Below are 144,179 nucleotides of genomic sequence, written 5' to 3' on the forward strand. Positions count from 1 at the left end.
AATCTGTTAGTGTTTCTGGGTATGTTTGCATTCCCCCTTTTCAACATCCATGGTGGCTCGTTTCGAGCATGGATTTATGTAATTCTTTTGGTATTTTAATTTAATCCTTTTTCATTTTGTGAGTTTTGCTAAAAACAAATTGTATACCAAATTCACAAATTGAACATAGGAGCAAGGAGAAACAACAATAAGACTAGCTTATCAGCATAAAAAAGGTATCTGGCCATTTATTTATTTTTCCATACTCACAATTGTGAGTGGAGATGTTATTGAATCATAAAAGGATATACAATCAACCTCAAGCACTACATGTGCTTTTAGTGGGCAATGTTTCCAAAAGGGGGCTTGTACGAATACACATCAAGAGACTAACAAAGAGCTACTAAGTATTAATACACTAGTATCCGATACACACAAGTGCATATTTCCATTCTTCAATGCTAGCAATGGCCCTACTCTTTGATCCAATGACATAAATGCGCACAATGCTCTCACTCACAACATCATCGAATTGAGCCGCGACATATTTTCCCTCAAATACATGACGGTTCTTGGCATTTCATATCTGTTTCAAATAGCAATAACTTGTGATTTGGGTGCAGAATGGATGGGTTTTGCCTCCTAGGATGAGGTCCTTTGTATAGAAGATAATCTTCCAACTCTCTTGCACCCATTTGTTGATTTTGCGGCTTGGGCAGTTTTTGAACAAATGGAGGGGATGTGACCTTAATTCATCAAAGAGTGATCCCATTTAGTTGAGAATAAATCGAGTGTTCTAGCTCATTGCTTCATGATAAAACGGTTTGGAAACAAAAGAGGTTTGTCAAAAAATGATCATATTAATGAACCTTTACTGTATTGTTCAAGGTTCAAATTCAAAATCTTTGGATAAAATATCAAGCTTTCCATGAAGTAGGTGCCCCCAATTCATTTTAATGGGAGGAATCTTTAAAAGTGAATGAAAAACAGTTTGAAACCTTCTATACTATATACGAAGCAGCTTAAATTTTTCGAGGAAGGAGAGACCCTCCATGTATCACTCCCTGCTTTACTTCAGAAAAAACCTTATCAAAACTCTATTTTAAAATGTCAAAGTCAAGGGTAGGAAGATTTAAAATGCAAAAGTGAATAGTAACATTGGAGGAAATGAAAAGACTTTTGGGAATTGAAAATCGAACACTTTCTACTTTATACAAAGTAACTAAGTACCTGTACCCATTTAAGTACACATAACAAAAAAAAAAGATTTTTGAAAATGTAAAATCAAAAGGCTTTCTAGTTTACATAAAGTAAATGGTCCGGCTTAAGTGCACATTTAAAAAAAATTTGACAATTGTTGTGGGTATTTTATTGTTTAATGAACATCTAATCTTTAAAGATAAATTTGGTTTTGTTTTTTTTAAAAGGTTTTTTTTAAGACCAGTATTCATATCTTTTAGAAGTTTGTGCAAATGTCTTTTCAAATATTTTTCTTTTCCAAATTCACAATAGTGAGTGAATGTATTTAAATCTCAAAGAAATTACAAAATAGCCTCAAGTTCAAGCTGAGCCTTGAGGTGCTGAAGATTACACATTTTTCCTCTTCTCGAGGCTACCAAGAACACAACAGATGTACTATAGTAACAAACTTTTACTCATTGCAGCTTGCCACAAGGGCATGGGTAGCCCTATATCAATGTAATTTGGAAACAAACAATTGTATTTTCAAAATTTTAAAAATTTCTATAAAGAGACACTTCTATAACCTTTCTTAAAGTGCTTGAAAAATTGTTGAGCATTGGGCACATATATTGTTGTCCCTTCTCTCTAATTTATCGGTTAATATAGTGAGTGCATGTATGTATGTGCATGCACATGACAAAAAAAATTAACAAAAACTCGAACATTGAGTATACTTTTATGCAAAGAGGAGAGCTTGCCTGCTTAGTGGCTAAACTTGGCCATCCATGGGTAGCTCTCGATGCAACTCAAGTATGTCACTGGAGAGAGAGAGAGAGAGAGAGAGAGAGAGAGAGAGAGGGGGAGGGTTGGCAAAGAGAGGAATCTCGTGGGTAGTCCACTATCAGATTTAGCAGGAGTACATCTTGTGTGAATCACTTTTTGGAATGGTAGATAGGCCAATTTCAACACGTGCATGTGTGTGTGTGTGTGTGTGTGTGTGTGTGTGTGTGTGAGAGAGAGAGAGAGAGAGAGAGAGAGAGAGAGAGAGAGAGAGAGATTAAAGGGGCATTGATCAAAGAGAAGAAGAGAGTAGAGAGAGGTTCTGTGTATGTGTGTGTGTGTGTTGGGGGGGGTGGGGAGAGAGAGAGAGAGAGAGAGAGAGAGAGAGAGAGAGAGAGAGATCCAAAAGGCACTAATCAATGAAAGGAAGATAGGGGGAGAGAGAAAGAGATCAAAGAGAGATTGACTCTCATAACCGCTCACATTAAAATATCCTCAATTTTTGGTAAAAGATGATAAACAAGATTTTCCTTGGGATGAAACAATGGGTTGACTACACGCACACGTAGATAGATACATAGATGGAGAGAGAGAGAGAGAAGAAGAAGAAGATAATTTCTACCTTCAATAACTCTCTCTCTCTCTCTCTCTCTCTCTCTCTCTCTCACAGAAGAGGCTAATTTGTATTACTTAGAAATAGCTCTAAGAATTAATACAAATGATGATGATTCTGAGGGCATTGAAGAAACAATGTAGAACTGTGAGACCTGAGTACAATTAGCCACATGGGCAAATTGGAAAAACCAAAAACCAAATGCAAAATCTCTCTTAAAGGATTAAATCTTTCCCATGGTAAGAAAAATGGAGAGAGGATGAGCAGCCTCAGAAAGATAGGTACTTCCATCAAGAGCACACTTTGCAAACTCTCTCTCTCTCTCTCTCTCTCTCTCACACACACACACACACACACACACACACACACACAAAGACAAACATATCCATGAGAAGAATTTATAATGTATGTGCATATACATTCCTTTATAGATATATATATATATACACACACACACACATGTGTGTGTGTGTGTGTGAGAGAGAGAGAGAGAGAGAAGAAGGGGGGGGGGGCGGGGGGGATAGAGAAAAAGTGAGATGTATACACTCTCAGACACACATGAGAAGAATCTAATGTAGAAAAAAAACCAAAGGGTCTTAGAGATCAATCTGACAAGTCAAACTCAAGATTTGTTACTCAAAGAGAGAGAGAGAGAGAGAGAAGGGGGGGGGGGGGGGGGGTGGTAGGGGGGCGATGAGAGAGGGAGGGTTCCTCCAAGACCCCATAGAGACAAACAAATGTTGAATGTGTATATGTGTGTTTGAGAGAGAGAGAGAGAGAGAGAGAGAGAGAGAGAAGCTTAAATTTTTCAAGGAAGGAGAGACCCTCCATGTGTGACTCACCGCTTTACTTCAGAGAAAACCTTATAAAACTCTATTTTAAAATGCAAAAGTCAAGGGTAGGAAGATTTAAAATGCAAAAGTGAATAGTAACATTACAGGAAATGAAAAGACTTTTGGGAATTATAAATCACACTTTTTACTTCACACAAAGTAATTGTATCCATTTAAGCAAACATAACAAGAAGACTTTTGACACTTTCTACTATACATAAAGTAAATGGCCCAGCTTAAGAGGACATTTTTAAAAAAAGTGCACATTTTTAAAAAAATTGACAATTTGTTGTGGATTTTTTATCGTTTAATGAAAATCTAATTTTTAAAGATAAATTTGGTTTTGTTTCTTCAAAAGGTTTTTTTAAAGACCAATATTCATAGGTTTTAGAAATTTGTGTGAGTGTATTTTTAAATATTTTTCTTTCGAAACTCACAATAGTGAGTGAATGTATTTAAATCTCAAAGAAATTACAAAACAACCTCAAGCTCAAGCTGAGCCTTGAGGTGCTTAAGATTACACATTTTTCCTCTCCTCGAGGCGACCAAGAACACAATAGGTGTACTATAATAGTAAACTTCTACTCATCACAGCTTGCCACAAGGGCATGGGTAGCCCTATATCAGCGTATTTTGGAAACAAACATGTGTATTTTCAAAAAAAATTAAAATAATGAGAAGGTTTTCTACTTTACATAAAGTAAATGGTCCAGCTTAAGTGCACCCTTTTTTTTTTTAAAATGACAATTGTTGTGGATATTTTATTATTTAATGAAAATCTAATTTTTAAAGACAAATTTGGATCCATGAAGTTTCTAGGAGGCAATAAATGTAGGCCATGATCCAGGCTAAAATGTAAGACAATAAATTTCATCTGATCAAAAGTTGAGCACTCAAGTAGGTTATGATATCTATACTCTCAAATTTTCAAGGGACATAATCTGTATACGAGAAGAGGCTCTCCTACACTGCCTCAATATCTGGTCTCACATTTAAGGCATCAAGAGCTAAGCCAAATGGTTGGTATGATATAGATTGTGCGTAAGGGAATAGGCTCAAGCATGTAAATGGTTGAATACAATCTGCTCTCTCAACAAGGAACATGCTTTTATAATTTGGGGAGAGAGGCAGATACAGATCAATGACATGCATGATTTCAGGTCACAACTTCAATTTTGCACCACGTCTTTCAGTTTAACATAATGGCCAAAATTCTTGCAAAAATAAACAATTGAGTGACCTTATTTTGCTTTCATTTCTATTGAATTTTAAGGTGCAAATGACATGAAAGTGTACATGAACAAATAGTGTGCACCTTATTGTACTAAGCTACTTATGGATTATTGTATTAGGTGTTATGCTTGTGCACAAAACATAGATAGAGATGCAAGCAAGGCATCTAGAGAGAAACATAGATGGAAGGGTCAACTACATTTTTAATATTAAAAGAAATCCAACTCATCTCTTTGAAATTGGAAACTTTCTTGGTACATTGGAAAGTATAAGCCCTACTCTTAGATATGAAAAGTTTTATAAATATACAATGTAGCAGTTATGGGCCTTCACCTTTAAACGTTTGCTAGCTTACCCACTTTGTACTTCTCAACTTGGTAGCATTTTTGTCAACCCTAAGTAGTTATGATGTGCACTACTACCATGTCTTGCTCATAAGAAAGATACAAGGATAGAAGCAAGTAAGAGTGTGGAGCTGAGACATTGAATCCAATTGTGTTCTTATCATTGAAACCAATTCTAGAACCCACTTCATTTTTAAAAAGAAAAGTTTTACTATTACATTGACTTCTCTTACCTTTCATCTCTTTTCACCATGTTAACTTATCTAATCTCTATAATCAAGCTTGGTAGCATTGCTAGATCAAGGTAGACCAAAAGAAGGAATCTCTCTCTCTCTCTCTCTCTCTCTCTCTATATATATATATATATATATATATATATATATATATACACACACACACACACACACACACACCCCAATAGAATTAGAGCACTCCTAAGTTTGTTGAACAAGGGCTAGCACCTCATGAAAAATAATGTCTATAAGAAGTTTCTCCAATCTTGGTATCAAAGAATGCTTTGCAGCATCTATTAAGAGGTCGTGTCATGCATCACTTTTATGAATGCGATAGACTATACATGTAAGAAGAGAGTATTAATAGTGTTCCACTTGGAAGAGAAGATAGCCCTATGAGAATAGGGGCATTGTTTCCTTGGCCGCAGCAACGCGTGGGTCACATACTAGTAGAAGCAAAATGCGTTGGAAAATGTAAAGTCCTCAAGAAAATAGACATACTCTAGAACGCAGATAGCCCTATGAGAATAGGGGCATTGTTTCCTTGGCCGCAGCAACGCGTGGGTCACATACTAGTAGAAGCAAAATGCGTTGGAAAATGTAAAGTCCTCAAGAAAATAGACATACTCTAGAACGCAGATAGCCCTATGAGAATAGGGGCATTGTTTCCTTGGCCGCAGATAGCCCTATGAGAATAGGGGCATTGTTTCCTTGGCCGCAGCAACGCGTGGGTCACATACTAGTAGAAGCAAAATGCGTTGGAAAATGTAAAGTCCTCAAGAAAATAGACATACTCTAGAACGTAGAAAGTCAAGAGTGTACAAGAGATGGAAGGTGAATCTCTCTCTCTCTCTCTCCCTCCCTCTCTCTCTCTCTCTCTCACACACACACACACACACACACACACACACACACACACACACACACACACACACACACACACACATATTCACATTCTACACTGTTAGGTGTGATATTTAAATGTCAGCCATTCTGTAGATGAAAACATCTGCATTTTTTCTAGAGTGGAGCCATTAAGCAGTAGTAGCAATTGAGTTGCTAAATCATCCTACATTAATATGAAGTAGCAAGTGCATTGCCTTCAAGAAAGTGACAATATCTAATGCATTTTGTGGTAAATACCTCTTAAAAAGGGTGAATAGTCAAAGTGGCCTACATAAGATGATGTGAGACCATGAAAATCAGCTCTTAGTGTATTTTCCACTGGCTAAAATAGCGACATCTTGACCAGATTCCAAGCTTGCCTCAACCATTTTGTGCTTTTTTTTTCTAGTTAGTCAGAACACAAAAATTGATAAGCCTTTCGACAGTGCTTGTACCCCCTCTTAAACACGCTACACGATATAAGATGAGGAAAAAGAGTTTGTGGTCCCCTAATTAATGCACCTCCAAAGCACTCCATCAAAACCTAAAAGCAAGAAAAAATATTGACTTAAACAAGGTGAATAGTCCGAGCGGCCTACATAAGATGATGTGAGACCATAAAAATCGGCACTTAAGTGTATTTTTCACTGGCTAAAATAGCGACATCTTGGACAAATTCCAAGCTTACCTTGAAAAAAAGGACAAAATTTGACCATTTTGTGTGTTTTTTTCTAGTCAGTCAGAACACAAAAACTGATAAGTCTTTTGACAATGCTTGTACCCCATCTTAATAACTAAATAAGATGAAGAAAACTAGTTTGTGGTCCCCTAACTCCAAAGCACTCCATCAAAACTTAAAAGCAGGGAAGAACATTGACTTGCCCATGTGGCCCTATTCACCAAGTTTAATCCAATGGTCTATGATTTCTCATAAAAGTTCGGGGGGTCTATTAAGGCGTTGTAAGGGGTCTACTAAGTTCGAGGGGTCTACTAAGTCGTTGTAAAGGCATCCATGGAGAACATTTTGGCTTTGCTTTTTTACAATTATTTGTCGAACTATTGATGGATCACCAAGGTTACGTTTTGATAGGCACTTTATGGGTAATTTTGCCCAATTTCTTATGCGAAAAAATGTGAGCTACTCTTCAAAAAATAAATTAAAATGCCAAAAAATTAATTAAATCTTGCAAATTTGAAGGGCAAGGGTGCCTACCAAAAATGACAAAAAATGAACCGGAGCATGATAGAATCTAATGGCATTATACTCTTCTACCAAAGGAGTTGCGTGTGAACCATGTGGGTCATTGGGAATCAAATAGCTTTATACTCTTGTATCAAAGGAGTGTCGTGCTCTGGATGGGAAAAAAAAAAGGAAATCTAATGACATTGAACTTTTCTACCCAGGAGTGCATGTAAAGGAGCAAGTCATCCTTTTGCAACATCCAAACGAGTCCACTTTTTGTACTAGATATTATGGCAAAGTGGTGCCACTTTTAAGCTCATATCTTCACGTGAAGGTGACTTGTAGAGCTGTAGAGTCCCTACAACTCGCCCCTTGTGGTTTGGATAATGACAATTCCATACGTTGCCCTTGATTTTGTCCTAATATAAGGTAGTGGTCGCATGATGCATAGTTATGTGCCTCACTTGTGCACCAATAATTTATTTGTTATTTGTCTTATATGCAATTGTCAACTATGCAAGGTCTTTTGTAATTTTCATGATTTTGGTGCAGTTGCATCAAAAATCTTACTAATAGCTATGCTTCACGTGACCACATCTTGAGCCAAGTGCAAGATAGAAGTCTTTGCCTTACCACCTTAGTAAGAGCATTACACTTGTGGATGCTCTCTCAAAGAAAGCAAGCTTTGTTGAGGTCTAGTAGAGGCCAAATTTAATCTATGAGACAAAACAACATACTCGTTTGTGTGCTCTACATACTCAACAAAAATAACAAAAGTGCCAAAAATAAGCATATATACCTAGATGAATCCAAGATAAGCCCACTTAGAGGAAAGTGCAAGGTATAGCCCACGGTAGTCACCCACAAGACAACATAACCATCAGCTCCATCATGCATAGTATTGACTAAATACCATAACATCCCCACTAACATCCTCAGTGCCCAATCCTAGGTGTAGTACTAGGCACTAACATACGCTCCCAAACACGACATACAACACCTGCACACAGATACTAAACAAAATAGATTGACAAGGGGGTGTGTGTATGTACACGAGGGATGAGGGGGGTGGAGTTAATGAGAGAGAGAAACTAGAATGAGATGATGAACATGATCTATTGCTACCCCGATAGGCCTAGGCCCGATTGTAAAGTCTTGAATAGAGGGTATAAAACTGGGCTGAGCCAAAACATAATCCGTTGTGTTAGCCTCATGTCTATGAGGAACCCAGTCGATGCTAGAAATCTTTGGAGGCCATTCAAGATGGCTAGTCCATTTGCAGTCCCCATGTCTATCATATATCCCGCATATCCAGTGTGCTCCTCATCCTCCCACCTGGCCAATCCCATATCATTGACATCCAATTCCTTCAACATTTCCTTTGAGGCATCATAGAAAGCTGTTTAAGATTAGTTCGTCCTGGCATTAAAGTCTCCCAAAAGAATGGCATCTCCATGTCTAAAGAACTCCCATATGTCCTCATCCAATATCATGTGGGGAGACTGCCCCTTGGGCAATGCATAATGAGATGTATTGGGAGCAAAATAGCATATTTCCATGTAGAGTGTCCTACCTGTCTCCGCTCTCACTCTAACCCACATATATATGGCTTGCTCATCTCTTCGAACAATACAAATGAGGGGCTGAAGCTCCTCCCTGAATAGGACTGTCACACCTCCTGACCCACGTCCTCTTTGCGTTGATCTCACATCATGTCTACAAGTAGTCTCCCAATGGTATCCCCGTCACTCTAGGTAATGTGCCATCATGAGTCTGATGCGTCTCCGACTAAAAAATAATGTCTCTTCCCTTGAAGCTATCCTCAAATGTGCCTACATCTAGCTTCATATAATTCCATGCTGCCATTTGAAGGTTGGTCCCATAGGTCTCACAACGTCATGCGGTGCCTTTTTCCAAAACCACTACTCTCCCTTCCCTCTAGAAAGTAATTTTTCCTTTTTCCCTTGCTTCCTTTATCCTAACATTAGATCTTGCATGTACCCTACTTGTGTTAGAGTGAGGTCATCACCCAAAAATATCCGAGTTTGCTTGAGTGTTGGTCTCTTCTTCAGGAATTCCTTCCTAGCTTCCAATGTAGGTAAATGTATAATGAGTGCTCTTTCCTTCGAACTTCCTTTCTTATCATTGCCCTTCTTTCCCACTCTCCAAGCCCCTATGTGTGTGGGTTCAAAAATGTCCATGCGCTTCAAGAGTTCTTTCACTTCCTCTTCTTCTTTCCCAGTGTCTTTGAGACCTGTAACACACACATGAAGGGCTCTAATCTTCCTTTTTTGCTCCTCCTCAATTGACATATTGATGATAGTGGATGTCGGTGTGGCTTCATTCATCTTATATTTTCCTTTCTTTTCATCCTCAGTCCACTTTTTAGCTTTATCCACCTTCTATTGAGTTTTGAATAGGTGCTACGTCCATGAAGAGGTTGTTCGTGCCTTTTGATCTTCCTCTTCACACAGAGTTTTCACGTGCTCCTAAATGCTTTCAAGATCCTTTATCATTGAGGGTTGATTTTTTCCCTCCTTTGCGATGCTATTTTTACAAGCTGTGAGTTCTCCCTTAAGTGCTTTGATTAATGCATCCTTTTCATTCATGCATTCTTCCATTTTTTATTCCTGTCCTCACTATAGTTTGCATTTCGACCTTCAATGATGTGTGCATCTCGTCATGCTTACCAAGCATCTCTTTGTCCAACTCTTTCCTCAAATTTACACACATAGATTTTTTGTAAGTCTCCGCATTTGCATGCATCTCTTTTTCAATATCACCCCTCGAAAGGCTCAACTCCACCTTAATCATCACCTTCGCCTTAATCATCACCTATACCTTCTCATACATTAAGTCATCTTTCACTCTGGACAATTTATATGCTCCCACAGAACCTAACGATAGTGCGCTCTCTCGAAACCTCCCCTAAATGTCGCTTTCGATTTAAATGGGGCTTCATAAACACTATCATCCTGCGTGACAGCAGGCATAGCAAAATGTCCAAAGGTGAGCGGTGCAGGGCGTCCGACAGATTGCAATGTGCGAGGTCTTCTTTCTGCTTGTTTGCTACAAAAAGCTCTTGATGTAGCCTTCTTTCTTTGGTGCATGTGTCTTACTCTTGTCACCCGCAAGAGAGAAGAAGAAGAGTATTTTAATGTCGTAGGAAACTAGCCCAAGGGACCTTAACACTAGTCTGGTAACCTAACAGGACATAAAAGTGTCCTTTCAGGGTTTTGGAAAAAAAATCCAAAACCATAGTAGATCCACTTTTTTTGAAAATCTTTTCATGAGCTTATAGTTCAAAAACTACTTCATATGAAAAAAAATGAGAAATTTGTAAAATTTCTCATGTCTTGATCACCAAAGTTGATGGACCAGTGCATTTTGCCCAAAACAATCATTTCTTACGATTGATTGTATAGAAATAAGAGTGAGGATTTTTGTAGGACATGAGATAAAATTCTCCATTAACTTTGATGGGGTGGTGGTCAAAACATATAGTTACCTTTTCCTCACTATCTTTTTTGCGGGGGGAAAAAAAAGGTTTAAAAAAGTTACATTTTTATCATTATACAAACCATTATTAAAGTTTTTATAATCACGTTCAATACAGATACTATATACATGTTTTTTTAGTTCCCTTTGGACCTTTGGATCCAAAAGAGACCATTGAGAGTGTCAAAAGAATAATGGATCTCTTACTAAGTGGAACCTTGGGGACAATGATAAAGTGCTAAATATAGCAAACATGAAAAAATTGGATTTAACATTATGAAATCTAAAATCCTAGAGAAACTACTCAATATCTAGCTCAATTTAAAGTTTATGATTCCATATGGTTACTACCTACAAAATACACACAATTGGCCTAAAAAACCGACAATATTGAGACAGCTACACTTACTACACTAAAACGTCTCATATTCTTCAACACTCGAAAAACTCAATTATCATCATATGCTATGCTATATAGTACATTAGATCCCTCAAAACTCAAGGAAGATTAGCTTTCTCTTATACATGACACTTACACAATCAAAATTACATTTGGATATTAAGAAAACCACAAAATTTTTTATAAAAGTGATAATTTTGATAAAAAAAAGAAGCAATTCTTGTAGTTTGATCAAAACTTCCAATTTTAACACTTAATTCTCCCTAGAAGTGTCAAAACATGTTGAGAACTACAAAGTCTTATCCTCTAGCAGTTTAAACTTCACAAACATGAAGATTAAAATGGTAGTTGCAAAAAGTAAAAAAAAAAAACCAAAAAAACAAGGCCCATTTTTTCAAAGAGTTTTAGTTCAAAAATGTTATACAAGAGTAAAGTTCATGGTGAAATTGATATTCCAAAAAAAATGTAAAGCTTTTTTCACCTCATAAAACAACTTTGTGGATATATAACACCTACAAATTCATTTTGATACTCTTCAAATAATTCAAGCAAAATGGTCACTTAACAAGACACAATAGTGTCCAAAGACATAGAAGTGTCTTGTTACCAATCTAGTGTTAAAGAGACCTGTGAGAGAGAGAGAGAGAGAGAGAGAGAGAGAGAGAATTCCTTGTGAGCCCAAACGCTGACCTAAAGAACAAATTAAGTACATCCGTATTACATTCCACTTTGGACATAGATGCCATGAAGGCATAAAACAAGGATAAATTTGTGAGTGGGGAAGGGGGCTTGAGGGGGGGGGTTCTTCATATACAAAAATCAGAGTCTCCTTCACCTTAAAAGAATGAAACATGTAACTCTACAACAGAACACATCAAAAATGTAGATGTGTAAAGAATGATCTTGTAAAGCTGTGTGTTGAGAAGCAAAATCAAATGCAGTAAATAATGTGGCAATCCTTTTGAGCTCTCGCCAGCTCTACTGCAACCATGGATAGCTCTCTGTCTCTAAACGAAGGCACCCCCACATTAGACTGTCAAAATCTAGCTAGATGTGACGTCAAGCTAGCAACCCATTGTTTGCTCCTTTACTATGCGTATATTGCGATTGCTTCAAGCATCCAAGGAGGTCCAAATTAGCATTTCAGTTCAGTATTTGATAGTGCCATTGTCATCTCTAGCAAATCTTCAATAGAACTGTTTGTGACCTTGTGGGCTCCTTTTCCACATGCACATTCTTGCTCTTGGTAACCTGTGTCAAAGCCCACCATAAGAATGGCGTCGCAAAACCCAGGTAGCCCATAATGGCCAAGGCTCTTATTAGCCCATTTCTGTAATAAGGGGAAGCCATAACCACCAAGCTCCCCAAGGATAGCAGCCAAGGAGTAAATGTCGCCAGCAGGGGCAAGCGGAGCAAATGCATAGTTGCACTTAGGAAAGCCAAGGATCCCAGCATTGCTATTGCCCATCCCATTAGAGGATATGATGCTATGGGCACCATAGCCATTGGCAGGAGTAAGCTGGCCACAATGCACATGGGTGTCAAAAGCTTTTCCACAAAACTTTGGATGTAGGAGCCATAATCTGCCCACACGCTCTTTGGTATACAGACCCTGCAGCCCTCATCGTGCCGTCGACGCCACATACTCACTATCACAAACAATATCACAGCTATGTATAGGATGGCTTGACCAGCAAGGGGAAAAAACTCTTCTTGATACCTGTTGGCACAAAGCACAAGGAACATGGATAAGCTTACTCACTCATCCAAACAAAGATTCTTAGCATATCTATCTGTATCTACCTCTACATATATAGGTATATGTAAACGTACACGTATGTGTACATACATATACGTTTACATTTATAGATATATACAGAAATTTATTGTTATGAAATGAGGCAAGAGATTCATTTGACAATTAATTTCTTACCCGATTGTGGATGCTCGCAATTCATGCCAAGACAATCCCAATGGTAGAATGGGCCAGGACCACCAATACCAAGGTTTAAGCCAAGAAGCTCCCGGGAATGTGACAACGCTGTTTGGTCCACATGGAACACGCCATTTCAACCGCAAATCTAAACAGAAAATTTCCATTCTTAATTCAAAATAACCACCATATAATCTCAACTTATCCAAAGATTTATCCTATTCTAAAAGAGAACAGAAAAATAATTTACAATAATATGATGCATCCATCTGGTAGCCAAAAGGTAGCCGAAACTTCCCTTCTAATCTGGATCCGTTGCTTGGAGGATGGAACATGGGCATGTCTAACAAGTCCGGAAAATAATCTGTCAGGAACCCTTGATCCGCACCATCTCTGTTCTTAGCCATTGCCACCACACGTTGAACCATGTCATTGAACACATCCAGGGATGGCTGCAATGGAAACAAGCAATAATTGAAGAATGAGACTCCAGTTATCATCCATCCATACACTCAAACTAGTCGGAAAGTTCGGGCAGGAGCTTGCTCTACGCACATCAATTGTGTTCCTTAAGTACCAATCGCTAAGCACTACGTACTCGCACAATCAGCATCTTTACGGAAATGGGCAGCAAAATCACCTGAAGAACGAAAAGCCCTGTGTGAAATATGCATGGATCGATGAAGGCGGCACAGAATTGCCCACATTGGAAAAGCTCATCCATGTTGTGCAAGACCAAGTTGTCAGCATCCAGCATTACGACCCGCTCATACTCTGTCAACTTCCAAGCAAGCAGCTTGTTCAGTGTGAACATGAAGCGCTTGTTGAACCCACTCTGGTGTGCATATGGATTCGGAATGTTTTCTACTTGAACCACCCGGACCCCTTCCTGAACACTAAAAAATACACCCCAAGAGATTTAGACAAACATATACACATAAATGGCTATATTCAGGTCTATACATCTATAATCCAAAATTTATTCCTGCACTGAAGCTTTCAGGGAACCCTTACTCTCACCAATGGCAACAACAATACATATGCATGCAAAACACTTACAAAGAATTTGCATCTTTGTCGAACATTGAGTATTGTCAGAGTATTGCAGGCAAAAAATATATATCACATGGTCAAGAAAATGACTGCATCCTTAAGCAGATCTTCACATTAAGGCAGACAGTAAGACATCTCTGTGAGAGATTAAAACTATGAGACCTGGCTATGCTAGACATTGTTTACACCATTCTCAAAAAACTCAAAATCTACGCCTCTGAACTGCAGGGTAAGGGCGATGATACTACTGCACCTTGTCATACGAAAACAAAGGTATTGTTCTAGGGGTCCATCCTAAGTCAACTTGTGAGTGCATGAGTCCCTGAGTTTCATTCCGAGTGGGCATCCATGTGATTGACGATCTCTGACACTATTTGAGAAGATAATTCATGATCGCTCTCCCTGTAGGACTGTCTCATTGCAAGGATGCCCATGTGATTCCTCAGCTTCCCAATGTCCAATCATTCCAAAAATTCACCCAAAATGCACAAAAAGGAAAGATTTTCCAACCATAAGAAAAAGACCCAACAAATCAAACTTTCTTGATTCAACAGATATGCCATTCTCTTGATGATTTATTTAAAGAAGCTTTGATTGGAGATTGACGTACAAGTTGTTAATCCATGGGGGCGGCGTGTCTTGGGAGGCGATGAGGACGAGGTCTGCGTTGACATGGAGAACGGCCAGTGATCGCAGCAGGACGCGAGCGGCGATGTAGTATTCATAGTCCCTGGGTGTGCCCACATACAAGATTGTAGCATATGCATTTGGAGAGCTTGGTGCCTTGCTGCTACTTACAAGAGGCGATGCTGCAGCGGCATCACTCCATTTGGCTCCCAAGAGGATTATCAACAAAAATTGTAGCAGCCCCATTGCCAGATGATGGAGAGGCCATGGCCTCTTCATAGTTCAGGCACTTGGAAGCTCAGCTGCTGTGTGTGTGCGCGTGCGTGCTGTGTGTGTGTGTGTGTGTGTGTGTGTGAGAGAGAGAGAGAGAGAGGCTAGAGCAATGTATATTGAGCAGGAAAGTCTGAGAGTGGGAGGGAGAGAGAGGAGAGTCCACCCTCCCAAGGTTTACGCTTTGCGTTCGCGTTAGCCTGTTTGGAAATGGGTTATACCGCGTACCTTGAAGAATGTCCTTAGGGCCCGTGTGTGTGTGAGACTCTGTGAGAGAGAGAGAGAGAGAGAGTGGGGGGCGGAAGGAGAGGACATGCAGCGCCGCGCCGAACGACTAAAAATAGAAGCTGGAAAGAGAGAGAGAGAGAGAGAGAGAGAGAGAAAGAGAGAGAGGACACTCGTTAAAGGAAAGCGCAGCCTCGTTGTTATTGCGGTAAGACCGAAGAAAGAGTCGCCCTTCTTTAATCCGTTTCCCAATGCCATTACCCCATAATCCAAACTCAAGTCCCACACCCAACATGTGCATTTCAAACCTCATGAGTTGTCCGACCCAAAGCATGCAAGTAGATTGCTTCAATCCTCCAGGAAGACTTCAGGGTTGCTTTTTGCCAGGCATTTTACCCGTCTTGGGGCATTTTGTCCTCCTTTGACAGAGAAAATATCATTGACCCTTCAAAAGATGCTCGAAAAATTATAGAATTTTGAAGGGTTTGGTGCCTGCTAAAAATCAACCATGGCGGAAGTTTTGCTTCCTCCCTTCCTTCGATGTCCCTTCTTTTGTTGCGGTTGTTGCGGTCGATGGCCTCGCTCTCTCCTCTCTCACATTCTATCTTTTTCAAGCTTTCAAAATTTTTAATTGGTAGACAATCTGTCCCACTTCATCAAGATGGTTCGTATATAGAGAAAGATAGGCACATATAGACTCAACACACACGCGTAAAATCCTAACGCTTAACATACACCTAGTCAAAGGGAAAGCCCTGGATTGAAACTTAACGCCCCTCTCTCTCTCTTGATTTTGAGCATGTGTGTGTGTGTGTGTGTGTGTGTGTGTGTGTGAGAGAGAGAGAGAGAGAGAGAGAGAGAGAGAGAGAGAGTGTGAGAGAGAGCATGTATCTTGATATTGAGTGTGTGTGCATCCATTTGGTAGTCTATGGTTGTGTTTAGATGGGGTGTCAGTAGCCCCTGCTCTTTCTATTGTCTGTACAACTATTCCAATTGCGCTTATGGCTTGCCACTTTTGTATGTTCTCATCAAGAGTTCCACCATCTCCATTTCTCTTCCTCTTTCTTCAATTTGGTATATATCAAAATTTTGCTCCTACGTTGATAGTTCAATTTGCAAAACATCAAGGTCGTTGGTCGGGGGGCAGAAGATCTAAGCCCTCCGTCCACTGTTGCTTCTCCTACAGAATCAGATGTTGCAATCATTGGATGCATGCCACATCAACAAGCAAAATACTATTAAATATTTTGCAAATGATTGCATAACACGTCAAAAGTGGGGATTCAAGCAACGATCGACATGTCAGCATACGAAATGCAATCTCTGCACGTGAACCACTATTGTATTTGAGCTCTACGGCCTACGCAATCTTCTGTACCTCGCCCCCTCCCAGCGACCTTGATGGTCGGGAATGGTCATGACCATTCCCATACTATTGACTCTCACCGTGGCTCTAGGCCTCCGCCAGTCGCCATGTGGCCGTCAATATTATGGAGGATGGTCATTAAACTGACCATTCCCTACCCCATCAAAGCCTTAAATTTTAAACCCAATTTGTGAAAGGCTATTAGAAGCTTTCAAGTATCAGTTTTTTTTTACTTTAGCGAGCCGGGGGGCCGGGCACGGTGCCCGGCCTACTCTCGCAAGGTGAAGCTTTTGTCACTGATTTCAGGCTTAGTCTATGTCACCTTCAAACTCCGGTTTGGTGTTTTAGTCATTATTTGAGGAGTCTCTTCAGGCTTAGTCTATGTCACCTTCAAACTCCGGTTTGGTGTTTTAGTCATTATTTGAGGAGTCTAGTTATCATTAGTTGGTTCATTTCATGAGTGATTGACCACTATTCTTGCTTCCCTTAAAAGTACCTATGGTCACTTATTCTCGTCTTGGCCTGTACAACCTTGCCTATTCTCCTCTTGACTTGCATGACATTGCCCTCGTAAGTCCCTTTGATCAATTATTATATCGTAGACGTGCATAGCCTTGCCCTCCAATTTGGTTGCCCCAATTTTATGGTGTAATTCTTCTACAAACCTCTCCTCCCTCGTGTCATCGGTTCCCTTAAAAACTTGCGATACTTGTTCCCTTGAATCTTTATGAAGTTTTTTTAATAGAGCTTCCTCTTCTACTTTTCGATGGATGTTATCATAGCTCCCGTTACTAATATTAAGGTTGAAGCGTTGCTTTTGTCCTTCTTTCACTTCATGTTGCTACTACTACTACTCATGGTTCTAATGTTCATGTTGGTATGATGCTCTATATTCCTCATGGAGTGATTGATTTCTCTTCTACTTAGCCATAGAAGTGGTTGTGTGCAAGAAGTGTAATGAAACCATTCAAAGACAATGCACATCCAATGGAGAAATCAAAGAAAAACTATTAATGCTCACGAACAGCACATTTGTGTTGCGAATTGCCAATTCCCATTCATTCCTTACCATTAGTCTTCCATACCTCTCTTTGGGTCCCTCTTGTAATGTTCTCTCTACTCCATCGAGACTTCTCATTCTTCTTGGGCTCAACCATCATTTGCTCCATAGTCACCCCTTTGCTCCTTATCATTGAGTTTGACTGGTATTGGTTCCACAAGAACCATCTTCACTTTAGCTAGTTTGATCTCTTCAACCGGCTTCCTGACATGCAACTACAAAATTCCCATACTCGTCACAAACGTAGCGATTGTAGTCCATCCTTCCTCTATCTCTTCCACCACCACTCTAAACTCTTCCTTGGCCATAACATCCTCTTCCATTATAGTCTCCTCTAGTGGCAGTACTTAATGGCGTAGAGGTTCCTTCTTGGACTCCATCTTGTTGTTGCTATCATCAATACTTTGGTGTTCATACTAAAATGCTTCGGTTTCATTTTACAATTGGTCCACACATAGCCGGATAACACATAATACATATAGTTGATACTCATCAATTGTATGTTTATCACTTTTGCAATGTGTGCATCATAGGCTTCAGTTTTTCTTGGAAATGATATGGTCTTTGTAAAATCCTACACATGTTTTGTGAGCTCTTCTATACGCTCTATCCAAATCCCTTTCTCCTTACCTCTTGCAATTTTCCCTTTAGATTCAATTTTTTTGCCCATAACTAGTTGTCTCTTCATGACTCGTTTCGCAAGTGCTTTGAATCATTTTGTGGGGTTTGTGATTTTTTCCTTTAGCTTTTTATTATTGGACCCATTCCAAAACCAAGCTCGAAGATTTTTTTTTGATGCTAGTGAAGGGGATAGGGGAGCACCACAGACGGAGAGTGAGAGAGACAGAAGGAGACACACACACAATGTGGGTGGGGAGACTCAAAGAGTGGCAACTCCCCCTATACAGTATACTCACTATAAGTATAGGGTAACAGTGGGCGGGCGCCCATGACCTGGGCGACCGATCAAGGCACATGGGCCTTAACCCCAACAACCTCCCACTTAAAGGCCAATGTGCCTTTAAGCAAGATCTACTAGTGTACAACTAATAGAAGGTGAGATATTCTCTCAATCTATGCCCATTGACTCTCGATGAGCTAGTGCATCCGGCTCTACTGATAGACAAACATCCCACTGCGGAAGCCGCACAGAGCTAGCTCCAAGCTTTGCAAATAGTCTACAAGAGCTCATGCACTCCTGCAAGTATCAGTCCAATACCTGCAAACCTCCCCTATGCTCTATGCCGAGATCAGTCATCGAACAACTGATCAACCCTGCTGCAAATGCTCCCACTGCAGCTGCTATGTCGGGCCTCGAGATCAGCATCTCGTATATGAGGACACCGAACATTGATGCAACCCTGGCAATCTCTACCACCTCCAAATCAGAACTCAACTCATGGCAATCATGTCCCCTATCATAGAGACCATGGCACTCTAACTCCGAGCTCTGGAGTAACTCCTCGTGCCCACCACATATCACATGTGTACCAAGAGTATCCATCTGTCCTGAATCTGCATCAAGCTCTGGCATAAGCATATCAAGAAATGACTCCACAATAGCCAACATCTCAACATCCATGTGAGTCATCTCTGTCATCACATCACTTTGATATTGAAGAGGATCGGGGAGCACCACAGACGGAGAGTGCGAGAGAGAGAAGGAGACACACGGATATGGGTGGGGAGACTCCAAGAGTGAGCAACCCCCTATACACTTATGCTATGATCGTGTGAGAGAGAGAAGGAGACACACGGATATGGATGGCTGTGATCGTGTGCATCCGGCTGTCCTGCTCCCGTGTAAGTCCATACACCACCAGATGTACCGCACACGTACTGCAAGTATGTACGCAATACCTGCATATCTCCCTCGTGCACTATGCCATCATCAGTCAACAAACGACTGATAATCTCAACTGCAAATGCACCCACTGCAGCTGCGATATCCGGTCTCAAGATCAGCATCTCATACATGAGACCACCGAATGCCGATGCAATGCTAGCGGGCCCTGGTAGCTCTACGGAGCATGCATCAACATATATATCCCTGGCAATAGGCATCTTTGATTGACAAGGCGTGTCAGCCACATGCATCTCTTGACTATCCACAAAAGACGCATCAACCTGTCGTGCAACCTCAGAGCAAACCAGCTGCTCTAGGTGTCTGCTGGAAGACATATCCTGCACAACTATATCTCCATGCTCATTGTCGAGCATAGAAAAGAATGATTGCATAATTGCTGACATCTCAATCTCCTCTGCAATCATCCATTGCAAACATGACCACTCAATCTGCTGTGACTCACTAGAGCTCTCATGCTCTAACTCCGTATACATAGACTCTTGCACAACGTCCTCCTGTCGTAACTCACTAGAGCAAGACCGCTCTACCTGTCTATCCTGCATAGAAGTATTTCGCACAACTGACTCTCTGCTTTGCTCAGTCACTAGCAAAGCATGGATGTCTGACTCTGTCACCTCTCTGTGTGACTGCTCAAGTTGTGCCCTAACTGTGTGCACAACGAGCTCACTACTCTGCACTCCATGCAAAGCACCCTGCAACCCACAAGCAAAAGAGACTTGCCTGCTCTCTCGTTGTCTACCTGGTTGTATGATCACAAAGACAACACCGTCTCTCTCGTGATCCACATGCAATGGGTAACTTGTACCACTCCTGGCACCTCTCGCAATCACTAGCGAACCCAAATGCATCACAACTCTCAACTTTTTTAAAAATGAGAGACCCTTTCCTTTTACAACTTTAATTTTAAAACTGTCGTTCTGACGTTGCACGTTTTTCAAGAACCCGATCATTTTTGTGGCCGCTCCTACGGGAACAAAAAAAACGAGCCGATAGCGATGTGGAGTAGAAAACAATTAAATTTTAGACGCTAACGATTTTTTTTTCATTCAACGGTTTTTTCGCTATTACTTTTTGAGTTTCCCGAACCAAAAGACAATACAATATATGAAGAAAAAAAAAGGTGGTTCCACAGCGATTTGCAACATTTCTCAATGAGCACGATGGTTCAGTCGGTTTTTCATTCCGACGAGACCAAGCACTCCAGTATTGATTTTTCGTTTATATATATATATATTTATATATACTAACATAATATATGGCGGAAGGGGGAGGCCTTTACACGTGTCGCAATCTGCAACTTGAAAACTAAAGTCCAAAACAAAAATAAGCCCCTTTGCATGTGATAAAGAGGGAGAGAGGGGGGGAGAGAGCTTCGGCGGCCGGCCATACTAGTTAGTTGAAAGGATACTACAAGAAGATATGCATATGGACGTCCTAATTTGTAAAAGCAACATGAAACCTCAATGTGCACTAGTCCTATGGGGTTTGTACGCACATTGCCATTGTAGTGTGTGTGTGTGTGTGTGTGTGTGTGTGTGTGTGTGAGAGAGAGAGAGAGAGAGAGAGAGAGTTTATATATGGAGTAGCTTAATAACAAATGAGTGGTCTACGTCACCTAAGCATTAAAATATTGTTGGCATTATTGTCATTCACGGTATTATATATTACCATTGAGCATCTACAGGAGATCCTCAAGAACATGCTTTCCCAATGGGTTGACTCTCCCAAGACAATCAATAAAGGAATCATTTGCTTGCAATTTTTTTTGCAATTGGGACACACTGGTTTACAATCCTTCTCATTTTGATTCAAGGCTCGGGGAAAACTTGCAGTGGTTTTGAATCCTTCTCATTTTGATTCAAGCCACAATTGAGAAGGTAATATCTATATAAGTTTAAATTTTTTAACTATATTTTGTAAAATTTGAGATGATCTAGGTGCAGGCACACACACATGATTCAAAATGCACCCGCCTAAATAGTTCCTCGTCTTTCGGAGACACATTTTAGCATTAGTTTCTCAATTTTTCCTCAATATCCAATTGCTTTCTGGTTATTTTCACAAGGAGTGCATATGTATCTTTTGCGAGGTATCTAGACTCGGGTCTTGTCTGCTAGAGGGTATTGAAATGCCATTGTGGTGCACTGCACTTTGAATGGGATGCAAAGGATTCTAAGGATAGCTTTTTCCACACATTTTCCATACTATTCGCATACTCGCATTGGGTATGGAAGTAAGAAAAAAGTTTGATCAGCTAGCTTGGGCTGAACCATACATGACCGCAATTTATTATATCCAAAAATATTCAATAATATGCTCCACTTCATGTTGAACTCGAATCCATAAACAACTCAAGCTTGCACCTGCATGATAAGCCTTTGCTATAGTTGCTCAAGCCAAAAGCGCCCCAAAATTCAGCACTAGAAGACCTCGCGACAAATTTGCAGGTGGAGTACGGTATGCGATATCATACTCCCTTTTTTCCCGCGTTTCCAAACGTTTGAAAAACAAGATGAATGTTCACATTGCCATCCTACAACAAAGAAAGCCTAAAGAAAAGGAAGTGACATGGGAAGGACTCATTTAGAAACTTCAAAAAAAGGGCATACAAAAGGTTGGCAGTATAAAACAAAGGAAGGACAAGGAAGTTACATGATGCCTCAAATGGAGGAACCCTTTACAGACTTAAATAAAGCAAACAAAAATTTATCTCCTTTCCCTCTCTACAGCATGCCAAAAATACCATACGCATATGGAGAAAACTAAGTTATAAGAATACATTGGGATGGTAGGGAAATGTGTTTAGCCTTTCTACTGGAGGGCAATTAGCAGAGGAGAGAACTCAAAAATTCAGGAGGGGCAGATATCAAATCTGCTTGAAAAATGCTAAATGCAAGCTAAATTGCTTCCTGTAGTAATGGCATAAGAGCTGCAGGCTCTCATCGTGCCAAGTTCAAGGCGCATAAGCTCTGCATTGACCTTCATTTTGGTCAACTGGCTATTCCCCACCCAGGCTGACTGAACTCGTTATATATCGGGCAAGCAACCCGATATATAACCAAATCCTTAAATCCACAGAGCGCTAATGTTTTTATTTTATTTTGTTAAAAGAAGCTCAAACAAGTTACAGCTGTCACTGATCATCCCAAATGGCCCATCAATCGCTAGTTGCAAACCTTTTATGCAGGCCCTTCTGCAACACAAATCAAAGCCTGCTTTGTGATGATGGCTTCCTTAATGTATACTCGGGTTTCCGACACCCATATGGTCTATTTTGATAACAAATCATTGAGAAGCAGAAGCTGTCACGTTACATATGGTGCTGTCAATCAAGATATACGCAAAAGTGATTTTCTGCGAAAAAAGATATAGCAACCATTGATTACCAACTAATCGTATGTTTCAAGCAACAACCCATGTTGCTGCATGCTCCTTGGGGGTTTAAATGGAAGAAAGCCCCTAAAATTATCAGAAGTTATCTATACTAATAGATAAAAGGGGAGGGGATTCCGCCCCCCCCCCCCCCCCCCCCCCCCCCCCCCCCCCCCCCCCCCGGCCACGTGTCGTGAGCAGCTTCAACCGGCCAGCTCCGGAGGTGTGCGCACTGCAACCTGCCGCTGAGAGAGAGAGAGAGAACCGGGCCGCTGAGAGAGAGAGAGAGAGAGAGAGAGAGAGAGAGAGAGAGAGAAAGAGGCGGCGAAGCCACCGGCCACACTAGTGTTAATAAAACGTGCTTGGTTTGTTCACTAATCAGAATTCTGAATGTGCCACTTGATAAATCTGGTCGGTCGGAAAGTAAAAACCGGTAGATTTCCCAGTTACGATCGCCAATGATACACCTTCCTAGTTCTGCCTGCAACAAGAAGGCAGCATATTAGCGGCCAATATAGCTCTTTCAACAGTAGGTATATACTTAAAAACATGACACACACGGTTGCCACCACTGGTGTTTAGTGTCAATGGTGCTGGTCATTAAAGTTGGAGGAGAGCTCACAACAATGAAAGTTCTTGCAAAAGACGACTCATTCTCTTAAACCATCACACCAGAAGACTTTGACAAGCTGTCTTTACTATTGAAATTTCTTCTAAAGATACCAGAACAGGTATTTGGAAAGGGGATCCTTGCTCGCTAGGCAAGGTGCCGTAATAAGCGTGTCATTGTTCAGTGGATATTTAAGCTGCATGCCTACTTTGCCAATCTTTATCTGCCAGAATTCTTAGGTTCAAGATGCCAAACAACATGCATACTAAAGGACTCATGGTCATAGAGGTGGTCTGGATGAACGCAGAAAGAAGACTCTATTAACATCCATGCCCCTATGCATCGTGGAAAAGAAAGAAAATGAGGAAAATGATGGCCTTCTCAACAAGAGCTATGCACAGGTTTCTCTTGCAAACCTGATTCCCTGCTCCATGCAGCCTTCCTATAGCTCTGCGGATCCTTATAGATATTGGCTCCTTGATCATTGTCAAACAAATGTTGCAACTGCATGAATTTTATCTTAGGCTTGACACTTACGGTTCAAATGACCTCGTCCTCACTCTTAAAGCTCACATGGGTTGATCGAACATGATTTGGAAGGATTTGTTAGATAAAATATTCAACATACTTCCTTTCAAAACGCTCGATTCCCCTTTGGTTTACACTCTCCTAAGTGGACACAGTGCTAACCCTTCCAAGAATCAGACTTCTAAACTAATAAAACCTTCCTAGCCTTAAAACCATGAAATTTTTGTTAACCGACAACGGAGACCCTTAACAGTCAAACAGTGGAGTCAATGTTGGGCGAATAGGAGGCTTGGTGACTGCCCAACGCTCCCCATCGCTTGGTGTTGACCTTGGTGTTAAAACCATTACAAGCGACAGCAAAGACCTTGGGGCTTGTTAACCGACAACGGAGACCCTTAACAGTCAGACCGTGGAGTCAATACTGAGCGAATAGGAGGCTTGGTGACTGCCCAACAATCCCTATCGCTTGGTGTTGACCTTGGTGTTAAAGTCATTACATGCGACAGTGGAGTCAGCACCGAGCAAATCGGAGGCTTGGTGACTGCCCAACGCTCCCCATCGCAAGCCAAGACATGCATGCCATGGGCCCACGGTGCAAGCCGAGCATGTTTAGCCGCTTGAAGGAAACCTTTAGTAGAGCCACTCGCTCCAAACACGGAGCTAACGATATAAATGAGGGGTGGGGAAGTAAATTCGTCATTCATGACCAACGTAGACCCCATGTCCCTGGAGAATGTGCACGTGAATACTCCATTCACTGCACCCTCTGACTCTTCAGAGCTATTCCCTTCAGAGGTTATATTACCTGATGGAAGAAACCTTGCCGAAGTACAAGAGGTTGAGCGGTATATCATTGCGGCTAGGAAAAAGGAAACCGAGAGCTTACGTAGGATAGAGCAAAGGAGAGAGTTAAAAGAGAAAGCCCCTATGTCAACACCCATGCTAGGGGAGCAATCGAGTGCTCCTGAATTAGCGACCACTAAGAGTCAACCCATAGAGAGCCACATTGCATATAGTTCAAAGGACACCCCTAGCACCTCAATCTTAGATGAAGCGTTCCTAAATGAGAACTAAGAGTACGAACTACAAACGAAAACTTTAACCGACCTATACACAAGTCACACCTATCACGTGGGTTGGTTAGATGTCCTACAATCCACAACGGGTGCTACTAGTGTAGAGGATCAACAACGTCCTCCATAGGATTATTGAGCTAGAGAGACAAAACAAGGGGATCCACATGCCTTCAACGGGTCTCATGAGATTCTTGGATACAGGGAAGGCTAAACAACCAACCTTATCGCAAATGGAGACTCTCTCGGTAAGTCCGATGGATCCTCCATATGTTGTTTCGCCAGGGGTTTCAATGCAATCTGAGCCCGCAAGTGATAGCTTTACCGTTCCAAGTCTAGCTCATCTTTCCTCTGATGACACCACGGCTACCATGCCTACCCCAATGATGGGCATGCCAAGAAACACGCCATGGACCTCTTTTGTTCGTAAAGCACCGCTACATGGTAGCTCAATGCCGGCAACAGTACCTACAAGTGTGTATCAATCATATGCACCTATAGGTCCTCGTACTCATGTAGCTCCTACCCCTTCCATTGTTTCAACAACCTATGCTCCACAACCACAACACCCGAGCTCTTATTTCAATGGGACCATACCGGCTAGCATTAGCATATCACATCCGACGTCTGCTATGCCTAGAGCCACACATATGAACTTTGGACCGCCACATGACACAACACCGTACCAAACTTGGAACCCAAGGGTTTCCTATGCGTCAAGCCCAATGCCAATACTTACTCCACATGTAGTCTCTGGAGCGCCTTCACCCACGGTGCCTGCTCACTTAGGTGACTTGGCAACGTTTGCTCAAGCTATTGGTCGATCTATTGCTGAGAATATGCGTCACACACCTGATAGGGAGCATAGAAGTAAGACAATACAAATAGCCAAGCTCACACAAAAGTTTAGTGGAGATTGGGATGTGAGAAAGCATATCGAAGTATTTGAACAAATATGCGATTCCCTAGGAGAACACAATGACCTACATAATAGTAATGCTGTAAGCCTAACCTTAAGTGGAAAGGCTGGGGATTGGTATAGAACCCTAAGGGTGGAAGAAAAAAGGAGATTGTTCTTAAAGAATACATACGAGAGGGAGTGCTTTGGGGTGTAGCATCTCAGCTCCAAAAAGCCCAACGAGAGGAAGGAGAGTTTGTGAGAGACTTTATTAGTCGCTTGAAGCATTTCAATTCTGGTTGTAATCCAAATGAGCGCTTCAATAATAACCAATTGCATGATAGATTCATTAGGGGATTACGACATGAGGATATCTACAATGGCCTAGTCATTAGAGGTATCACCACTTGGAAAGCAGTCATCACCAATGCGATCCAATTGGAAGATAATTTAATGATTCAAGGAGAAAGAGTGTCTGTTGAGCATAAATCTACTACCTCGCAAGCATCGGGGCATCAACCAATGATCCTAAAGCTTGTTGCTAAGGAGCCAAAAATATCTAAGATGACTTTAACAGATCTCACCAAGGCCATTCAAGAGAGTCTTAAGAGACAATCATGATCCGCAAAACAATCATATGTATCTAAGAAGGGAGCAACAACGGTGCTCAGTATGCTATGGTCCGCATAGTACCAGTGAATGCCCTACTTTTAGAGTAAAATTCAATGGGAATTGCAATACTTGTGGGAGATATGGCATCAAGCTAAGGATTGCATAGTATTTAAGCACGCGATGGCCAATAGACCAACCTTAGCATGGACGGACACACCTCGAGTGCCTGCATTGATGCCAGCCCCACCTCTTGAATAAACGTCACAACACATGGTCCTTAGGGCCCAAAATGTTGTTCAAACAACACCCCTACCACCTCCACTGTTAGGACCGCAACCACCACATCCGAGAATCACTTCTGTGAATCAAGTGGATTGTGAGTCATCTATTGCTTGTTTGGAAGGCCATGAGGAAGATATAGACCCTAATATTGCCTATGTGATTGATACACTTGAAGAAAGTCCACCATACTATATAAAGGACTATTGGGGACAAGTCAAACCTGTCTATCAAGTAGCTGTTTTTGCAGCAAGGGACCAAAATATCAATTACACTGCCAAGAGACCACCTCTTCAATGTTATGAGTGTGGAGGTCCACATTGTGTAGCCAAGTGTCCTATTAGACTACAAAAGAATGCTACATTAATGCAAACCAATCAAGCGAGCACGTCTACAATGCCGATACTCATGTGTAATCGATGTGGCATAGATCATTTGATTGCCCAATGTCCGAATAATCCAAACGCACCGAAGATCACGCCAGATTGAGATTACCGAGGAGCCATCACAAAGTACACCTGTGTACCAGTAAATGTACTCACACGATCGATGCTCCAAAAACAAAATTATATTCTTGAGGAAAGAGACACGGCATCAATTGCCCAATCTCAAAAGAAGAAGAAAACACGAAGGAAGAGATCGCAAAAAGCAACGAAGTCAAACCCCAGTTCAAAGATCAACATAGGGATTGGTGACGACCTCGTTTATATAAACGACGTTGAAGAGGATTCTGATTCATGTGAAACCATGGAGACCAAAACGATCACTGGGAAAGAAACCAACAAGAAAGATTGTCATGAGCCACAATGGCCAGGACCCAAGAAGAAGATAAGAACTTACCCAAACCCTACGGATGAGATCGAGCGAGTCAAGCAATTAAGGAGTATGGTAGAAGATACCCAAAGGGATCTAGAGCCAGCACCTAAACAGATCCAGATTATAGACACAGTGTTCCCTACGCAACAACAACCTCACAACTTCCATAGACCCCTAGCCATACCTAGTGTCATCCAAGAAGAAAGTGACTTGAAATCCTGGGGAAGTCGGCGTACTCACTTTGTTAGAAAATAAGACGTAGCTAAATAGATAATTGAGTAGATTACTTAATGGAGAGAGACAGATTTACATACACGAGATTATAGAGTAGAGTAGAGAGAGAGAGAGAGAGAGAGAGAGAGAGAGAGAGAGAGAGAGAGAGAGAGAGAGAGAGAGTACACACGATATACGTGGTTCACCCAATGTGGGCTACATCCACGGGAAAGCAGCCACTCAATGGCTTTAGTACTTCAAAACAAGAAGTAGTTTACAAAGAGATTATACCCTTAATGGAGCTCCCGCCTTGCTTCACTCTCACCACCTCACACTCACCTTGTTGCATCAACTTCACACACTATGAAATGTGTGTAGAAATGGCCTCCTTTTATAGGCCAAAAGGGTTGCCCTCTCTCATGAGAGGCAGCCATGTGTAGCCGCTCTTATGTAGATAAGTCCAAATCGGACCCTCCAATCCGCCCATGTGTGGCCGCCCTTGAGAAGACAAGTCCACTTTTGAATTCGGCCACCGGCCATGGACTTCCGACCACCGACCATCCGACGGTTGTTTTCCGACCACTTTCCGACCGCTGTCCGGTCATAATATTCCGGCGAATAAAGTTGCCCCTGATTTTTTACCGTGAAAATTTTGGTTTCCGACGAGTGATTTTCCTTCACGCACGATGGCTTCTCCTCATAATGGGGGCCTTACAAATGTACGCTTTTACCACAGAAAATTATAAGTGTAAATCAGGCTCCATACTTAACAATCTCCCACTTGGAGACTGATCTCCAAACCAAACCTGTGACTGCTTTCCATTCTGGCTTCTTATCCTTGAATGCCGATTGAAGATGAGCAAAAGCTCAACTTCTCCTTGTTGACCACTTTTGTAAACATGTCTACAGGATTTTCACTTGTATACACCTTTCCTAGCTTTAGCTGTCCCTCTTCCAAAAGAGTGCGTATGAAGTGATATCTCACCTCAATGTGTTTTATCCTTGAATGAAAGGCTGAGTTCTTCGCAAGATGGATAGCGCTTTGGCTATCACTGTACAAGACACAATTGTCTTGTTTGAATCCAAGCTCTTCTAAGAATCTGTGAAGCCACAGAATTTCTTTGCTTGCCTCCGTCATTGCTACATACTATGCTTCCGTGGTAGAGAGTGAAACCACTTTCTGCAGCTTTGAAGCCCAGCTTACTGCTGTGCCTCCAACCGTGAACACATAGGCAGTAGTGCTCCTTCGAGTATCTTTGTCACCTGCCATATCTACATCAGCATACCCTTCTAGAAAAATATCAGTTTCTCCAAAATACAAAGCATTTGTTGTTGTCTCTTTTAGATACCTAAGTATCCACTGCACAGCTTGCCAATGCTCTTTACCTGGGTTGTCCATGAACCTACTCACAACTCCCACTGCATGTGCAATGTCTGGCCTTGTCCAGACCATAGCATACATTAGAGAACCTACCGCTGCCGCATATGGAACTTTAGACATATAGGCTATCTTCTCTTGTGTCTTTGGACACATATCCTTCGTTAGTTTAAAATGACCAGCCAAAGGTGTAGAAACTGGTTTTGCATTTTGCATTGCAAACCTTTCTAGTACCTTCTTGATGTAATCTTCTTGAGATAGCTTTATTGTCTTCTTCGTCCTGTCCCTTGATATTTTCATACCAAGTATCCTCTTTGCAACACCTAAATCTTTCATTGAAAAAGATTTAAACAGCTCCTCTTTTAGGTCTTTGATGTCCTGCATGTTAGCACTTGCAATCAACATGTCATCAACATACAACATTAGAATGATGAATTTCCAATCTCCCAAATTCTTCGTGTAGACGCAGTGATCCGAGTTGCATCTTGTGAATCCATGATCCAACATCCATCGATCAAAATTCAAGTACCATTGTCTTTATGCTTGCTTTAAACTATACAAGCTCTTCTTTAATCTGCAAACCATTTTCTCCTTACCTTTTACTTCATACCCCTTTGGTTGAAGCATGTAGATTTCCTGCTCTAAGTCACCGTGAGGGAATGCCGTATTTACATCCATTTACTCGAGATTTAGATCATGAGCAGCCACAAGGCTTAAGACAAGCCTAATTGAGTTCATTTTTACGACAGGAGAAAATATTTCATTGAAGTCAATACCTTTCTTTTGAGAAAACCCTTTTACCACAAGCCTAGACTTGTACCTTTTCTTCCCACCTTCTTCTTCCTTCAACTTGTACACCCATTTGTTTTGAAGTGTCCGCTTACCTTTAGGCAACTCAACCAACTCCCATGTTTGGTTGCAATGTAGTGAGTCCATCTCCACTTGCATGCTCTTCGTCCATTCTTCTTTGGATTTATGTTGCATAGCTTCTTCGTATGATTCTGGCTCTCCAGAATTTGAGATCAAAAGATGGTTAAAGGAAGGAACGAACCTTTCTGGAGGTCTACTTGCTCTTGTAGATCTTCGGGGAATAGATTGAGGCTCCTCATTTGGTTGACGTTGTTGCACATTGTCACCGTTTGCAGTCCTTGGGTCTTCACCGTCCTCAAGCTCCATGTACTCATCACCTGTTTCTTTTGTTTGTTTTCTTTCCAAGTAATCTTTGTACATATTTTGTTCGTTAAAAATTACATCCCTACTCCTTAAGATTTTACCATCTTCAGGATTCCATAGGCGATACCCAAAGTCACTTTCTCCATAGCCAATGAAGAAACACTTTTTGGACTTTGCATCTAGCTTTGATCTTAAGCTTCTATCTATGTGCATGAAAGCCTCACACCCAAACACTTTGAGAAATGCATAATTCACCGGTTTACCTGTCCATGCCTCTTCTGGAACTCTCCCATCCAATGCCGTTGAGGGTGATTGATTGATTAAGTACACAGACGTACTTACAGCTTCCGCCCAAAGCTCAAGCGGTAGGCCTGCATGTAGCCGCATGCTTCGTGCTCGCTCCATGATTGTCCTGTTCATCCTTTCCGAAATCCCATTTTGTTGAGGTGTCCTTGGGGTTGTCCTTTGCCTCCGAATGCCATTGCTAGCACAAAAGCTTTCAAAAGCTTGGCTGTAATATTCGCCTCCATTGTCGGATCTGAGGCATTTAACCTTGGTACCTATTTCATTCTCCACAAAGGCTTTCCACCTTTGAAATATGGAAAATACATCGGATTTATTCTTCATGACATAAACCCATGTTTTTCTAGTCGCATCGTCTATGAATGTTACATAGTACAATGAGCCACCAAGTGATGGTGTACTTGCAAGACCCCAAACATCAGAATGAACCAACTCAAGTTTTTTATTTTTTCTTTCATTTCCTGATTTTTGAAATTTTACCCTCTTTTGTTTACCATAAACACAATCTTCACAGAACTCTAAGTCCACTTCTTTCAAACCTGGTAGAAGCTTCTTTGTTTGAAGGATTTGCATTCCTTTGGCACTCATATGCCCAAGTCGGTAGTGCCACACCGCACTGTCAACTTCCGTAGTTGCTGCACAAGATGAAGGTTGCGTGCTAACAGTACACAAGTAAAGTGTACCGACTTTTTCTCCCTTGGCAACCACCAAAGATCCCTTTGATATCTTCCACCGTTTGTTTCCGAATGCAATGTTGTGACCTTCATCGTCCAATTGTCCTGTAGAGATCAAATTTTTGCGAACAGAAGAAACATGCCTAACATCTTTAAGCTTCCATTCATTTCCGTTAGCAGTTTTGACAGAAACTATACCTTTGCCGACAATCTCACAAGCTTCATCATCTCCCAAGTATATATACCCAAAATTACCTTTGGTGTAGTCTTGGAAATGTTTGTGGTGTCGCATGGAATGAAGCCCCAGAATCTACTATCCAGAAATTAGACACATTGTCTAATGAGAGAATTAGAGCATCTTGCTCTACTTTACCTGACACATTGGCCTCTGATGTTGGCTTGTTGTCTTGAGACTCTGTCTCCTTCTTCTTGGACCAGCAATCCTTCTTGACGTGGCCCTTCTTGCCCGCAGTTCCAACATTCAAGAACTGACTTTGTGCGTGACTTGCTCCGCCTTGAGCGATCACGACCCTTCTGGTTTTTGAACCTTTCCTTAGGCCTTTCTCTTGTTTCCACTGATAGTGCAGTACTTGATGATTCTCCTGTACTTCTCCTTCGCATTTCCTCGCTTAGGAGAACACCCACAACATCATCAAACTTAAGAGTATTTGTACCGGAAATAGAATTACTTACATCCATCACAAGGCTGTCCCAACTATCCGGTAGAGATGATAGTATAAGGAGAGCTCGCACTTCATCATCAAAATTGATTTTCGCCGATCGAAGTTGACTTATGTTTGTGTTAAAGTCATTTAGGTGTTCTGCAACTGAACCATTCTCTGTCATCTTTAGATTGAACAAGCGCTTCATAAGAAATACCTTATTGGATGCCGATGGTTTCTCGTAGAAGTCGTCAAGTGACTTCATCAAGTCCTCCGTGGTCTTCATCTCCGAAACATTGAAGGCCACCGTTGATGCCAAGCTTAACCGGATTGTTCCCAGGGCCTTTCGATCAAGGACAATCCATGCTTCATCTGCCATCGTTGCGGGCTTCTTTGCAAGACCGCCTAGTGGAAAATAGAGGTCCTTTTGGTAGAGATAGTCTTCAATCTGCATCTTCCAATGTTGGTAGTTTTTGCCGTTGAACTTCTCAATCTTGAGCTTCCCTTCCTCCGCCATAACTCCCACTCAATTCAAGGAATCCTTTCCTTGAGATAATTTAGCTACGAGCAAACCTTGCTCTGATACCAATTGTTAGGAAATAAGACGTAGCTAAATAGATAATTAAGTAGATTACTTAATGGAGAGAGACAGATTTACATACACGAGATTATAGAGTAGAGAGAGAGAGAGAGATAATACACACGATATACGTGGTTCACCCAATGTGGGCTATGTCCACGGGAAAGCAGCCACTCAATGGCTTTAGTACTTCAAAACAAGAAGTAGTTTACAAAGGGATTATACTCTTAATGGAGCTCCCGCCTTGCTTCACTCTCACCACCTTACACTCACCTTGTTGCATCAACTTCACACACTATGAAATGTGTGTAGAAATGGCCTCCTTTTATAGGCCAAAAAGGCTGCCCTCTCTCATGAAAGGCAGCCATGTGTAGCCGTCCTTGTGTAGATAAGTCCAAATTGGACCCTCCAATCCGCCCATGTGTGGCCACCCTTGAGAAGACAAGTCCGCTTTTGAATTCGACCACCGGCCACTGGCCATTGACTTCCGACCACCGGCCACCGGCTATTGACTACCGGCAACCGACGGTTGTTTTCCGACCACTTTCCGGCCGCCGTCCGGCCATAATATTCCGGCGAAAAGGAATATTCCGACGATTGGGGGAAAAAAGTCTCAAGGACGGAAGGCCCCTAAAGTTGCCCCTGATTTTTTACCGTGAAAATTTTGGTTTCCGGCGAGTGATTTTCCTTACGCACGATGGCTTCTCCTCATAATGGGAGCCTTACAAATGTGTGCTTTTACCACAGAAAATTATAAGGGTAAATCAGGCTCCATACTTAACACACTTCTTGTTGGAAAGAATGTTTACAGAGAATACCTGACCCTATCGAAGAAATGGAGATCCCATCTTCCCCACGTCAAGGGACTAAAGCCCAAAAAGTTCCGTTAAACATTGCCAAATTGATGGATTTCATGGCTTCAGAAGCTAGAACCACCATCGTGTCCAAACTATATGGAGACCCCGAGCTATTCTTAGCTCTTCGAGCTTTCCTCAACGGAGAACTGAAAGTCACTCTACCACAATTTGCACAGATGGATGGAGCTAGGGAGATGCCAATAGAGGAGGAACACTTAGATCCACAACCCAACCTAGATGAGAGCTCTGTTGTAGAAATACCTGTTAACAAGTTGGGACAATACTTTGAGGACAATGAGTCCAATGCGACCATACCAATCACTACCAAGGGATTAACCGTGAAGGGAATCCTTGATGGTGGAGCTAGGGTTAGCATTGTGACTAAAAATTACTGGGAAACTATGGGAAGACCTCACCTGGGGACCACAACCATAATAGCAAAGATGGCCAATGGGTTTATTGTTAAACCTATTGGGATGCTAAGAGATCTCAAGATCAAGGTTTTTGGACACAAAATAAGAAATACCTTCATTGTTATGGATTTTTCCAAGCACACTATGACATCTGAGATGATCTTAGGGCGTTGTAAGGTGCAGCGGAATGAATGTTGTTTTTCTCAAGATTAGTGATCTTTACTGCTCAAGGTTCCTTTTAGTTCTTAGGGAAAGAGAGAGCTTTCCGTCTTATAGAGAGTGCTGTGATCACGAACAAAGTGAGTGGATCTTGTGCGTGCAAGTGAATGAGACTGAGAGAAGGAGAGAGAAGAGATACAACACCGAGAGGTTGTAAAACCCTCCTCCGAAGGCCCCACTCTTGTCGGCGAGAGTGGTCTACTTGCACAAAGGTTGTACAATGCGTATGCAATGGACTGCTGCAATGGGACTATGCCGATGACGACCACGGTGATGACGACGACGACTTGGGCTGAAACTGTGAATCTTCTGTATGCTGAATTTCTTGGACTGTTCGGGCTGAAAATAGACTGTTTCCGGGGCTGAAAATGGGCTGTTTCTTGCGGGTTTAATGGCTGCAAATGACTGCTGAAAAAAAACGCTAGGTTACCTGTACCCTTAGGCTGCGTTTTTGGGGAGGATCCTTGGCTGAGAAAACTCTGCCACAGCAGGAAGATTAGGGCTGAAAATCGCTGCCACTGAAGGTCCTTTAATGCTGAAATAGATTGTCTTGCAAAGGTTCCCAATGCTAATCAAAAACGCTAAAGACTTGTCCTGCTAGCGTTAGTGAGGGCTGGGATCGCTGCCTTTGATAGAGGTTGGAAAAAACGCCAATAGCATGAGAGGGATGGCGATGGGTGCTAGGGATGGAAGGACCAAGTATGCGGGAAGCAAAACGCTGATGGCTGCGGGTGGAAGGGGAGTGGCCTCGCCAAGGTTGGAGAGGGTCTTGCTGAGAGAGGGAGGGAACACCTGTTGCTTGGTAGCCTGCTGTGCTCCTTGGCTCATCTGCCAATTTGTGCTAATTTGGGTTTGCTTATATATTAACTTACCCAATTTGCCCTACTGAGTACCCAACAAAAGTTACTTAATAAACAAGTGAAAAATATCAAAAATAGGGAAAAATGGGATAAAGTCATCTGAAAAATCCCCAAACTGACTCTGATGGAATCTGATGGAAATGCTTATGCTTATGCAGTGTGTAACCAGAGGATATGCATCTACACTGAGTGACTGGGCATGCACGATCTACGAATAGACTCACAAAAGTGCCAAATGACTTCTAATCTAACTTGACTGGACTTGACGGAAACCCTGCTATGGTGTAGCTTGTCCACGGACACATAGGGTTGGGATGTGTCATGTGACAGGCGTCCTTTCATGAGGGAAGAAAAAATGGTGCATGACTGGTCTAAAAACCATGTCTACTTGAAGTTCCAGGACTCTGTTATTCGAGTAGATCTTGTAACTGGTCGAGTACATCCTCTAGGAAACAGATTTATAATTGATCATAGATCTTATGTCACAAGGCTGGCTCCACGTGCCAATAGAAAAGAACAGACTGAACAAACTTTTAGCACTGAATTGAAAGAAAGAGAGACGACACGCGACATGGAGTGGCGGAATTCCACCCCAGAGAGTATTGGCCCCAAACCTTGGCGCCCCTTTCGGTATTTCTTTATATTGCATCATCAAAGTACAAGCCGGTACTCCAGACTCTGCACCTTCTCCAGGAAGCATGCCAGAGAATGAGCCCTAGCCTCATATTTAAAGGCCCTTGGCCTGAAAAGCAGTTTATATGAAAAGCTTTCAAACTCAAAAGCTTCTCGTCCAAAAAGCAGTTTACATGAAAAACTTTCAAACTCAAAAGCTTATGGTCCAAAAAGCAATGCCAAAAAGCTGCCAACGTAAATCACGGAAATCCGTACAGCTTGCCACGTCATCATGTCAGTGCAATTTTTGGAATTTGTCTGCTGCCTTAGGGTTAGGGCTTCTGGCAGAAATTAGGGTTTGCAGGTTTTAGGGTTAGGGTTTCCAGAATTAGGGTTTCAGCAGTTAGGGTTTTCAGAATTAGGTGGTTTCTGCAATTAGGGTTTAGGCAGAAATTAGGGTTTCTGCAATTAGGGTTTTCAGAATTAAGGTTTTTGGCAGAAATTAGGGTTTGCAAGTTTTAAGGTTAGGGTTTGCAGGTTTTAGGGTTAGGGTTTCCAGAATTAGGGTTTCAGCAATTAGGGTTTCTGGCAGAAATTAGGGTTAGGGTTTTCTGCACTCGGGCAACCACGTCATCACTATGTGACACTTCCTCTGTTGCTTGTTCTTCTTAGGGTTTAGGCCCCTCGGCCGGTAGCTCCGTTCTTTAGTAGGTCGACACGTCAGCAATTTGTCACATCTCCCCTCCTTGAAAGAGAGTAATCGTCCGCGATTACAGCATATCTGCAAAACAACTCAAGCTAGTTCAAAAATTTCCGAGGGACAATCAATTTGCTCTTTTTATTAAAGAGTTAGCTTCTCCTTTCTGCTCTTTTGACCAAGGAGTTAGCTGCTCCTATCAACTGTTTTGATCAAGGAGTTAGCTTCTCGTTTCGTCCAGATCAGAACTCTTGATATTCCGGCGTAGTAAAATTAGCCATCACACCCAGACCGTACTGATCATCCACGGGTGTCTTTATGCACTAAAATTACATACCCAGGCAATCTCATCCAATTAGGAATATTCAATGGTTGGCACATCACAATGCAACACAAATGCTCACATATGCATGTTACAAGACATAGAAACACAAAGCCGCCGATGAACACTCCCTCCGCAAATAAGCATCCAGGTCCAGGCCATGAGCTGTTCAACGACTCCCTCATCACTCCTCCCGCAAATAACCTAAAAAGGTCCGGGCCATGAGATATAGAGGCCTTTTACAACCAAACGCCCCCCAGACCGCAGCCTGCGTCGTTTGGAGGTGTTGAGAGTAACCACTGCTCAGACTTCTTAATACTCCTCCCGCATAACCATCCAGGTCCGGGCCATGAGTAACAACAGTACTCCCCCCGTAAATAACCACAAGGGTCCAGGCCATGAGTAAAAAAAAAACAGCACTTTTCAATCATTCAATACTCCCCCCGCAAATAACCACAAGGGTCCGGGCCATGAGTATGAACAAGCATTCTCAAACATCATTTCTCACTTCTCCACCCGGGAGTAAAATCACCAATAATTGAAACCACTATCAAACCAGAGTCAAACAATTCAAATCGGCACCAAAACAAGTTCAAAACAAATACCATCCATTTCAAACAAATTCCAAACAAGATCAAACAAAACTCAAACTTAAAAAGCAATGCATAAGTAGGCTGTAACCCAAAGGCTTCAAGGTAAAGCTGCAATACATTTGGTGACTCTGACAGTTCATGCTCTTCCATCCACTTTGCATCCATAGGCGAATAGTTCTTGAACTTCACCAAATAACGTCTTGCAACTTGTCCTTTAACTTTTCTGTCCTTATGTGCCAAAACTTGCTCAGGTACCAGGATCTCATCAAGTTCCTCAACTTCTGGCTGATCCTCAACTGGCATATCTTCTGGCACATCACCCACGAAGGGTCTTAGAAGACTCACGTGAAACGCATTATGAATCTTCCACGCATCAGGCAATTTCAGCCTGTAAGCCACATCGCTGATCTTGTCAAGCACTTGAAAAGGCCCATAGTAACGCATGCTGAGCTTAGGAAACAGCCGTTCCTTGCCCTTCATCTTCTTTAACCTTGCCTTTTCGAACCTTAAGAGAACCCAATCACCAGGTGATAGTAGCAATTCACGACGGTGACGATCAGCAGCCTTTTTCTGTTTTGTTTGAGTCTTCTCCAAGGCAACTTTAATCTTCTTATACATCTCATCCATGTTCTCAACATATCGATCTGCCTCAAAGATCTTGTCCTTTGTGTGCAAAATGGGAGGAACCTTTTTGCCGCCTTCAACAATTTCAAAAGGTGCTTTGCCAGTAGACGAATGCACCGTATTATTGTACGCATACTCAAGCATAGGCAAATACTGTTCCCACTTGCCCTTATTATCTGACACATAGCATTTCAGCAGATCTAAGACAGTAGAATTGGCCTCTTCTGACTGTCCATCAGTTTGTGGATGAAACGAAGACGAGAATTTGAGCGTAGTACCCCTGTTCTCAAACAATCCTCTCCAGAACAAACTGGTCATGCGAGGATCACGATCACTGATAATCGATTGTGGCATACCATGGTACTTAAACACATTGTACATGAACAAGCGTGCCATCTGATCAGATTTTATCTTCTTCTTGACAGGGATAAAATGGGCCTGCTTGTTGAACCTGCAGATAATGGTCCATATACCATCATTCCCTGTTGGCGTCCTTGGAAGATCAAAGATAAAGTCCATAGCAATGCTTTCCCATGGCTTATCCGGAATCGGAAGTGGTTGTAACAACCCTGGTGCCTTTTGCCTATCAAACTTGACCTTTTGGCAAACTATGCATGCTCGCACAAAGGCATCCACATCTCTCCTCAAGGTAGGCCAATAGAAGAACGTCTCTACCGCTTTAACTGTTGCATCAATGCCACGATGCCCTGCATACGGTGGGACATGACTCTCTTCCATGACCTTATGTCGCAGTGGCCTAGTGACACAAAGTCTGCCATGCATCATCATAAAACCATCTCTGAGGAGGTAGTGCTCGTGATGTTGCCCCTCTTGTAATTGTTCAAAGATCCTTGCAAAATCTTCATCAGCAGTATACTGTTCCTTCATGTCATCTAACTCATGATGATAAGGAATTGACACAGCTGAAATTTGTGGCTTTCTTGATAACGCATCAGCCACAACATTCTTCTTGCCTTCCACATGCATAATCTGGAAGTGGAACATGGAAAGAATGTTTGCCCATCGCATATGCTTTTCGGATAACTTTGACTGTGTCAAGAAGTATCGCAAGGTCTGATAATCTGTTTGGACAACAAAATCAGCACCTAAGAGGTAGTGCTTCCAGCTAGAAAGCGCATGAATAACGGCCAAGAGTTCTTTCTCATAGACTTGCATAGTCCTCTCTGGCCCTTGCAAAATTCGGCTTTCATATGCTACTACCCGTCCATCTTGCATTAGCACTGCTCCGATGCTACTGCCACACGCGTCACATTGGACCACAAATGACTTCCTGAGATCTGGCAAAACAATAACTGGATCTGAAGTCAACTTTTCCTTTAAGAGACTAAAAGCTGAAATCTCTTTTTGGGTCCATCTGAAAGTGACCTCTTTCTTTTGCAATGCGTGAAGAGGCGATGCTATCTCTGCAAAATTTCTGATAAACCTTCTATAGTAGGAACACAATCCCAAGAAGCTTCTGACATCGTGCACAGTCTTCAAGTCTGGCCATGTCTTGATAGCTTCGACCTTTGCGGGATCCATTCTAACACCATCCTTTGAGACTATATGGCCCAGAAAGTGGATCTCTTCAAGGAAGAATTCACTTTTCTTAGGATTGACAAATAACCTGTGACTGCGCAGCTCTTCGAACACAATGGTCAAGTGACGCCTATGCTCCTCTTCATTCTTCGAATACACAATCATGTCATCGAAGAATGTTCCAACAAACTGTTGATGCGAGCGGAAAATCCGGTCCATCATTCTGTTGAACGTGGCAGGAGCATTTGTTAGCCCAAACGGCATCACTAGAAACTCATAAAGACCAAATGTCGTTCTAAACGCAGTCTTGTGCACATCCTCTGGGCTTATACGAATCTGATGGTACCCACTCTTCAGGTCTATCCTGCTGAAAATTGCAGCACCCTCTAAACGATCGAGAATATCATCAATGCGAGGAATAGGAAACCTATTCTTGATGGTATTCTTATTCAACGCACGGTAATCAATACACATGCGCCATGAGCCATCCTTCTTCTGCACTAAGAGCACTGGGGAGCAAAAGGGTGAAGAACTAGGCTGAATCAGCCCCTTCTCTAATAACTCCTCAACCTGGCCCATAATCTCTTTCTGCTGCGCCGCACTAACCCTGTAGGGAGGTCTATTTGGTGGGCTACACCCTGGCACCAAATCTATCCGATGGTCCTCAGGTCTCTCTGGCGGTAATTGCGACGGTAATGAATCAGAAAAACAGTCACTAAACTTTTGCAAAAATGCTGACCTTTCTTTATCTAACACAGATAAATTTGACTGATCCCTATCTGAGACATCACGTGCAAAAATCAAGTACACAGAAAGATGATTCTTTATTGCAGAAGCAGATACAATAGGGACTGACTCTCCTTTAAGCTTTACATCCAAGATGTGAGTTTTGCCCCTATGCTGTACAGTGATCTTTTTGTTGTAGGCATCCAAGACTCCATGCACTCGGAACATCCACGGGATCCCCAACAAGGCGTCACAACCTTCCAACGGCATGATGTAAAACTCTTCAGTGTCCACATACGACTGAATATGCAGACGCAGTTTTCCAATGATAGGAGTAACACACTCTGAGTGGCCAGGACATGCCAACCCTGCCTCTGCTGTGTACCCCATCTCTTCAGCTTTGATGCCGAGCTTCATAGCTAACTCCGGTGAGATAAAGTTGGCTTTGGCACCTGGATCAAAGAAGATGAGTGCCGTCTGATCCCTAACTTTACCCCATGCCCTGCATAACTCACTGGCATCTGTGCTGGGCCTGTCACCCACCATGTCTAGCACTAAACCTGCCGTGGGTTTAGGCTTCTTGCCTTTTTGGTCTTCTTTATCCTCTGAGTCAGCTGGCCTTTTCCTTTGTGGACAATTGATAGAAAAGTGACCAGGCTGCTCGCATATAAAGCATTTGTTCTCAGCCATTAGGACCTTCTTTTCCTCGAGCGACTTGCGCACAAAAGGCTTCCTTTTCTGTTTCTTTGCCTGCGCTCCAGAAGTCCCAGCTGAATCCTTGTCTTTGGTGGCCTGTTCAAACCCCTGTGACGCATCAGGAGCCGTTTTCACAAAGGGCTTCTTCGCTGAATTTTTCTTCTGCTGCCCTCCTTTATCACTGCTCGGAAATCCACTGTCCTCTCCTTTCAACAGGGCAAGACCCGTGTTCGCAACTTCCATAAGCTGAGTAAGGGTAGCCACTCTATTCTTTGTACAATAATCGTGAAGCCCTTTAGGCAACCCACAACAATACTTCTCTATCTGCTCTGTCAGTGGCACAAATCTGTAGGAGGTCACTGAGAGTAATGCTTTACAAAACCTCCTATTGTACTCCAGCAAGCTCTTGCACGAAGCTGCCGTAAGCTGGTGCCAATCTGTCAGGACATCGGATTCAAATTCATTTGATAGCCAAGCAGATGCAAACATTTGCTTGAAGTAAACCCAAGTGGCGAGTGCCTGTCCTTGCATTAACAATGTCGTCCACCATGTAAGCGCATTGTCCTTTAAGAAAGTGGCAGCTTTTCTAACCTTCGAGGCCTCTGTAAAATTCCCTCCCGCATAAGCTGTATCAAACTGCTGGAGGAAAGTGAGTGCCTTTGTCTTGTCCTCGAAACCACTGAAGGTACTGAACTTTACCGCTGCACCACCTTCTTTGTAAGCCTTCGGCTTCTCTAGTGCCCCCAAATTGTCATACGGAATGGTCTGTAACATGGGCACTGTACTACGCATGATCGGCACGTGTTGGCCATTCACATTTTGCGTCAGAGGTGCGATATCTGGCTGCTGTCCAGAAAAACCAGCCATGCCAAAATAACCCTGTGGCACCCCAAACTGGCCCTGGTTGCCGTGGAAACCTTGCTGCATGCCGATAGTACCATACATGGGGTTTGGCATGATGCCTTGCATACCCCCGAACACTGTTCCTGGCATGTACGGCTGACTTCCAGACGCATAACCAGCCATACTATGGAACACTGATCCACCCCCGAAATACCCAGGATGTACCGTGGGTGGTGGAAAAACTGAGTGCATAGCCTGGTATCCAGCTCCCTGTCCATTCAAGACAGCATGCTGGCTCTGAAAGGTGGCGGGCTGAACTGGCATAACCTGTGGAATAGGCGTTCTAGCCACCTGTTCAAGCACGGGAAGAACCTGCTTTGGAGCCCCCGACTCCGCAACATGCGAGTGTTCCCTTTCCTCCTGCGCCTCATGAAGTACCTGGGCTTGAGCTTCAACAAGCTCCGTACGCGGCGTAGGTTGCCTATTTTGCTGTTGCACTGGTGGCGCTTGCAAGAATTCCATAAACCTCGGATTCTGCACCAGCTGCGAAAAGACATTCACCGCGGCAACTAACTGAGTCTTAAATGCATCATCCTCAAGTTGCCCTGTCATAAAGCCCTGTACTACTGGAGGGACATTCACGTTGACAGGAGGTACAGACTGACGTGGCCATGAGCTCTCGCCAATCTCAAAAACCATAGGAATCTCCTGCCTGTCCTTTGGAGAGGAACCCTCTTCCATAATTCCCTTCCCCTTGTCGGCCATAGTGTAATCCCCGCGTTCTTGCACTGTGTGTCTTTACCCTGAACAATCCAGGCTCACTTTTTGAGGAAAAAGTGATTGATATCCCGGCAATGGAACCATGAAACCGGCCCGTAGGGCGGTAGGCGTTGGCTTTCACCCGAAATTCTTTACTTTAAACACACACACAGAGCACTTTGCAAAGAGAACCTGCGACGGGAGTTAACACTTGAATACACACACGGCTCGGAAGCTAGAATGCTCCGAGCAGACGCCGACAACCTGTAGGCCCCAAAATTGGCGCCCCTTTCGGTATTTCTTTATTCTTTAGGAGGGTAAATTACAAGGTAAGGTCCTGGGAATCCTTCACGTGTATCCACCTAGATACCATTTGATTTGGCCAAATTTCGGCATCATAACAACCCCAAAACTTGCGCGAAACCAATTCCCCTGCTGGAACTCGCTTGCACTGTCGTATACCCTCTGATTCCTGTCCAAAAACAGTAAATTCAGCACGCTGTATTTATTGGTTTTTGCCCTGTTTTCAGCCCCAAACAGTCCCCTAACTATCCTTTGCCAGTGGGGCACGATTCCCAATGATCCTGGCGTCCGTATGGCTGAAAAACAGTCAAATTACAGCGCATACACAGCGCTGATTTTGCACCTGTACGGTGAGGTTATGACCCTCACCAATGCCTGCTTTGGAGCAGCAGTTAGCTACCCCTGTTCCTGCTCAAGGAGGCTCTTGCCTCAACACAAAAGCATGAACCCACACAACTGTACATCAGTCAAATGAGTAGCCCTCTTGTGGGGCATCACATAACTGCACGTAGGGGAGAAAGAGAGCAGTATGTAGCGTGCGGGGCATCACTCCCGTCACCATACTGTGCATAGAGGGCAAGGTAAGCATTCCATAGCTTCTGTACCTGTTACAATCCGCCTGTGGCTGAAAATGGCGCCCCCTTTGATGATATGCAGCTCGTTTTTGCCTCCCAGAGTGGCAGAATCGCTCACAAGCTGACACGTCGCCCAGTTTCCGAGTTTGGGCTTTCCCTGCTAAAAATATCTCAACTGGTGCGTCAGTTGACTTCGCGGCAGAGTTGTAAAGTGTTCCCCTAGTCATACCGAAGGTAATGACGCGAACACATTTCGTGGCCCAAAATAGCAGTTCCCTAAATTTTAGGAGATGCTTCCGTTGGGCTCCCACTGGTCTTCTGACCATCTATCCTCATTGGGACCGCATCCAAAAATGCAATGTGGCCCAACTGTCGGATACTTTTTGTTTGGTAGTCCCACCTTGACTTTACGCCTTAATTGAGTTCACTTCCTAGTATCCACCAACTTGCTAAGTGCGACGGGGGGGACCTATATGATCTTGCTCTGAGCCTAGACATCCTCTTACCATACGAATTCCAGTGCCGACCCCTTCACGTCTGCGGGTGAATCTACCGTTCACATTGGCCATACAATGTCCGACCGTTTGCTACTTCAAAAAGAGGGTCTTACACAAATAAAATAAACCCCATTGGAAAGAAACCAACAACCAAGGTTAGCAGTTGCCACATCTCTGTGACATGGTTAATAACTGCCACGTCCTTGTGACACTCGTCCTTTGTACAAGCTTCTTATTAAGTTCCATTGGACTATGGAGTGTGACCATGCTTATGAGTCATCAAAAAAGACCTTGACAAGAGCTCCCATTTTACTAGTGCCCGATTGGAATGTAATTTTCCATGTGCATATTGATGCATCAAACTTTGTTATTGGGTGTGTTCTAGATCAACCAGGAGAACATAAATTGAACTGCCCCATTAGCTTTGCAAGTCGCCAATTAAATGATACTGAGAGAAACTACACCACTACAGAGAGAGAAGGTTAAGCTATAATTTATGCAGTGAAGAAATTTTGCTACTACCTTCTTGCCAATAAGTTTGTTTTCTATGTTGATCATAAAGCATTGTTGTATCTAGTATATAAACCTTGTTCCAGGAGAAGAATTACACGATGGGTTGTTAATTCTTCTTGAGTTTGATTTTACTATTGTCGTGAGACATGGTAAAAGACATGTCATGACGGATCAATTGTCTCGCATACCCAATGGTGAAGCCCCTACTGGAGTCAATGATGCATTGCCCGATACTTCCTTTTTTCTAGTTGAGACTATGCCTGAATGGAGTGAGAAGATTGTGAACTTTCTAGTTAATGGTTTTCCACCGAAGGAGCTTCGTAAGGATATAGCTCGAAAACTGTTAAAAGAATGTGAACCTTATTCTCTCATTGCAGGAACTCTCTACAGGCTAGGGAAGGACGATATTCTTAGACGTTGCGTCCGTAAGGATAAGTATTTATACAGACTGCAAGAAGCCCACATGGGTATAGCCAGAGGACATTTCTCAAGGGAACTAGCTGCTAGAAAGGTGTTGCAATAAGGCTATTGGTGGCCTACTTTATTCAAGGATGCATCACCTTTTTCAAAAGGATGTGATGAATGCCAACGTTACAAGTTCACACAACGAAAGGATAAGATGCCCTTAGATCCTGTTAAAGTGACTCAACTTTTTGAAAAATGGGGTTTAGACTTTGTAGACCCAATAGTCCGGCAGCTTGTAACACTCAATCTCGATATATTATCATTGCCACTGACTATGTAACAAAGTGGGCGGAAGCCAAGGCGACACGTAAAGCTGATGCAAGGTCAACTGCCAAGTTTCTCTTTGAGAACATTATTGCAAGATTTGGTTGTCCCTTTGAGATTGTGAGTGACAATGATACTCATTTTATAAATGGAGTGATAAAGGAACTCACAACAAACTTCATGATAGCTCACCATAAGTCTACACTGTATTACCCACAAGCAAATGGCCAAGCTGAGAGCACTAACAAGACCTTAATATCTATCTTGACCAAAACAGTCGAAGTTCAACACACAGATTGGGATTTGAAGCTGACATCAACTCTATGGGCTTACCGTACTTACAAAGTGGCTATTAATTGTACACCATTCAAAATGGTGTATGGCCAAGAAACGGTTATGCCATTGGAGTTTGTAATTCTGAAACCGGCCCGTGGGGCGGTAGGCTTTGGCTTTCACCCGAAATTCTTTACTTTAAACACACACACAGAGCACTTTGCAAAGAGAACTTGCGACGGGGATTAACACTTGAATACACACACGGCTCGGAAGCTAGAATGCCCGGAGCAAACGCCGACAACCTGTAGGCCCCAAAATTGGCGCCCCTTTCGGTATTTCTTTATTCTTTGAGAGGGTAAATTACAAAGTAAGGTCCTGGGAATCCTTTACCTGTATCACACTAGATACTACCTGATTTGGCCAAATTTCGGCAACATAACAACCCCAAAACTCGCGCGAAATCAATTCCCCTGCTGGATCTCACTTGCACAGGTGTAAACCCTCTGAATCCTGCCCAAAAACAGTAAATTCAGCTTGCTGTATTTACTGGTTTTTGCCATGTTTTCAGACCCAAACAGTCTCCTAACTGTCCTCTGCCAATGGGACACTATTCCCAATGGTTCTGGCGTCCGTATGGCTGAAAAACAGTCAATTTACAGCGCATACACAGCGCTGAAAACGCACCTGTACGGTGAGGTTATGACCTCACCGGTGCCTGCTTTGGAGTAGCAGCTAGCTACCCCTGTTCCTGCTTAAGGAGGCTCTTGCCTCAGCACAAATGCATGAACCCACACAGTTGTACATCAGTCAAATGAAGAGTCCTCTTGTGGGGCATCACATAACTGTACGTAGGGGAGAGAGAGAGAGCAGTGTGTAGCGTGCAGGGCATCACTCCTAGCACCACACTGTACATGGGAGGGAAAGAAAGCACTCCATAGCTCTTAACCTGTGAGACAGGTTCTCAATGAAGCATCCCCCCAGCATAAATCGAGCGCCCCCTCTGCTGCCCTTGATTTGTAATGCATCTATGAACAAATAGATGCAAAAGGAGAAGATTTCCATGGCTGTCAAAACCTGCGTATCGCTGAAAATGCAACAAAACAGCCCTGTAAACACGCATATAATGCCTTCCAATGCTGAAAATGAGCTCCTATGTCTTAGGTAAAGTCATGGGAAGCTCAAAAATGGAGAGAAATGGTTGAAAATCACAGTTAACAGCCTCCAAAACTGCTCCAGACAGTCAGTTACGGATTCTGTTGTCCCAAACTTAGTAAATTGACCAAAAAGTGCCACTTGGCACTCATACATGCAATTTCTCCGCATTGGGCTTCCTGCTTAAAAATCTCTCAACTGGTACATCAGTTGACTTTACAGCAGAGTAATAAAATGTTCCCTTGGTCATATTGAAGGTAATGACGCGAACACATTTCACGGCCCAAAATAGCAATTCCCTAATTTTTAGGAGATGCTTCCGTTGGGCTCCCACTGGTCATTTGACCATCTATCCTCATTGGGACCTATTCCAAAAGTGCAATGTGGCCCAATTGTCGAATACTTTCTGTTGGTGATCCCACCTTGACTTTATGCCTTTATTGAGTTCACTTCCTAGTATCCACCAACTTGCTAAGTGCGACGGGGGGACCTACATGATCTTGAACTGAGCCTAGACATCCTTTTACTTTACGAGTTCCAGTGCCGACCAACTTTCCGTCTGCGGGTGAAACTACCATTCACATTGGCCATACAATGTCCGACCATTTGCAACTTCAAAAAGAGGATCTCAAAAATTAAACAAAAATCATTGAAAGAAACCAACAACTAAGGTTAGCAGTTGCCACGTCCTCGTGACATATCCCCCTCTTGAAATCGCAAACGTCCTCGATTGCGTACCATATATACATGCCATAGATGATCTTGTGTGGTAAGCACCCTTTTATCATCGCATGTATCCGCAAGAAAGACTGTCAAAACATATGTACAAATGACTTAATGAGACCTTCATACTTTTGTCAAACTGTACATTGCTCTTGCACTGAATTCATTAGTACATTTGATGTGCTAGCTCTATCATTACCCCTCCTTTGTAGACATTGGGTTGGGGCATACGTAGGCTGTAACCCAAAGACCTCAAGGTAAAGCTGCAATACATTTGGTGACTCTGACAGTTCATGCTCTTCCATCCACTTTGCATCCATAGGTGGATAGTTCTTGAGCTTCACCACATAGCATCTTGCAACCTGTCCCTTAACTTTTTACCTGTGCAAGAGGCTCTTGCCTCTGCAAACGAGCATAATTCCACAACACTGACGTACCACCCACGACCAAGTAAGCTCAAATTTCAAGATGATTTACCGATGCGTCAAAGAATCGGTGAGCAACGTGTCACCTGGCAGACCTACATCACTCCCGTAGGAGATCTAGTGGCCAATCTACCACCGTGAGACCTATCCCTATCTCATCTTGGTTCATACTTGCAAACCCTAAAAACGCAGCAGAAAATCAGTCCTAATTTGACCACTTTTTAGCAGGACGTACATGCGGAATTTCCTATCTATCCTGTGAAGAGGAACCCTCTTCCATAATGCCCTTCCCTTTGTCGACCATAGTGTAATCCCGCGTTCCTGCACTCTGTGTCTTTACCCAAAACAATCGAGGCTCACTCTTTGAGGAAAAAGGCACCTGTACGGTGAGGTTATGACCCTCACCGGTGCCTGCTTTGGAGTAGCAGCTAGCTACCCCTGTTCCTGCTCAAGGAGGCTCTTGCCTCAGCACAAAAGCATGAACCCACACAGTTGTACATCAATCAAATGAAGAGCCCTCTTGTGGGGCATCACATAACTGCATGTAGGGGGGAGAGAGAGCAGTGTGTAGCATGCAGGGCATCACTCCTAGCACCACACTGTACATGGGAGGGAAAGAAAGCACTCCATAGCTCTTAACCTGTGAGACAGGTTCTCAATGAAGCATTCCCCCAGCATAAATCGAGCGCCCCCTCTGCTGCCCTTGACCTGTAATGCATCTGTGAACAAATAGATGCAAAAGGGGAAGATTTCCATGGCTGTCAAAACCTGCATATCACTGAAAACGCAGCAAAACAGCCCTGTAAACACGCATCTGATGCCTTCCAATGTTGAAAATGAGCTCCTATGTCTTAGGTAAAGTCATGGGAAGCTCAAAAATGGAGAGAAATGGCTGAAACTCACAGTTAACAGCCTCCAAAACTGCTCCAGAAAGTCAGTTACGGATTCTGTTGTCCCAAACTTAGTAAATTGACCAAAAAGTGCCACTTGGCACTCATACATGCAATTTCTCCGCATTGGGCTTCCTGCTTAAAAATCTCTCAACTCGTGCAGCAGTTGACTTTGCAGCAGAGTGATAAAATGTTCCCTTGGTCATATTGAAGGTAATGACGCGAACACGTTTCACGGCCCAAAATAGCAATTCCCTAATTTTTAGGAGATGCTTCCGTTGGGCTCCCACTGGTCATTTGATCATCTATCCTCATTGGGACCACATCCAAAAGTGCAATGTGGCCCAACTGTCGAATACTTTCTGTTGGTGATCCCACCTTGACTTTATGCCTTTATTGAGTTCACTTCCTAGTATCCACCAACTTGCTAAGTGCGACGGGGGGACCTACATGATCTTGAACTGAGCCTAGACATCCTTTTACTTTACGAGTTCCAGTGCCGACCAACTTTCCGTTTGCGAGTGAAACTACCATTCACATTGGCCATACAATGTCCGACCGTTTGCAACTTCAAGAAGAGGGTCTCAAAAATTAAACAAAAATCATTGGAAAGAAACCAACAACTAAGGTTAGCAGTTGCCACGTCCTCGTGACAAATTCCTAGGCTACGGGTAGCTTCACAAGAAGGTGGGGATGGTTACCCTTTAGTTAAGCGTTTATATATCCTTGAAAGGTTAGACGAAGAAAGACAATTGGCTGTGCAAAATGCACTTGTGGAGAAAGATAGGAAGAAGAAATGGTTTGACCGTCATCTAAAGAACAAAGATATCAATGTTGGTGATAAAGTCCTTATGTATGGAGTGCGAAACTAAAAGAAAAAGTTGAAATATGCGGAAAAAGGACCATATGGAGTATGTGAAATCACCCCACAAAGTACCATTCGTGTGGAGACTCTTGATGGAGTTGAAACCATTGGATTCCTCAATGGGAGAAACTTTAAAAGATATTATGATCCTTTAAGCCAAGAGGAGCTACGTGCCAGCCATCAAAAAAAGCAACCACCAAGCACAGACAGAGTTGAAGAAGATACAAGCTCAAGCTAAGGCTAAGGAGCGACAACAACGCATAAAACGCCAACGAGAGACAAACCTTGGAGTTACACATGCATTCCACGTTGAAACAGAGAATGATTGGTTGGACTTTGACACACCTCTAAGATACCCTATTGAACTAAATAGCACCTATAGGAAAGTGCTATATCAGGCCTTGTTAGCCATGGGGTGCTAAATATAATCTTTTGTCATACGAAGTGTAGTGTCAGTTAAGAAAACCATCCCTATCTAAGAGTACTATCCAAGTCAAGGATGTCAACAAGAAGAAAACTGCGATTTTTGGTATCTGGCACACTTCTGTCAGCTATGACAACAAGGTTGTAGCTCAAGACTTTTTGGTCATGCCTATTGGAACTATGGAGGGTAATATAAATCTAGGACGCACGTGGATGATAGCCACCAAAATGCACTATTGATTGGGGGGTTGGGGGTGTCACAACGCAGAAACAAACTCTTAGCCCTGCCACTCAAACCATAGTCCCTGAGCTATACCTCCTGAGGAAATAAAATTAAAAACATTGCATATTGAACCATATGTCCCTATAGCCCAACTCTCTAGATCTTTAAATTCTGTAGTTGAAACAAAGCTTGAGACACACAAGACGCATCCTATCAAGGAAATGATCAAATCTGGGTGCCAAAACGTAAATTGTGTTCTTACCTGTCACTTGACCCATGTGAGACAAATCCTGTGACGACAAAGCCAATAAAAGATCGTGGAAAAGAAAAAATCACAGAACACTATACACCGGATCCGGAGCTAGTATGGGTTCCCAAGCGAGAAAGGCTTGTTTCTCTCAGCTCAATCATAGAAAAAATGAATGAAGCTTCTTGCTCTTCAGGAAGTTCATATACGGAAACAAAAGCTTCAACACGTACCATTGTACATATCCATACAAACAAGAAAGAGTTTGCACCTCCCGTTGTAAGTTCACCGCCTACAACAACGTTGCAAATAAAATCATGGGAGAGTACCTTACCACTTTTGCAACTAGATGAAATGCCTAGGGCGGTCGAAAACTATTGGTCAAAGTCTTGACCCAAGACAACTTAGAACATTTGGTTTCAAAAAGTGACGACATCATTCCAAAAGGTATGATCTACCCAAGGAAGGGGAAAATATTTGCTGACATTCATCATTCACTCACTCCCCTCTTAACCTTCCCCCCTGACTTGTCAATCTCCCAATTTTAGGGAATGTATATATAAAGCATTATACTCACAAAAACAAGATTAAAAAGTAAAAGAGCAAGAGCCACCAAACAAAAATCTGGAGACCTACGAGTTCTAGTACATGACCCAAAATCATAAAAACACATTATGCACAAGGACACGACCTTTATAATATCTGCACTCTAACCATCATCTATCTGTGTGTACAAATATGGCTAGTACGATAGAGTCATCCACTCCTACCTTGAGTGAGAGGTATCCTCTTTAACTTGCAAAGTGTTTCACATAGTCTACCCAGTGCTTGTATGTGAATGGGATTTGGTAGATACGCTAGCGTGTGAGAGGAATTTCGAGGAGTTATGGCTGATACGTCTCTTGCCCACGACTGATCCATACTCAGTAGAAGACGTCTCTCCGATTGCACAAACTTACCCTCTTAACCAAGATGACTATAGACGTAGTGATGTTCTTAGTGAATATTTGTGCCTCTAATGATGAGAAAGAGTTACATGATTACACGGACGGCACATATGGTCTGACGGATGATGACTTCGTTTTTCTTGATGCTGTCGAGGATAGGGATTTAGACTTAGGATTCCCCCCCCAATCTCTACAATATCCTATTCCCTTGACTCTCTCGGGGGAGTGCAAGTAATTAAGTTAGGGTTCCTTATGTTGTTTGATTGTGTTCAATAAGGGTTGTGCCTCTTCCCACTGATGTGCCTCCTAGAGGTATTCTTTGTGTTTTCTAGTGCGTACAAGATATTAGGACTTTAAACTTCATGGAGTCTTTCTCTCGTTCACTCTTCAAATCAAGCGCGATCATCAACACAAACAGGTGTTTCTTGACCATTAGCATTGGCCCTTGTCTTTGTTTTTACGATCCATGTTTGTCTGCTTTAATTGTGATTAGTAGTATAATATTCTACACATTTGCTTAGATTAAACATTAGATTCTCTATAATTTTCTGTCATAATCTCTTGTCTAAGTTTCAGAATCAAGCGGTCTGATTAAGCTAGTTTGACCAAGTTAGGAGTTAGAGATCTTCTCTTAATACCATGGGAATGTCTTCCTAATAATCAATGGTTACTTTAGGTTCTTAATCGAATTTAGGCAGCATGGTGTGCAATGTACTAGGGCTTTCTAGTGGGCTTAGTCCCTAATGACCTTTAGCTTAAGTATTATAAAGGGAGTTTACTAGTATGATGAGCCCGGGGAGGGTAACCGTGTTATATGACCCCCCAAAGTTATAAAATTAAAATGCTGAAAACGAACAAACAAAAAAATCAAAAGTGCCACAATGTAAAATCTTAAGCTGGAAAAGAAATCTCAGCTTGACTTGGTACTTCACTCACATATATCGCCTATGGTACTAGAGTCCTAGAGGTTCCCAATGTGGACGCTTTTCCTTGAAAAGCCAAAAACCAAAATAAGCACACATATCAAAATTGAATCAATGTGAAAAGACTTTGGGGGGTCAAAAGAAAAGACACGCGATGATTTCATGAGCAACTCCTTTTACGTAGCTTAACTACAAGGTCTTCTAGGTATAGCCTCTAGTCAGCCCTCGAACATGAAATACTTGGCTCTCGCGATTAAACAACGTAATTGACCAGAGAAAATTGAGAAGCTTGCCCATGGTATTAATAGTTGACCTCTAATGCCTTTCGACCGTTAAATTAGCGACCCCCGACTTGTTTAGTTTTTGACCTTTACAACTGTTTATGTGTTTGATTATATTATAGTTTAACGTTTACTGCTGACAAATTGTTTAATATTCGGTTACCAATCAATTTGTGTGTCTACAACTGCATATGTTTTTTAATTGAATATGAGAATGCCATTACTGTGTCAATGTTGGTTGACTTTGCAGTGAATGAAGAAGGCTAAGGATATTCAATCTCGGATGCTCTTCCACCTCGACGAACGAACTCATCTCAATAGCTTCCGAGAACGGAATCTACATCAGGAAGGGGGACATGTTAACCGACAACGGAGACCCTTAATAGTCAAACAGTTGAGCCAATACTGGGCGAATAGGAGGCTTGGTGACTACCTAACGCTCCCTATCGCTTGGGGTTGACCTTGGTGTTAAAGCCACTACAAGCGACAGCAAAGACCTTGGGGCTTGTTAACTGACAACGGAGACCCTTAACAGTCAGACAGTGGAGTCAATACTAAGCGAATAGGAGCCTTGGTGACTGCCCAATGCTGCCTATCGCTTGGTATTGACCTTGGTGTTAAAGTCATTACATGCGACAGTGGAGTCAGCACCGAGCGAATAGGAGGCTTGGTGACTGCCCAATGCTCCCCGTAGCTTGGTGCTGACCTTGGCAAATGGGCGTTTGTTCAATTAACATCCATGGATATCATCTTGTTCTGAGTCAAGGATCGGGCTTGTTGGTCCTATGAAGGCTCATAGAGTTTGGATCACAAAACAGACCAAAAACTTGATAAACACTGAAATCTGTACTGATTGTCGAGAAATTGAGTTTGACTTGATGAATCTTGTTCAAATTATGTGAAACTTGACTCAAAGGCTTAAAATATGTCACAAAAAGACTGAGTATTGCAAAAAATGTTCATTTTAATTTAGAAGTAAATAATCACATTTTTTGCTTTTGGCTTAAAATGGATCAAGGTTGATACCGAAGACTCTATGCATGATTATAAACATAAGACCATATTAGGTATTTTGGTAAAAATCTCACATTATGGGAATCTCCAAATCGACCGAATTCATGTAATGCTTGGATGATTGTCGATGAGAGGCGCATCACATATCTCATTTGATACTATTTTTACTTTGATCGACTACTGTTGGCGCCCATGTTTGGATTAAACTCTTATGAAAGGTCCTTTGATCTAGAAATCCTGATTCTGGGAGATGTAAGCTAAGAAGTGCTCTTGCTCCATCTCTGTCTCCTTCTCCTTCGTGTATGTGTGTGTGTATGCTAGAGAGAGAGAGAGAGAGAGAGAGAGAGTGTAATCGAGCATTGCAGCGACATCGGCGGCGGCGAGGCGGTAGAGCGCGGCATCGGCGGCGGCGACTTCTTCACAGCACAGGATCCTTCACGACGGAAGCTTGAGCGATGAGTGATACACCCTTGCTTCTTTGAGCTTGTTAGGCTCTTCTAATTGTGTGTTTGCAGCCTTTCGAGGCTCGCACACAGTGCACAGGCAAGTTCCCAGCTATTACGTACGACAAAGCGTCAATTTTGCAACAAAAAATTCAAAGCGGAATCCCAACCTATTACCTGGATATTGAGGTTCGGTCGCCTCCTTCTCGAAGATACAGCTCATATCGAGATCCTTGAATCCCAATCAAAATAACCAACACTCAAGGGTTCTTTAGCTCCTTCCTATTTACAACAAATTTTGATCAGATTTGCAATTCGTCACTTCCAAGCTCTGAAACCCTATTGAGGGTGGTAAAATTATTGGATCGCGAGCCAACTCTTGTAAGCTTTTGCTTTTATATATTACCAGGTGATTGCACTTTGTGTATAAACACTAATGGAGCTATCACATTTTCACTTCCTTCAATTTGCTAGGATGCATGAATCACAATCCATGTTCCTCTTCAGCAGAATCTAAGACTTGGTCAAATTCTTACTCCCTCTATGTTTAGAGGATTTCCACAATTGGTTTGCCAAGCGGTTTGGGACTTTTGCTATATTTTTAGCTCTTTGCTTTGATTTTTTGGGTTTTTTTGATGGCCGAACTCTTTAGTTTTCTTGTTAGGACTTGGACTCCAGATTTTAGCAGCAACTTGAAGAGACTATTTGCAAGCTATTCCCTTGCTTCCTGTTTAGTTTGGATCCCAAACTCCAGTTTCCCTATGTATTCTGCAATTTTCAAGCTTTTTTTTTCAATTTTCTTGAATTGATGGGGTTTTGGTTTTAGCAAACCCTTGTGTTTCAATATACATTCACGTTTTCCACTTTCTCGTATGAGGTACATGAATAACCATTCATGTTCCTTCACAAATATTTTCCAATTTTGTTTTGCAGGGTCTTTGGAAGCTATATTGGGTGATACTTTGAAATTTGGCCATTGTTTACTCTATTTACCAACACTTCTTCGGATTGTAGAGAGTAATGGTCTTTTTGGCCCAATTATGGTTTTCATATAGTTTTTCCTTACTTATACAACCCAAAGTGATCGCTCCTCAATTACTTAACCTAGTCCTATAAATTAAAAATGACAATGAATCAAATGTGAAAATACGGCTGATGGGGATGGTGTGTACAACATTTTGAAAGAAACGAGAAAGTATGCTTTAAAATCACTCAATCACAATGCTCTTTGCTACCAAATGGTAATTCTAAACAATCCTCGATCTCTAAACCTTACCAAGTGACAAAACCTCATTTTGCTACTATGTTGCTAGTGAAAAATGGGGTGGTTTTAAAGTGGCTCTTTTGGAAGAAGTGAATACGGTCACAAGGTCACTCGCCTATCATAGGATCGAATCCTCGCCAACGGTGCCAATGTTAGCGGATCGCCACGACGAATGTCTATAGTATAGCTAACTAGCAGTAACATATTCTATGTCAATACTCGGAGAAGCGATTGGGATGGGGCACGTAGACGCTTTGAATTTGTCAGACCCAATGGAGATATTGTGAATAGAGATGCATTGCCAAACAATCACTGAATCATCTCACACAGTTTACAACTAACGCGTGCTCAATCCTCGCTCCTACTCACTAATTGATGATTTCCTCAACCAAATGAACTCAAAATGCTACAAAACTCTAGGAGACTATAGGCAAGGACTAGTAAAACCTATGTGGACCTTGTATTCCTGTTTCTAAAAGGTACATAAATCGCGATTCATGGATTTTTAGGTCAGTAAAATATGAACAGAAGTGGTCTAATAGCATCACTTATGGCTTAGGACTAGTCTCCTATCAAAAAATCAGCATTATCACTTGATTATACCATCAAAACAACAAGTTTATGATCACACAGCATAATCGCAAATTATTACAGACAGAAGTGCACTCTGACCTGGAATATGCCAAGATCCAGCTTTCGGATTACTAAAGTTGTGTCATACAGAACTCTTGGACGACCACGTCCACTGGGCTCGATGGGACTAGCAACTAGTAACTCTGTATCTGGGCCTCTATTCCTGACCAATACCTTGACCGGCTGCACAACTTCCATCTCAAGGCGGCAGCACAGCAGCTTCTGTCTCTCAGGCTCAACAACCTTTTTGCCATCTGATTCCAACACAAACAGGTCAATATCTCCATGTCCTTTGGAATTGGTTTCGACACGACCAAAAGCAACCTGTCACAGGGCATCCTCATATAAAGAAGGACGTATGAGTTGTGAACCAGAGTACCAATCCCTACCAAATATTACCTGCATTTGAAAATCCCTCAGTGTCCTTGTGCAATCATACAAGAGGCCTCTTCGATCCTTACAGGAGATTTGAAGTAAACTGTGTGCAGGACTTAATGAGTTATCCAGCACAACAGAGGCAATTGGGAAAGACCCTGTTACGTTCTTTGCTTTCTCAGACAAGGTCTTGAGGTGCCCATTTTCTGCACCCACATAGTCTCCACCAATGAAGGGCACAGGAATAGAAACTGTTGAGCAATCGAACCCACCCCATTCTGGTCCTGCTAGGATGATTTTGCAGTGGACACTCCAATCTCCAAGGCCATCCTTTACACGTTCACAAACAAAGGCTTGCCTTTGCTTCTCATGAAGCTTTTCTCTGAAGACAGGGTTGATTAATATACGTGCCAAAAGATCGATTCATAAAACTCTCATAAGGAAATAGCGGTGAGAGACAATACCTGTTGTCAGTGATATAAAAAAAATTCACAGCTCTGCTGTCTGGAGTTGTGCTTGCTTTCAATTTTTGAACAACTATCTCAAGGTCCCATAGAATGTAAGCAATACCTGCCACAAGAAATCTATACAAATATCTCTAGCGACAATCATCGATGTAGTTGAGCAGTAAAATAAGGCGGTAAACATTTGCCAGCTTATGCATTTGTCTGTTTATTTCATCCGCATGTCACCTTAAGTGCCTTAATTAAGCATAGTGCAATTCTCATTCTTTCAACAGTAAAGAATATCAATACAATCAACTCACCATTCAGAAGGCCGGAACGATCCGCTGACCAGGTTTGCAAAATGTAGACACCTCTGTTGGGTTTAATCTCACATGCAAGCGGTCTCAACAACCATAATATTGTGGATGGACATGTAGAAACAAGATATTTTTTCAGAGTGGCCCACTTTACAGAGTCGAAACATTGATTTTTTGGAGTCACCCAAAAAATTACCAGACACCATTGCCCATCTTTCGACAAATCTACAGACAAATCCAAAAAAAAGCTTAAAGAGAAATTTGCACACTCTTCATTCAGTGGTAAAAAGCATACTCACCTTTCTCTAATCATATGCAATAAGGTCACAAAGTAAATGGCATACCCTTGGACCTTTACCTGTTTTGTTGCTGCAACAAAAATGCTGATGACAAGTCCCATCTTGGATCTCATGTCTAAAGTTAAAATTATCTAAAAACTGACATACCAAACTAGGTCCTCAAACTTCTTCCGGTAACTAGGACATGCATGTGCCTATCAAGCCTTCAGTTCTTTGTAGTGCTCCCCTAGGATCCATCCTGCACACAAGAAATGACACAAGCCAAACACACACATAAAACAAAATGGATCATCCCCAAGCCTAGGAACCTACAGTTACACCAGCCTAGTGCCACACCTCAAGGATAGGGATCCCCTACCACCAGCCCACACCCTAGCAAGAGTGTCCAGACGTGCACTGCCAAGGGTCTATGTCCAAGTGGGTGATCAAACAGACGCCCAACCTAGATTTCTAGGGACATAACTAATCCTCCCTTATGTCTATGAGAGTGTGCAACGAACGGAGACGATGGCACGTGAGAGAGAGAGAGAGAGAGAGAGAGAGAGAGAGAGAGAGAGAGAGAGAGAGAGATGAAATGAAATGTAATATTAACGTCTTCAAAAGGCCAAAATGACCTATGAGACCAAAAGGTTACATGTGGTGAATCTAATACCAGGTCTGGGTACAAAAAGTACAAAGAACTGAAAAGAAAATAGTGGGTAGGGGTGGGGTGAAAGCTGATACAAGGGGAATACACAGGGTGAGATGATACAATGGAGCTCTCTGAGAGTCGAGGCATCATATACATATACATCAGTATCCAAAAGGCGTGAGAGAGAGAGAGAGAGAGAGAGAGAGAGAGAGAGAGAGAGAGAGAGAGACCACAACCGCAAGATATCGTGAAGAGGGGGCCGATCAGCCCCCCATGACTACCATGACCAGATGATGGAAGTGGGTACCCCCCTGCCCCCATAAATAGGTTCCCAAGGGGAGGTAGGGCAATGCCATATAAAATCCCCCACGACCCAACAAGAAATGAAATATATATGAGGGTGCCCGGACAAGGTGGGCGGCCGGCCCCAAACTCGGGCGGCCAACCTAGACTATGGGTGGCCAGTCCGGAAACATACTAGCCACACAAGTATGCCCTAAACCTATGTGAAGCAGCAGAGTGGTGTAAGTCTAACACCCCCTCTCAGCACCGGATGCTGAACAAACCGCATGCAGCTGAAGATGTGAGGCAAATGATGAAGATGTCTGCTACAATGTCCAGTGAAGCACGATACTTTTATGTCGAAAAGAGTTTCTAGCAAAGACAACGATTTTGAATCTAAAGACAAAACGGAATCTTACATGCGAAAAAAAAAAGATTAAATTAAAAAAGTTTATGGTAGACACTTTAACTGTCACAAGACGGGCACCACGTGCCAATAGAAAAGAGCAGACTGAACAGACTTTTAACACTTCAATAACAACTGAATTGAAAGAGAGAGAGACGACACGCGACACAAAGTGGCGGAATTCCACCCCAGAGAGTATTGGCCCCAAACTTTGGCGCTCCTTTCGGTATTTCTTTATATTGCATCAACACAGTACAAGCCAGTACTCCAGACTCTACACCTTCTCCAGGAAGCATGGCAGAGAATGAGCCCTTAGCGCCCTTGGCCTATGAAAAGCAGTTTACAGTGAAAAGCCTTCAAACTCAAAAGCATCTGGTCCAAAAGCAATGCCAAAAGGCTGCCAACGTAAATCACGGAATTCCGTACAATCGCCACGTCAACAATCAGTGCAAAACACGAAAATCAATACAACCTACCACATCAGCAGTGTCAGCGTAATTTCCGAAAATCTACCACGTCATCAGTTCATGCGCAAGCCTGTGTGTGTAGGTCTTGCTTTATTTTAATCCTTTATGTCACTTGGAGCCCCATCGGACGGGGTCCCCATAAGTTGGTAGGACTTCTTCTGTTACTTGTTCTTCTTAGGGGGCTTTGACACGTCAGCAATTTGTGACATCTCCCCTTCTTGAAAGAGAGTAATCGTCCGCAATTACAGCATATCTGCAAAACAACTCAAGTTAGCTCAAAAAAAATTATGAGGGTCATTCGGAGGGACAATCACTTTGCTCTTTTTGTTAAGGAGTTAGCTTCTCCTCTCGGCTCTTTTGATCAAGGAGTTAGCTTCTCCTTTCGTCCAGATCGGAACTCTCGATATTCCGGCGTAGTAAAATTAGCCATCACACCCAGACCGTACTGATCTTCCACGAGTGTCTTGATGCACTAAAATTACATACCCAGGCAATCTCATCCAATTAGGAATATTCAATAGTTGGCACATCACAATGCAACACAAATGCTTACATATGCATGTTACAAGACACAACAAACAGCACCGCTGAGCACTCCCTCGAGACAAACGGTCTGTGGTATGAAGCTACTCAACGACTACCTCGTCACTCCCCCCGCAAATAGCTTAAAAAGGTCCGAGCCATGAGCTCAGAGGACTGTACAACCAAACGCTCCCCAGACCACAGTCTGCATCGCTTGGAGGTTCACGCTCCCCAGGCATCGACCTATGTCATTCGTAGGTTTTCTAGCATACAATGAAATGCTCCCGAGGCATCGGACTGCGTTGTTTCGAGGTTCAAACAATACCAAAATAGTCTTTCTCACTTCTCCACCGAGGAGTAAAATCACCAATCATTGAAACAAATATCAAACCAGAGTCAAACAATTCAAATCGGCACTAAAACAGGTTCAAAACAGATACCATCCATTTCAAACAAATTTCAAACAGGATCACCAAACAAGATCAAACAGAACTCAAACTTAAAAAGCAATCTTGACATCAGTCGAGCTTTGAAAAGTCGGTTGACTTTCCATCCTGAAACCTGTACCAAAAATTAGGGTTAAGTTCCTTCCATGAGGTCGTGCCGAGCACAGCATGGTCCATTAGCTCTTGGACAAACAATGTTTCTTTGGCGGAGATGGTAGTCCCAAGATAGCAATCGCACTGGACCTCCAAGGTCATCTGATCGTGAAGAGACATCTACTAGGAGATGTCAAGAAATTTTAAGTTATAATCTGCTAGGGTTTCCATGGCAAGCATTTCAGGATACCCCACTCTGCCAGAAGTTGCACTCTGAAGGAAGATGTCAGAAACCATATTACTTTGGGCAAAAATTTTCTTGAAAGCTTGCCAAGTCCTTGGAGTGTACTGCTTGGTAGCTATAGACATCTGCATGGTACTGTCTCTGAGAAAAACAGCAGCTCGAAACAAATCTTGGATCCTTCTCTTGCAAGTGATCTTAATGGCTTATGCCCTGTAAGACATGAGCGGTGAAGACGGGAGCGCGTCCGATGCACGATGAAATAAGGGTGGGAGTGGCTAATAAGTCTGGGTTGGAGGGCGAAGGGCGAAGATACCTCAAATAAATTCTAGAAGTCTCTGGTTTGCTCTGTCTGCTCTTTTGTGGGACCCGTATGCTTTCAGAAAAGCACACGCCTGATGCTCTAATACCACTGTCACAAGACGGGCACCACGTGCCAATAGAAAAGATCAAACTGAACAACTTTAAGCACTTCAAATAACAATTGAAACTGATAGAGAGAGACGACACGCGACACAGAGTGGCGAAATTCCACCCCAGAGAGTATTGGCCCCAAACCTTGGCGCCCCTTTCGGTATTTCTTTATATTGCATCAACACAGTACAAGCCTGTACTCCAAACTCTGCACCTTCTCCAAGAAGCATGCCAGAGAATGAGCCCTAACCACATATTTAAAGGCCCTTGGCCTGAAAAGCAGTTACTGTGAAAAGCCTTCAAAACTCAAAAGCTTCTGGTCCCAAAAGCAATGCCAAAAGCTGCCAACGTAATTTACGGAAATCCGTACAGCTGCCACGTCATCAGCCAACGCAAAACGCGGAATCCGTACAGCCTGCCACATCATCATGCCAGCGCAATTTTCGAAAATCTACCACATCATCACTTTGTGTGTGTGTGCGGGTCCTGCTTTATTTTAATCCTTTGTCACTAGGGCCCCATCGGACGAGGTCTCCATAAGTTGGTAGGACTTCTTCTTCTGCTTAGGGTTTAGGCCCCTCGGCCGGCATCTGCAAGTCGACTCCATTCTTTAGGGTTTTGACACGTCAGCAGTTTGTGACACACAGATAGTTTATTGAGGAGATTTGGAGAGAGACAACCTCAAAGACAGATTATTGATTTCTTCAAGCAAGACACAGGATAGATAAAGGAGCAGCCACCACTGCAAAGCTCAGCTCATACTCACACCCACGCTACTCTCATTGACCGAGCATTGAAGCTAGGGAGATCGAGATGTTCACAACTGAGGAGAGGAGCTTCACAACATCGACGGAGACTACAACAAAGGATTCGAGCCATACTATCTCGACATATTGAGTATAGATGAGGATGGATTCATCACCCATTATATCACCCTCTTGTATTGGGCACCCATCAATGATCACACATACCCCACACAATAACACTTCTAAATTCATTTTAGTATCTCCTTTTTTTGTACCCAGACATGGTATCAGATTCACCAGTTTCTAAGTGATTGGTCTCATAGGTCATTTTGGCCTTTTGAAGACGTTAATATATCATATCATTTCATTGCGCTCTCTCTCTCTCTCTCTCTCTCTCTCTCTCTCTCTCTCTCTCTCACACACACACACACACACACACACACACACCCCAATCAAAAAATCTCAAGGACACCTAGTTTTGATTTGCAAAGGATGACTCCTATGCAACTTTGGTGTAAGAGAGAAGAGCTTACCAAGGTTTGTGAAGCTAGAGAAGTTGGTAAATGGACAGTCTATCGAGGAGGACGCGCCATCGTTGAAAACTTTCGGCAACTCCCAATGATACTCCATAACCAATAGTTTTTCTTTTGCTTGTAAAAATAGAGTTAGACGCTGCCATTAGGTCCTTCCATGAGACAGCTAGTGATAAGACCTCTGCATTGCATGTTGTGGACACGGCTCTCTCTCTCTCTCTCTCTCTCTCTCTCTCTCTCTCTCTCTCTCTCTCTCTCTCTCTCTCTCTCTCTCTCTCTCTCTCTCTCGCGCGCGCGCGAATAACGAGTCTTGAGTTCAACTCTCCTCATCGGATAGATCTCTAAGGTCTCTTGGGATAATTTCCTACAACGTTAAAACATTCTTCTTCCGGGTGCGCGCGCACGTCCACGCGCTAATAAAAAGAGGAAAACGGTATAATCTTTCTATCAACCAAGTGTGGTAGATTGGTTATGCCATTTCCCTCTTGAATAATAGGTCTTGAGTTCAAGTCTCCTCGCCGGATAGATCTTTAAGGTTTCTTGGGATAGTTTCCCACGACGTTAAAACAATCTTCTTCTTGGGTGTGTGTGTGTGTGCGCGCGCGCTAATAAAAAAAGGAAAACGGTATAACCTTCTATCACCCAGTGTAGTAGATTGGTTATGCCATTTCCCTCTGGAATAACAAGTCTTGAGTTCAACTCTTTTCGTCGGATAGATCTTTAAGGTCTCTTGGGATAGTTTCCTACGACATTAAAACAATCTTCTTCTTCTCTCTCTCTCTCTCTCTCTCTCTCTCTCTCTCTCTCTCTCTCTCTCTCTCTCACACACACACACACACACACACACAAGTGAAGAGGAAACTCTTTTCCACCCTCCTCTCTAGAAGAGGAGAAACAGTTTTGCATGCATCTTTGGTCCTCGTCGGATAGATCTTTAAGGTCTCTTGGGATAGTTTCCTACGACGTTGAAATTCTCTTCTTCTCAGGTGTGTGTGTGTGTGGGTGGGTTGTATGTGTGGACGCTAATAGAAGAGGAAAATGGTATAACCTTTCTATCACCCACGTGTGGTAGATTGGTTATGCCATTTCCCTCTTGAATAACAGGTCTTGAGTTCAACTCTCCTCGTCGGATAGATCTTTAAGGTCTCTTGGGATAGTCTCCTACGATGTTAAAATTCTCTTCTTCTCGGGAGTGTGGGTGTGTGTGTGCGTTAATAAGAAGAGGAAAATGGTATAACCTTTCTATCACCCAAGTGAGGTAGATTGGTTATGCCATTTCCCTCTTGAATAACAAGTCTTGAGTTCAACTCTCCTCGTTGGATAGATCGTCTCTTGGGATAGTTTCCTACGACGTTAAAATTCTCTTCTCGGGTGTGTGTGTGTGGGGGGGGGGGGGGGTGCGTGCACTAATAAGAAGAGGAAAATGGTATAACATTTCTATCACCCAAGTGTGGTAGATTGGTTATGCCACTTCCCTCTTGAATGACAGGTCTTGAGTTACTCTCCTCGTCGGATAGATCTTTAAGGTCTCTTGGAATAGTTTCCTAGGACGTTAAAATTCTCTTCTTCTCGGGTGTATGTGTGTGTGCGCGCGCTAATAAGAAGAGGAAAATGGTATAACCTTTCTATCACCCAAGTGTGGTAAATTGGTTATGCCATTTCCCTCTTGAATAAGAGGTCTTGAGTTCAACTCTCCTCGTCGGATAGATCTTTAAGGTCTCTTGGGATAGTTTCCTACGACGCTGAAATTCTCTTCTTCTCGGGGGTGTGTGTGCGCGCGCTAATAAGAAGAGGAAAATGGTATAACCTTTCTATCACCCAAGTGTGGTAGATTGGTTATGCCATTTCCCTCTTGAATAACAGGTCTTGAGTTCAACTCTCCTCGTTGGATAGATCTTTAAGGTCTCTTGGGATAGTTTCCTACGACGTTAAAATTCTCTTCTTCTTCTTTCCCCCCCCTCTCTCTCTCTCTCCCCCCCAAAAAAACGCTTGAAACTGGCAAAAAGCAGAGCTATGAGAGCAAAGGTTTGTTTGAAGGCAAGGGTGAAGAACCCAACAGACATTGCTCGTGCATGTGTGGAGTGACGAGTCTAAATAGCAATGGCTGAGCAGTGCCATCCTTGTGCAAAAGAGCACCGTGTATTGTCGTGGCGATGGAGAAAAATGGTATGTTGATGAGAATGGAAATATTCTTAAGCCTTGTCCAACTTTAAAAGTAGTTTAGTAAATAGAGGTATAGAGATGGAAATGGTGTATAAGGATGGTTAAAGGAAATCATTAGTTAGTAGGGAAAAGTACTAGAAAAGAGATGGTAGGCAAAACATACTCCTGCCTCATTTGTACTTTGGAAGAGAGAGACCGCCCAAGAGAGATTGGTTGACAGCCTCAGAACTTTTGAGTCTCACTCACTGGACACAGCCATTCAAACTGCTGCCTCATGCTTGCTGAGTGATCATGCTGTAGCCGTAGGTGTGGGTCAAGGTGGAGTCGCCCAAGAAAATCCCTATATCTGCCCACCAAAATGCCTACCTCAACCACCCAAAACGGCTTTTACGGTTAAAATGAGCCCATGATGTGCGATGCACACAATGGTCCACAAGGACCAGATTGAAAACCACCCATAGCAGACTTCAGTTGGCCAACGCAGCAGCCATGCAGGCTTTCCTTTGGCATCCAACCGAGAGCGCACATTCATCCCTAGAGTGTGTAACAAACGCACGAGCAAAGGGCATAAGGAAGGCAACTGAGCTGGTGGGTGTAGCAGCAGCCCCCTCACAGAGGCTTTTAATTTACTTTGTGACAAAGATCATAAGTAGAAGTTAAGGTCTAATGGATTTCATATGGGCTGTGCATTTGGAACTGTTTATCCCCATAACTTTTTTCTTGGATGATGCATTCCAACAGCTTTTCAGTACCCACCAGACCAGGAAATGAGTATGAGAAGATTACCTCCTTTGACAACATTCAGGCCAAATTCAAAGAGTACACGAGCAAGGTCGAACGCCAGCCCAGGCTGATCAAGGCAATTGATGGAGATGGTGGTGGGGTCTCCTTTCTGCTGCCCACGTTGGATGACCACAATGTTGTCATCACTGCTGTTCATCGTTCCTCTCTCTCTCTCTCTCTCTCTCTCTCTCTCTCTCTGCGCATGCGCAAACCCTACATGTCAAATAGCTGCAATTCTACAACTCCGTTACCAGTCTTCTCATCTCTCTCTCTCTCATCCTGTAGGCTGTACTGCGGTTGGTTTCTCTGTTTGAAAGAAGCCGTCCTGTCATCATCGAAATTTCGCCAAGTGTCTTCTTCCGCTGGAGATGTTCAGTTCACACACGTCCGACCTTTATCCGGACAAGTTTTGAATTTGCACTGTGCAGATCCCGCCCAAGCTCCTCTAGGCTCTACTCCATGGAGTCGCAACCATTGGAACACACACAAACTCAATGTTTCAGACCCGCCGTTATGTTGGGCGATACCCCCCCAAGAAGCTCCACACCACCACCCACTTTTCAACTGGTTATTTTTACTAGCAACCAATCGTCTTGCCACAAGGCTGCTTTCATTGGCTGTAATATTTTGCAAAGTGTTTTTACTAGTAGTAGTGCTACCGATGTTGTGTCGTTGTTGTCACTCTTGTCTAAACCCAGCCTAAGCACCTTGATTTATGGCATTACCTACAAAATTTGTGCTCTTGTAATTCTTGCGTATCTTTATAGAAGAAACAAAGTTATCCGGCAAAACACAATTTGAGCCTAGGTATGGCCAAATCATTTCACACATCCTATGGGCTAGGCATCTACTACGTATCTTCTTTCTCATTTGGAGCAATTCTCTCTCTCTCTCTCTCTCTCTCTCTCTCTCTCTCTCTCTCTCTCTCTCTCTCTCTCTCTCTCTCTCTCTCACACACACACACACACACACACACACACACCGATCTCTCCCCCACCGATGGGAAGTGAGCAGGAGATGCAAATCAAGGAAGACGAGTGCTTGCACAAGATTAAAGTACATTAATAAGGAATGTTTCAAATCTTTTGTCTTATGGTGCCATCAAACTTGCTAATCTTAATTTTGTCTTTATTTTAGCTCGCTCTCTCTCTCTCTCTCTCTCTCTCTCTCTCTCTCTCTCTCTCATACACACACACACACAAACCCTAAGGTATTTCCACTCCACAATGAGCGCGGGGGCGGTGCCCTCAAGGGGGTTAGACACAGAGCCATCCCACTCTCCCTGCTCAAGAAGATGGAACAAAACCTGCCAAATCTATCTTCATGCCCTCCCTCACTTAGGCCCACACAAGACAGAGTAGCCATGAACGGTAGCAATACCAAGCACCAGGGATATTTCTATGTGCAGGCTCCATCGCTTTAGCAAGTGTGGTGAAGAAAGCAAGTTGTAGAAGATGCAGCAGCTAGGCAAGAAGACCTATACGAGCTGCCCATGCTTTGCACAGGCTGCTGATGTTGTTTGCTTGTGACTTGTGATGCTCTACTTGCGCATTTTGGGCTATTGTCCTAGCTCTGCTCGGTTGCCTTCCATTGTAAAGGTGTTTTCAACTCGTCACATTACACAAGCAGCGGCCATGGCCACCCGAGCCTTATCCCACATCAAGCCAACCTTCATCGGAGTCGTGGCAACACCCCCAAAGCTCGACAGCCCCGTTCGCCTTCGAAATTAACTCGAGAGACTTCGTAAAGAGATCAATGAACTGAACAAGAGACTCGCTACAATTGAGGCCCGCTGTCTCACTGCAGTAGAGCAAAGTAAGAATGAAACAGAATAGATGGAAGCCATGCTCAATGAAGCAAAAGGGGATGTAGCGGCCACCCTCACAAAGGAAGTCAAGACTCAAGTGCATGAGGAAATCTCTTGCAAGATTGAAGACCGTGTGGCATCCATGCTACGCGAACAGAAACAAGCCCGTCTCCTTGTAGCAGAGAAAAGCAAGAATGAAACGGAACAAATGGAAGCCATGCTCACTAAAGCAAAAGGGGAAGTAGTGACCACCCTCACAAAGGAATTCAAGACTCAAGTGCATGAGGAGATCTCTCGCAAGATTGAAAACCATGTGGCATCAATGATACGTGAATAGAAACGGCAAGAAGATATAGCCCTCAATGTTTGCATTGGCGAGCTCCCAAGATATTGGAAAGGAGAAAGGGGTCTCAAGTTCAATGAGTCCCTTACTTGAATTCAAATAATAATCCCTGTGGAAGTACAATGGGATCAAGCAACAATCACCACCCTCACACATGAACACCGCACCAACCATGTGATTCTCACTTTCAAGAACAAGATAGATCTAATCAAGATCCTTCATCGATTGAGGCTTCTCAAAGACACCAAATTTTGGTTTGCAGAAGATCTCACACCTTCCCAACTCAAGCAAAAGAAGGTAGAACTCCAAAAGGTGCATGAAGCGTGCACATCAAGAAAATGGGCAATTTACCGAGGAGTCAAAGCCATTGTCCAGGAGTTTTGAACTCCCAAATTGGCTAACCCCTCACCTAGGTTTTATTGTTTTTTAACCCTTCGTTGGACCCTCGGTCCTTAACTGAGTGTATCTAATAACACATCCACTTAGAAGGAACCCTCTCTAATGTTTTTTCTTCCGTCCCATATTACCTCCATGGATGATAATTCAATCTATCTAATGTATTTATCTCTCCCTCTCTCTCTCTCTCTCTCTCTCTCTCTCTCAAACACACACACACACACACACACAAATGATGTGATTGTAGGCCCAACTTTCCTTTCTTTTTTTTTAATACTCAACACAAAGAGTGAGTTAATATATTAAAACCAAAAAGAATTACTCCAGCTAGGCCAACATCATCCCAACCTTGCGAGGCTTCGACACCAACGAGAGAATCAAACCCAAGCGATGATCCAACATTATTCAAACAAAGACAAGCATATATTGAAACTACCTTTTAATATAAAACAATTTATTCTTCTTTAATTTTAAAGGTCCCTTCATTTCATAGCCCTTCATTTTCATTTTATTATTTTCATTTATTATTGATTATCTAAAAAATCCTTAAAGTGAAAAAGGAAGGTAGGCACACATTTGATGTGAGTATTGAATTGATATTTTAATTTGTAAAACTTCCTTTCATTTAAGAGCCTCATAAGGGTCCATCCCAACGGGAGAATCAACGTGACGATTCACCTTTTTAGAATGCTAGCATGAACCTTCATCTTGTTTGTATTAGCATGTGTGTGTGTGTGTGTATGTGTGGATGGGTCGGTATCAGTGTATGCATGTGTATGTGTGTATATTTGTGAATGTGTGTGTGTGTGTGTGAATATATGTGTGTCTATGTGCTCCCAACCTCGAGGATTCTATTCAAGTGTCTCACCAACTGAGTTATCACCATATGTTAAACCTTTGGTTATGGTTGAGTCTGAATAAATGCCTACAATCACATGTCCTTTTTGTTGTATTTTATTATAAAATTGTATTTGTCCATTATACACACATTATCACAACACTACTAGGATGCTTTGTCACTAGGGACATTTTTTTGTGTCACATAAACGGCGACAAAAATAGTGTCGCTATAGAACCGTTGTATAAGAAACGCTTATAGCGATGCAAAAGCGTCATATAACACTAGATTGGTAACATGACACTTTTATATCCTTGGACACTTTTGTGTCTTGTTAAGTGACCATTTTGCTTGAGTTATTTGAAGAGTATGAAAATGAATTTTTAGGTGCTATATATCCACAAAGTTGTCTTATGAGCTGAAAAAACTTGAATTTTTTTTTAGAATATCGATCTCACTATTAACCTTACTCTTGCACAGCATTTTTGAACCTAAACTCTGTGAAAAAACGAGTCCTATTTTTGGCTTTTTTTTCATAACTATACCACTTTAAAGTTCATGTTTGTGACGTTTAGATTGCTAGAGGATAAGACTTTGTAGTTCTCAACATGTTTTGACGCTTCTAGGGAGAACTAAGTGTTAAAATTGAAAGATATGACCAAATTACAAGAATTGCCTAATCCTGTTTTTCCGTCAAAATTAGCACTTTTATGATTTTTTTGGTGGCTTTCTTGATATCCAAATGAAGTTTTGATTGTGTAAGTGTCATTGTCATGTATAACATAAATATAATCTTCCTTCAGCTTTTGGGGACCTAATATGCTATATAGCATAGTATATCATGATGCTTGAGGTTTTTGATCGCGGAAGAATACGAGACATTTTAGTGTAACAAGTGTAGCTTTCTCAATATTGTTAGTTTCTTATGCCAATTGTGTATATTTTGTAGGTAGTAACCATATCTAATCATAAACTATAAATTTGGCTAGATATTGAGTGGTTTCTATGGAATTTTAGAGGTTATAATGATAAACCCAGTTTTGTCATATTTGTTGTATTTAGCACTTCATCATTGTCCCTAAGGTTCCACTTAGTAAAAGATACATTATTCTTTTGACATACTCCATGGCTCCTTTTGGATCCAAAGACCCAAAGGGAACTAAGAAAACATGTATATAGTATTTGTATTGAGGGTGACTATAGAAACTTTAATGATAGGTCCGCAAAATGGCAAAAATGCAACTTTTTTGTACCCTTTTTTTTGCCCCCAAAAAAAATAGTGAGGCAAAAGTAACCATATGTTTTGATCAGCAACCCATTGAAGTTAATCGGGAATTTTATCTCTTGTCCTACAAAAATCCACACTCTTATTTATATACAATCAACCGAAGAAATGTTTGTTTGGGCAAAATGCGCACTGGTCCATCAACTTTGGAGGCTTGTTGTGACCAAGACATGAGAAATTTTACAAATTTCTGATTTTTGCCATATGTAGTAGACTTTGAGCTATAAGTTCATGAAAGGATTTTTCAAAATGAGTGGATCTACTATGGTTTTGAAAAAAATTTCCAAAACCCTAAAATGACACTTTTATGTCCTGTTAGGTTACCGGCTAGTGATAAGTCATAAAAAAAAGGTGTCACTTATGCGACGCTCATCGTTGCTTAAGTGACGTATCATTTTTTGGAGTCATTTTACATATTGTTCAATACATCACTTAAGCGACGCTATTTCGTTTTTTTAGTACATATTTGTTGGGCTCTTGAGAGTCCAACCATATTACTTGCTTAATTACCAAGGCTCTCTCTCTCTCTCTCTCTCTCCTCTCTCTCTCTCTCTCTCTCTCTCTCTCTCTCTCACACACACACACACACACACACACACACACACTTATCTAGCTGACAATTCCTTGACTAACCCTTGGCTGACTACTTCCCTCTTTGGTGATCTTGCTCTCGCTATCTAGACTACAGTGAATTTGTTAAACCTTGGCAACTCTCCTTAGGGATGGGGGAGCCCCCCCCCCCCCCCCCCCCCCTCTCCCCCCCCCCCCACACACACACACATTTAAACGTGACGGTCTGTTGATTATCTCGCTTTATCAAAATTGTCCTATAACCTTGGCTAGGCTTGCAATCATCTTTGCTATTTACAACTTTGTTCGGACATCATATGTGACATCGATCACTCGCAGTAAACTGACCACTTAAAAATTGCGGCTTGGTAGGTTGCTAGCAAACATGCTCTCTTTTAATGTTGACCACTTGTAATTGCTAGTTGTACCTAATCTATACCAGATATATACCTCACCCACACCCACGCTTGCTTACTTAATATAGATACAATTATCCCTATTTGGCCCTTCTCCACTCACGAACTGTGTCTCACTCTGCGAGCTGATTGATTTATATATCTATGCTATGCTTGTATATTGGATGTCCTTCGGGAATCCTTTGCTTGCGTATACATCCTGATGTTCCTCACCCTTCATACTGGCACTACACATGCACATCCAGGTACATGATACCTCGCGAAGTGTTTTCATACATACTCTCTCTCTCTCTCTCTCTCACACACACACACACACACACACACACACACACACACACACACACACACACACACACACACACACACACACCTGCATCTGCTACAAAGAGAGAACTCAGATTCTTCTCTTGCGCATAGCTAATAGTAGTCTTTCATCCATATGGTACGATGCATATGGCCGAGTGCCCCACACACACACACACACACACACACAGAAAATGGTAAGTACTCATACACCCACTTTTGCAGCAGTTTTTATCTCTTACGATTTGAACGCAATGTTGTGATTGCGACAGAGACACACACGTATTCACACACACACACACACACACAAAATTGCATGTGTCATTACTCATGCTTCACTACAAAAAAAATGGAATGAAAGAGCATGGATTTATATTTTAAAAAACCTCTTTTTTTACCATTACATCTCGATTAACCCTTCCATTACATGATCACACAGGCAGCTGCCACAATAGTAACAAATGTTTGGATGCTCGGCCAAAGGTAAGATACGGTTGACTAAAATCACTCATATCCCTAGTGTGGGGTGTTTGGTTAAAATATCCTCGTAAGGGTAGGCCAAAATGGGGATACAAATATATTTTATGATGTGGTAGAAACTGAGCTAGCAAAAATAACCGTTCGAAAAATCACGCTTCAGTAAATGTCCCACATAATAATACTGTGGACCTAACCCTGGGGCTTCCTTTACCATCATCAGATGGATATTGTTCCTGAAGTGTTCTTGACCCCAAAGGGTCACCCGAGTTACTCTTTTTTAATATGTCAACCATTTAGTCTGTGCATTTGATGTTCCTAATTGAGGGAATAGAAGACGTTCATAATGGAGTATGGTGTTTTGACGGATGGACTCTCTTGACTTCTGCAGATTAGCAAAAGATATTGCTATTACCTGCTCTTGAATATAAGCCATAGCTTATCAAATATAAAGACACAGCTTAAGACAACCTATTACAGAAACTTGTAAACTGTGAATGAGTTTAGAAATGCCCACGGCAGTTACAGTGCACTATGAGATATAACATGCCTGTCTTATATAGACCCATAATGCAACCATGATTCTGTGGTTATCCATACTAAAGGCCCTCCTTATGTGCCCAATCTGATTGAATCCTATAAACACTTTAACTTGTTCTTTGTTTTCATGGCAATTGTTTCTCCTAGGAACATACCCTTTTGGCCTTCCTATCGATTTTAGTCTCTTAGAAAATGTCGGTAATATCAGTAATTGTTCAAACCTTCCAGTGTCGGAGTCTTTACCTCATAGAAGTTTTTGAGCCGTGCATCGACTTTAGTCTGAAGTGTCCAAACTAGATAGTGGTACTCAGTTACTATTGCTCTAATTTTCACCACTAGCATTAAAAGATGATGGGATTCATTATTGCTTCCTTTGTGTAATTATTCAAATGGGTTTTATTTGTTGCCTATAAACCCTAAAGTTTTTTATCTCTTGGATAGCGTGTTCTTACTTATTGCTTTACCGCCTCTAAACAGTAACCCTACCCTGTCTTTTGCTCTATCGCACGCTGCCTTCTGCTTAGGAATTATGTGCATACTGTCTCGCGGCTTCTGCGTTCACGGCTTACAAATCTTGTGTGATTCAAATCCCTGGAGACTCGGGTTGTAAGAGATACCACGACTGCAGGGATTGCTAGATATTGTCGAGTCCAATCACCTACAGGTGGACTTTGTCTTCTATAAATCCCACACTGATGTGGTTGAGGTGAGTACTAGACTCACTTAGTAGTTGTAATTCTGTACTTGTGCATTCTAATTTATAAAGAGTGGGGACTACAACATGCCTAAAGTTAAAGAGAAAGCTGTGCTGGAGTTGTCTTCTCCTCCGAGTCTACAGGTGCTTTATTTTTTGGTAGTGGTTGTCACTCTGCTTGCTGTTAAGATGGGGCTGAGCTGATTTAGTTAAGTGTATTATAATTGGGTTAAACTGATGTTTGTTGGGTGGTTTTAAACTACTGCTCATTGGACAGCTTTATAATCATACTGAGGTCTTGACTCTAGGCGATTAGTTGTCACTGTAATTCGTAAAATAAGATGCTCATTACTGATTAAATTATGAGTACTGATGTATATCCATGGTGATTCTTGCCAATACTTATGGCAAATGTGATGCGCCTAGCACATATATAAGAGGAATGTAAATAGTTCTGAAAAGAAATTAAATACTTTCAGTTGCAATCTTTTGCAAGTCTTGCTAAAATGTCTGAACCATAATAGAAGGTGAAAAGTGATCACTTTTAGGTACAAACAATGAAACTTTTTAATTAACAACTCATAGCCTTTCTATATATAAAACAACTATCTGTAATGTTGTTTAGCAACACTTGTACCTTAACAAGTCATTCTATGTATTCGACAATTTCTGGCCACTAAAATTGCTCCCGATACGTCGTGCTGAAAAATGGTCTAGAAAACAGAGTGGACCAGCACCTAGGGACTTTGTCGTGACACATATTTGAAATGGGGGGCACCAGTGTCTGTCCCAGAGACTCGTATTCTCCACATGAGGAATATGTCTCAAATAAGGATGTCTGAAAAAAGAGTATCCTTCTAGTACAAGATGTACTTGTGTGTGGAGGTAACTCTAAACACTCTGCGACAAGAGTGAGAGGGACCCTCATTCATTGCTCCACACTGGCTTAACCGAACTCCTTGAGTTCCTAGACCATGTTGTATCCCATGTGACAACATGTGCCAAATCGAATCCTACAAATGGATTCATAATAGCATAATGCACATTGGAAACTACGGCCCAAAATACGCGTTTTGACATGCCCTTGGCATGGCCCTGGGGATTGAACTAAAAGTTCAGTTACTCATATTCAAATGTACAGGAGTACATCTCCCACCTGTGAAAAACCAAGCAACATTGCACTAGAAACCCTAGGTATTGTCTTCGCAATCCAAACCCATTGGGTAGAATGTACGTAGTCAACCCCTTGGTAAGACCCTTTGTAAGAACTGCTCAACTAGCAGATAATGGTAACCAACATAGTCAACCGTGTACAAAATGATGAGAATCAACTTGAAAAGTTGAAGTTGTCCACTATCCCCTGGTAGATTGTGGAATTCTTTTCTTGAAAGTACAATGGGAATATATCAAATTGTGATCCTCAATGCATATGGGGTGATTTACTAAGCACCCGCGGGGTCTTACCCCAAACAATGCGTCCATAGACACTCGTAGTGCTATAGAGAGAGCAGGAGATCCACACAAGTGGAAAGCCTAGCTCTTACGAACTGCCATGCTGTTGCTACGGTATGTTGCATCTAAAATCCGTGGTAGAGAATGGCTGAGTTGAGTTTATGGTTATCAAAATCTCAACTCGAGTGTCGCACTAAAAACATGTCGTGCAAAAATGACACCCTAAACATCCGTAATGACCAGACTCTTGCTTGTCCAGTAACGTCGTGGTATACTTCACTCGGTAGATCTGTTTGATCTTAAGAACAATCACCCAAGGAATGCCAACAGTTGGGTCGTACCCGAGATCTGATAATGACTCTTAACCAGTGTGTGTGGCTCATAGCCCTTATGGCAATTAGTGTTCAATCGACGAGACGATGAAGACTAATGTAGAGGGCATCTTGCCCAATTTCTAACTGAGAGTTAGAGCACCTTGGCTCATGATGACTCCCAAATAAAACATGTATCACAAATTGCGTAGAAAGTTTTCATTATTCATGGAGATGAATAAGAAAGAGAGAGAGAATGTTGGGCTGAGGAAATTTCCTTAAGTGACGACTTTGTGTATGTTGTGCCCAATCTGTGTGCTCTAACGCATCTTATGCCTGACTTGCAGCTTATCCTATGAGCATGCAACAATTTGCCTGTATAACGCTCTCATCAAGAGAGGGAACATAAACCACAAGCCACAGCTTGACCCACTTACCATGTATGGGGTCGTGACTTTACCAAAAAGGACTTTAATATGGCACTTTGCCTGTGAATTAAGTCCTAGATTTAGGTTCCATGAAGTGGTATTTTGTGTTGACAGCAACCAAAAATTTAAACAATCCAGAACTTAGTTTGTCCGTGACAGAGTGTCCGGTGTGATAGCGGAAGCATAATCTCTGAAGCGGTGAAATTCATGCCACCTGGTTAGTATGCCTTGCATATAGTTTTTTAAGCCCTTGGCGAGAGTGATGGCCTCAAACGTGAGAGCCAAAACATAAGTGCCATGCACAGTTTAGATGGGTAAGGATTTTGTGAGTTGATATTCCCTATTTTTCCCATGCCCTTGATTCCAAATCAATGGACAGTACCTTGGCAAAAGGAAGAAGCCTTGCTTCATATGAAATTGCGGAAGCACTTTGCTTTGCACATGACAGTAATTGCCAAGTAAAGTGTAAACATGGAAAAAACAAGAAAAACTTAAACTTGGCTAACCTGGTCATTGTTGCTGTAACAAGTTGTCATGAAATATGGAAAGAGAATCTCACTCAAAACTGGCTCATAGCCAGATCTGCTGTCTGCAAGAGAGAGTTGTCGCATATCCATATACGCCTTCTTATGTCATATACATCCGTTGTGTACTGAATGAAATAACCTCTAAACTTTTTGCCATATCCGTCCCAAGTTGTATTCCCATAGCATATGCCAAACATGGCCAGCTTCAATGCAAGATGTATAAATTGAAGCCTTGCTTCATAGAGTCATAGCAAAATAAAGCCGACCTTGTTAATCATTCGCAAAATAAAAAATTAAAAAAATGGCCTTGCATCTGTACCTGCTTGGCTTGATGACTGTTATCCTTGATCATTCACACACATCCCTTGCATACCATAGCTATCGAGCACATGCTCAATAAACAAAAATCAACTACATACCTCATTGTGTACGCCTGCTGACGGGTCCTGTCTGCGTAATACTTGAATGAGTTGCAATCAAGAAATGCTTTGCCAGATAATGTTGCTTGATGCAATAGCTGCTCGGGTCTCAACAAGATGGCAGTGACTGGAATTTTTAAAAATTTGCCTGTTGTACAAAGGAGATGTTGCCCAAATTTTTCTTTTTAGAGATCTTTAATACTAGAAGTTGGAGTGATGCTATGTCTCTTCGGTTTTAATAATAATTGTAGAGTTTATAGGTTGACTTTACATAAAAAATTAAACATCCGCCTTATATGGTACATATCCTTTGGTATCTCATTTATAGGTATATATAAATATAAATGACATTATATATAGTATATCTTCTAGAAGCGGTTTTGGATTGGATATTGTACTATGAGGTGGGAATGCATTGAATCATTATTGAATCATGATTGAAATTCATATGTTTTTTGAGTTGAACATACATCAGTTTCTTTAATGTTAACTCTCAGTGGAGGATAGGCAGATATGATCACTGTGTTTGCCTACAAACTCATGTGAGATTTTCATACAATATGTAGGTACTGGATTTTTCACCATAATAAGTAGATACAAGCAAAATATTGTTAAAAAATTTACATTATGACTTATTACTTTGAGTATGGCTGTTAAATTATTACATACATGGTTGGCATACAGCTTCCATTGTGCTACCTCCATGGATTGTAGCTTGACACTCAGATCTAGTTTACATAGATTGGGTTGTTTTTGGATTTTTACTTACTAGCTTAAGATTATTGATCTTTCGAGCTCAATTAAATTATAAATATGCATATGCCTCAGGTAAAGATCTTGGAAGAAGTGGTAATGACTGGAATTTTTGAAAATACAATCTATATATAAATAACATGCTGTCCAACTTAAACATCCACCTAGAAAAATGGTCTTATATACATGTACTTTATCTTTGTATGTAGGAAATCACTTCTGATGAAGGTAAGTATATATTGGTGAATTCACAATTATAAAGTACTTTTTGATTCTACCGGATAAATGCATAATTTTTAGCACAAATGTTTACTTTGGAATTCGTTCAATGAATGTTAAAAGAGCCTTAATCCTCAAGTGGGGGTCTTGGATGAGATGGTAGTAGACTGGACTTTTGAGAATTGATCCAATTTACAAAGGAGATGTTGTCCGATTTTTTCTAGAATTAAAATGATGTAAACATTAGCATAAATAAATGGATCAAAATTAATATTAGATCTTTGTTATGGTGTTAGTTTTTGTTGTAATTTTTGACACCAATAAGAAGGGGAGGGAGTCGTTGACACCTGTCTTTTCAAGTAATGCCAGTTCTGACAGGCTTGTGTTTCTTGGATGGTGGCAGGTAAAAGATTCTTTCCTTGGGATTACAACGACAACTGCAACAATAACAGAAGATCGTCCAATGTAACAATTAGATCCTTCTCCATGTAAATGTAGTGGAAGCTCATCCCAAAGGTTGGACACACAAAGATATAACACTAAGATATCAATTTGTAATGATCAAAGATGAATTTTTTTATCTAAATGACTGTATTATCCATTACATACAGAATGTTGTATTGATGTATATGAAATGATAGTTGAGGTTTATGACATCTTGTGTTAAAATATTGTTATTTTAATAAGTTATTTAATACAATTGTCTAAGTATGGTTCAATTATGAGGGGATTTTCATACTTAAACACACACACAAGGGTCTCTCTATAATGGAATTGATATTTTATTGTTTAGTACAGTTGATAGGTGGGAATGATAAGGTTTATGCGAAAGGATATTATATTTTAGGTATATTTGATTATTCAAGTGCTCTTTATGAGCTTTGGCCATTTATCTCTGACTGGCCAGTTTGTACTCACTTTGACCATTCAAGAAATCTATAAATCAAATACGTGCAAGAGGGAAATGGTCACTCTTGCACGGGGGTACTTGCACCCAGTGCCTGTGTATTTTCCTCTCTCTTCTCTCTTCTCTCACGCGATGCAGGTCTCCTCTCTCGGAGGTGCATCCGCACGCACTCTTATGCTGTATCTCGCTCTCTATCTCTCTCTGTTCGTGTACAACTTGGATTATGCATTGTGCGATTTGTCAAATATGCAAGTCTATCGTTTTATGCCTTCTAGTACGTTGTTTTTGGTATTTTGTAGGCCACCACGTTCTCCGTTTGTAGCAGTGGTATCAGAGCTCGTGGCTACGCTCTTGGTGATGTAGGTGATCATAGACATGCATAATTAAAATTGCACATTAGATAGCGGGGTTGAAGATCAAATTTGCGACTACATAAATCATCCCATCATAGATAAGTGTAGTTTTGTTGTCTTAGAATTGTTATTTTTTTAATTATTATCCTTGTTCTCTGTCTTGACATTATCATTCATCACAATTCTAAGGGACATGGATGTCGAGATTCATCATTTAAGGCATTATTATGAAATATTTCACAGTAGAGTATGGATTAAATTTGCACCTATACGGTGATTAGGAGGAATTATTGTTATTATTATCATTAACGTTTGATAACATACATAGGCAGATGATTAATACTATTGAGGAAATTGAAGAAGTCGGAGTGGAAGTGAGAAGAGAGCTTATTGGTAAGAGATAAGAATAGTGGATCTTAGCATCTAGAAACGTGCCCTAATTGACCTCTAGGCTTGGCCGCACCACAAAGATGTGGAAATTAGGAGAGTCTACCTGTTATAGAATTAGCACCAAGAGAGCATATCTGGTGACACTCGACAAGAAAGAGGATCTTCGAGGACTAGCCAAGCTTAATTGCTCATGAGAGGAAACTTGTAGGAGGCGAGGGGGCTTCATAAGTTACACTTTCCACCAAAATTGGGGAATTAGAAGAAGAAGAAGAAGGAAAGGTGCATGAAGAAATAGCAACCTAAGGTCGTTCTCCTACTCAACCAAGGTAAAAACCAACAAAAAATAAAAATAGAAATGCAGGAGCCACACAGTAGCCGTGATGGTCAACATGACCTTCATTATTGAGTGCCGCCTATACAGTATGGTCGTCATCGACATGATGGTTGTGGTTGTCAACACGTGCTTAGGCTGTAGTTGTAGTTGTGTTCGGCTTGCACCACTTAGGTGTGCATGAAAACTACAGGAGCTCTTGGCATGGTAGCCATGCAGTCTTTCGGTGGCAAGCATGTAGAACCACAATCATCCACCTATCTCTCTCTCTGGTCGAATAAAAACCACAAACACACCAACGGCCTCACAACGGTGATGCCTTGCAAAACAAAGCGGCCACCTAACATCTCACTCTCACCCACCACCCATCAATGAGTTCACTAGGATGTGCATGCTTTTCGAAGTACTCGCAGCCTCTGAAGACGTCGAGGGTGCAACACCCACTATTCATCATGCCATGCATGGGGCGGCCGTTCTTCATTGATGCTCAATAAGGCACATGCAGTGGCAGCTCATACACACACACGAGCGGCTGTCAATCTTTTTTCTCTCAACAGGTCGACTCTCTCTATCTCTCTCGCTCTCTCTTTGTTGTTAGGTTGCTTTCTACCAACTCTCTCTATCAACAACCATTGATGCCCAAGTTTCTGAGGCTGACGTCCCATTCTCAATCCTCTCTTGACCCTTGCTTAGAAATCCCCCCTGGGGGTTCACCATATTTAAGACCACTATATCACGTGCGTTCAGGCTCTTGTTCTAAAATCCCTATTCTGTGAATTTTCTACGAAATATAACGAACCCTTTTCTTTTAAATTCTGTAACTTTTTTTGAGATTTGTTAAAAACAAGTCGTTATGTAAATTTATTTCTGTAAGTTTTAAGGGATTTAAATACGTCCCTTCTATTGAACTCACATGATAGATTACATACTATGTAAGGTGAATCCCCTGGGGAAATCCCTACCCCTTTCACAACTTCTTCATCATTTCAGCTCATTTACCGCTACGACGGCCCATCACAGTTTGAAAAATCTTGCTTGAACTTGCTATGAGTATGAAGCCAAGGGCATGTGAGCAGGTGTGAAGCTGACGTTGAGCAAGATGAATGTGAGGCCCCTTGGCTTGCGACAAGCTGGATGCACGCTTGCATGGGACACTGCCCGCCCAAACTTTTGGAATGCCAACAAACCCCAACCTTTTTGCAATCGATTTGGTTGCAGCTTTCAAGCAGGCTGTTACAAAAAAGAAAAACGCTTGTATATCTTGAAACTTTTTGTGGGAGCATACTCAAGGTAATTCTTCCAAATGTAGTTGCGTTTCTTTCTCTCTCTCCTCACCCACCAGCCCGGATCCCCCAGTACAATTAAGTACATCAACGGACATTGCCGAAGATTTGCAGCAACCACTGCATACTTTCTCGGACAGCACCGATGCTAGCCATCAGACGTCTAATATAACATTTCATTTTGTTTCACTATCTCTCTTTCCCCTCCCACTACGACTCCAATGCAATACTTTCTCATATAAACGCCTGATGCCGGGAATCCACGGGACTTGACGACGACGACGATGATTTTAGTCTATTTGTGTACCTAGACATTGTATTAGATCCACAAGGATTGTCTCACTTTGTTTTCGTAGGTAATTTTTGCATTTAAAAGACGGCTACTATAACGTTTCATGTCATTTCTCTCTCTCTCTTTTCACAACCCCCCGCCACCCCCTATTGTTATGTTTTGATAATTGACGTCAATCATGTTATATTCTTGACAATTATGCAATGTATAATAATCCACTAATTGCATTAAATATAAATATAAATATAATAATAATAAAAAAAGGCAAAAATACATTAGAGAACACGCATCTACCTGGTACCTAAACAATGCAACAGGCAAGGCTCATATATAATCTGGACGCTAGTGTCATACACTAACCACCCTCAGAATTGCAGCTTATCTCGAGAAGCTTTGGTCATTCTAGTTGAACATCGTCTCACTGAGTTGGAAATAGTTTTTTTATCAAACTTTCAACCAAAATTAAGTGCTTCAAAACTGTTTAAGCACAAGTTGCCCTGCAACTACTCATACAATCGATAAGTTCTTGCTATTGCTATCCAAATGTTCGTAATTGTGTTCTATGTTTATTTAGCATTATTTTCAAACGAGTCTACCTAAATTTTGAATTTCACAAACTCTTTGTGCATTATATTTCCACTTTTAATGCCAATGGTAAGTAGATATATCACACATTCATGTCGACTTCTTACTGTTAACATGGCATGTCCCTTGTATGTCTATCACTATGATTGTTCCCATTTCGTACAAATTCTCTCTTGAAGTATAAGGTCTAAAATCAATAGACTCAAGATATTCCATCTTTGGCCACATAAATTTAGCGTATGATTAGATTGTTGTTGAATTTAACACACAGTCATTTTTAGTGCTTTGTTAAAAGTTTTGCGAATAATCTAAATAAATTGTTCTCATATCAAGCTCCAGGTATGACATTTCTTACTGCATTTTGATAATACTCCTCTTGAAACATCATATCAATTATTCCTAATAACTAAGATCTATCTATGACCTCAAAGTAACATTATCTAATTCACCACAAGCCCATATCCCATCTCTTCTTACCGTGATGCAAAATTTCCCAGATTGTGGGATTGCGGTTTCCCACACTATATTCTGTTATCTTCATTACCTTGTACAAAATTTATTTTCAACTGCAAATAAATTATTGTACAAATCCATTGTATTATTCTAGAATTGTTGGTCTGTGAACATGTAGTGTTCGTTTTGTATATTTATAGATTTAGAACTGCTACACACACACACACAAGGCTCTTGTCGGATAGATCTTTAGGGTCTCTTGGGATAGTTTCCTACGACGTTAAAATTCTCTTCTTCGTCTTCTTTCTCTCTCTCTCTCTCTCTCTCTCTCTCTCTCTCTCTCACACACACACACACACACACACACACACACACACACACACACACACACACACACACAAAATATTTGAAGCGGAAAGTACATACTCGGGAGTGTTCTACATACACTACAAAAAGAAGACGATCGGATTTATGAGAACACAAAATTGAAAGTATGAATGATCATGATATGGTCTTTTCTTCCTTGACACTTTGCGATTAAACAAAAATGATTGAAACAAACTGAAAATGAATGAAAAAACTTGACAATATAAACAAAAACAATTAAAATAAATTGAATATTAATGAAGAAACTTAACAATACTATATTGTAAGTAGACTAGAACTGACTGAAGTAGATTGAATATATAGATCATCAATGTATGTATATATACAATGCAATACCCAAACATGATCATCTATCTAATGACACTATGGCTATGTATTAATGTTGAACTTGTCCGAATGATCCTCATGTCCCCTAGGATGTGAAGATTGTCCCCCTAGCATATGAAGATGCTTCAACGTATACCCACTGCTCATCTATCGTCCTACCCTCCTCCTCTCTCTCGCACGAACCTCCTGCATTCATTAAAGTTAAATTGAATCGATTGACAATTAAAAAGTAATTTGAAAATAATTTGAACTTAAACAAATAACTCAAAGCTACAAATATTACTCACAAAAGGGCGTGCTGATGGAAGGATGCACTGCAAGGCTCTGAATCCTTGGTATGTCGCCATCTCTATCTCTGCTAGAGTCGGATTTTGACCATAACCTTTGGTCTATACAAAACAGATCCAAAGTTTAGGTTTATTCTTATTCACATCATTTTAAGAACTATGCTATGAAAATCTATAAATATATACTTACGAAAGTGGCTATGAAGCCATCCTTGCATATGCAACCCAAGTGGGACATGTGGCCGCTCGCCACTCTAACCTGTGTTGCCTCCTACATTGCATTCCTTGAAAGTAAAATGATATTAAAGTTACATTATAGATGAATATATAAGTAATTTAATTAAAAATTCAATTGGCATACTTTTTGCTGCAGGAATGCTATCCATAATAGCATCTCCCATCGAAAGTGGATCCATGACTCTTCATGGAATCTTGAAGGTCTCTTCTTTCGAGGGACTATAGCATATTGTATGTTTGTGTTTACAACAAGAGGAAACAATGTACGTTTGTATGAAAAAATGTATGTATGTACATATATATATATATATATATATATATATATATATATATATATATATATATATATATATATATGGACATACATACATACACACACGCACACACACACTAGTATTTTAATCAAATAAAAATTTAACTTTTTTAATACAGATTCAGATTTCTCTCATACTCCATCGCCTCCATATTATAGCCATGGAGACCACTCTCATATGATGGGACATGAAGAGCCTTAAAAGAGAGCCTTCAATTTATTCTGAAGAGGAACGGATTCCATGTGTCAAGGCTTACATCAAAGGTCACGATGCCAATGTCGTCACATGAGGTGGATTGGGGTGTTTATGCTCATGCACCAATGCTCGCAGACCAAGATCAACCTATGGTTAGTATTCCTTATTCTAATTGATATTTTTAAATTCTTATAGATAATTGTCTTAATAATATAAATAATATTTCACTATTTGATGATGAGGATACCATCTATGATCAAGCTGCTTGTCATTCTCACACACGTCATGGTCATACAATCCAAGAATACAAATGGAAGTTTTGCAATAACCTTTGTCTCCATGGCAATTATGCATTTCCCAATCATCTATTATCTTTAGTGCAGACGTATAATGGTAGACACTATGGGGGATGGCATGGAAGATCTCTTCCTAGAGATGAGAGGATTTTAGCTTTTGGGGTTCTCAAAGTTACATGATAGCTCTTTCTAGCCTTCCAAATGGAGTGGCCTATTCATTGCACAAAATCTATAAGTCCCACAACATTCAGAGGTGACTCTTATGTGCTTTTGTGGACCCATATATGGATGGGACCCTTGACATCAGTTGGCGTGCTACATCCATAGCATGACCACTTATGGTTTGTGTCTTAATGCAACATCCCTTTTAGATAGAGGCATTACCCATGCAAAAATTCAAATACTTTATGTAGATGTGTTGAAGCAAAGGAGCCCAATCACGCCTATCCAGATGGGCAAGCAAAACTACTTTTTTCCTCACTCATTTATTTTTCGCCTAAGCCGGCATTGTAAATCCTGAACTCAAAAGTTTGATCGTTTTCAAACTATTTTTGTCCCTAATGAAGAGGGTAGAAGCCAAAGCCCACTACCTTTTTTGAAATACTTATGCTTCTTAGCCAAAAACCCAAATTTTCCACCTTAGGTATATAATAAGCCAAGATTTGTAATTATCAAGGGGGATGTTTTTACTTTGGAGCTCACATAGTGAAGAGTCGCGTACGCATGCACACTCACTACTTTTTGTACAGGCATTGCTAATGAAATTTCATGTATTGCTTCTTCATTATCTTGGCATCATGTACATATTCAATGTGCTATGTTTGAGTTGTATGTGTGACGCAATGAGCGGTTTTAGCTCTAGGTCGCCTAGTGTGTTTAAATGATCGTTTTGTGTTGTTAATGGTGTTTTAAGTGAAACTAAGCATGTACTAATATAATTAGGCCTTAGGAGGAGCCAAACGACCCCTCATTTGTAATTTTTGGGCGAAGTTGAGAGGTGGCATCAATTGCGGTTTCTCATCTACTCGACTGTGACTTTTGCAGGTTTTGGTGTTGAGAACCTATTGCCTACAGCCTAGAGATCCCCCATCTCAAGTTTCATGTATTGAGTGTTAGTTAAACCGCACGGAAGACTTAAGCATTTTCCACTTAGTTACTTCTTTGCTTAAGAGTGACACCTCTCCTCAATATTTTTCCGTTTGGGCATTGCTTTCGACGTTTCCATGCACTAGTTGGATTAGCTATGTCCTTGAATTGACATATTTATGTTGGTTTGAGTTCTCTCTAGCTACAATGTCCAATCGTGGTGATCCACCAACATTGGCACCGTTACCGAGATGTAGGACTTACACTAACAAAGGAGGTCGCTGTGAGGTTCTTCTTTACCCAGTGCCCAAGTGTTACAGTTCATTACATTTACCTTTAGGTAGGAGAGTCAGTGAGGCTTGCTGATTTCTCAGGTAGACTGAAGAGCCGTGCGTTCTCTTTTGGTTTCCTTGTAGGTTAGGTCGATCTTAGTAGTTGGTTATAGTGCATTGTGCATTGAGTCCGCGCTTTGAGTCTTGTGTAAATTGTGTTTGGTAGAAGATTGTGGTAAGAACAGGCGAGATTCAAAAATTCCGCTATGATCTACCCCGTTAACACTTCTTTTTACTTTGTTTTGTTTTGTATTTTTTTTGTTATTTTGTTGATTAGAATAGTTGTAGGAGTAGCAGTTAAGCTAAAATTACATTTTGGTGTTGCTTGAACGAGCCAAAGTTGCTTTTGAATACCATATTGCGACTTTTGACCGCAAAAGTGACTCAAAAGGGAAGAAGTATGCATAACTTGAAAACGGAGTATGATTTGAGAAATTCTTGCTTGTGAACTTGTATACACTCTAGTAGAGCATATCTTGAAACTTTGGGTAAAATTTGAGTCATCACTTGTGAGATAAAGCAGAATTTGCAGTAATTGACCGCGTCGGACTTGAAACTTTGGACAAAGACAAAAAATTAATCATTTTGAGCCATACAAGGTATCATTGGGAAGCCGAAGAGGTAAGGAATCAACAGGAATTGACCAAGTGCAAATTAGACCTCAGTGGCACCTACCGTGATTGCTGCCACCTGTCATATTTTTGCAGCATGAGCATACCATTAGGATCTTGAGACTCTCTACTTGCCAAACCCACCTTCCTCCAGTAAAAAAGGATTGAATATTGGGTAAAACCACCCAAAATTGCTTGAGTGACCGGGACCAGAGAGTTAACTTGCCGCTCAACATGATAAAACCCAAAATTACAGGTGGCCCATAGGTGCAAAGGACTTTATAGGTGAGATAGGGAAACCACTTGAAGTATCAGAAGTCCAAAATTTTACTGAAGCCAGCTATTGTGGTATCTGCCAAAGGTGTCAGACTAGGACCAGCTTGGTGATGTCTGATTCCTAATAGTGCAAGGATCCCAAATATACCTTCCTTAACTCATTTGGACCAGTAAAAGGCCCTCTAATCACCCAGAACTGGAAGGTCCAATGAAAACTTCTGAAAATTGACCCAACAAGTAGTGTCAAGACACTTCAAGCAGGGTGTCAAAAGACTCACTAGGCAAAGACCAATCAACAGAAAGTGACTAGACTCAAAAAGCTCACCAGCAACATACTGCCGTAGTTGCCATCTGACCCGGTTGGGAAATTTGACCCCACCAACTTGTAGGCCATCTTGCTAGGATTCTAGAAATACCTTGGTTGAATCAAACAGACTCCATAATCATCCTCAAGAAGTTCATTTAAGATTAGGCTTTAAATTGTCAGATTCTCGACCTAGGTTTCAGAATTTCAAAAAAAATTTGCATTTTAGTGGAGATTTCTGAGAGAAAATTGAACTAATCACTCAATGAAACAAGAGACAAAGTGCTCGATCTTGTGTATACACGTATCCAAGGTATCAAAAGCAAAAGAGACACCAAAAGTTAGCTAACCTCACATGTAAGAAGTTGGGATTTTTCAAAAGAGTATTTGTCTTCTTTTTTCACGTATTTAAGATCGGGCAAGTATCTTCTAAGAGAGAAGAGTAACGAACGACCAAGGGAGTCTAGTGTCAACCAAAGAGGAGGCTTCCAACAACATCAAGGGACTATGGGAGGTAGGACCTCCCAAAAACCCTTGAACTTACCAAAATACACGACGATCTCCCTAAAGGGGACAAACACCCATGGATCCCTAATATATACGGATGTTTGAGGACATCAATGTATTTGTATCAAAGAACTGCCAGCTAAAGGATTAGAAGTAATCCTAGTGAGCGATGATGGTGAAAGATTCCGCGGTGAGGAAGAAAACCACTATCTCATTGTCAAAGACCCAAAAAATTACAATCGGTATGGAGACAACGTAGCAAAAGGGAAAAAGGTTATGGAGACACAGAATTGCCTCTTATACTTAATCTTCTTGGAGCCTTCTACATTCATGAAAAGAGAGTAGTAAGAGTGGCTACAATTCATGAAAATATTGGGATTTACAAGCACGGAGATGGGAGAGTCAACTCTTACTATAGTTGCATGGAACCCCATGTGAATGAATTAAGCAAAGAAAAAGCCCTGTACTTGTTTTCATATGATTCGGCAACTAGAACTCATATCATTTTTGTCAAAGTACAGACGAGAATATGAACCAATTCACCCAGAAGATGTTGGGGAGAGTGATAACGCCAGAGTTGTTGACACAAGATTCTAAAGAGAAGAAAAAGCCCATAGAAACCCCTAGCAAATCTACCAATCCGATGATTACGACACCACTTCACTACTGAGTAGACATCCACTGCACAACCCTCAGAACTCGCAAACTACACCACTATCATTTCAAGCATGGCTTGAGTAATTTGCAACACCAAATTTGAATGTAAAAGGGAGTGCATATCAAGCCATGTCAGGGCTAGAAGTAAACAAATACCACCACTCCATCAACAATACCAAGATGAGGGTAGAACACGAACGTCAAATCCTACTAGGACCGAAGCACCACACTAGGAACACAAACGAGAAGAAAGGTTCCGAGCAGAGGAACGACCACTTGCTAGACCTACCAAGAATTATGGATTAGGAGCACCCCTAGGTGAAGAACACATGCCTTATCTTAAGCCAAAAAGAGCTCATAGAGGAGGAATGGGGGATCCTATGCTTAGATTGATGGATCACCATAGGATCAGACCATCTTAAGTCCAAAAATGGGTTAACAATAAATATTCCAGAAATAGGGATCCAAGTGATCACATGGTAGCATTTGTACACATCATTAGAGCTGAAGAAGTCCTAGAATTTTCCATGCAATTTGCAATTTTTGGACTAACTCTAGAGGAGGATGCTGCCACTTGGTTTGATTCTATTGAACATAGATATTTTGAGTCAATGGAGGAGATGTTTGATGATTTTATTGAAGAATTTTCTCCTAAAAGAGGGATAGACCACAACACCGTCTCACAAATCCACAAAGTCAAGCAGAAGTAAGGAGAGTCCGTACGAAAAGCAGCCTTAAGGCTGAAGAGATATGTGAAGTTCTGCATAGTAGAAGAATTGCTGACCCAATCAAGGTTAATGCTCATTTTTATCCAAGGAATGAGGAACATAGTTCTCATGAAAGACCTTCACATGAAAAAGAGCCCTACATTGAATGAGTTGATGAAGGAGGCACTCTATTTGGTAGATAACTATGCTGTCCTACAAGGAGGGGGAATACAAGGATTTTGATGATGATTCCTCATAATAGCACAGTGGCTCCAAATCTGCCAAGTTAGTACAAAAATCTGAATCTCCAATAAACCGGGAGCAACTCATTGAAGAAGTGCTCAAGAGGATAAATTAATTTGCTAAACCGCAGGCTAAGCAACCAAAGTGGTATGCGATAGAGCAGAAATGGACAAATCATGCAACCAAGGAGTGTTATTATAGTAAAGGATACATAAAGGAATGCCAATATGCCCCACAAGCCCAAGTAGCCCCAGCACAAGCTTCGCTAGTCCCTAGATGTACAATAGGGTTTCTTCTAGGGCCACAAGGAGTTGAAAGACCACAACCTATCTTGGGACAACAACCCCCACTTCCAGGGACGAGACCGGTACGATTTAGATACACACCAACAGTAGAAGAACCTGAGTAGCAATCCTTAGTGCCAATCCCAACATATTATGAAGAGCCTAGTGGATATATGCCAAAAGCAAGATATCCACCTGAAGAACCAAAAATATCAAAACCATGGAGCTGAAGGGGATCGGGGATCACCACAGACGGAGAGTGAGAGAGAGAGAGAAGGAGACACACACGATGTGGGTGGGGAGACAGTGAAGTGGCAGCTCCCCCTATACAATATACTCACTATAAGTATAGGGTAACAGTGGGTGGGCGCCCATGACCTGGGCGACCGGTCAAGGCACATAGGCCTTAACCCCAACAACCTCCCACTTAAAGGCCAATGTGCCTTTAAGCAAGATCTACTAGTGTACAACTAATAGAAGGTGAGAGATTCTCTCAACCTATGCCCACTGACTCTCGATGAGCTAGTGCATCCGGCTCTACTGATAGACAAACATCCCGCTGTGGAAGCCACACAGAGCTAGCTCCAAGCTCTGCAAAGAGTCTATAAGAGCTCATGCACTCCTGCAAGTATCGGTCCAATACCTGCAAACCTCCCCTATGCTCTATGCCGAGATCAGTCATCGAACAACTAATCAACCCTGCTGCAAATGCTCCCACTGCAACTGCTATGTCGGGCCTCGAGATCAGCATCTCGTACATGAGGACACCGAATGTTGATGCAACCCTGGCAACCTCTGCCACCTCGAACTCAGAACTCAACTCATGGCAATCCTGTCCCCTATCATAGAGACCATGGAACTCTGAATCCGAGCTCTGGAGTGACTCCTCGTGCCCACCACATATCACATGTGTACCAAGAGTATCCATCTGTCTTGAATCTGCATCAAGCTCTGGCATAAGCATATCAAGAAATGACTCCACAATAGCCAACATCTCAGCATCCATGTGACTCATCTCTGTCATCACCTCTAATGACTCATCCTGCTGTGACTCACTAGAGCTGTCCCACTCTACCTGTGCATCCGTAGACGCAACCTGCACAACAAGGTCACTGCTCTGCACTCCATGCAAAGCATCCTGCAACCCACAAGCAAAAGAGACTCGCCTGCTCTCTCGCTCTCTACCTGGCTGCATGATCACAGAGACAACACCGTCTCTCCCGTGATCCACATGCAATGGGTAACCTATACCACTCCTGGCACCTCTCGCAATCACTAGCGAACCCAAATGCATCACAAAATCTCGCTCTCGTAGCAAAATCTGACATCCACAATCTCTAAGCTGACCAATCGAGATCAAACTCACTGTCAAATCTGGTACATAGCGCACATGTTGTAATAAGTAAGATGCACCACTCGGTAATGACAGTCTCACATCTCCTGCACCTACTATCGCATGCACCGATCCATCGGTCAAACGTACACTGCCAAGCATCCCGCTAGAATAGCTACAAAACCATGCACGATGCGGCGTGACATGAAACATAGCATCTGCGTCTAGCAACCACTGCGAAGGGAGTGCACTATCCACATGTATAGCATCTCGTGCATAGCTCGAGGTAAAAGTGACATCCCCGTCACTAGTATACTCCGACACTACATCTGCCTCAACTGTCAAAGCAACCGAGTCCATGGCATCACTACATACATCTCTGAGACTGCCATGTCTCCTACGATGTCGCATACGACGAAAACAACGCCGTCTAACGTGTCCAGAATGACCACAATACCAACATGTCACCTGTCGGCGTGCTCGTGAATGTACATGTCTCACACGAGTCCGTGATGACTCAGATCTATCATACATATCATGTAATCTGCGCCAAAGTGCTCTCGAAGTAGTCTCATACATAACAAGAGCATATACAGATTCCGCAAGGTGCAAAGAGAGCGTAGATAGTGCCATCTCCTCTAGCTCCTGCCACTGATCGTCAGACATGTTTGAAGGTCTACCTGCATCACCACTCAATGGTCGATGCAACCCTCGCTGTGTCAATGCATCAAGCATATACTCTCTCTATGCTGCAAAGTCTGACCCATCAAACATGCACATTTCGGAGAGATCATAATCTGAGCGATCACCTGTCTCTGCCATGAGCACAATGTAGCAAACTAGAAAGCAAAACCACCTCACCAACAACACCTGGAAATTGTCTACAAATATGGCCAGAAACACAATGTAAAACCTATGAGACACACTCCAAAATAGAGCTCCCGCAATGTCAATACAAGCCTTGCCTGCTCTAGTATCACACTGCAATCTGTGAGCTAATCACCAAGCCCACACTATGCGGTATCGATGCATACACACGCACAAGAGCTCCCGCAATGTCAATACAAGCCTCGCATGCTCTAGTATCACACTGCAATCTGTGAGCTAATCATCAAGCCCACACTGTGCAGTATCGATGCATACACACGCACAAATCTCCCACCTGCAAGAGAACACCGCACGCAAATGCTGAGTGCAACCCACAATCTCTACCTAGATCGCATAAATGATACGCATAAAACTCCTGGGAAAATTTCGCCAGAGTTTCGACGTACAATGGCTATCAACACAAAATAACCATTGTCCTGCAAGCTCAATACAATGAGCAATCAATGCGCATCAAACTACACTCAATATACATGCATAAGCTCTGCAAAACTATGGCAAACAATGCTCGAGATCACAAGACTCTCCCACCTGAGAGCAAACCATTGTCTCAAGCAAAGAAAGATACACAACTCCTCACTCTTGCGAGAGTGGATACAAAAACACAAAATTGTGTACAAACTGACAAAACCTGTCAAAGTGGGAGTAAACACTCGATCACAAACTATGGCGAGAATCTGGGAAAAATCCGACAGAATTTCCCCTCAAAACTGAGCAAAAAACTCAAGTACAATCTCTACCATAAACCATAACACTACTCAATGCCAATGAGTAGAAATGCCGAAATGGCTCCACATTTTCACATACGATGGCAATCCGCACTCAACGTACATCAACGGAGTGACTGCGCATAAGCAAACGCCAAAAGATTTGCAATCCGGAAACTTGATCAATGCGAAAACAATGCTCTCAAGAGAGCTTACCGGCACTTGAAAGTGCTCGCCAAAATGCATATATAATGGGCATCAACCATGTGCCATAACCATATGCAAACCATCTGCAAAGACCATGAATCCAAGCACAAAATCACTGCCAAAGTATTTTGTGAAAACCAGTGAAAGAAGCTCCACCTGTGTGCTCCAAAAACCTGCGTCTCTCAAGAGACCGCTTCGGTGGTGTGTAAACGCCTCCGTACTTCGTTGCCCAAGTCTACCAAAAAACCCTCAAACCACAAGATTAACACAAGCTGCAATTGCATCTTCAGCTCAGAATTTATGCACTCAACTTCAAGCATCTCCCGTGCTTCCAAAAGTGCATCAAACTCGCACACAATGCGACAACAGAAAATCTGGAATTTCTGTATACAGTTTGTCTGAGCTGAATATCAGCAAAACGGTGAGGAATTTGCAAAAAGTTTCTTCTGCAAAGTTGTAGACCACGTCGAAACGGATGGGTCCTCAAGGTAGAATTCTCAGATCTGCATTCTACAAGGAGAAAAACGAATCTGAAAACAGTGCTGCTGCGCACACAGTTTTAGGGCAGCACCTTCACTTACACACAATCTTCCACACTCCTTTCTGAGCTTCCACAAGAGCATACATCACTCTCAACTGAGCTCTGATACCAATTGAAGGGGATCGGGGAGCACCACAGACGGAGAGTGAGAGAGAGAGAGAAGGAGACACACACGATGTGGGTGGGGAGATAGTGAAGTGGCAGCTCCCCCTATATAGTATACTCACTATAAGTATAGGGTAACAGTGGGCGGGCGCCCATGACCTCGGCGAGCGGTCAAGGCACATAGGCCTTAACCCCAACAGGAGCATGATTGGATCAATTGGACCACCAACTATTGCACATGCTGTAAGAGAAGGTAGATACAACTTGGAGAAACACACATTGTTGTTCATAGAAAATGGAGGATTAGCGGGATCAAGACCTGCTTATCAACATAAGGCTGCTCAAGGAGCACCTCAACAACCCAAGTGACCATGCTATAACTGTGGCAAAGACCACTTGATGAGAGATTGTCCTCATGATGAAATAATTAGGGTAAATGCATATTGCCTAGAGTGTGGAATTGATCCCCAATTTCCCAAAGAACCCGAACAAAGGATCAAAAGTAACATTGAACATACTAGAGGCAATACCATCTAGCAGTGGGTTAGAAAACAAAGCGGTGATACCAATCCGAGTGATCAGGAGAGCCCAAGCTCAAAAAGTGGTAGATGAACCCATCATTGAAGAATCAAAAACCGATGCACCTAGCATTGAGTGAAAAAGTCAATGAAACACATGGAAAGCTAGAATGAAACCTAGAAAGGAACATGAACAAAATTCCTTAGAAGACGAGTTGAAACAAACCAAGGACAAACTGAAAAACGAAGGCGAAGAAAACAAAGAAAAGGGAACCTCTGGGGTAGTACCGTGCCAGACCTAGCCGGAAGTCCCAAGAGATTAGTTCGGAGGATCCATACTGGTGGAAAAAGTCAACAAGCCACTAGATGCCCTCCTTAAAGTTTACAAAGCATGCCTCAAAAACAACCATCCCAAGAGCAAAGGTGGATGACATATCCCTATGTGGAACTTGAAAAGAAAAGGCTACACCAATTGGAAAACCTGAGGATATGGCCCTCGTTCCACCAACATTAGTAATCCCACCAAACCAAGAGCAGATAGAACCAGATCCCAGTCACAAGCATGGGCTAGAGCTCAAAGACCCATCATTAGAACCAAGGATAGTATTGAGTACCACAGATAACTCTTCCGAGGGATTTCACTTAGCTACACTGGAGGGTTGTAAAGAAATAGAGGGTCTTGACAAACTGTGGAAACAAGTCAAAGAGGCCAATGAAGCCAGTGAGCTAAGCAGACAGGTAAACCAGACCGGTGATGGAAGAGGAGTGTTTCTTCCACCAATATAGGAATTTGAGGCTGGATCTCAAATGAATCTAGAAACAAAATCATATTGGGGAGACTAATGATTTATACAATCTATGGACAACCAGCTTCAATCACTAAAAATACTACAATCCTATATGCGAGAGCACAAGGCCAAGCCAGATGTTGTGGCAATCCCATATCAGAGACTCTCTTCCAAGAAAGTGATCGACTCTAAGGGTCTAATAGACATATTATCAACACTAGTGACATGCTCAATAATGCTAGCTGAGCTGCTACGGATACAACCAAACATGTGGATGATGGTAGGAAGTTGTCTTGAAAATTTTGGTATAAAAGATTCTTCATCACGAATTCAAGAGGGGATCAAAGAACTTGAAAAGCCGCACCTCATAACCAGGCCAATATTGTTGAACAAAGTCAAAGAATATTGTGAAGGAGAAGACGACAATACGACTCTTCTTGTGGAATTTCAAGGTGTCACCACCATGGAAATTATTGATAGTGGAGATGGGGTAGCCATTGCTACTAAAGAAACATAGAAAAAATGGGGAAAATTGACTTTAAGAGCAACAAGAATGAAACTGCAGCTTGCAGATGGATATATGGAGAAACCCTTGAGGCTTCTAAAGAAAGTAATTGTTACCTCTTGCGGAATTGAATATGAGCATACATTTGTTGTTGTCGACTTTGGCAAGAAGAAAAACTACATGAGACAACAAAAAATGGTCCAGGATTGGGGTTTTTACCATATATATATGAGAAACATGGAAACAACAACTAAGATTAACACTAGGTTGGTAACCTAACAGGACATAAAAGTGTCCTTTCAGGGTTTTGAAAAAAACCTCCAAAACCATAGTAGATCCACTCATTTTGTAAAATCCTTTCATGAGGTTATAGTTCAAGGCCTACTACACATGGAAAAAATAACAAACTTGTAAAATTTCTCATCTTTTGGTCCCACCAAGCCTCCAAAGTTGATGGACCAGTACGTTTTCATCAAAACAGTCATTTCTTACGTTTTGTTGCATAAAAATAAAATTAGGGATTTTTGTAGGACTTGAGATAAATTCCCTAGTTAACTTCAGTGGGTTGGTGATCAGAACATATGATTGCTTCTCACTCACTATTTTTTGTTTTGCCAAAAGAAATAGGTACAAAAAAGTTGAATTTTTACCATTCTGCAAACCTATCATCAAAGTTTCTATAGCCACGCTCAATACAAATAATATATGCATGTTTTCTTAGTTTTCTATTGTGCTTTAGGTTCATAAGGAGCCATGGAGCATGTCAAAAGAATAATACATCTCTTACCAAGGGAAATCTTGGGGACAAAGATGAAGTGCTAAATACAGCAAGCATGAAAAAACTGGGTTCGACATTATGAGTTGTAGAATCCCATAGAAACTATTCAATATCTAGCCAAATTTGATCCTTATGACTAGAAATGGTTACTACCTACAAAATTCATGTAGTTGTCACAAGAAACTAACAATATTGAAAAAGCTATACTTGATATACTAGAATGTTTCGTTTTCTTCCATAATTGAAAAAAATCAACCATCGTTGTCTACTATGCAAAATAGGGTATTAGGTGCCCCAAAACTCAGGGAATATTAGCTTTATGTTACAATATGTGACATAGAAAATCAAAAATGCGTTTGGATATCATGAAAGCCACCAAAAAAATCATAGAAGATCTAAAATTGACTTAAAAACAGGATTTGACAATTTTTGTAATTTGGTCATAACTTCCAACTTTAACATTTATTTCTCCCTAGAAGCATCAGGACATGTTGAGGACCACTAAAGATAGTTCTCTAGCATTATAGACCTGACAAACATGAATTCTAGAGTGGTATAGTTGCAAAAAGTTGAAAAAAGCCAAAAACATGACCCGTTTTTTCACACAGTTTAGGTTGTGAAATGTTGTGCAAGAACAAGGTTAAAGATAGAATTGATATTCCAAAAAAATGTCAAGTTTTTTTCAGCTCATGAGACAAATTTCTGGACAGATAGCACCTCAAAATCCATTTTGAAACTCTTGACATAATTCAAGGAAAATGGTCACTTAACAGGACATAAAAGTGTCCCAGGACATAAAAGTGTCCCATTACCAACCTAGTGTTAACATAAAGGACCACAACTATCAGGATGTAACCAGAACATCAATTGAGGAATTTGACAACTACATTCACAAGATCATAAATTCCAGCATGGTTAGGTAAGTTCAACCAACTATGGATGTGCAGAGCTTCAAAATGTGGAAGCTTAAAGCACGAGGAGTGCCTTTTAGAAAAGGTTTTAGAAGACAAATATTACATCCCAGAGCCCTTTCTAGAAGAAGAATTAGAACCTCTATGATGGGAAAAAATTTGGGCAACTTTAGATGTGTGTGCCGTGGCTAATGGCCCACAACCAAGTTTTGCGACAATGACGGATATGGTGTGATTCCATATTACATGGTCAATGTAGTTGAGGAAGAAGAAGTGAACCAAACCCCGAAAGAACCCAAAATCAAAAAAAAAAAAAAAGACGGGGAGAAAGAATTGTTTTATGACTCTTCAGAGCAATTCAAGTATGAGAATGATGCGGATGACGAATGCTCTGACAACCTGAGTGACCAAGAAGAAACAATAGCTGATGTCCGGTTTTATGATTTTCCAAATCAAAAACCTAGATGACAACAACACTACACAAAAAAGAGAGCCTTAAACATGGCCAGAGGTAATTCAATGCCGAGAATAAGAGGGAAAACAAAACTCCTAATGCTATCAGGGAGAAAATAGGAAATGAATCCTATGATGGCTCTGAAAACGCAAAACAAATAAACCTAGCAGAACCTAGAGAGGCTGCAAGACTAGTCTACATAGCAACAAAATTGAGTGCAAAATAAAAAGAGTTGCTCATACAACTCCTCAAGGAGTATATATATGTTTTTGCATGGTCCTACAAGGACCTCAAGGGGGTGGATCCATAGATATGTCAACACACGATTCCCTTGAAAACTGATGCTAAAGCCAATAGACAATGTCCATATACCTATAATGACACATTTGTCAAACGAATTAAAGAGGAGATTGATAAGTTCAAGGAGGTGGAATTCATCTACGAGATTGAACACACTAATTGGGTGTCACTTATTGTGGTTGTCCTCAAGAAAAATGGAAAATTACACGTTTGTGTGAATCTCAAAAAGGTAAATGCTACAACCATAAGGGATAACTATCCCTTACCAATCACAGAACATGTGCTGGAACAAGTGGCAAGCAAACAAGCCTATTCTTTCTTGGATGGGTCCTTAGGATACAACCAATTGGCTTGGTACAAGACCAATACAAAACGACATTTGCCACAAAATGGGGAATCTACGCTTATAGGGTAATGCCTTTTGGCTTGACCAATGCACCATCAACATTCCAAAGGCTAATGATGCACGCTTTCAAAGACTACTTGCAAATATGCTTGGATATATATATATGGAAGAACTTTGCGTTCACTCTCTCCTTAGTGATGAACATATTGGGCATCTTAGAAAAATACTTGAGAAATGCAGAACTTATAGAATCTTCCTAAACCCTAAAAAACGTGTCTTCATGGTAAGACAAGACAGAATCTTAGGACACATTTTCTCGGAGAATGGTATGATCACCTTGACAAGATCAAGGTGATTGTGGAGCTACGACAATCAACCAATTCGAAATAGGTACAATCTTTCATAGGACGCTGTGGATACTACTGACAATTCATATATATGTATGCGGTCATTACGCAACCCTTATATAGGTTGATAGTTGTCTTTGATTGGACAAAAGAGTGTAAAGCTCCTTCACAAAACTAAAAGAAGCACTTATAATGAAAATTTTGTTTCTCTCCATTAAGTAAGCTACTCTAATATTTATTTAGCTACATCCTATTTCCTAACAGCCATTGCGACCAATGATGGGAGCAAGAGCATTTTCTATGTGGGGTCTAGACTTTGTGGGCCAATCTCACCACCCGCTTACAAATCTCATGCCCAATATATAATTGTTGCCACGGACTATCTCACAAAATGGGCTGAAGCAAAAGTCACACGAAAGGCAGATGCCAGAACCACTGCACAATTTTTTTAATGAAAATTTCTTTTGTAAGATATGGATTGCAAATAGAAATTGTCAGTGATAGAGGCACACATTTCCTAAATGAAGTTATTGAAAATCTTCTTGAAAAATTCATGATTATTCATAAGAAATCTATCCCATACCATCCACAAGCCAATGGTCAAGTATAAGCTACTAATAAAACACTTTGCACAATATTGATAAAAATTGTGACGATATCACGAATAGATTGGGACTAGAGGCTACATTCGGCCTTATGGGCAATAGAGTGGCCTGCAAGACATCAATTGGAATGACACCCTACAATGTGGTGTTTATTCTTATTGCCATTCTTCCCATTGAATTCTTATTCCCAACTCTGCAAGTAGCTAAGCAACTAGAATGGACAAGTCATGAATTGTCATCAAGGATAGATGAATTGGAAAAGCTAGACGAGCTACACCTTCAAGCGATAGCATTTATCTATGCTAAAAAAAGGCACCAAAAGGAGTTCTTCGACAAGCATGTGCGATCAAAAGAATTTAAAATTGGGGGATTACGTTTTGGTGTATACCCATAAACAACATGCTAAGAAACTCAAAAAGCGAGGGATGGGACCATTTGTGATAAAAAATTTATCACCAAGTGGTGCTGTCAAACTTACAACATGAAATGGAGAGGAAATGCCTAACTGGATTAGTGAATGTAGGTTAAAAAAGTATCATCTACCACTAACCCCAAAAATGCTATAGAAGATCCATGACGAGAAACAACGGACAAAAGAAAAGCAATGGCATGTGGAAGAAGCACAGATAGAAGCCAAGCAACGGATGGCCAAACAAAGGCTTCTATGCCAACAAAAACAACATGGGAGACCACTAGAGATCAAATGCCATTGCCATAAATAAATTTGAAGAGGAGGATAGAGTGGACCAAGTGATTAGAGTCAAGATCGGTCCCAACCAAGTTGACGCCACCACTCTACTTGACACAGGAGCCCAAGGAAAAATCATTTCCCTCACCTTGTATATACAGATTGGCCAAGCAATTGAGCTTCACAAGATATGGCAGGAGATGCAGAGCTATATTGACCATTGGATCAAAGCATTATGATTGGTTACCTTGCATGTTCAAATCAATAACTATGTTTACCCACACAAATTCTAGGTGGTAGAAGACAATCAATATCAACACAAACTATTGCTAGGACAACCATGGCAAAGGATGTACAATGTTCAAATAGATTACTCCAGTTTGGTCCAAATTAGAGAAGCAAACGGTTCCATTAACCAAAGTCACAAACCCAGGGCTAGCAATGGAAATAAATACTGACAAGGGCAAAGACAGTTTACCTACAGAACCATGCAATGGACTCCCAAAGAATCTAAGCAAACGACAACAAATCCAGCTAAGATGGCATCAGCTCGATCCACACCATCATCAACCAAGAATCTAACAAAACAACCACCAAAGAAAATACCAAGATGGTTACCAAATCCACAACTCAAAACAAAGCACATTTGGGTTAGGAAAGATGAAATACATGCTAAAACATCATTCAATACCCAAAAGCTAGAAAAGACTTCAGTAACATCTAAGATACCCATACGGATCACCCCTTATAAATTCAAAAGAATATGGGTACCAAAGAGGTTTATTCAAGCTCAAAAATCACAAGAGTTTATTTAAATTCCAAAGTGCAGCCAGCTGAATCCCGATATGTGGCCAAACAAACCAACAAAGCACCACTTCCACAATAAAAAACCAACCAAGTCAACAAAGAAAGTTTGGATAGCCAAAGAAGTATATCAAGCACAAAAACATCAGCCTTGGATCTAGATCCCAACAAAAAAAACACAACGCAAACATCAACTCACTAGGCAGCCAAAGCAACTGTAGAAGCAACAAGTGTAGCAACCAAAACAGCCCAAGTAAGCCATCAGCATGGCTAGTCTTGTCAAATTTTTCCAGCTACCTATGAAAGCATGTGTTGCCATACTCTAACGTCGGTTATAAGGACCAAGAACTACGGCTCCACCCACCTTGAACCCATAATTTCCAACTCGTCCAGGAGACTCAAACACGGAAGGGGGGAGACATGTCAAAAGACATGGCAGAACTCAAGCAAAAAAGTTTATATATATTACCAAGCATTGGTTTACAATTGGCTTAAACCTTGTTGTGCTTTGTTACGGTTGAATGTCTTTTACAAAATGCTAATAATGCGTGAAAAGTAAGTAAAGGGGACTCAAGACAAGTCAAGGCCAAAACAACCCCGTACTCTTGTATATACTTGATACAAAAGTTTTCCATACTTTTTTTTGTTAATAATGCAGTCAACCTTGGTCACAAAAATTGAGAAAAAAGCACAAAAATAGACCAATGATGGCTTGAAACACTTTGCACATAGTAGCAAGCTTACTTTTCTTATTTGAGAATAACTTATCTAATTTTGAGTAATTTTTGGGATTGATTTTGGCTTAATTTAGCTCAATTAGGTAAACCCGTCGTATCTGGGTCATACAAAGTCCAAATGCAGGAATGGAAGATTTAATTTAAGGGTAAACACAGGTAATGATGGAATCAAAAAGGAAAATGGGTTTCCGGAAGTAGTAGGCACATACTAACCTAGGGGGAATTTCTAGTCATTTCCACCTAGTGACTTTGCAGGAGAGCGAGCGAGCGAGAACATGCGTTCTTCAAATATACACACGGATCACACATTCCCATGGAGAGCAAAGCTAGTGGTAAGTTCTATACTGCTCATAGAACATGTGTATACATGCAAATAACTAACCCACCCACCAAAAACACAAAAACAAGGTCTACGCACCTCACATAGAGAATTGGGCACTGCACAGAGTAGGAATGTCCAAAAGACAAGTGTAGGGCATCAAAAGACTCCACATAACATGGGGAAGGTAGAGATATGACCCAAGCCAACTACAAGTCCTAGTGATAGCTATCACAATAGCTGCCACCTGGCACTAAAAAAAGAACACTTCATACCCAAAAGGTTGTACATCATGAGAGGGTTCCAATTAGGCCATGATCACCTAATTTGGATATGTAAAACCCATGAGAAATTGGAAAAGTTCCCAGGATCTCAAAAACTACCCTCAATCAGAGAATAGGTGACTGTTATGGCGGTTACGCCGCTAGCGGAAGCTAAATAGCGAGAACTCAACCAACAACAGAATTTGTCAGACGAGGACGGAGCTTGACCCGCAGGCGCATGGAAACAACTAGGTGGGTGTCAAATCACCTACTCGACCTTCTAATGACAATCACTACTAAGGAAATCAAATCTAAGTTCTAAAATACGCAAGTGACTGAAATCCGTACTACGAACGAATGCTATACGAAACAGGATCTAGAATCATTGAATCGATCTCAAACTCAAGGGGAAGTCTATACACTAGGTAAGAACAACACCCTAAAGACTTGAACTGCAAAATCAACCTATAACCACTCCGTGCGGCAAACGCGTATGAAGACAGGCCGAAAAATACAGGTGACCGAAACTTGACCCAGATGGTACTAATGTGTAGCTCTACTCGTTGTGGTTCTATAGATATGCTGCACGCTCTATTCCGTCACACGAGTTGGAAGAAAACTCACACCGAAGCTCGTAGGAACTTACCACACTTAGAAGCCGATAGCGCGCACTCTTGGTATCTGTGCGTAGCTCTCACCGTTGCTAACACAATGGTGGTGTCGCTTCTCCAATGGCGGCCCCGTAGCCCGCGTAGCAAGAAGATAAGACTCTCTCTCTCTCTCTCTCTCTCTCTCTCTCTCTCTCTCTCTCTCTCTCTCTCAGACACAGTCACGGCGCTCAAAAACTCACTTTGATTAATAATTAAATCTCCCTTAGGTTACAAAACTTTGGCTTATATACCTCAGCCTTGGAGGTGAGAACATCTCTAATTATTTAATCCCATAAACTGCCTCCAGGGCCTCTTCTTCACTGTATCCGATCGCTACCAGATCCTCATAATCATCTTTCTTTTGCTGAAATGGATCTATCTCCTTTTCCTTGGTCCCGGCCTCCGGCTTTTTCATAACTTCTGTTTCTATTTCTATTGTGGTCTCCCCCACAATAATTTCCATCTTCTTCGGGCTTGGTACATCAGCAAAGGAGGTCTGATTGTCCTCAGTCATCTTGGCTTTTCCTTTGTTTGCTTGCCCGTCTTTCTCTCGAAGTTCAGTAGACTCATCTACTTCCTTCTTCCCCTTGTCGTCCTTTTTCAGCTCAGCTTTTAAAAGTTGTACTTCCTCTTCAGTGTATGGCTCGACAGGTTGTTGCTCCAGTATAGCCGCCGACTCCTCATAAGCTCTAATATATTGATCATATTGATCAACATGTGGCCTGGCTGAGCTGGTTCCCACATTTCTTCAAAGTCCCCCTTTAGAGCTCTTTCCGCTCTGAACTGCTCCACCAGCCTTTCCATTCTTGCGGCTTTTTGACTTTTGGTTTGCTTGGGATCAGCCTTCTTCTTCGCTTTCTTCTTGAGCGGCTCGTCCACAGCCTCTTCAAGTTCTGAAACTATTTCTAGTTTTCGGCGTGCTCTTGTGGACGCCCTCTTGGATACTTCTTGCTGTTCTTTCTCTTCATCGGCTTCTCTAAGCCACTCATTCTGGGAGGGAACCCGTGGCCCTTGATCCCTAGCTCCAATAGCTTCATAAGCTATTCTTGTTAGGATTTCTCCTCCTCCTATGTACTTTGGCTTCTGGTTGTGCATGGAGATTACTTGCTCGTGGATGTATTGAGCATAATTCACCTCTTTTGGCATGTTGCTCTTTAGTGCCCATGTGATGGTTGTCGCAATGGCATGGGGTGGTGTAGTATACTTCTGCGGTCTTTTACTGCACACATGGAAAAACTGGTTGTATAATCGGCAAAGGGTTGGCGCTCGTTGATCTGCCATATCTCCGTAGGTTGTATTTTGTTTCTTTGATCCATAGACCTCTATGGCCTCCCTTCTTTCTCTGACAGAACTCCCTTTGTTGTGCAGCTTCAATGCATCTGCAATGAGCTGTGGAGTGATCTGTACTTCAACTGTTTCTCCATCCATGGCTGTCAACGTGGCTTTCCCATCCTTCTGAATGGATGTTGCCAACTCATACACTCTTCTTGTGTCTACACCTGATGGTCTCGAGGTGAAGAACCTGTGTAAGTCAGCCTTTTCCAGGTATCTGCTGATGTTCTCTGATCTGCTATAATCCACTAATTCTCGTGGGATCATAGGTACATCGACTGATTGCCCTTGAGGATCTGTGAAAGTCCCTTGGTAGATCTTTATTCCTTCTTTTTCTAGTACTGCTTCCTCCACCCAAGTCTTGGTTGGCTTGAGGGTTTCTGTGGGAATATCAAAAGGTTCTGCTTTTGCAAGAGCATCCTTGATGGTTGGTCTTTTTCTCTTAGTTGCCGATGACTTAGCGGAATCCATGGATCCTGTAACTCCAATTTCAGAAGTTAGCGTCTTTTTAGTACTGAAAGCCGAAATGAAGCTTTCAACTATTCAAATGACTTGAAAATTGAAACATGAGCTATTCAGGGCCTAAGGATGCAATGTAGGTGAAAAAATATGCAAACTGGGCTCAAAAACATGCTTGAGACATCATACGCGTATGATGTCTTTTGTGTCAGAATGACTTCATATTGGTTGTGCTTGTAGCTGATAGTGTATACATGAGTGTCATATGCTTGGATTTGAGTTTGGATCCCATTTGGTCAATTTTTCGCCAGTTCAGTCCAGTTCAGGCTCTTGGCAAAATTTTGAAAGGGAAATGGATTTTATGATCCAAATTGGATAAAACTTGGTGGTTCACCTTCAAATGGCATGTAGATCACTTCTGTTTGGTGGTTGAAGCCCTGAGGTGCCAAAATCACATAGTGAGACATCATACGCGTATGATGTCTTTTGGTGCATTTTTGGACCAATTTTCTCTATAAGCTTGGTTTTGGCTTTAGATAGGCTTATTCAGTGGATTTATCAAGTTTGGATAGAATTTGGACTAAAAATGGCTCTGGAGACATCATACGCGTATGATGTCTTTTTTGTCAATTTTTCATGGGATTGGTTCTGTGGACTCTCCATGTGCTAGTGAAGGACTGTTTATACTCAGATCTTGGTTTGGACTTGAATATGTTGGATTTGGGACAAAAATAGGCTTTGTATGAAGGATTTTCTCTTGATTGGGCTAATGGGGTGATCCACTTGACCAAATGGTTCCAAACTTCATATGTAGCATGTATTAGATATATATAATGGATGTATGATGACAAATGAGCATTTTTGGCTCTGTAAGTGCAAATAGACATCATACGCGTATGATGTCTTTTGTGTCAAAATGGTGCTTTTTGGTTCCAGATAGCTTGTAGATGTGTTAATCAACAATCCTACAAAGTTTCAATGAGTTTGGAGTTATTTTGACAAAATTAGGACCAAAAATCAATTTTATGGCCTACTTTGCGTCTTTTTGGTTTTCCTTGGGTTTTCTAACTCCAATTCTCATGATACTTGGTTCATAGGATGTGATTAACATGTGGAATGAGGCTATGCACTCAAATGTTGAGATGGATGTGAAAATTATGCTGTGAGACATCATACGCATATGATGTCTTTTCTTGAAATGTTGGTCTTTTTGTGCAAAGAATGCTTTGTGCTAGTGCCCTAAGCCCTGCTAACTAGTTTTCAACTTAAAAAGTCATCAGTTTAGCTAAAAAGCCCCCTTATAGGCATTTCAGTCTCCGAAGTCGTCTTTTTGCCTTGGAGTTGAATTTCTTCAACTTTTCTTCTCGAGAGTTGCATTTCCAGCTCATTGGATATGTTGTGAAGCCACCTATTTGGTTGAACTTGACTTTGGCTCCCCGTTCTCCATCTTTCTCCATTTGGTTGCCCGAAAGCGTCTTTTTCACCATCGGTAAGTGAATCAGCTTTCTTTTGGGTTTTGCTTGCAAACATAAGTCATCCATGTATAGTGGAAACTGCTCGTGAAGTTTCATCTCATTCGGTCGTCAATTTCAGCCGTTATGCCAAAATGACGCTTTGTGTGTCCGCAGCCGAATCGGTTGTTCCGACCTACTTTTGGTGATCCAAACCCGGAGATACTCCAAGGTTGCATTGCCCTCGATGTTGTTAAGCTTCCTGAGAAGTTTTGTGTCATTCCGACAATTTTTTTCTGTTTGCCTCTTGCAGGCTCTGTTGACCTAGGGTTTTTCCAGTCGTTCTTTCTCGAGCTTTGAGTGCTAGAAACTCATCTCCTATACTAGGGTAACCCACCTCTAAGTTCTTGCAAGGTTTGGTTAGGCGGTTGTGCCCCTACCTAGCGTTCCTCCCCATTCCCCGTCTGCTCTTGTTTCTTGGTTTTGGTGAGTTTTCGCGACAAAAGTTAACAATAAGCATCAAAAGCTTATGGCAACGAGTCTACCTCTCATGTCTGGTGTCCTCTGAGCTCTCGTAGCAGTCGTAGAAGGCGGTAGAAGGTCGGATGCTCCTGTGTGCTCTTTGCTCTCTCCAAGAAGGTAATAGTGGAAATGAGCTTGATAGTGAAGTGAAAAATACTTAACTTCGGGCTTCCCGGATCACTTGTTACCAAATTTGACATGTGCTCCTATCTCGTCGTGAAATGCACTTTAGGATTTGAAATTTCTCAATTTGGACTCCGTTTGACCTGTTTCTGAGAAATTTGTCCACTTTGCCAAAATTCTGTCATTTCGGGCTTTCCGCAACTTTTTCAGAATTGTACCCCATTTTTACCATGGGTTGCCCTTGTCATTAGGATCATCACCATCTATTCTTTTCTTTTTTCCGATCTCATTTCACCTGCTTTTTTATTTTTCTTTTATTTTTATTAAGAAAATCATAAAAAATAAAGGAAAATAGCAAATTGAAGCCAAAAAATTCCAAACATACACGATAAATAGCTGGTAACCCTGTGTATATGAATATACACTTCTTTGTGATTTCTGGACTTGGATTACCACTTTTTTCCACTTTTTAGCTCCAAAAACACTCTTATTTAGTGATATTTACACATCTAGAGACCCAAATTCATCATTTGATCTCTTCTTGTTGCAAAACAAGGTATATAAGGGCATAAATATTATCAATATCCGCAATCAAACATAAAAAATTACAAAATCATGTAAGACACTGCCCTTGTAATATAATTTTTGTTTTTCTTTGTTTTTTCCGCTTGTAGCTGCTTTGTAGCTCCTGTATACCTCCCCCCCTCCTAGTCTGAGTCCTCCCGGACGACTATGAAGTGTCTGTGGGTGAAGCATTGTAGTTGTTTTGGTCATCAGTTCCCAATGCAATTGTAGAGCGTTGATACAACAGTCTTTCCAATAAAGCTGCTCTTTGTTTGATTGAAGGATTGGTGGTCGGGTTTTGGGTTGGTTTTGGTACTTCGGTAGTAGAATCAGTAGATGGATTCTTCGTTATCTTGTTGTCTTTTTTCACAATCCAAATCTGCTTCCGCTTTGCTTGTGCTTGCCACAAACTCTTTGCGACCCAAACCTGCTTTGTTCTGTGTGTTGATTCCCTCGCCTTGAAATACCTAGGAGTTTCCGTTGATTGTATTGAAGGGAGTTCCTGTTTACAAATCTTTGGGATCCAAATTTGCTTGCTGTAGCTTTGTGCCGTCATGAACTTCTTTGGAATCCAGATCTGTTTCACTGTCCTTGATTGTCGGGGATCACTCTGTTGTCTGGTATTGAAGACTCTGTTTGTGTTTTCTGGCACCACCTTTTTTGGTCTCCATACCAACGTTGACTCCGTTTTATCCCAAGGTTGAGTTGTTATATTATTGCTTGTCTTCCTTATCCAATGTTGAGAATTCCTCGTCGAAGAGTAATCCGGTTGTATAGAAACTTTTGGTTTCCATTGCTTCTTCTTTTTCTCTGGTTGTTGTTTATCTTTGTCTTTGGATTCGTCCTTTGGAGTTGGCTCTTCTCCTTTGGTGAACTTAACTGATTGAATTTCACCTTCGTATTTGATAAGCACTGAATTAGAACTCCAGTCAATCATTGCATTGTATTGCTTCTGCCATGGTTGTCCTAGCAATAATGGATGTTGTGTAGCTTGGTCTTCAACCACGTAAAACATATGAGGATACACATATTGGTTAATCTGTATATGTAAAACTGTGCATCCGACAGTTTTGATTGAATTCTCAGAGTAACTCTTTAACTCTTGCTTGGCAGTTTGTAGTTTAGTGTCATTTGTCAATTGTCTATACAAACTGAGTGAAAGTAGGTTAGCTTGAGCTCCTGAGTCCAAAAGTGCTCTGGCTTTGATTTGGTTGGTTCCTACTTTGCATTCAACTATGGGTTCTTCTTTGTCATTATCCATTTCTGTTATACTGACTGCGTTTATTCGTATTGCTCCTTCATTGCGCTGTTTCTGATGCAGTAGTCTTCTTTTCTCCATTCTTTCCTTCGCCTCGGCTTGCGCTTCCTCCTCAATCTTTTTCTTTTTCTGGACACGCAGCTTTTCTTGATGTATTTTGAGAAGCATGTCTTGTGTTAGCGGCAACAGATACTTTTTCACTCTGCATCCACTAATCCAATTTGGCATTTCTTCTCCGTCTAATGTAGCAAGCTTGACGGCTCCACTTGGTGATAGATCTTTAATCACCAGAGGTCCCATCCCTCGCTTTTTAAGCGTCTTAGCATGCTGTTTCAGAGTGTAAACTAGGACAGAGTCCCCAACTTTAAACTCTTTAGTCCGCACATGCTTATCAAAAAATTCCTTTTGTCGCCTTTTTTGAGCGTAGATGGAAGCTACTGCTTTTAGGCGAAGCTCATCTAGCTTTTCCAGGTCATCTAATCTATCAGAGAGCTCGTGCCCTGTCCACTCTAGATCCTTAGCCACCCTTAAGGTTGAAATCAAGAATTCTATTGGTAAGATAGCATTTAACCCAAAAACCATGTTATATGGGATCGTTCCTATTGATGTTTTATATGCTACCCTATATGCCCATAATGTTGAATGCAACTTCAGGTCCCAGTCAGTTCTCGACTCAGATACAATCTTCGTAAGGACCGTGCATATGGTTTTGTTTGTTGCTTTAGCTTGTCCGTTTGCTTGTGGATGATACGGGGCTGATTTCCTATGGATTACCATGAATTCATCTAGAAGGATCTCTATCACTTCATTTATGAAATGTGTGCCTCGATCACTCACAATTTCTATTGGCAATCCATATCGTACAAAGACGTATTCATATAGAAATTGTGCCGTGGTCCTGGCATCTACTTTTTGAGTTGCCTTTGCTTCGACCCACTTTGTTAGATAGTCTGTAGCCACAATGATGTATTGTGCATGAGTCTTATATGCAGGAGGTGAAATGGGTCCGACATAATCAATCCCCTATTTTGCAAAAGCTCTTGCCCCCATCATTGGTCTAAGCGGCATATCATCTCTTTTAAGTGGTACTTTGGTCCGCTGACAGTCATCACACCGTTTAACGTATTCCTCAGCGTCCATATGTAATGTTGGCCACCATATTCCTGCGGCTAAGACAAGTTTTGCTATCTTATCACCTGAGAAATGGCCTCCACCTACTCCTCCATGAGCTTGCTCCAGGATTATCACATACTCAGACTCTGATGCGCAAATCCTAAGCTGGTTGTCTTTACCTCTCTTATAGAGTTGATCTCCTATTAAAGCGTAATCTCTAGCTTCTGTCTCTACAGATTTCTGACGAGCTTTTGAGTTCCTTCTGGGAAAGTTCTATTTGTGAGATATTCAACAATATACTGACTCCATTCTGGAGCGATCATTATCTGATATAATGTCGAATACTCGACTGGCGGTTTTGATGAACATACAATACATACAGTGACATATTCATGTACGCTTTCTTTCATTCCTGGCCAATAGACTCCCAATTGTAACAAATTCCTATATGTGTTCCTTCTTGAACAATGAAATGCACATTCCTGAACATGTGCTTCGCGCAGATATATACTATATTCCTCAGGATTGATGCATAGTCGTAAAACATGATCATTTCCCAATTGATACAACCTTCCTGCAATCAATTGAAGATTCTTGGATTGCTGAATAGCAATATGTTTCAGGTTGTATTCTCTTCTATCGAACTCTCCTCCATAGGTTAATAGGTTAACGACATTTTGAGACCACCTCGGTATCATTTCTATGTTGAACAAGTACGCGTCTGGCATGTCGTCATCTACTCCTATAGGGTCTTCTCCATTCGTCAATCGCGAAAGATGATCAGCTCTAAGATGTGTTTTTCCTTTCTTTACTACTACCGTGAAGTCGAATTCCAGTAAGATAATGAACCATCTCACTATTCTCCCGGTATTGCATGGTTTATTCACTAGGTAGAGCAAGGCTTGGTGATCCGTAAAAAACACAAACTTGTTGGCTAGAAGATAATGCCGAAATTTCTTCACAGCATAGATCATTCCTAATCCTTCTCGCTCTGTTGTGGTGTAATTCTTCTCTGCATTGTTGAGCTGTCGACTGGCGTAACAGATAGGAAAATCCATGTTTCCTTCTTCTGGCTGAGCCAGAATGCATCCTATTGCATATGCCGAAGCATCTATATGCACATGGAATATCTTCTCCCAATCTGGTGATTTCAAGACTGGAGCAGTAATGAGTGCCTCTTTCAATTTCTTGAACGATTCCTCACACTCCTCTGTCCATTCAAAGTTCACTATTAGCCTGTAAAGTGGTTGGCCTATTATAGCGTACATGTAAATGAATCGTCTATAATATCCGCAATGTCCCATAAAGCTTGTACTTGTTTCGCATTGGTTGGTCTAGGCATATCCACTATAACTTTTATCTTCTCTAAATCCGTGGATATTCCGTTTTGTGAGACAATATGTCCCAGAATTCTGCCTGTCGGACCATAAACACACATTTCTCAGGATTGAGACAAATGCGATATGTCCTACATTTCTCAAATACTTTTCTTAGGTGTTCTAGATGCTCATCTCTCAATAGAGAATGTACACATAAGTCATCCATGTAGATTTCTAGAAACAGCCTTAAGTATTCTTTGAAAGCATGCGTCATCAGCCTCTGGAAGGTTGCGGGAGCATTGGTTAGACCAAAAGGCATAACTCGATAAGCATAAATCCCCACTCCGTTGCAAAAGCTGTTTTATGTTGATCTTCTAGTGCTATGGCTAGCTGGTTATATCCTGAAAAACCATCAAGAAAGGAGTATGCTGTTTTCCCTGATACACGCTCTAGAACATGATCAGTTATCGGCAGGGGATAATTGTCCCTGATTGTTGCAGCATTCACTTTCTTTAAGTTGACACACACTCGGAGTTTTCCGTTCTTCTTAGGTACTACCACAATCGGAGATACCCAATCGGTGTGTTCAATCTCGTATATGAATTCAGCTTCCATTAGCTTATCTATCTCTTCCTTGATTCGCTTAGCAAAAGTATCATTATATGTGTATGGTCTCTGTCTGCTAGGCTTTGCGTCTTGTTTCAGTGGGATTGAGTGTTGGCATATCGATGGGTCAACTCCCTTTAAGTCCTTATAAGACCATGCAAACACATCCCTATACTCTCTGAGAAGACTCAAAAGTCTCTCTTCCTCGCCTGGAGACAAATCTGTGGCTATGTACACCGGTCTAGGTGGCTCACCTGGAGCTGCTAAATCAACTTTTTTTGCATCCTCCGGTCCGTCATAAGATTCGTTCTCCTTCCTCTCTCGAATAGGTGGGGTTAATATCACCTTCCTATCCTCTATTGTGAATTTCCTATAGTGAGAGGGAACATCCATGTTTTCCTTGATTTTGACGTTTTCGTCCTCTCCACTCTCAATTTCTGTCGTCCAAACTTCCTTCAGAGTTTTCTTGAGCTCTCTGTACTTGTTTCTACGTTCTAACTTGGACTCCGTGTATTCTCTGTTGCGCTTGTTCTTTTCTGATTTTTCTGTTTCAGTTTTCGTTCCATTCTTTTGAACTTGATTTCTTGAGCCTCTTTTGTCTTTTCGTAAGCTCTTTTGATCACTGCCTCTCATTCTTCCAGAAATCTTATCCTTAACACAATCTTCAGCCTTTACTAGCATTAGGAATTGATTTTTTCCTCTTATTCTAGGCATCGGATTGGTTCTAACCCCTTTTGTTTTTTTCTTTGCTCTATAGTGTTTCTGGCGTTGTTTAGTTTGGTTCGGAAAATCATAAAATCGAACATCCATTATAGTTTCTTCGTTTCCGCTTGAATTGTCCGTTGACTCGTTGTCTGCTTCATTTCCCCACTCTGGATGATTGGGAATGTCGTGAAACACCTCTTCTTCATCCTTCTTTTCCAGTGTATCGTTCTTTTCAGTTTCTTTTTCGAGTACAGTTCTCAACATGAAATACGGAACCACGTCGTACCCGTCCTTGTCGCAAAATTTCGTTGTGGGACCATCCGGAATTGCACAAACATCTAGGGTTGCTAGAATGTGTGTCCATTCTAATGGTTCAAACGTGTCCTCTGGAAAGGGTTCTCCTACATAAGTTTCGTCTTCGATAGCCCTTTCTAAAACACATTCTTCTCGTTTCAGACTTCCACATTTCGAAGCTCCACACATCCATAACTCCTTGGATTTACCTAACCAAGCTGGAAATTCGGATCCCGCCAAAGTAGTTGAATCGAACTCCTCTACCGGTGTTCGGCTCACATCTTTGTAGCTATGGTCTTTGAGGTTCACACGTGTAGTGGTTTCCATATTTCTCAGGTATATATGATCGTAGCCCCAATCTTGGACCATTTTCAACTGTCTCATGAATGGTCTTCCCAATATGATATCATAGTTATTATCCTTGCCAAAATCGACAATAGCAAAAGTATGTTCGTATTCAATGCCGCAAGAAGTCACTACAACTTTCTCTAATAACCCCATAGGTTTCTCCATGTGCCCATCTGCTAATTGGAGTTTCAACCTAGTCTTCCTTATTGCTGGTTTCCCCCATTTTTTCCAGATTTCTTTTGTAGCAATGGCTACCCCTGCTCCGCTGTCTAGTATTGCCATCGTCTTCACTCCTTGGAATTCAACTGGTAAGGTTGTATTCCCCTCTTCACCTTCGCAATACTCTCCGACCTTGTTTAAGGGTACAGGCTCAGCGTTCTTTTGTGGCTTGCTCAGCTCCTCTATGCTCTCTTGCAATCCCGATGTTGGATCTTTTATCCCGAATTTCTCCAAGCATTTTCCTACAGTGGTCCACATATGTGGTCTTAGCCTCAAAAGCTCAGCTAAAGTGATAGTGCATGTCACTGGTGTTGACAAAATCTCTATCAATCCTTGCGAGTCCGTGACTTTTTCTGATGAGATTTTTCGTGAGGGAAGTGCTCTAGTCTCGGATTTTGCTTCATACTCTCCTAAGTATGAAGGTAAGGTTTTCAGTGAATGAGGTTTTCTCTCCATTGTTCTAACAGAGCCCCCATCTCCCCAGTAAGATTGCAGATCCAAGTCCACTTGAGATCCTGCCTCAAATTCCACTATGGGAGGATTCCTGATGTCCTTTTCCCAATTTGTCTGATTAGCTTGGTAACTTAGCTCGTTTGCAAAGTTTGCCTCTCTCACTTGTTTCCAAAATTCATTGTAATCCTCATCTTTTCCGTAAATCCTCTGTATGACTAGATGAAAACTCTCTATCTCCTGATCGGTTGTGTTCAATACTATGCGGTCATCCTTTTGTGTATTTTCAGGCTTTTGTGCACTGGGAGTCTTTTCAGCTACCCGTGAAACGATAGTCTCTTGCTGAATTGGGTTTTCCTTTCCACAATTCATTGTTTCTTTTGGTGGTTCTAATAAGGCTTGTGCAGTCTCGATCATTCTCTGGCACATTTCAAGTCTCTGCTTTTCCAATTCCGCGTTTGGGTATGTCATCCACCTTTGTTTTTGTGTTTGGTTGTTCTTTAACCTAGCTTCGTAAGCTCTCATCAGTGCGTCCAATGGTTCGTGTACTTTGTCGACTAGCACTGATCCCCCTGAGCTTAAGCTCGTTGTTTCTTTGATACTCTTTTGTTTCATTCTTTCCGGGCTCATCTCTCGTTTCCCGTTTTGACTCTCAAGTTTTTCTAATCTAGCTTTAGTTTGCTTTAGTTCCTCAGCTAGAATAGCGTCTTCACGTTCTTTTCTCAACTTCATGCGTGCTTTTCTAGCTTTCCATGTGTTTTTCTGACTCGGCGGTCCTTGACTAACCACTTCAGTCGCTAACTTTCCATTCTTAGGTTCTCTAGTGGTTTTCTTAGCTTGAGCTCTAGTAACAACTTGCGTTGGTATCAGAGTTTCATTTTCAGACCCACTGCTGGTAGGAATAGTTTCTAGCATATTCAATGTCGTCTTTTGCACTTTGTTTGGATTCTTTGAACAATCCTCAATGAAGTGAGTAACCCCACACTCAGTGCAATAAGCGTTAATTCTAATGATTTCCGTATGTGGACAAAAATTCATCAGATGGTCACCTCCACACTTGTAACAGGGTCCTAGTGCTGGTCTTGGTCCCATTTGATTCGTCCTTTGTGGATAGGATGGTCTTTGTCCTGTTAACCCTCCATGCGCTATGAACATCAATGTTCTTGTGTCCATATTGTATCTCTCTTCATCAGAAGCACTTGTAACTGTTGGTGTTCCAACATTCCCCATCATGCCCCATGGTTCTGGTTGTTTTGGTTCTTCTGGTGGGTAATACACTGTCGGAGACATGTGTGCACCCGATTCTTCGTAATAGGCTTGAACAGGCACTAAGGCTTGTTCTTCCTGATTCTCTAAGGTTGGTGCATATCTAATGCCCACTGGTCTTGCTCCTGGTAAAGGTGGTTGTTGTCCCAATACCGGTTGCGGTCTTTCTATCCCCATAGGTCCTGGTACATTTCCCGTTGGGTATCGAGGTACTGGATGTATCTGAGGTGGTGCTAATTGAGCAGGAGGTGCATACTGGCGCTCCCTTACATACCCTTTGTTGTAATAACACTCCTCTGTTGGATGATTTGTCCATTTTTGTTCAATAGCACACCATTTCAGTGTTTTTGGCAATGGTTTTTGGTATGGTGCCATCCTTTTTAGAGCATCTTCTATCATTTGCTCTACATTTGGCATGGTTGTTGTTTGAACATTCTTTTTAGTGGTAGTCTCGCTCGCTACGGAGGAGGAGCTACTGAATGCAAAATCTGTATCCGCTGACACTTCTCCATAAACCGTACAGTTATCCACTAAGTACAATGCCTCTCTCGTTACTTGCTCGAAACTTGTACAAGCTTTCAAGTGCAAGTCCTTCTTGAGAGTGTCGTTCCTCAGTCCCTCAATAAAGAGAACAGATAGTCTGTCATCTTGTGGTCGTTCACGTACTGGACATCTCTCAATGTATTGTTTGAAGCGAAGTGAAGCTTCCTTCACTTTTTCGTGTTCTCTCTGTTTAAAAGCATATATTTGTGAGACCGTATTGTGCTTAATCCCTCGTTTTGAGAATTCCTCAGCAAACTCTCTTAGCAAATGGTCAATGTCATGGAATCCCCCTATGTTCATTGGTTGAAACCATGTCAATGCAGTACCTTCTAGAGTAAGACCAAATCCCTCGTATTGTGTATGGAAATCTGTTATCTGCTCAGCTCTTAAGACTTGCTTAAAGAGTGACACATGTGCATACGGATCTCCTGAACCACCATACTTCTTTGGCATACACTTGGCTACTTGAGATGGTCTCATACGTCTATGATCTGCTACCAATCTCATTGCTCCTGTGTCTCGGCTAAAGCTTTCTCTAGCATCATGGACTTCATGGGTTACCCTTGTCGGTTCCTCTGCCCTGAATCTACTACTGGGAGGTAAATGTGATGGTTCCGCTTCAAACCTTGGACCTGGAGTGGTATAGGTGGGGATTGGAACTGCACTACCTCGATTCGTCTCCATTGACTCTCTGGAATGTAATGATCCCATTGGTCCGAGCTTCGAGTCCCAAGGTTGACTGAAAGAGTCAGCAACCTGAGTTCTTTGTCCTCCTGTTGTCATTGAGTTTTGCACTCCAGTTGTTGGTGCTGGTCTATGTGAGCTAGAAGTAACATAATACTGATGTAGTGGTCCCCCAAAGTATGTATATCCTTCTAATTCTTTCTTGCCCATTGTTGAGTATTGCCTGCCATACTTATCGTAAGCAGCAATTTTCACTTCCGATCCCTCTGTGTAGGTAAAGACATAGAGTCTTTTTTTGTCTGTCAACTCTCCGGTGTAGGGTTCTTCACATCTATAATAGAGATCTTGCTCCCCATTATTATATTTGTATAGCCCCACATAGATGTTATCAGTGTTGATCCTTGTAGTTTCATTCTCTCTTCTTAACCTCGCATTAGGGAAGTTCATTATTGGTGCTTTCTCCTCGAGTTCTTCATCTATTTTGGCTTTGGTGCCCATCATTCCCCACTTGTCCACAATGTTAGGGTTTAGGACTACCAAGTACATGGTACCCTCGTCATCTAGATATCTATCTCTGCTATAGCTCACAGGCACTAAGTCCTTGAACTCACTAGGTCTATCTTCTATCTTTACACAATAGCGGTCCATTCCGTCTTTGTAGATCTTTGCACCTTGCTCATTGTCGTACTGATATTTTATGAACAATAGCTTCATTGTGGCGGAAGGGTTTGATGATCCTGCTGCCATATTTTCTCTGTTGTTCAGGTTCAAGTGTTCCAAGTTTTCGGTGAAAATCTCGTAAGACCTCTCCGAAGAAGTATCAGAAACACTTCCTTCAAAGATCGGCTCTAATGGTTGCACCCAACTTTGGTTTACACTTCCCTCGGTTGATATGACACTTGCTGGTTCCCCTTGTTTTGGTTGATTATTCCGGAGATTCCTGCCCGATCTCAAATTCATCAATTCCCCTAAAGGACTGTAACTTTTCCGTCTCGGCAATTTGTTTTCCTCAAGTTTTTGTGGTCAGAATTGATCCAAACTGATTGATACTTGGTCAATTGTTTAATCTTGTCAGTTGGACATCTTCTGTTTCATCAAGTGAGAATTTTGTTACTGTTATGCTGAAAAAGACATTATACGCGTATGATGTCTTTTTTTCACAGAATTTGACTATTTTGGTTATGCTCACTCTCAGTGGCCCCTTTATGCTCTGTTCACTCACAAAATTCAGTTTGAACTCTGTTTGAGCAAGTTATGGCTAGTTCAGGCTTTTCTTGGCAATTTTCTGCTTTTGACTTGTTTTTGGGTCAATTGTTATCCAAATGGGATGAAACTTGAAATATAACCTCTAGATAGCTATTACAATGGATCTGTGTTAGCAAAGTATCAAAATATGTCCAAAATTAGGTCAAAGACATCATACGCGTATGATGTCTTTTTCATCAATTTGGGTCCAAACTTGATATTTATGCTTTCTACAGTGTTTGTAACAATCTTGTCAGGTTAGATTTCAAAAATAGGCAGTGGAAGTGCCAAAAGACATTATACTCGTATGATGTCTTTTGTCCCAGATTTTGACTATTTTTGGTTTTAAGCCTTCTCCAATGTTTATAATTGAGTTTCAAGTGTTTTTGTCAGGTTTGAATGTAAAAACAAGATTTGAATCCAAAATTTCCTATTCTTTGCGTTTCTTGGACTCCGACTTGTCTTTTTGGGTTTCTTTGAGTGTTAATGCTCTTGTTTTAAGTTGATCTTAGGGTAAAACCCCCCTTCTAAACACTCTGGCAATGTCAAATTTTCAATTTTAGTCTCTGTTTAGGTCCTGAGACATCATACGCGTATGATGTCTAAAGTTGCAGATTTCCAGTTTTTCAGCACAGAACTCTTCCAATAGCTCTTTTAAGTGCTCAGCAACAATCAGTTACACAGAAAATTTTTCTGAACTTTGTTTATTGCATATTTCACTACCAAAGCGACTTTTTCAGTGATCTAACATGCAATCAAACACATCAAGCAAATAGAACACCAATTGATAGCTCTAGATCAGGATCAAATCAGGCCCTTCCTAAGCTACTTCTAATCATAAAATGGATTTTTTTGTAATTGAAAATATAAAGAGATTTACTACCACACAAGGAGTAGCAAATGATTTTTATGTCAACAACCACTTAAACACCATCAAAAACAATCTAATATAAGCTAAACTAAAAATACTGTCAACACGGAAGACCCAGGAATACCCCACTTCCTAGTATCTCTCGAGACCTTCGGAGTCCACCACTCCTAGATCTTTTCTAACTAAAGTATACAAAGTAGTTTATACGACTCACCTCGTAGGATTAGTCTAAGGTCACCTACTTAGGGCTCTCGTCCCCGGCAGCGGCGCCAAATGTTATGGCGGTTACGCCGCTAGCGGAAGCTAAATAGCGAGAACTCAACCAACAACAGAATTTGTCAGACGAGGACGGAGCTTGACCCGCAGGCGCATGGAAACAACTAGGTGGGTGTCAAATCACCTACTCGACCTTCTAATGACAATCACTACTAAGGAAATCAAATCTAAGTTCTAAAATACGCAAGTGACTGAAATCCGTACTACGAACGAATGCTATACGAAACAGGATCTAGAATCATTGAATCGATCTCAAACTCAAGGGGAAGTCTATACACTAGGTAAGAACAACACCCTAAAGACTTGAACTGCAAAATCAACCTATAACCACTCCGGGCGGCAAACGCGTATGAAGACAGGCCGAAAAATACAGGTGACCGAAACTTGACCCAGATGGTACTAATGTGTAGCTCTACTCGTTGTGGTTCTATAGATATGCTGCACGCTCTATTCCGTCACACGAGTTGGAAGAAAACTCACACCGAAGCTCGTAGGAACTTACCACACTTAGAAGCCGATAGCGCGCACTCTTGGTATCTGTGCGTAGCTCTCACCGTTGCTAACACAATGGTGGTGTCGCTTCTCCAATGGCGGCCCCGTAGCCCGCGTAGCAAGAAGATAAGACTCTCTCTCTCTCTCTCTCTCTCAGACACAATCACGGCGCTCAAAAACTCACTTTGATTAATAATTGAATCTCCCTTAGGTTACAAAACTTTGGCTTATATACCTCAGCCTTGGAGGTGAGAACATCTCTAATTATTTACATCAACAGATGAAATTACTTCGGGATTTCAAGCTGGAAACTCAATTGAGTCCCGTTACTTAATGAATGGCTCAAATCAAAATTAATGTCGGAAAGACATTTATTACAATCAATGGTTACAAAATGATGGATGTGAGCAAAAATGTGGGTGTGATCCTCTGCTGGCTCAACACTGACCAAATTATGCATGGCCCAAACAGGACCTCCTTGGCATGGGGACCCTAGCCATACCAAACTTGTGCAATTTGACCCCTACTGACAGATACCGCGGTTGTTGCCAGAAGGCTTAGAGCAGGCAAAATCTGGCATTAAAAGTTTCCACAAGCCAAGAGGGTCCCAATGACACCTGATTTGCTCAATTTGGACCAACAAGGAATTCCTCACTCAACATTTACAAGTTTCAGAGTTTGACAAGCAGAGTGAACATACAAACTATGAGAATAAATGTCAAATTTGACACAAATGACACCTACCGTGGTATCTGCCATTTGTCAGATTTTGGAGCCGGGAGATGACCATGGTGAAGTACATCTCAAGGGGATTTCAATGACACTTGTTGATGATTATCTAGCTAAAAATTGGATTTTTGTCATTTGTTTACCACGAGATCAGATATTCCCAAGAAAATGCGAAGCCGAAGCATCTACAAGCTCGAGGAGAAGGAAAGCTACCAAGTCGACATGGATCACATCACAGGCATACACACCTCACACTACAACACTACATGAAGATATCGACGCGTATATATCGACGGCCATGCTTTTCCACGTGTATATCGATGTAATTAGCGTGCGTCGCTATACGCGTTGCAGTGTGCATCCATATACGCGTGGAAAGGCTTTATTTGCCACGCGTATATCGACGCGTATATCCACGCGTATAGCGACGCAAAAAAATTTGGGGAAAAAAAGCGAAACCCGCGCGCAGGGGCCATTTTCGCCTGCTCAGATCTTGGCCGAAACCTGCTGCGCAGGTATTATGTCCATCTCCGCCCCCCCAACCCCTCCCTCTCTCTCTCTCCACATCGTGTGTGTGTGTGTAGGAAAGAGGGAAAGAGAGAGAGAGAGAGAGAGAGAGAGAGAGAGAGAGAGAGAGAGAGCGGTGTGTGTGTGTGTGTGTGTAGGAAAGAGAGAGAGAGGTGTGTGTGTGTGTGTAGGAAATAGAGAGAGAGAGACAGAGACAGAGAGCAGTGTGTGTGTGTGTAGGAAAGAGAGAGAGAGAGAGAGAGAGAGAGAGAGAGAGAGAGAGAGAGAGAGAGAGAGAGAGTTAATGTATGCTTAGAAAATTAAAATTAAAGAAAAAAATTAAAGAGAGAAATGAAATGTTGTACCTGTCGCATGAAAGGTCTTCCCAATATGATTTCATAGTTGAGTTTTTTCCCAAAGTCTACTATGGCAAAAGTATGTTGATATTCAATTCCACAAGAATTGACTATCACTTTTTCAAGTAGCCCTAGTGGTCTCTCAATGTGTCCGTCAGCCAATTGAAATTTCATTCGCATTTGTCTAATGACTGGCTGTCCACAGGATTTCCATACTGCTTTAGTGGCTATGGCTATGCCAGCTCCACTATCCAGTATTACCATGGTTTCAATGTCATTATATTTCACTGGGAGGGTGGTGTTTCCTTCTTTCCCTTCATAATATTCTCCGACCTTGTTCATAGGAACTGATCGAATCTCTTTGTTTTCCATTTCATTTTTCAAATTTTTTCAAACTCTTAGAGATTAACCTGGTTATCCCCACCTTCTCTAGGGTTTTCTGTAAATCGTTCCACAAGTATGGTCTGAGTTTCAATAGTTCTCCCAAAGTAACAGTGCATTGGATGGGTGTAGACATGATTGAATGAATGTTTTCTACTTCTAGAGTCTAGTTGGCTCTTTTTACTTGAATGGTCTTGCACACGATGGATTCATCTTCGTTATCTCCCAAGTAAGAAGGTGATGTTTTTAATGTCAATGGTTTAGATATTCTTGAAGCTTCCGATCCGCAATCCCCGTACAAGGATTGTAAATCCATGCTCATATCAGATGGTAGGTTATCCAACCAGGCTTCCTCTATAGGAGCTGACTTTCAAGTTAGGCTCCCATCATTGATCTCTCTCACAATTTTAAGTGAAGATTATATTCAATTTTTATCAATATTTCCATAACATTTGTTAAAGTCTTCAAGTGGTGGTTAAGAGTTTACCTGAGATAGTGTGAGAGTGGTAGTGTCATTCGCAACCATGAATTTGTATTTGATATGCTGTTTTTGTATTGTCCAGTGCAAATATGACGCTAGATCAGAAGAAATGTATTATGCGTGCCATTCGTAAAGAATGTATTTTGGCAATCTCATCATGTGCAGCTGACTGCATACAGCAGATTAGTGAAAGCGATGTCTACATCAAAGACATCACTAGCGCTATATGGGAGAACATAGAGCGCAGGTCGCGACTTGAAGGCCAATACGAGTTGTTGAGTCCAGCTAGGATACGAGAATTTGACCCCCACCATAAAGTCAGGACAGTGTTGGGCAATATGAAAGTATGTTGTAGAGACTTAAAGGAAGATATCCCACCTGCTTGCGACATGTCAAAGTTAGAGCTCTGGGATAAATTGTGGAAAGAACAGAAGGTAAAGATGAAGCGTGTGAAAGCACAGGACCAAGAAGCTCTACCCAAGATATTGAAGATGGCACAAGATGCACAAGCAGCTTTGGGAGGTTGATCCGATGCCAGCAGCACCGGCACAATCATGCGCATTGCTTTGAATGCAAAGTGCACTCATCTTGTCGGCATCCCTCACGAAGCCTTGGTAGAAGGTATGAGTATTGGAGCTGGCTCCTTCGGTGTGTGCACATTGTACACTGTCAAAGGCATCTCATTTTTTCCAGACCACATTACATATGTGAGAAAATGTTACAAGGGAGGGAGTGAGGCAAAATTTGACAGCTTTCAGACAGAGCAGGGAATGCAAACGCTTCACCCCTCCATTGTCAGGTGCATTGGGTCTACTACAGAGTCTCCTTGGATCATGATATTCCCATACTACAATGGGGGTACCGTGGGCGACATGATGTACCGCTTATCGTTCGCTCACGGATTGTTCAGATGACACATGCACAGGCTACAACATGGCTGGAGGTCATTGCCTGTAGCAAACAACCCTGTAAGCGACATAGACACGGTGCGGATCAAAGCAGTGGTCGAGCAGGTGCTGGCAATTTGTCATGCCTTAATCGACGGCGTTGTGACTGTCCACCAAGTCGGTATAGTGCACAGTGATCTGCACCTGTTCAACGTAATGTTGGACTTTACTCGCGCCAATAAACCCCGCGTCGGTATCATTGATTAGGGTATGATGCTGAGAACACCTACTAAGCGCATGGCAAACAATTATTTGTCTCCAACCGCACAGTCGGACGAAGCAATTTTGAATGCAAAGAGAGAAGGGAACACCGAGATGGCTAAGCGACCGTGGATTGCTCCCAAACTATACGATCCATGGTGCACAGATGCGTACTCAAAAGCCAACGACATTTATGCATTGGGCTACCTGTTCGACATGCTGGCAAATTTTTGGAGTGAAGCCAGAAAATTTTATTTTCCAGACGATGTTTTTCACCACCCGGACGAAGATGTCATGAAGGCTATTCGAATTAAAGTAGATTGTTGGATGAAGTTAAAAGATCGGGACCAAAGAAGGAATGCTTCTGACGTGTTGATGTTTTTCAAAGAACATTTAAAGACAGACCGTAATCCTGTGCAACGTCCACTTGTTGAACTTGCACCATCATTTTATCCGATTTAAACATTTTTATGATATACATGTCTTGTCAAGTGTATTCAAATTTTTATTGAAGTGTATAATCTGGTTTGAAGTGGTTCACCTAATTGAGTCAATTATCTTGCCTTGTGTCATTTAACTAATTGAAGTGGTTCACCTAATTGAGTCAATTATCTTGCCTTTCAAATTTGTCATTTAAATTTTAACTGTCATTATTTCAAATTTGCCTTGTGGTTCAATTAGTCGCATTTGAAGTGGTGGTTTTTAGTGGATTCCGTGCAGTGTCCCAATGAGTGAGAATATATATTTGCCAATGATATTGAATATTTGTCACTCTGTTGACTTGCAGTTCTAAGAGAAAATGGCCGATCAAGAACAAGATATTGGCACCCAATCACTGCCTGATGATCAACAAGTGTCCTCCCTTTTTGCAACATTGTATACAATAGTTCAATTGGTTTAAGGTTTTTGTCACGCTCTGGAAATTCGTTCTTCCAATGGTCAACGACACCACAGTTATGACAGTTTCCTGTTCTAGGCTTCATCATGCGTCTTTCCATGGGAGGTCTGACACCTTGATTAGCTACATAATACATTGGTGCGAGCTCTGGTGGAGCATAAGTCATGGTTTCTTCCATTGGTGGTGGATGTGGACTATACCAATCTCCTTCTACCATTACTGTAGATGGACTAGGCTCTGCATAGGGTGTAATAGGCACTAATGCTTGTTCATCTATGACTCCTTCCGAGTGTATGTACTTTATAGGCACTGCATATTCTCATGGATATGGAGGTTGTTGTCCCAACACAAGTTGAGGTCTTTCCATACCCATTGGCGGTCTTTGAGCTTGGACCATATTAGGCTCATATATGTACATGGGTTGTCCATCACATGGCCTCATGGGCACGTACTAAACATTCCCATCATACTTTGGTCTGTAGTAGCACTCGTGGGTCTCATGGTTGGTCCATTTACCCTCGATTGTACACCATTTTTGTGGCCTAATTGGTTGTTCCTGTGGAGGTATCCCTTGTCCTGGTCCTCTCATAAGTGCTTTTTGCATATTGTTCATCATGTCGTTCATCCTTTTTAGCATATCTTCTATGGCTGAGAGTGGTGCCGCAGCAGCCGTTCCCACTTGTGCTGGTTTTGTGGATGTTGTTTTCTCACTTTGGTTATCCTTAGGGATATCTTCTTCATTGAAGATCTCGCAATTGTCTCCTAGGTCAATCGCATCAGACACACACACTTCTAGGGTTGTATGCTTTTTACTATAGAGTATAGCATGAAGTTCTTTGTTTAGCAGTCCCTCCAAAAACATAGATACGAGTCGTTCTTCTGCAAGTATCTCCATCTCTGGGCATCTGACAATGTATTGCTTCATTCAAGTTGCACAATCCCTAACAGACACACCATGTTTCTGTTTAAAGCTGTAGATTTGAGCTATCGTATTATGTTTAATCCCCGTTTTGAAATAAGCAGCTACAAATCCTTGAGCTAATGTGTTCAAGTCCATGATTGACCTTGGTGAAATGTTTTGGAACCATGTCAAAGCTTTTCCTTCTAATTTCATTCCAAACCCCTCGAATTGAGTATGGAAATCAAATATACGCTCTGCTCTTAGCACTTGCTTGAAGCTTGCTAAGTGGTCATTTGGATCCCCTGATCCGCTGTATTTTCTAATCCATTTTTGAAAATCAGCTGGTCTGACACGTCTATTTGGCTCAACTCCAGGTCTTCTAAGAGTTGGTCCAGGTCTGAGTCCTTCAAACCAGTCTGTTGGAAATAGTGACTCATGTAACCCCGGACTGGCCTTAGTGTCACCCGGTTTTCTACGTGATGAGGTAGTTTTTGGTTTCTTCACATTACTCTCAGATGATCTCTCACGGTGTTCATCCCTTGGAATTGTTTCTGGTCCTTGCCCCAATATCCAATCCCGTATGCAATACCCTTGGTATTTGGTTTGTTCTACCTCCTCAGGAGTCATCATAACAAAGTTGTTGTTATAACAATCCCTAAACACGTAGGTTGGTAGGTCTACTGATCCCTTATCTTTGATCTTGAAGATATAGATGATCTTCATGGCCGTTAATTGTCCTGGTTTGACATGAGAAGTCCACAAAAGATCTTTTATGTTTCTATCTTTCCAACAATAGACTCCGATCCTAGGATTATCCGTACTAAGCCGTTTCAAAGGCTTCAAGTCTACTTGATCGTATCCCTTGAATTGCAAAGTTGGTGGTCCTTCTTTTGCTGACATATCTGGGATTATAGTGTTTACTTCTAACCCCCATTGGTCTATCACGTCAGGGTTTTTGACCTGTAAATACTGAGTTTTGTTTCAATCCATGTACATTTTTCCTTGTTTGTTTGCCCTAACCTCTTCTTTCAACTCAATACCATGGTCATCAATATGAATAGCATACTCCTCGTTAGGGTCCAAGTAAACCTGGGCTCCATTTTAGTCTTGTAAAAAGATAGTATATGCTTATAGCGCATTGTCGTTCCGATTTCCGAGTGAGTCGAGTAAGAAGACATTTCGGATGTTGAGTCTGAAAAAGTGTCTGAGACTTCTTCAAGAATTGTGTGCAAGGAATTGCCTTGATTCGCGCTTTCTTCGGTAGATACTCTATTGTAGGTTTCTCCGAGTATGCCCTGATTTCCTAGTACACAACCAGATCTAAGGTTCATATAGACTTATGAAGCCCTGGATAGAGTACTCACCTTTGGATTGACTTGTCGACAATTTCCACTCGATTCAATTGCAACTTTCTGTCAAGCCACTCATTCCTCGTCTGCAACCTGATTCCTGTACAAAATTAATCAAGTTAACTATTTTTCTATAAAAACAGTAGAGCTCTTGAGAACTCTCGTGATTGGTCTCTGTGTATCACTTCAAATCATGCTATTGGAGTCAAAATTTGACTTTTAGATTTGACTTTAGCAAAAATCAAAGGTCTAATCTGCAACCTGTAAACTGAGTGTATCTGTACCAATTTTGATTCGATTGAACCCAAAATTGCCCTGTGGCCTTATAATGTGTTGGTCTATCACTGTATGAGTTCAAAAGTAAAAAATGATGTCTCTGGATAGCAAAAGTAAATAATCGTGATTATTTACTTTTGTCAAATTTTTACACTTTTTTGATAGGTTTGGCAAGTATACAACTTGTTAGAGTCTCTGGGAAAATTTCAACAGGTTTGGACCAATTCTGATCAAGTTTATCAACTGTTTGGTGTCTGTAGACTCTGATTTCGAGAATCTGGCTTAAGTCTCACTTTTGGGGTCCAAATTTCACCAAAATTGATTTTTGAGGTCTACTGGATGTGCTTGACCTTGTGGTATACTCAAATTTGCAAAATCGTCAAGTTTTGAAGCAAATGTAAATAATCAAGATTATTTACTCCAGCTATATTTTTGCAAGTTTTTGCCCCAACTTTGACACAGATCTGTTAAACACCTTAAGTTAAGGTCACTAGCCAATTTTCATCAAGTTTGGACAATTTTTGGTCAAATGTCATCAATTATGTGCCCGCAGACTAACTTTACAATTTTAGTCACAAATTTCACTCCAATGGTCCAAATCTTATCAAATTTGATTTGTGGGCTTATTACAACATGGTGAAGCTAGTGGTATGAAGACTTGGTCAAAAAAGTTGAAAAATAGGGCAGATGTAAATAATCACGATTATTTACTTCTGACAAATTTTTGGTCAACTGATCATATACACATGTTTATCACATCAACATAAGCCTATGAATCAAATTTCAACAAGTTTGGACAAATTTTTCCCAAATTTATACTCAAGATTCAAAAAGTCAGTACAAACTTTAGTTTTTACCCTGTTTTTTGCCAGTTTAGTGATCCAAATCTTTTGGGACTTTACAAAAGTTGTTTGTACACATGCAATGAGTCAATGGTATGAAGCTTGGCCAATTTAGAGCAAAAAGTTAATAATCGCGATTATTAACTTTAGGCTTGAAATGAGTACTTTTTTGCAATTTTCTCAAAGACAGTCTTTTTATGATGTATTTTAAGCCTATAAATCAAGTCAAAACTTAATTTGGCCTAAATTGTCAAGAAAAAGTAAATAATCTGAGTTTTGGTCTTCTTAAAATTTCTACTTCGAAGTGTCTTTGAGCTTACCCACTGGTTCGGACAACTCTTAGGCTTACTCTCCATTCGGATTGAGTGGATTCGAGTCTTTTCAAGCTATTTCTAGCCATAGACCTGAAATTCTGCAACTTTCAATAACAACTCACACTTGATTCTTTTAGAGAGAGTAATGTTCTGAAATCCACCTCGGATCCTACTTACCCTACTCCTAGATTCTCATGCAATGGGATTGTGGAAAGTGTCCACAAACACTCGTTTTCTTGTGTTTTTTTATGTTTTTCAGAGTCTTGATCTTAAGACTTGTCTCGTCTACCAATCATTCTATAAATCCTAATCTAAATCTACAATCCTACAATCCTAAAGGTACTCAGCAAGTACGATTACTTCCAAGCTACCTCTACACAACAAAAGACCACAATCTTAAGCTATGCGGTTTCTAAAAGAGTGTTTTGAACTCTAGGAAAACCTAGAGGAAGTTAAAGGACAACTACACAAGACACTTGTGTTTTTCCCTAGTTTAGGTCTCTTTGATCCCCGGCAGCGGCGCCAAATGTGGGACGCATGTCTAACCTCACCATCCTATCTTATTGCAGTATTACCAAGAACCACGATTAATTTGTCAAACCATGGGACAAAGCTGACTCGACTAGTGCATAGGGGCTACAAGAGGTTGTCAATCTCTCGGAAAACAACTAAGAACTCGCATCTAACTCAAGCTACACTCAAGTGACTGAAATCACCAAAAGCCAATCGCTCGTCGGCAAGCAAATCACATCTGTTACAGCATCAAATGACATCCAAATGTAACGAACCTTCTAGGACAAGTTTATAAGACCTATGCACACATGCCTATGGTCTCAAACCCCACTTTAGGTCAAGTTCCAAAATCGTGATTATTAACAACAGTGGATTTTTGACCTAGTCGTTTTCGACCCAGAATGCATCTAAATGCTTAGCAATGATGCCCCAATATCCCGCCTATGCTTAGTTTTTTATTTTAAAGTGTAAATTTCTAGTTATGATGAAATTAGGCCGCAGGTTGGTGATGCCAAAGGCTACGAAATACTGTGAATGGCTTACGTCAATGCGTAGAGCTCTTACCTGCGGTTGCAACGCAACAAACACATTCGTAATGTGACAACCGGAGAGGGAGTAGGAAGCACGAGAAGGAGAGAAGTGAGAGCCGTTAGCTCACGCTGTATATTTCTTATCCAAAAACTTACAAAAATTGGCTTTTATACCTTAGCCAAGGTTTTTGGGTGGTCAAAACTAATAATCTGGAGTTCTACCAAAGCTGGGAATTGACTGGCTGATACAATCTGGAAGCTTGTAGCCCCGGCACATTAATTACAAGGTTTATCAAAGAAAATAGGAGTTACAATATTCCCGATTGATCAAAATAATAAATGTTTTACAAGGAGAACTCTGAAAAATCGAGTCTGCGTTAGCTTGCTGCTAACACTCGCAAAAGAACCATGAGAAGTGGTTGCATTACTGTTACCACCTTTTCTTTGAGCAGCAATAAAGGCCTGTTCAATTGCATGTTGTCTAGTCCTATTTTTTTTTTTTAAAGTGACTCTTGCATCAGCAATGTTGTTGAGCCAGCAGAGGATCACACCCGCATTTTTGCTCACACCCATCATTTTGTAACCATTGATTGTAATAAATGTCTTTCCGACATTTAATTTTGATTTGAGCCATTCATTAAGTAACGGGACTCAATTGAGTTTCCAGCTTGTAATCCCGACGTAATTTCACCTGCTGATGTAAATAATTAGAGATGTTTTCACCTCCAAGGCTGAGGTATATAAGCCAAAGTTTTGTAACCTAAAGAAGATTCAATTATTAATCAAAGGGAGTTTTTGAGCGTCGTGACTGTGTCTGAGAGAGAGAGAGAGAGAGAGAGAGAGAGAGAGAGAGAGAGAGAGTCTTATCTCCTTGCTACGCGAGCTACGGGACTGCCATTGGAGAAGCGACACCGCCATTGTGTTAGCAACGGTGAGAGCTACGCACAGATACCAAGAGTGCGCGCTATCGGCTTCTACGTGTGGTAAGTTCCTACGAGCTTCGGTGTGAGTTTTCTTCCAACTCGTGTGTCGGAATAGAGCGTGCAGCATATCTATAGAACCACAACGAGTAGAGCTACACATTAGTACCATCGGGGTCAAGTTTCGGTCACCTGTATTTTTCGGCCTGTCTTCATACGCGTTTACCGCACGGAGTGATTATAGGTTGATTTCGCAGTTCAAGTCTTCAGGGTGTTGTTCTTACCTAGTGTATAGACTTCCCCTTGAGTTTGAGATCGATTCGATGATTCTAGATCCTGTTTCGTATAACATTCGTTCGTAGTACGGATTTCAGTCACTTGCGTATTTTAGAACTTAGATTTGATTTCCTTAGTAGTGATTGTCATTAGAAGGTCGAGTAGGTGATTTGACACCCACCTAGTTGTTTCCATGCGCCTGCGGGTCAAGCTCCGTCCTCGTCTGACAAATTCTGTTGTTGGTTGAGTTCTCGCTATTTAGCTTCCGCTAGCGGCGTAACCGCCTTAACATTTGGCGCCGCTGCAGGGGACGAGAGCCCTAAGTAGGTGACCTTAGACTAATCCTACGAGGTGAGTCGTATAAACTACTTTGTATACTTTAGTCAGAAAAGATCTAGGAGTGGTGGACTCCGAAGGTCTCGAGAGATACTAGGAAGTGGTGTATTCCTGGGTCTTCCGCGTTGACAGTATTTTTAGTCTAGCTTAGATTAGATTGTTTTTTGATGGTGTTTAAGTGGTTGTTGACATAAAAAGCATTTGCTACTCCTTGTGTGGTAGTAAATCTCTTTATATTTTCAATTGCAAAAAATCCATTTTATGATTAGACGTAGCTTAGGTAGGGCCTGATTTGATCCTGATCTAGAGCTATCAAAAGGTGTTCTATTTGCTTGATGTGTTTAATTGCATGTTAGATCACTGAAAAAGTCGCTTTGGTAGTGAAATATGCAATAAACAAAGTTCAGAAAAATTTTATGTGTAACTGATTGTTGCTGAGCACTTAAAAGAGCTATTGGAAGAGTTCTGTGCTGAAAAGCTGGAAATCTGCAGCTTTAGACATCATACGCGTATGATGTCTTAGGACCTAAACAGAGACTAAAATTGAAAATTTGACATTGCCAGAGTGTTTAGAAGGGGGGTTTTACCCTAAGATCAACTTAAAACAAGGGCATTAACACTCAAAGAAACCCAAAAAGACAAGTCGGAGTCCAAGAAACGCAAAGAATAGGAAATTTTGGATTCAGATCTTGATTTTACATTCAAACCTGACAAAAACACTTGAAACTCAATTATAAACATTGGAGAAGGCTTAAAACCAAAAATAGTCAAAATCTGGGACAAAAGACATCATACGCGTATAATGTCTTTTGGCACTTCCACTGCTTATTTTTGAAATCTGACCTGACAAGATTGTTACAAACACTGTGGGAAGCATAAATATCAAGTTTGGACCCAAATTGATGAAAAAGACATCATACGCGTATGATGTCTTTGACCTAATTTTGGACATATTTTGATACTTTGCTAACACAGATCCATTGTAATAGCTGTCTAGAGGTTATATTTCAAGTTTCATCCCATTTTGATCACAATTGACCCAAAAAACAAGTCAAAAGCAGAAAATTGCCAAGAAAAGCCTGAACTAGCCATAGCTTGCTCAAACAGAGTTCAAACTAAATTTTGTGAGTGAACAGAGCATAAAGGGGCCATTGAGAGTGAGCATAACCAAAATAGTCAAAATCTGTGAAAAAAGAGATCATACGCGTATAATGTCTTTTTCAGCATAACTGCAACAAAATTCTCACTTGATGAAACAGAAGTTGTCCAACTGACAAGATTAAACAATTGACCAAGTATCAGTCAGTTTGGATCAATTCTGACCACAAAAACTTGGGGAAAACAAATTGCCGAGACGGAAAAGCTACAGTCCTTTAGGGGAATTGATGAATTTGAGATCGGGCAGGAATCTCCGGAATAATCAACCAAAACAAGGGGAACCAGCAAGTGTCATATCAACCGAGGGAAGTGTAAACCAAAGTTGGGTGCAACCATTAGAGCCGATCTTTGAAGGAAGTGTCTCTGATACTTCTTCGGAGAGATCTTACGAGATTTTCACTGAAAACTTGGAACACTCGAAAAGGAACAACAGAGAAAATATGGCAGCAGGATCATCAAACCCTTCCGCCACAATGAAGCTATTGTTCATAAAATACCAGTACGACAATGAGCAAGGTGCCAAGATCTACAAAGATGGAATGGACCGCTATTGTGTAAAGATAGAAGATAGACCTAGTGAGTTCAAGGACTTAGTGCCTGTGAGCTATAGCGGAGATAGATATCTAGATGACGAGGGTACCATGTACTTGGTAGTCCTAAACCCTAACATTGTGGACAAGTGGGGATTGATGGGCACCAAAGCCAAAATAGATGAAGAACTCGAGGAGAAAGCACCAATAATGAACTTCCCTAATGCGAGGTTAAGAAGAGAGAATGAAACTATAAGGATCAACACTGATAACATCTATGTGGGGCTGTACAAATATAATAATGGGGAGCAAGATCTCTATTATAGATGTGAAGAACCCTACACCAGAGAGTTGACAGACCAAAAAAGACTGTATGTCTTTACCTACACAGAGGGATCGGAAGTGAAAATTGCCGCTTACGATAAGTATGGCAGGCAATACTCAACAATGGGCAAGAAAGAATTAGAAGGATATACATACTTTGGGGGACCACTACATCAGTATTATGTTACTTCTAGCTCACATAGACCAGCACCAACAAATGGAGTGCAAAACTCAATGACAACAGGAGGACAAAGAACTCAGGTTGCTGACTCTTTCAGTCAACCTTGGGACTCGAAGCTCGGACCAATGGGATCATTACATTCCAGAGAGTCAATGGAGACGAATCGAGGTAGTGCAGTTCCAATCCCCACCTATACCACGCCAGGTCCAAGGTTTGAAGCGGAACCATCGCATTTACCTCCTAGTAGTAGATTCAGGGCGGGGGAACCGACAAGGGTAACCCATGAAGTCCATGATGCTAGAGAAAGCTTTAGCCGGGACACAGGAGCAATGAGATTGGTAGCAGATCATAGACGTATGAGACCATCTCAAGTAGCCAAGTGTGTGCAAAAGAAGTATGGTGGTTCAGGAGATCCGTATGCACATGTGTCACTCTTTAAGCAAGTCTTAAGAGCTGAGCAGATAACAGATTTCCATACACAATACGAGGGATTTGGTCTTACTCTAGAAGGTACCGCATTGACATGGTTTCAACCAATGAACATTGGGGGATTCCATGACATTGACCATTTGCTAAGAGAGTTTGCTGAGGAATTCTCAAAACGAGGGATTAAGCACAATACGGTCTCACAAATATATGCTTTTAAACAGAGAGAACACGAAAAAGTGAAGGAAGCTTCACTTCGCTTCAAACAATACATTGAGAGATGTCCAGTACGTGAACGACCACAAGATGACAGACTATCTGTTCTCTTTATTGAGGGACTGAGGAACGACACTCTCAAGAAGGACTTGCACTTGAAAGCTTGTACAAGTTTCGAGCAAGTAACGAGAGAGGCATTGTACTTAGTGGATAACTGTACGGTTTATGGAGAGGTGTCAGCGGATACAGATTTTGCATCCAGTAGCTCCTCCTCCGTAGCGAGCGAGACTACCACTAAAAAGAATGTTCAAACAACAACCATGCCAAATGTAGAGCAAATGATAGAAGATGCTCTAAAAAGGATGGCACCATACCAAAAACCATTGCCAAAACCCCTGAAATGGTGTGCTATTGAACAAAAATGGACAAATCATCCAACAGAGGAGTGTTATTACAACAAAGGGTATGTAAGGGAGCGCCAGTATGCACCTCCTGCTCAATTAGCACCACCTCAGATACATCCAGTACCTCGATACCCAACGGGAAATGTACCTGGACCTATGGGGATAGAAAGACCGCAACCGGTATTGGGACAACAACCACCTTTACCAGGAGCAAGACCAGTGGGCATTAGATATGCACCAACCTTAGAGAATCAGGAAGAACAAGCCTTAGTGCCTGTTCAAGCCTATTATGAAGAATCGGGTGCACACATGTCTCCGACAGTTTATTACCCACCAGAAGAACCAAAACAACCAGAACCATGGGGCATGATGGGGAATGTTGGAATACCAACAATTACAAGTGCTTCTGATGAAGAGAGATACAATTTGGACGCAAGAACCTTAATGTTCATAGCTCATGGAGGGTTAACAGGACAAAGACCATCCTATCCACAAAGGACGAATCAAATGGGACCAAGACCAGCACTAGGACCCTGTTACAAGTGTGGAGGTGACCATCTGATGAATGTTTGCCCACATACGGAAATCATTAGAATTAACGCTTATTGCACTGAGTGTGGGGTTACTCACTTCATTGAGGATTGTTCAAAGAATCCAAACAAAGTGCAAAAGACGACATTGAATATGTTAGAAACTATTCCTACCAGCAGTGGGTCTGAAAATGAAACTCTGATACCAACGCAAGTTGTTACTAGAGCTCAAGCTAAGAAAACCACTAGAGAACCTGAGAATGGAAAGTTAGCGACTGAAGTGGTTAGTCAAGGACCGCGGAGTCAGAAAAACACATGGAAAGCTAGAAAAGCACGCATGAAGTTGAGAAAAGAACGTGAAGACGCTATTCTAGCTGAGGAACTAAAGCAAACTAAAGCTAGATTAGAAAAACTTGAGAGTCAAAACGGGAAACGAGAGATGAGCCCGGAAAGAACGAAACAAAAGAGTATCAAAGAAACAACGAGCTTAAGCTCAGGGGGATCAGTGCTAGTCGACAAGGTACACGAACCATTGGACGCACTGATGAGAGCTTACGAAGCTAGGTTAAAGAACAACCAAACACAAGAACAGAGGTGGATGACATACCCAAACGCGGAATTGGAAAAGCAGAGACTTGAAATGTGCCAGAGAATGATCGAGACTGCACAAGCCTTATTAGAACCACCAAAAGAAACAATGAATTGTGGGAAGGAAAACCCAATTCAGCAAGAGACTATCGTTTCACGGGTAGCTGAAAAGACTCCTAGTGCACAAAAGCCTGAAAATACACAAAAGGATGACCGCATAGTATTGAACACAACCGATCAGGAGATAGAGAGTTTTCATCCAGTCATACAGAGGATTTACGGAAAAGATGAGGATTACAATGAATTTTGGAAACAAGTGAGAGAGGCAAACTTTGCAAACGAGCTAAGTTGCCAAGCTAATCAGACAAATTGGGAAAAGGACATCAGGAATCCTCCCATAGTGGAATTTGAGGCAGGATCTCAAGTGGACTTGGATCTGCAATCTTACTGGGGAGATGGGGGCTCTGTTAGAACAATGGAGAGCAAACCTCATTCACTGAAAACCTTACCTTCATACTTAGGAGAGTATGAAGCAAAATCCGAGATTAGAGCACTTCCCTCACGAAAAATCTCATCAGAAAAAGTCATGGACTCGCAAGGATTGATAGAGATTTTGTCAACACCAGTGACATGCACTATCACTCTAGCTGAGCTTTTGAGGCTAAGACCACATATGTGGACCACTGTAGGAAAATGCTTGGAGAAATTCGGGATAAAAGATCCAACATCGAGATTGCAAGAGAGCATAGAGGAGCTGAGCAAGCCACAAAAGAACGCTAAGCCTGTACCCTTAAACAAGGTCGGAGAGTATTGCGAAGGTGAAGAGGGGAATACAACCTTACCAGTTGAATTCCAAGGAGTGAAGACGATGGCAATACTAGACAGCGGAGCTGGGGTAGCCATTGCTACAAAAGAAATCTGGAAAAAATGGGGGAAACCAGCAATAAGGAAGACTAGGTTGAAACTCCAATTAGCAGATGGACACATGGAGAAACCTATGGGGTTATTAGAGAAAGTTGTAGTGACTTCTTGCGGCATTGAATACGAACATACTTTTGCTATTGTCGATTTTGGCAAGGAGAATAACTATGATATCATACTGGGAAGACCATTCATGAGACATTGAAAATGGTCCAAGATTGGGGCTACGATCACATATACTTGAGAAATATGGAAACCACTACACGTGTGAACCTGAAAGACCATAGCTACAAAGATGTGAACCGAACACCGGTGGAGGAGTTTGATTCAGCTACTTTGGCGGGATCCGAATTTCCAGCTTGGTTAGGTAAACCAAGGAGTTATGGATGTGTGGAGCTTCGAAATGTGGAAGTCTGAAACGAGAAGAATGTGTTTTAGAAAGGGCTATCGAAGACGAAACTTATGTAAGAGAACCCTTTCCAGAGGACACGTTTGAACCATTAGAATGGACACACATTCTAGCAACCCTAGATGTTTGTGCAATTCCGGATGGTCCCACAACGAAATTTTGCGACAAGGACGGGTACGACGTGGTTCCGTATTTCATGTTGAGAACTGTACTCAAAAAAGAAACTGAAAAGAACGATACACTGGAAAAGGAAGATGAAGAAGAGGTGTTTCACGACATTCCCGATCATCCAGAGTGGGGAAATGAAGCAGACAACGAGTCAACGGACAATTCAAGCGGAAACGAAGAAACTATAACGGATGTCCGATTTTATGATTTTCCGAACCAAACAAAACAACGCCAGAAACACTATAGAGCAAAGAAAAAAACAAAAGGGGTTAGAACCAATCCGATGCCTAGAATAAGAGGAAAAAATCAATTCCTAATGCTAGTAAAGGCTGAAGATTGTGTTAAGGATAAGATTTCTGAAAGAATGAGAGGCAGTGATCAAAAGAGCTTACGAAAAGACAAAAGAGGCTCAAGAAATCAAGTTCAAAAGAATGGAACGAAAACTGAAACAGAAAAATCAGAAAAGAACAAGCGCAACAGAGAAACACAGAGTCCAAGTTAGAACGTAGAAACAAGTACAGAGAGCTCAAGAAAACTCTGAAGGAAGTTTGGACGACAGAAATTGAGAGTGGAGAGGACAAAAACGCCAAAATCAAGGAAAACATGGATGTTCCCTCTCACTATAGGAAATTCACAATAGAGGATAGGAAGGTGATATTAACCCCACCTATTCGAGAGAGGAAGGAGAACGAATCTTATGACGGACCGGAGGATGCAAAAAAAGTTGATTTAGCAGCTCCAGGTGAGCCACCTAGACCGGTCTACATAGCCACAGATTTGTCTCCAGGCGAGGAAGAGAGACTTTTGAGTCTTCTCAGAGAGTATAGGGATGTGTTTGCATGGTCTTATAAGGACTTAAAGGGAGTTGACCCATCGATATGCCAACACACAATCCCACTGAAACAAGACGCAAAGCCTAGCAGACAGAGACCATACACATATAATGATACGTTTGCTAAGCGAATCAAAGAGGAGATAGATAAGCTAATGGAAGCTGAATTCATATACGAGATTGAACACACTGATTGGGTATCTCCGATTGTGGTAGTACCTAAGAAGAACGGAAAACTCCGAGTGTGTGTCAACCTAAAGAAAGTGAATGCTGCAACAATCAGGGACAATTATCCCCTGCCGATAACTGATCATGTTCTAGAGCGTGTATCAGGGAAAACAGCATACTCCTTTCTTGATGGTTTTTCAGGATATAACCAGCTAGCCATAGCATTGGAAGATCAACATAAAACAGCTTTTGCAACGGAGTGGGGAATTTATGCTTATCGGGTTATGCCTTTTGGTCTAACCAATGCTCCCGCAACCTTCCAGAGGCTGATGACGCATGCTTTCAAAGAATACTTAAGGCTGTTTCTCAAAATATACATGGATGACTTATGTGTACATTCTCTACTGAGAGATGAGCATCTAGAACACCTAAGAAAAGTATTTGAGAAATGTAGGACATATCGCATTTGTCTCAATCTTGAGAAATGTGTGTTTATGGTCCGACAGGGCAGAATTCTGGGACATATTGTCTCACAAAACGGAATATCCACGGATTTAGAGAAGATAAAAGTTATAGTGGATATGCCTAGACCAACCAATGCGAAACAAGTACAGAGCTTTATGGGACATTGTGGATATTATAGACGATTCATTTACATGTACGCTATAATAGGCCAACCACTTTACAGGCTAATAGTGAACTTTGAATGGACAGAGGAATGTGAGGAATCATTCAAGAAATTGAAAGAGGCACTCATTACCGCTCCAGTCTTGAAATCACCAGATTGGGAGAAGATATTCCATGTGCACATAGATGCTTCGGCATATGCAATAGGATGCATTCTGGCTCAGCCAGAAGAAGGAAACATGGATTTTCCTATCTGTTACGCCAGTCGACAGCTCAACCATGCAGAGAAGAATTACACCACAACAGAGCGAGAGGGATTAGGAATGATCTATGCTGTGAAGAAATTTCGGCATTATCTTCTAGCCAACAAGTTTGTGTTTTTTACGGATCACCAAGCCTTGCTCTACCTAGTGAATAAACCATGCAATACCGGGAGAATAGTGAGATGGTTCATTATCTTACTGGAATTCGACTTCACGGTAGTAGTAAAGAAAGGAAAAACACATCTTAGAGCTGATCATCTTTCGCGATTGACGAATGGAGAAAACCCTATAGGAGTAGATGACGACATGCCAGACGCGTACTTGTTCAACATAGAAATGATACCTAAGTGGTCTCAAAATGTCGTTGACCTATTAACCTATGGAGGAGAGTTCGATAGAAGAGAATACAACCTGAAACATATTGCTATTCAGCAATCCAAGAATCTTCAATTGATTGCAGGAAGGTTGTATCAATTGGGAAATGATCATGTTTTACGACTATGCATCAATCCTGAGGAATATAATATATATCTGTGCGCAGCACATGTTCAGGAATGTGCATTTCATTGTTCAAGAAGGAACACATATAGGAATTTGTTACAATTGGGAGTCTATTGGCCAGGAATGAAAGAAAGCGTACATGAATATGTCACAGTATGTATTGTATGTTCATCAAAACCGCCAGCCGAGTATTCAACATTATATCAGATAATGATCGCTCTAGAATGGAGTCAGTATATTGTTGAATATCTCACAAATAGAACTTTCCCAGAAGGAACGTCAAAAGCTCGTCAGAAATCTGTAGAGACAGAAGCTAGAGAGTACGCTTTAATAGGAGATCAACTCTATAAGAGAGGTAAAGACAACCAGCTTAGGATTTGCGCATCAGAGTCTGAGTATGTGATAATCCTGGAGCAAGCTCATGGAGGAGTAGGTGGAGGCCATTTCTCAGGTGATAAGACAGCAAAACTTGTCTTAGCCGCAGGAATATGGTGGCCAACATTACATATGGACGCTGAGGAATACGTTAAACGGTGTGATGACTGTCAGCGGACCAAAGTACCACTTAAAAGAGATGATATGCCGCTTAGACCAATGATGGGGGCAAGAGCTTTTGCAAAATGGGGGATTGATTATGTCGGACCCATTTCACCTCCTGCATATAAGACTCATGCACAATACATCATTGTGGCTACAGACTATCTAACAAAGTGGGTCGAAGCAAAGGCAACTCAAAAAGCAGATGCCAGGACCACGGCACAATTTCTGTATGAATACGTCTTTGTACGATATGGATTGCCAATAGAAATTGTGAGTGATCGAGGCACACATTTCATAAATGAAGTGATAGAGATCCTTCTAGATGAATTCATGGTAATCCATAGGAAATCAGCCCCGTATCATCCACAAGCAAACGGACAAGCTGAAGCAACAAACAAAACCATATGCACGGTCCTCACGAAGATTGTATCTAAGTCGAGAACTGACTGGGACCAAAAGTTGCATTCAACATTATGGGCATATAGGGTGGCGTATAAAACATCCATAGGAACGACCCCATATAACATGGTTTTTGGGCTAAATGCTATCTTACCAATAGAATTCTTGATTTCAACCTTAAGGGTGGCTAAGGATCTAGAGTGGACAGGGCACGAGCTCTCTGATAGAATAGATGACCTGGAAAAGCTAGATGAGCTTCGCCTAAAAGCAGTAGCTTCCATCTACGCTCAAAAAAGGCGACAAAAGGAATTTTTTGATAAGCATGTGCGGACTAAAGAGTTTAAAGTTGGGGACTATGTCCTAGTTTACACTCTGAAACAGCATGCTAAGAAGCTTAAAAAGCGAGGGATGGGACCTCTGGTGATTAAAGATCTATCACCAAGTGGAGCCGTCAAGCTTGCTACATTAGACGGAGAAGAAATGCCCAATTGGATTAGTGGATGCAGAGTGAAAAAGTATCTTTTGCCGCTAACCCAAGACATGCTTCTCAAAATACATCAAGAAAAGCTGCGTGTCCAGAAAAAGAAAAAGATTGAGGAGGAAGCGCAAGCCGAGGCGAAGGAAAGAATGGAGAAAAGAAGACTACTGCGTCAGAAACAGCGCAATGAAGGAGCAATACGAATAAACGCAGTTAGTATAACAGAAATGGGGAATGACAAAGAAGAACCCATCATTGAATGCAAAGTAGGAACCAACCAAATCAAAGCCAGAGCACTATTGGATTCAGGAGCTCAAGCTAACCTACTTTCACTCAGTTTGTATAGACAATTGACAAATGACACTAAACTACAAACTGCCAAGCAAGAGTTAAAAAGTTACTCTGAGAATTCAATCAAAACTGTCGGATGCACAGTTTTACATATACAGATTAACCAATATGTGTATCCTCATATGTTTTACGTGGTTGAAGACCAAGCTACACAACATCCATTATTGCTAGGACAACCATGGCAGAAGCAATACAATGCAATGATTGACTGGAGTTCTAAATCAGTGCTTATCAAATACGAAGGTGAAAGTCAATCAGTTAAGTTCACCAAAGGAGCAGAGCCAACTCCAAAGGAAGAATCCACGGACAAGGGCAAACAACAAACAGAGGAAAAGAAGAAGCAATGGCAACCAAAAGTTTCTATACAACCGGATTACTCTTCGACGAGGAATTCTCAACAGTGGATAAGGAAGACAAGCAATAATATAACAGCTCAAACTTGGGATAAAACGGAGTCAACATTGGTATGGAGACCAAAAAAGGTGGTGCCAGAAAAAACAAACAGAGTCTTCAATACCAGACAACAGAGTGATCCCCGACAATCAAGGACAGTGAAACAGATCTGGATTCCAAAGAAGGTCATGACGGCACAAAGCTATAGCAAGCAAATTTGGATCCCAAAGATTTGTAAACAGGAACTCCCTTCAATACAATCAACGGAAACTCCTAGGTATTTCAAGGCGAGAAAATCAACACACAGAACAAAGCAGGTTTGGGTCGCAAAGAGTTTGTGGCAAGCACAAGCAAAGCGGAAGCAGATTTGGATTGTAAAAAAAGACAACAAGGTAACGAAGAATCCATCTACTGATTCTACTACCGAAGTGCCAAAACCAACCCAAAACCCGACCACCAATCCTTCAATCAAACAAAGAGCAGCTTTATTGGAAAGACTGTTGTATCATCGCTCTACAATTGCATTGGGAACTTATGACCAAAACAACTACAATGCTTCACCCACAGACACTTCATAGTCGTCCGGGAGGACTCAGACTAGGAGGGGGGGAGGTATACAGGAGCTACAAAGCAGCTACAAGCGGAAAAAACAAAGAAAAACAAAAATTATATTACAAGGGCAGTGTCTTACATGATTTTGCAATTTTTTATGTTTGATTGCGGATATTGATAATATTTATGCCCTTATATACCTTGTTTTGCAACAAGAAGAGATCAAATGATGAATTTGGGTCTCTAGATGTGTAAATATCACTAAATAAGAGTGTTTTTGGAGCTAAAAAGTGGAAAAAAGTGGTAATCCAAGTCCAAAAATCACAAAGAAGTGTATATTCATATACACAGGGTTACCAGCTATTTATCATGTATGTTTGGAATTTTTTGGCTTCAATTTGCTATTTTCCTTTATTTTTTATGATTTTCTTAATAAAAATAAAAGAAAAATAAAAAAGCAGGTGAAATGAGATCGGAAAAAAGAAAAGAATAGACGGTGATGATCCTAATGACAAGGGCAACCCAGGATAAAAATAGGGTACAATTCTGAAAAAGTTGCGGAAAGCCCGAAATGACAGAATTTTGGCAAAGTGGACAGATTTCTCAGAAACAGGTCAAACGGAGTCCAAATTGAGAAATTTCAAATCCTAAAGTGCATTTCACGACGAGATAGGAGCACATGTCAAATTTGGTAACAAGTGATCCGGGAAGCCCGAAGTTAAGTATTTTTCACTTCACTATCAAGCTCATTTCCACTATTACCTTCTTGGAGAGAGCAAAGAGCACACAGGAGCATCCGACCTTCTACCGCCTTCTACGACTGCTACGAGAGCTCAGAGGACACCAGACATGAGAGGTAGACTCGTTGCCATAAGCTTTTGATGCTTATCGTTAACTTTTGTCGCGAAAACTCACCAAAACCAAGAAACAAGAGCAGACGGGGAATGGGGCGGAACGCTAGGTAGGGGCACAACCGCCTAACCAAACCTTGCAAGAACTTAGAGGTGGGTTACCCTAGTATAGGAGATGAGTTTCTAACACTCAAAGCTCGAGAAAGAACGACTGAAAAAACCCTAGGTCAACAGAGCCTGCAAGAGGCAAACAGAAAAAAGTTGTCGAAACGACACAAAACTTCTCAAGAAGCTTAACAACATCGAGGGCAATGCAACCATGGCGTATCTCCGGGTTTGGATCACCAAAAGTAGGTCGGAACAACCGATTCGGCGGCGGACACACAAAGCGTCATTTTGGCATAACGGCTAAAATTGACGACCAAATGACATGAAACTTCACAAGCAGCTTCAAATATACATGGATGACTTATGTTTGCAAGCAAAACCCAAAAGAAAGCTGATTCACTTACCGATGGTGAAAAAGACGCTTTCGGGCAACCAAATGGAGAAAGATGGAGAACGGGGAGCCAAAGTCAAGTTCAACCAAATAGGTGGCTTCACAACATATCCAATGAGCTGGAAATGCAACTCTCGAGAAGAAAAGTTGAAGAAATTCAACTCCAAGGCAAAAAGACGACTTCGGAGACTGAAATGTCTATAAGGGGGCTTTTTAGCTAAACTGATGACTTTTTAAGTTGAAAACTAGTTAGCAGGGCTTAGGGCACTAGCACAAAGCATTCTTTGCACAAAAAGACCAACATTTCAAGAAAAGACATCATACGCGTATGATGTCTCACAGCATGATTTTCACATCCATTTCAACATTTGAGTGCATAGCCTCATTCCACATGTTAATCACATCCTATGAACAAAGTATCATGAGAATTGGAGTTAGAAAACCAAAAAGACGCAAAGTAGGCCATAAAATTGATTTTTGGTCCTAATTTTGTCAAAATAACTCCAAACTCATTGAAACTTTGTAGGATTGTTGATTAACACATCTACAAGCTATCTGGAACCAAAAAGCACCATTTTGACACAAAAGACATCATACGCGTATGATGTCTATTTGCACTTACAGAGTCAAAAATTCTCATTTGCCATCATACATCCATTATATATATCTAAAACATGCTACATATGAAGTTTGGAACCATTTGGTCAAGTGGATCACCCATTTAGCCCAATTAAGAGAAAATCCTTCATACAAAGCCTATTTTTGTCCCAAATCCAACATATTCAAGTCCAAACCAAGATTTGAGTATAAACAGTCCTTCACTAGCACATGGAGAGTCCACAGAACCAATCCCATGAAAAATTGATGAAAAAGACATCATACGCGTATGATGTCTCCAGGCCATTTTTAGTCCAAATTCTATCCAAACTTGATAAATCCACTGAATAAGCCTATCTAAAGCCAAATCCAAGCTTAAAGAGAAATCAAGTCCAAAAATTCACTAAAAGACATCATACGCGTATGATGTCTCACTATGTGATTTTGGCACCTCAGGGCTTCAACCACCAAACAGAAGTGTTCTACATGCCATTTGAAGGTGATCCACCAAGTTTTACCCAATTTGGATCATAAAATCCAATTCCCTTTCAAAATTTTGCCAAGAGCCTGAACTGGAGTAAACTGGCCAAAACTTGACCAAATGGTATCCAAACTCAAATCCAAGCATATGATACTCATGTATACACTATCAGCTACAAGCACAACCAATATGAAGTCATTCTGACACAAAAGACATCATACGCGTATGATGTCTCAAGCATGTTTTTGAGCCCAGTTTGCATATTTTTTCACCTACATTGCATCCTTAGGCCCTGAATAGCTCATGTTTCAATTTTCAAGTCATTTGAATAGTTAAAAGCTTCATTTCGGCTTTCAGTACTAAAAAGACGCTAACTTCTGAAATTGGAGTTACAGGATCCATGGATTCCGCTAAGTCATCGGCAACTAAGAGAAAAAGACCAACCATCAAGGATGCTCTTGCAGAGGCAGAACCTTTTGATATTCCAACAGAAACCCTCAAGCCAACCAAGACTTGGGTGGAGGAAGCAGTACTAGAAAAAGAGGGAATAAAGATCTACCAGGGGACTTTCAGAGATCCTCAAGGGCAATCGGTCGATGTACCTATGATCCCACGAGAATTAGTGGATTATAGCAGATCAGAGAACATAAGCAGATACCTGGAAAAGGCTGACTTACACAGGTTCTTCACCTCGAGACCATCAGGTGTAGACACAAAAAGAGTGTATGAGTTGGCAACATCCATTCAGAAGGATGGGAAAGCCACGTTGACAGCCATGGATGGAGAAACAGTGGAAGTACAGATCACTCCACAGCTCATTGCAGATGCATTGAAGCTGCACAACAAAGGAAGTTCTGTCAGAGAAAGAAGGGAGGCCATAGAGGTCTATGGATCAAAGAAACAAAATACAACCTACGGAGATATGGCAGATCAACGAGCGGCAACCCTTTGCCGGTTATACAACCAGTTTTTCCATGTGTGCAGTAAAAGACCGCAGAAGTATACTACACCACCCCATGCCATTGCGACAACCATCACATGGGCACTGAAGAGCAACGTGCCAAAGGAGGTGAATTATGCTCAATACATCCACGAGCAAGTAATCGCCATGCACAACCAGAAGCCAAAGTACATAGGAGGAGGAGAAATCCTAACAAGAATAGCTTATGAAGCTATTGGAGCTAGGGATCAAGGGCCACAGATTCCCTCCCAGAATGAGTGGCTTAGAGAAGCCGATGAGGAGGAAGAACAACAAGAAGTATCCAAGAGGGTGTCCACAAGAGCACACCGAAAACTAGAAATAGTTTCAGAACCTGAGGAGGCTGTGGACGAGCCGCTCAAGAAGAAAGCGAAGAAGAAGGCCGATCCCAAGCAAACCAAAAGTCAAAAAGCCGCAAGAATGGAAAGGCTGGTGGAGCAGTTTAGAGCGGAAAGAGCTCTAAAGGGGGACTTCGAAGAAATGTGGGTGCCAGACCCCAGTAAAGTCGGAACCAGCTCAGCCAGGCCACATGTTGATCAATATGATCAATATATTAGAGCTTATGAGGAGTCGGAGGCCATACTGGAGCAACAACCTGTCGAACCTTATACGAAGAGGAAGTACAGCTTTTAAAAGCTGAGCTGCAAAAGGACGACAAGGGGAAGAAAAAAATAGATGAGTCTACTGAACCTAAAGAGACAGTAAGGCAAGCAACCAAAGGGAAAGCCAAGGTGACTGAAGACAATCAGTCCTCTTTTACTGTTGTACCAAGCCCGAAGAAGATGGAAATTATTGTGGAGGAAACCACAATAGAAATAGAAACAGAAATTATGGAAAAGCCGGAGGCCGGGACCAAGGAAAAGAAGATAGATCCAGTTCAGCAAAAGAAAGATGATTACGAGGATCTGGTAGCGATAGGATACAGTGAAGAAGAGGCCCTGGAGGCAGTTTATGGGATATCCCTACGGAAACAAGATGATCGGAAAGGGACGAAAGAAAAGACAAAGGGTACAATGGAGAGTGAAGAAAAAATGGACGAGCCGAAGCCATTGGAGGTGGTGGCACAAAGAGCAGTCAAGTTGACAGATGAAGATGAAAAAGACATGCACATGGTGCATGAACTGCTCAGCAAGATTAAATAAAGATCCAGAGCAAAGGAAGTAGCACTTGAGACAGCAAAACAAAAGGAAGCAGAGTTGCAGAAGAAGTTAGAGAATGCTATGACTGAATCTGAAAGTCATAAAGCATCACTCTACGACGCAGAAAACGAGAGAGACGGCTTGATACTCCAACTAGCCGAAGCTTCAAGAGAGGTAACAAGCTCACAGGAAGCAAAGGAGAGAATAGAAGATGAGCTGGAGGCAGCCAAGGATGAGCTCATTGAGCTAAGGGAAAGAGTCGAACTTCAAGAAAGGACAATCATGAGACTCAGGACCACCCCTAGAGCTAGCAGAGCAGGAACAGAACAAGAGGGAGCCCTCGTACCAGCTCTGGAGGAGCAGGTAAGAAGTCTGCAAAGAGAGCTGAGGTTAGAGCAAGTGCAAAGATTGCACATGGCAGAGGGATCATTGGCTGCAGAGGAGAGGCTCACATCAGAAAACCAAACACTAAGGACAGAAAATGAGGCCCTCCGCAAACAGCTCCAAGACCTCCAAGAGCAACAAAGAAGAGAAACAGAGACACCACAAGAAGAAGCAG

The 144,179-nt window shown here is 41.6% G+C and overlaps 2 protein-coding genes across 3 annotated transcripts; both read right to left on the reverse strand.

Moving 5' to 3' along the window:
• Positions 1-11,833: 11,833 nt before the first annotated feature.
• LOC147419785 (putative glucuronosyltransferase PGSIP8) lies at positions 11,834-15,317 on the reverse strand. Its single transcript, XM_086505328.1, has 5 exons — positions 14,760-15,317; positions 13,737-13,992; positions 13,347-13,548; positions 13,097-13,244; positions 11,834-12,883 (listed from the first exon to the last, which is right to left on the reverse strand). The coding sequence occupies exons 1-5, from the start codon at positions 15,053-15,055 to the stop codon at positions 12,340-12,342; spliced, it is 1,446 nt and encodes a 481-aa protein (XP_086361454.1). The 5' UTR covers positions 15,056-15,317; the 3' UTR covers positions 11,834-12,339.
• Positions 15,318-23,275: 7,958 nt separating this feature from the next.
• On the reverse strand, positions 23,276-65,523 carry LOC147419786 (ACT domain-containing protein ACR9-like). 2 transcript variants are annotated; one of them, XM_086505330.1, is made up of 6 exons: positions 65,009-65,523; positions 56,983-57,204; positions 56,681-56,786; positions 56,241-56,598; positions 55,881-56,165; positions 23,276-23,413 (listed from the first exon to the last, which is right to left on the reverse strand). In XM_086505330.1, exons 1-6 carry the CDS (start codon positions 65,160-65,162, stop codon positions 23,408-23,410), a joined length of 1,131 nt encoding a protein of 376 aa, XP_086361456.1. In that variant the 5' UTR covers positions 65,163-65,523; the 3' UTR covers positions 23,276-23,407. The 2 variants fall into 2 exon arrangements, with proteins under 2 accessions (XP_086361456.1, XP_086361455.1); XM_086505329.1 differs by lacking the exon at positions 23,276-23,413 and having other exon boundaries at positions 55,857-56,165.
• Positions 65,524-144,179: the final 78,656 nt, after the last annotated feature.

Source organism: Adiantum capillus-veneris, chromosome 29 (genome assembly GCF_014529385.1).
Source record: "Adiantum capillus-veneris isolate H3 chromosome 29, ASM1452938v2, whole genome shotgun sequence".
Lineage (NCBI taxonomy): Eukaryota > Viridiplantae > Streptophyta > Polypodiopsida > Polypodiales > Pteridaceae > Adiantum > Adiantum capillus-veneris.

Excerpts from the sequence above, each read along its gene's own strand:
- LOC147419785 (XM_086505328.1), bottom strand. The coding sequence starts at position 15,055 with ATGAAGAGGCCATGGCCTCTCCATCATCTGGCAATGGGGCTGCTACAA. Across the intron at positions 13,549-13,736 it reads CAGGGCTTTTCGTTCTTCAG|CCATCCCTGGATGTGTTCAA; the intron begins GTGATTTTGCTG and ends TTTCCATTGCAG. Across the intron at positions 13,245-13,346 it reads GATGGATGCATCATATTATT|ATTTGCGGTTGAAATGGCGT; the intron begins GTAAATTATTTT and ends TTTTCTGTTTAG.
- LOC147419786 (XM_086505329.1), bottom strand. The coding sequence starts at position 65,162 with ATGAACAGCAGTGATGACAACATTGTGGTCATCCAACGTGGGCAGCAG. Across the intron at positions 56,599-56,680 it reads TTTTATATCACTGACAACAG|AGAAAAGCTTCATGAGAAGC; the intron begins GTATTGTCTCTC and ends CCCTGTCTTCAG. Across the intron at positions 56,166-56,240 it reads TGAGGGATTTTCAAATGCAG|GTTGCTTTTGGTCGTGTCGA; the intron begins GTAATATTTGGT and ends GCCCTGTGACAG.